The sequence below is a fragment of the Anomaloglossus baeobatrachus genome, chromosome 5 (assembly GCF_048569485.1).
Source record: "Anomaloglossus baeobatrachus isolate aAnoBae1 chromosome 5, aAnoBae1.hap1, whole genome shotgun sequence".
NCBI lineage: Eukaryota > Metazoa > Chordata > Amphibia > Anura > Aromobatidae > Anomaloglossus > Anomaloglossus baeobatrachus.
Window position 1 is genome coordinate 468,302,473 of NC_134357.1, and position 144,179 is coordinate 468,446,651.

General features: G+C 47.9%; 2 protein-coding genes across 3 annotated transcripts; one reads left to right on the forward strand and one right to left on the reverse strand.

Annotated features, from left to right (window-relative positions):
- Positions 1-21,726: 21,726 nt before the first annotated feature.
- On the reverse strand, positions 21,727-24,593 carry TP53RK (TP53 regulating kinase). Its single transcript, XM_075347857.1, has 2 exons — positions 24,326-24,593; positions 21,727-22,286 (listed from the first exon to the last, which is right to left on the reverse strand). The coding sequence occupies exons 1-2, from the start codon at positions 24,558-24,560 to the stop codon at positions 21,817-21,819; spliced, it is 705 nt and encodes a 234-aa protein (XP_075203972.1). The 5' UTR covers positions 24,561-24,593; the 3' UTR covers positions 21,727-21,816.
- Positions 24,594-42,951: 18,358 nt separating this feature from the next.
- SLC2A10 (solute carrier family 2 member 10) lies at positions 42,952-76,183 on the forward strand. Of its 2 annotated transcripts, XM_075347858.1 has the most exons (7): positions 42,952-43,254; positions 61,729-61,781; positions 62,698-63,972; positions 68,741-68,863; positions 70,476-70,611; positions 70,846-70,896; positions 75,722-76,183. In XM_075347858.1, the coding sequence occupies exons 2-7, from the start codon at positions 61,778-61,780 to the stop codon at positions 75,837-75,839; spliced, it is 1,707 nt and encodes a 568-aa protein (XP_075203973.1). In that variant the 5' UTR covers positions 42,952-43,254; positions 61,729-61,777; the 3' UTR covers positions 75,840-76,183. The 2 variants fall into 2 exon arrangements, with proteins under 2 accessions (XP_075203973.1, XP_075203974.1); XM_075347859.1 differs by lacking the exon at positions 68,741-68,863.
- The last annotated feature ends 67,996 nt before the right edge of the window (positions 76,184-144,179 follow it).

Here is a 144,179-nt window from a genome sequence, read left to right on the forward strand (position 1 = left end):
CGAAGTCTAGCGGGTGTTTGCTGAAAACCTGCTCATACTTCTGTACTACCCTGTATACCCCCTCTTTGTGATGCGTAGGTGTAGCTTCAGTGCCTACATGTAGTTCCTGGCACCACTCCTCTAGCTGTTCAGGGGGTGTGCCGCTATTGGTAGGGGGTGCAGAGGTAGGAGGGATGGCTTCGTGAATGGCGTGGGGGTCTATGGTGAGCAGCCTGGCAATGGTATCGTAACGGGGAAGTCTAACTTCTTCCTCCCCACAATTCAGCACTCTCACAGGCACTCTCCCCTTTTTGACGTCAATCACCCCTCTGGCCGCCATCACCGTGGGCCAGTGTTATGAAGGCGTGGGTTCCACCATCGCCGGGTAATCGCGCCCCTGAGGGCCTACTGCTGCCCTGCACCAAATCATCATCTCGCTTCTTGGTGGCACCACCAAAGGGGCTACATCCATCACGCGCACTCCACCAATCTCTCCACCCGTCAAGTTCACTTGCTGCCGATGCAGGAGGGCCCGGATCTCACGCTGTATGGCCCTCTGTCGGCCTCCTCCTGCAGTGGCGGACAACTGCTGCAACAGACTCAGCACTTCACCCATACAATGCTCAATTACATTAGTCCCTAAAATTACTTTTGGGTTACGGTCACTGGATTAATTCAGCACCACAATCATCCCTTGGTGTTTTAACTCGGTACGTCCCACGATCAGGGTCACTTCTTTGAAGCCCACCTGTGTCATAGGGAGCCCATTAGCCACAATAATGGTCAGGCTGTCATTAGGGGGGGCAAGTTCACTATCATCCCAATACCGCTGGTACAACGTATATGGCATAGTGGTTACCTGTGATCCTGTGTCCAATAGGGCCATGGTCGGGACGCCGTCCACCGCCAGGGGGATGATGGGGCGGCCTCCAACGTACCGGTCTCGCCAATCGGTAGGGCCATTAGGGTCTACTCCTGAGGATTGGCCCTTGGCCCCAGGGGTTGCTCCTGGAGTAGTGGCCAGGCTTGCCGCACCTGTAACAGGTAGGGGGTCCATACTGCTGGTCGTTGGTCTTCCTCCGCTGCATCCAGGGGATGTCCTCCGGGCTGTCGGCGAGCTGGATCTTCTTCGGGGGCTTGACTCTCGTCGGAAGCTGGAGTGCGGCGAGGATCCGGGCGAGGTCTCCATCCATGCGGTGGACTTGTGCGGCCAGCTCCTCCATCATCCCACCGAGCGCCGCAGGGGCCGGTAGAGCCAGGAGGGGAGGTGCTACCGAGACGGGAGCGGTTTCAGCCGGCCATGGGGCCACATCAGGGGCGTCAGGGTTTGGGGCTTGCAGGGCCTTGATGGCCCGCTCTTTCAATACTGTAAAGTCCAGATCAGGATGTTCCAGGGCCCACAGCAGCAGCTGCTTGCGGTCCTCCGTGGACCCCAGCCCCTGCAGGAATTGTTCCACTAGCATCTTATTGCTGTCCACATCGTTGATGGTGTCCACTCGCTTCAGCGTACGGAGGGAAGTCTGCAGGTGCAAGGCATAGTCTCTTATGTTATCTGCAGGTCGCTGTTGGCATTAGTAAAACTGCATCGGCAATTCAGCTTCTGTGCAGGTCTCAAAAGCGGTTTGGAGTTTCTCAAAAATGGTAGTCACTGAGGCCCGGTCCACGTCAATCCAGGTCTCCGTCTCCTGCTCAGCCGCGCCGGTTAGCTGCCCTAGCACTACCGCCGCACGCTGTCTGCCGGTCATGGCATACAGGTCAAGGACCGGGCTAATCTTTTTCCGGAACGCCTGCAAAGCATCAGGCTTCCCATTGTATTGCGGCAGCCAGGTAGCACCGGGCACATAGGGCAGGGAGATCGGCATTACCTGGGCGACCGCTGGACCCGCGCCTCCCCCCCCCCCGCTTCTGCGGCTGGAGCGAGGGCTGCCATATTACCATCTCCGGGTGCCGCTGCAACCGCGACTGGCGCCCCTCCGACAGCCCCATCAGGCGCAGACATCTTCTCGCCCCCCCTTGGTTCTCTCTGACACCTCCTTTCTCTGGGGGGGGGCTTCACTTTCACGCCTTCCCCGCTCGGGGAAGACGACTCGAGCGGGAACTTTCGCGTCCAAGATGGCGGATTTTGAAATTTTTCAGCTGGACACCGCCGGCGGGGACTGCAAGGCGCACTTCTACTGGTAAGTAGACGGGTAGGATCCTGTTCGTGACGCCAAGTTGTCGCGTGCGGAGGGGATGGGAACGCCGCTCGTCTGGGATCACTGGTGCTTGGGTCTGGTGCTTCTGCTCCTCGGTGGCTCGAGCACGGGGCCGGACCCGGGGCTCGAGCAGCGCCTCCTCGCCCTCGAGTGAAAAAGGGGAGGTTTGTGGTGGGATGTCGGTTGTGACGCCACCCACGGGTTGTGGTGATGGTGGGCACCACCGCTGCTGGTGACGGGGGATCCCGGGAGCGATGGCGGAGAGCAGCTAAGGTGTTGCCCCCTCCATGGGTAGGGGCTGTTGGTCCCGGAACCCCAGTTGGGAAGGTAGGGAGGAGGGTACAGGTGCAGGTGCCAAGGCGGGGAGGCAGCGTGGGCACGGGTGCAACGTTGCGGTGCAGCGCGGTGCCGGATGGCACTGTTGTACTCACTCAGACACAGAAGGACAGAGTCTCTGGTAAACCAAACGGCTGGATGGACGGGGTCCACAGCCGGCTGCGGTGTTCTCGCTCTCCCCGGATGGGTTGATGGTGGCTGTCGTTTTCCTGCACCTGTGTATGTGTGTTTGACTCCTATGGCTTCCCACGGGTAGTCCGCTCCCCGGCGTGTACCTGTCGGGAGAGCCCATTTTGCCTGCAGGCGCTGGCCCTTGGTGGTGGCACTTATCCGGACGGGTTGGGCTGTTGCCTTCTGACGGGACTTGGGTGGGAATGAACCCCTGAGGTCCAGACCGCAATCAGAGAATTTGACCTTTTCGGCGGCTCCTAGCCTAGTCGGGGTCTGAGTACCCTGCCTTGGTGCTTGGCTTCAATCTGCTCCCCCGTTCGGTACCGGTGGGCCACCACCCGACCACTGTCCTACGGTTCCGCTGACCTCCACCAACTCCTGCAGACGGCCACCACCGTCTGCCGACCTTGCTGATCGTGCCTGGGCTACAACCCAGACACACACAGTTTTTACTCCTCTCGCTTCCACTGTCTACCACCAACTCTCTCTACTGTCTTTTCCCTCCTCTAGGCCTGTGAACTCCTCGGTGGGTGGGGTCAACCACCTGGCTCCGCCCCACCTGGTGTGGACATCAAGCCTGGAGGGTGGCAACAAGGGTTTTGTTTGACTGGTGTCACCTAACCAGGGGAGGGTGTGTGTGTGTGGTGTTACTGTACTGTGACCCCTGGGGGTCCAGGGCGTCACAAAGGCTTGTTAGAAGAGGTAGGTCTTCAGGTTCCTTTTGAAGCTTTCCACGGTAGGTGAGAGTCTAATATGCTGTGGTAGAGAGTTCCAGAGTATTGGCAAGGCGTGGGAGAAGTGGGTAGAAGAGATAAGAGAGGAGTAGAGAAGGAGGTCTCGTGAGGATCTGAGGTTTCGTGCAGGTAAGTATCGTGAGACTAGGACACAGATGTACGGAGGAGACAGGTTGCGGATGGCTTTGTAGGTCATGGTGAGTGTTTTGAACTGGAATCTTTGGGCGATGAAAAGCCAGTGAAGGGATTGGCAGTGGTGAGGTTGGGGAATAGCGAGGGAGAGGTGGATTAATCGGGCCGCAGAGTTTAGGATAGATTGGAGAGGTGCAAGAGTGTTGGAAGGGAGGCAACAGAGGAGAAGAGTGCAGTACCTGAGGCGGGAGATGATGAGGGCATGCAATAGTGTTTTTGCTGATTATTGGTTAAGGAATACACAAATCCGGGAGATATTTTTGAGTTGTAGTTGGCAGGAGGTGAATAGGGCTTGAAGCAGAAGGTACACAGCACACAGAGGAGGGGAGGACGCCCCCAGCTGGATCCTGGGCAACGCAGGAGCAGACAATACACAGAGCACAGAGGAGAGGAGGGTGCCCCCTGCTGGATCCTGGGCATCGCAGGAGCAGACAGTACACAGAGCACAGAGGAGGGAAGGGCGCCCCCTGCTGAGTCCTGAATAGGATAACTGAAGTGAGCACTAATATATATATTCTGAGTGCAAGCCAAAAAAATACATACTATACAAGGATAAGGCTGCACATCAAACTTAGATAATGGTATAATGCCTCAAGCATATGGAAAAATATTGGAAAATACAATGAAAAATGCTACTTGCTAACTTGAACATGTGAATAATGAATTGCATACCTGCCATGAATATTAGGAAAAAGGAGATATTTAGCAATCGCATTGATCAATGTAACTGAGCCCCAAAACCTCGTCAAGGTATATCTCTATATTGGGGTCCCTAGCTCTCTGACCCTAACTGTGTGTCATCTCATTGCAATTAAAAACTGCTGTGGGTGGACAGGGGTAACCAAGGACTGAGTCCTGGGCACCCCAGGAGCAGACAATACACAGAGCACAGAGGAGGGGAGGGCACCCCCTGCTGCATCCTGGAAACCGCAGGAGCAGACAGTACACAGAGCACAGAGGAGGGGAGGGCGCCCCTGCTGGATCCTGGGCACCAAAGTAGCAGACAGTACACAGAGCACAGAGGAGGGGAGGGCAGCCCCTGCTGGATCCTGGGCACCGCAGGAGCAGCAAGTGAAAGGGAGTTCCTGCTCCCTGCAGAGCCCCTTCTTCTGTCTGCCGGCCGGCACCCTGTGCAACTGCACCACTCCAACATAGATAAAGCCGGCCATGGTTATATCCACACTAAGTCTTTCTCAGACGGGTGATCCACAGAGTTTTACAAGCAGAAGACGCTTGAAGAAACTCCAGCTTTTTTTCTTTTCCTAAAGTGTCTTTTTTTTTTTTTTTCCTGAGTGCTTTGTTGTAGTTTTTCATCACCAGATTTTTGAGCATTTTTCCAATATTCTTTTGGCATCTTTTTACTGTTTTTTTCTGGTTTTTTTTTTTTTTTTCAAGCAAGTTTCGGAGAGCGGACTAAATTAGAGCTCAGCTTGTTCGGCATTAGCTCCAGTAAAATGTCCTTGGACCGGTGGAACCACAATTTCATAAGAGGAGAATTGAGCACTTGATCCAAGTGTTTTTCTAGCAAGAGTGTAAATGCACAACAGACACAAGGAGTCTGGGTTGCTTGGACGTCTTGCTTTATTTGAGGGGTTGAGTGGGAATTGAACTCATGGCAGGAAAATGGGAGTCCACAGCTCTATCCTCTGAGCTACACACAGAAGAGTCTCCTCCCTTTCCCTGCAGCCTCTCTTCAAGCTTCATAGATCAACGTGAACATGATCTCCTCTGAACAATTTTCTGCAGGTTCTCAGACGCGGATCACATTGTGCTGTAATCTGAACAATGCAAAGAAAGCACCGATTCTGTACAACTAAAGGATATTAGTAATAGTCACTCACAGGATCTGCAGCCGTACTGTCTGTCTTCTTAGACCATGTGCACACATTGAGTATTTGGTGAGTTTTTTACCTCAATATTTTTAGCCAAAACCAGGAGTGGAACAGTCAGAATAAAAATATAATAGAAACACGGGCACCACTTCTGTATTTATTACCCCCTCCTGGTTTTGTCTTAAAAATACTGAGGTAAAAAATGCACCAAATACACAACGTGTGCACGGCGCCTAGGCATGGAGCGTGCTAATCTAATGTGCAGTATAAGTATGGACAGTGTCTGTACTTGTACCACGACACGACAGTGATGCATGGACAGTCATTTGGGAGGGGGCCCGCAGCTGCTCCAAGAAAAGATCTGAGAATGTAACCCTACATGTGGGATAGCTGTCAACCACCCTTCCTAACTTCCCCCATGCTTGTGTCATCCATGGGCTACACTTCTGTCAACGGTTCCTCTACCCTGATTACAAAATGATCGGGTGTTGTCTCCCTCGTGATCATGTGTGTGTCAGGGAAGAGTTTGGGAGGTCCCTTACATATATCAGATGGTCGCTCGGTTCAGTGAACTTTATTTTAAAGTGTATAAGGCCTTTATAAGGGTGATGGAGCCGTATTGTCTCTCCTGCACCACATACGGTAGTATTTAAGCAGTGTGATGTTATATAGGCGATAACAGAAGGAGCAGAGCTCTCGGCAGCATAAAGAATTTAAGGTGAGTATGTTGAGTTGAGGAATCTCCGCACTTGAGGTCTCCTTTACACTTGCATAAGAAAACATGGATCAAATATCTTTTTAAAGGGAATCTTTTATCAGAATTTCACATCCCAAACTATTTATATCTGTATGTAGCTCTCTAAAAGGCAAGTCCAACAATACCATTATATGGCCATTCCGTTCCTTCATTACTAAGGAAACAGATATGGTGTAAGGCTATGTGCCCACAGGATTATGTAACCGAGGATTTTGCCAAGGAAAACCTGCAGATTTATCTGGATTTTCTAGATAAATCCGCAGGTTTTAGCAAGTACGGACACTCCCCATGTTATGCTATGGGACATGGGGAGTGTCTGTGTCCATGCTGCAGAATGTGTGGCTGCGGAATATGCTGCAGATGTCCCACAGCCGCACGTAACTGCATATCAATTATTCCTGTGGAAATACGTGTGGAAATACCGCCTCTCCACTATAGAGATAGAGGCCGGGACTTCCGCAGGTAAGTCGCACGAATGTCCGCAGGTTTACCGCAGCTATTTTGCTGGAATCCCGCAGCAATGGATAACTATGGATTCCGGGGATCAGCTGCGGGAAACCTGTTATATCCGCACGTACATAGTCCAGTGGGCACATAGCCTAAGGGGTGCTTTACACGCTGCGACATCGCAAGTATTTGCTGGCGATGTCGAGCGTGATAGCACCCGCCCCCATCGTACAGCCAATTTGTGGTGATCGCTGACGTAGTGAACATAATCGCTATGGCAGCGTCACACGCACATACCTGCCTAGCGACGCCACTGTGCCAGCGCACTGCCCCCTTTCTAAGTGGGCAGGTCGTTCGGCGTCACAGCGATGTCACTAAGCGCCCGCCCAATCAAAGCGGAGGGGCGGAGATGAGCGGGACGAACATCCTGCCCATCTCCTTCCATCCTCATTGCTGGCGGGACGCAGGTAAGGAGAGGTTCCTCGTTCCTGCGGTGTCACACTTAGCGATGTGTGCTGCCGCAGGAACGACGAACAACATCGTTACTGCAGCAGCAACGATAATTGGGAATAGGGGGTGATGTCACCGATGAGTGATTTTGAACGTTTTTGCTACAATCCAAAATCGTTCATAGGTGTCTCACGCAACGACGTCGCTAAAGCGGCCGAATGTGCGTCACAAATTCCGTGACCCCAACGAGATCGTTTCTAAGAGCTATTTGTAGATCTGAAGCCTCTGTCACTCCAGATCTATTCCCATCCAAGCTCCACCTCCTATTACTTGACTGACAGACTCTATACTGCGTGACTTAAAGGTAAGGTGTCGCTTTTTTTATTTTTGTATTAATAATAGTGATTATGAAATCAAGTATTTTTAATACTTAAAATAAATTCACTGTTTATTTAGTTTTTATTTATTTGTAGTTTTACTGAAGCACTGGGGGCTGCCATCTTGGATTTGCTGTGAATAACGACAGTTACTCATCTCCTTTATGGCAGCCCCTGTGCTTAGAAGACCGTTGTCGGACTGCGACCCTATTCTTAACATAGAAACAGCATCTGCTGACATCTGGACAAGCCCCCTGGGCTGTTCAGATCACAACAGAGGGAGGAGATCAGCGCCATCTTTGTGGAGCCCACAGCATATGCTGTATGCGCCACTTTCTCCCTGTAACCCGCCGGGATGGATGGGTTGAGTTCGGCGCCGGGCAGCAGTAATTGCACCATAACTGATCCTGTCGTGCTGCTCCACATTCTGCCGCGCACCCTCCCATTCTGCAGCGCACCTACCCACTCTGCCGCGCACCCCCCATCCACTTCGGTCACCCCCCTCCCACTCCACCGCCCCCCCTCCCCCCGCGTGTGCTCACCTCGGCCCTCTGCTGCTCGTACTGTGATCGCTGGCAGGACAGGCTGCCAGGGGCGCAAGTCTGAGGTGAGTGATCGCGGTGTGACATCTGTAGTACAGTGCCGGGCTCAGGCTGCAGATCACCCCTCATCGCCGCATGTCACCTTGGACCTCCGATCCCGGCTGGCAGCACAGTATATGGGGGAGCGGGATACAGTGAGGCATTGGGAAACAGTCAGTGGGGAATTGGGAAACAGTCATAGGGGCATTAGGATACAGTCAGTGGGGCACTGGGAAACAGTCTCAGTGGGGCATTGGGAAACAGTCAGCGTGGCATTGGAATACAGTGGAGCACTATGCAGCTGGCCTTAATGACACTTTAGACATATTAGGATCACTTTGCGGCCATCAACAAAATGGCTCCGCACTGTGATCCTAAACTTCGTTCTCTCTTATATTTTGGAAACACCCAGATTGGGAGGGGGAGGTGGCATCACACACAGGAGAGCAGATTCCACCCACTTTTACTGCAGTTGTAATGTGAGCTAGTTCTACAGTAGCTCTACAGTATGATTTCAACAGCTGCTCCCCCTAGTGTTTAAGATTGGAAAATATCAAACTTTTAATTTTTCTTTATATTTTTCTCAATTAAAAACAAAAAATATTATGTAGGCGTGCAAAAGGTAGCAGAAGGCACCACTAAGGTGGAATCGACCAAAAAACATGTCAAGAAACATGTGACTGATTAGAAAAAAAAAGGATGGCACGAATTAATTTGGGATCACCATATTAAATACAAAAATCCTTTATTGTACACATAAGGACAATTGTGACACACATTAAAATTATTTAAAAAAATGAACAAAAACATTTGTTCATATGACAGCAGTTAGTTCTTCCACTTGCATCAAGGAGAGAAATACAATGATTGGATCACAATATTATAGTCATGAGGAGAATATTTATAGACAAAAAAGCTCAAAACTGTATCACCTAATGAAAATGAGTCACACATATGTGAATTCAGCTACAGGGTGTGAGATAGTAACTGCATGGCAACTATGAGAAAAAATAGTGGCTTCACATGCAATATATCTAAGGCATAACCATACAAGATATCATGAGGAAATTGTGGAATACAAAAGACCCCTTATAGCGTATTGTATGAACAATATACTGTATATGAAACGCTAGGTAAGGTGTCCAACCAGCATGTTATTAAATAACACCTATAAAGCATCCATAGAAGCAGAGAAAAATTGCATATATAATATCAATAAAACCTGACCAATTGAGGTACTTAGTAATCGGTACTCTAGAAAAGGACCCCTGCGGCATCAATAGCTAAATAAACGATTGTATGCATGTAATGCGTATAACACTATAAGGCTATGTGCGCACGTGTGCATATTGCATGCAGTTAGGCTATGTGCGCACGTGTGCGCTCTGCACGGCACCTAAAAGGTGCGCTTCAGAGCGCAGCTGAAAAGCTCCGTTCTGAAGCGCATGGTGCCGGCGAGAACGTGCGCTCTGCATGCAGCTCCTGCCATAGACAGAGCAGGGACTGCCGGCAAAGCGCACGGAAGAAGTGACATGTCACTTCTTAGAACGCAGCGATTCGGGCAGCAGCCGAATCGCTGCGTTCTAATATGCCACGTGCGCACGGCCCCTGCACAATCTCCATAGATTGTGCAGGGGACACAGGACGCATGCAGTTACGCTGCGCTACAAAGCGCAGCGTAACTGCATGAATTACGCACACGCATACGCACATAGCCTTACGCTGCATTCTGCACCGCAGCGTTGTTTTGTAATGTTGCTGAAATATGGACGATACCAAACAGAAGAGATACACAGGATTGATGCAGAAACAGAACATGTGCCGTTAAATTAAACCCTTGCCTTCTATGTGATAAAAAAGATAATTATACAGATTCGCCGGAACTTGCTGGATAAACCAAAGTCACTACACGCTGAATAAAAGTTTTTTTTAAAAAAACTGAAAATGTAAATAAAACCTTTTACATGTAATTGAAACCTTTTATTAAATGGTCAAATAAACTTAAGGAGTTTTCTTCAAACAAGTTAATTTTAAAGTTAATTTTAAAGGGAAAGTGTCGTAAAAAAAAAAAATTCAATAACTGAAAAAATGTAAAGTATTAATATTTTAATGTTTTGTTTAAATATTATTATTTGTTTTTAATTTAGCAAAATATAAAAAAAAATTAAACAGTTTGATATTTTCCACTGTTAAACACTAGGGGGAGCAGCTGCTGATATCCTACTGAAATCGCACTGTAGAAATAGCCTGGATTACAGCTGCAGTAAAGTGGGCAGAATCTGCTCTCCTGTGTGTGATATCACCCCCCTCTCCCAATCTGGGTGTTTCCAAAGGAACAGAGAATGAAATGTAGGATCACAGTGCGGAGCCATTTTGTTGGTGACCAGAAATGTCTAAAGTGTCACCAAGGACAGCTGGAGTATCACACAGGATAGGATTAGATACACAGCTCAGCAGACAGTATCACACAGGACAGGATTAGATACACGGCTCAGCAGACAGTATCACACAGGATAGGATTAGTTACACAGCTCAGCAGACAGTATCACAGGATAGGATTAGATACACAGCCCTGCATACAGTATCACCGGTTCCAGCACAGGCCGACAGGTGGCAGGAGGAAGGTGGGGCTTTGAGCGGGGGTGTTTTTGGAGATGGTAGCAGCGGCGGTATTCACATGCAAAAGCACACAAACACACATGCAGCGGCGGGGGGCAGAGCGGGGGCTGGGTAGAGCGGAGGGAGGGACTGTCATTGGAGATGGTAACGGCAGGGGGAGGGGCGGCGGCGGCAGTAGCGGGGGTTGGGTAGAGGGAAGGGAGGGGGTGTCATTGGAGACAGTAACGGTGGGGGGTTGGTGCGGCGGCGGCAGCAGTAGCGGAGGGAGAGTGGGGCTGGGGAGAGCGGGGCTGGGTAGAGCGGAGGGAGAGTGGGGCTGGGGAGAGCGGGGCTGGGTAGAGCGGAGGGAGGGGGTGTCATTGGAGACGGTAACGGTGGGGGGTTGGTGCGGCGGCGGCAGCAGTAGTGGGGGGAGAGCAGGGCTGGGTAGAGCGGCGGGAGGGGGTGTCATTGGAGACGGTAACGGCGGGGGGGGAGGGTAGGTGGCCCATACTCACACATCTCGGCGGTTGACGGGTAAAGTGGAGCAAACAGCATAGCTGTGAGCTCCACAATGATGACGCCGATCTCCTCCCTCTGCTGTGATCTGGACAGCCCAGAGGGCGCGTCCAGGTCACAGCAGACGCCTACTGTAACGATACTAAATGGGGTCGGATCTCTATGCACAGGGGCTGGAAGGAGGAGTTACTGGAGTTACTGTCATTACACACACAGCAAATCCAGCATGGCAGCCCCCAGTGCCTCCAGTAAAATTAAAATTAAATAAAAACTAAATAAGCAGTGATTTTAATTTTGTATTAAAAATACTTGATTTCATAATCACTATTTTTAAAACAAAAATAAAAAACAGTGACACCTTCCCTTTAAGTAATATATCTTGTAACGATAAATTTCCACAACTGGATGTGTTTTCTTTTAAATCACTTAACTTTTTGTTAAATATTTTCCCAACCAAAACAGGCAGATTTATAACATAGAAATACTCAGCCCCCTCTCCCCTCTTCCAACCTATGCCTATTGTGACTGTAAAAAATAGGGTCTAGCTATTCCCCTAATCAGAGCTTAAAAATACCAACAATCACCTATTACATTCTGTTATCTTATTTCATGAAACACATTATACGCTGAGGGGCAAGCACCTGGCTGGGTGGACATCAAACCTCTTCAGACAACACACATACACTTCTAAGATATCACAATCCACATGCAGTCCCTGATCTGCTTATTCAGTTGGGTCAGACCTGGTTACATCTTTACATATTGTCCTGCCAGAATCCAATATACTGTAGTAGCTGGTCAGGGCCATCAGTCAATCATCCCTCCTCAAATCCAGCTAAAGACCTCGAAATAGCGCCCTTAACTATGTTAATGCCATCGGGGCTAAAGGTCCAGTCACACTAAGCAACTTACCAGCGATCCCAACAACGATAGGGATCGCTGGTAAGTTGCTAGGAGGTTGCTGGTGAGATGTCACACTGCGACACTCCAGCGATCCCACCAGCAACCTGACCTGGCAGGGATCGCTGGAGCGTCGCTACACGAGTTGCTGGTGAGCTCACCAGCAACCAGTGACCAGCCCCCAGCGCCGCGTGGAAGATGCTGCGCTTGGTAACTAAGGTAAATATCGGGTAACCAATATTTACCTTGGTTACCAGTGCACGCAGCTACACGTGCAGAGAGCAGGGAGCAGCGCACACTGAGCGCTCGCTCCCTGCTCTCCTAGTTACAGCACACATCGGGTTAATTACCCGATGTGTGCTGCAGCTAAATGTGCACAGAGCAGGGAGCAGCGCACAATGCTTAGCGCTGGCTCCCTGCTCTCCTAGCTACAGCATACATCGGGTTAATTAACCCGATGTGTCCTGCAGCTAAATGTGCACAGAGCAGGAGCCGGCACTTACAGTGAGAGCGGCGGAGGCTGGTAACAAAGGTAAATATCGGGTAACCAAGGACAGGGCTTCTTGGTTACCCGATGTTTACATTGGTTACCAGCCTCCGCAGAAGCCGGCTCCTGCTGCCTGCACATTTAGTTGTTGCTGTCTCGCTGTCACACACAGCGATCTGTGCTTCACAGCGGGACAGCAACAACTAAAAAATGGCCCAGGACATTCAGCAACAACCAACGACCTCACAGCAGGGGCCAGGTTGTTGCTGGATGTCACACACAGCAACATCGCTAGCAACGTCACAAAAGTTGTTCGTTAGCAGCGATGTTGCTAGCGATGTTGCTTAGTGTGATGGGGCCTTAAGTTGGGAGTATCCAGCCATGGCGATCAAATATCCTTACACTTTTTATACCCCTTCCTTTTTTGATATACATACTTTTCCAGGTGGATATTATTATTTACGGAGGTACAATAAAACCTCTGCAATTGAAGGACTTTTGGAATTTTTCCAGTAGGCAGCTATTCTTTTCCATGCTTGATATCAGATATGTGAAATAGCTAACGATGAACCTTCGGCAGGGTTATTTCAGCTGTATACCCCAGAACACCTACCTTGGGATTCAGCTGAATCTGGCATTCAAAAACTGAATTAATGAAATCCAGAATATTTCCCCAGAATCTTCTGAGAAGTGGACAATCAGGATTTGGCGTCCCACATTTACACTACTGAGCCTCCCTCATAAGACACATTTTAAACATCAAGGCCGGCTTTCTATACACTTATTGAAGTAGCTCTTACTAGAATTAAAAGTTTCTGGGATTCATTCTACAGCGCTGGTGAGAATTAAAGATATACACAGCCATGTGATTTCCAAAGCTGTCCAAGTGATTTTAATGTGACTCAGACCTTTTATAGTCCTAAAAATATAGGTGTACCATGCATAAACGTAGGCGTTCCTTACAGGATAGCAAATAGTAGAATACATAACGGCATAACAAGTAAAGACACTCCCAGCATCCAAGTTAAGCCACATCCCCTGAACAAGTCTTTGTTTCAAAAGTTAAATCCCAAACCCTAGGAACTTGTTGGCAGGCTTGAAGATATTAACTGTTTCCATACTTTAACACACTCTATGTAATAAAAAGAGATGTGATAATCTGTGTGATTCATTGAGACACTTGAAAGCTCTTGTTCCATTTCTTTCCAAGCCTCCTCAGATATGTCTCCTACATCTACTTGCCATTTTGTTCTCAAAGGACAGACACACTTCCCAAGCCCGGTTTCCACACAGCGCAATGGCTCAGTGGTTAGCACTGCAGTCTTGAGGCGCTGAGGTCCTGGGTTCAAATCCCACCAAGGACAACATCTGCAAGGAGTTTGTACATTCTCCCTGTGTTTGTGTGGGTTTCCTCCGGTCTCCTCCCACACTCCACAAACATACTGATAGGGAATTTAGATTGTGAGCCCCCATGGGGACAGTGTTGCCAATGTATGTAAAGCGCTGTGGAATTAATAGTGCTATATAAATGAATACATTTTATTATTTTGAGTCTTCCCCGGCCCAGGAGCTGTGGTATGATCAGACCATGTTCCTGCATGGTCAGACACGGCTATTACACAGTACACAGCAGGGTCACATTTATTAGATTATCTCAGCACAGGAATATTTTTTCTAAACACATCCAATTGTAGAACGTATTATTATTCCAAGATCTATTGATTAAAATTAGCTTTGTTAGGTGGAAATCCCCTTTAATGAGTTAGGATCCTTTACACAGATATGTAGGTCTATAAATGAGCGGCAGCATCATAATTTCAGGACTAGAGCGCATTCAACCTGTAGATCAGTCTGTAAATTACAGTTGGGGACAAAAGTTTTGAGACTGAGACAAATTATGATTTACACACAATTTGCTTCTTCAGAGTTTTTAGATCTTTTAGTCGGATTTTTCTATGGTTACTAAAGTACAATTATCATCATTTCATACTTTTTTAAACTTTTATTAACAAATGTATCAAGTTTATGTAAAGACTGAATATTTCCAGTGTTGTCCTTTATTTTCCAAGACTTCTGCCATTTGACCTGGCGGCTGGATATCAGCTTTTGGGTCAAATTCTGACTAATAAACCATTTTTCTCATCAGTGCTTGGAGTTTATCACAATGTCTGTGTGTTTGTTTGTCTGTCCACTTTTTGAGGATAAGCCGCAGGTTCTATAGGGCATTGAGATGAGGCAGGTTTTCTTGCCATGGACTAAAAAAATGTTAGTGTTCTGCTTCACAAAGCCACTTAGGGTATCTTCACACTTAGCGATGCAGCAGCGATCCGACCAGCGATCTGACCTGGTCAGGATCGCTGCTGCATCGCTACATGGTCGCTGGTGAGCTGTCAAACAGGCAGATCTCACCAGCGACCAGTGAACAGCCCCCAGCCAGCAGCGACGTGCAAGCGACGCTGCGCTTGCACGGAGCCGCCGTCTGGAAGCTGCGGAGACTGGTAACTAAGGTAAACATCGGGTATGGTTACCCGATGTTTACATTAGTTACCAGCGCACACCGCTTAGCTGTGTGTGCAGGGAGCAGGGAGCCACGCACACTGAGCGCTGGCTCCTTGCTCTCCTAGCTACAGTACACATCGGGTTAATTAACCCGATGTGTAATGCAGCTACATGTGCAGAGAGCAGGGAGCCGCGCACACTGTTTAGCGCTGGCTCCTTGCTCTCCTAGCTGCTGTACACATCGGGTTAATTAACCCGATGTGTACAGCAGCTACATGTGCAGAGAGCCGGAGCCGGCAGCACAGGCAGCGTGAGAGCTGCGGAGGCTGGTAACTAAGGTAAATATCGGGTAACCACCTTGGTTACCCGATGTTTATCTTGGTTACAAGCTTACCTCAGCTGTCAGACGCCGGCTCCTGCTCCCTTCATTTGTCGCTCTCTCGCTGTCACACACAGCGATCTGTGTGTCACAGCGGGAGAGCGGCTTTGAAGAAAACGAACCAGGGCTGTGTGTAACGAGCAGCGATCTCGCAGCAGGGGCCAGATCGCTGCTCAGTGTCACACACAGCGAGATCGCTAATGAGGTCACTGCTGCGTCACAAAAACCGTGACTCAGGAACGATCTCGGCAGTGAGCTCGCTGTGTGTGAAGCACCCCTTAGTCAACACTTTCACCTTGTAATTTGGTCTCCATCATGGTGGAAAAATCATTGTTCATCTTCAAATTACTCCTGGATGGTTGGGAGAAGTTTCCCTTGGAGGAGGTTTAGATCTCATTCTTTATTCACGATCATGTACTTAGGTAAAATTGTGAGTGAGCCCCTCCTGGGATTTGAAGGCCCCACACATGTATAGTCTCATGATGCTTTACTTTCGCAGACACAGGACTCATTTCACCTTTTCTTCTCTGGACAATTCTTCCACATGACCAAAACAGTCTGAAGGGGCTTAATCTGAGAAAATTGTTGTACCCCAGTCTTCTGTAGTCCAATTGCTGTATTTCCTGCAGTTATTTTCTTTCGTGAAGCGTTCCTAGTTCCTGATTCAATGTGAATGCAGGCTCAGATGGTCATATTATAGCTTGGGCCCCGTGTGCAGCTCCTAGTGCTTGTCCACATAATGTACAAGTGCGGGAGGTGGCACCTATTTAGATGCAAAGGTCCCGAGTAGTGCATACTGTGATTTTTTCCACTCAGACCATTGATACGTGTGGACAATCAGCCACATGCACTATCACTCTAGCTACTGGTCCATGGTGCACAGACAGCATAGGTACATATGATACAAAGTAAGAAGAAAAAGAATTTCAGGATCAGCTCACCGCTGGACTTGCTGTGGCCGATATCAGAGATCAGTGCACGGACAGTCAACGGGCCGGTTCCCGGGAGTTGCAAGGCAAAATGGGATTTACTTCCAGCACCTGAAGATGTATCATTCCAATTCCAGGATATTCAAAGACTTGATAAAATCATTGTTAATTTTATTGGTGCATAAAAATACAAAATATTAAATCATTGTGCTTACGCGTTTCAAGCCAAAACAGGGCTCTTACTCATAGCATTTTTGCCTTACATATAATACACTCATAAGGCCACTTTCATATGACTCTTAGTGTGTGTTTAAGATGAATAGTGCATGGACCAATGAAATTGAATTGACTAATTTGGACGCACGTTTTCCTACGTGGCCCTTGTAAGCACCATTGTCTTGTTTTTCACATGAGGCTCGCCTATAAAACTAAGGGAGTGTAATATGTAAAGAAAAGAAAAACCCTGACATTGGCACCATTTCTATGCTTTATTTTAATGGTGCATGTAAAAGGGATGTAAAAAATGGATACATGGAGCACTATATGAAAGAAAAACAGGGGATTTTTCACGAACTCATCTAAATCTGGCCTTAAACTGCTGTCATGTGATGTGTTTCCAAGAGTAGAGATTTATTCTTAACATTTTGTAAACTTTGTAAAACTATTTTAAGTCAAAATGTATTTTTCATTTTTAGCAGTAAAACCAAATCACACCCCTAATTTTGGACCCCAGATCAGATCACTAGGTGTACAGCATTATACCCAATTGTAAATTAGTACTTCCCTCCCAATCTGTCACACGGAGTTTTGCACAAACTTCGCCGACTATCATGGCGGCATTGGACTGTTAAGTTTGCAGATTCGGACACTCTGCCCGATGGTTTCTCTGGTGTCTGGGATCAACACAGGCAGTCTCAGGAGTTGACCTACTGTGTGTTGATTACTAGGGAGGCTAGCAACAGCTAATCTCTGCTAGTCTGCTTGCTTCTTTAATCACATGTTGTCGGGAGACCTATCACATCTGCTCCCATCCTATTTTATGCTGGTTAAATCCTTCTACCCATGCCAGCTATAGTATATTCTATGTTGGTCTGTGTAATGTGGTGTCCCAGATTCTCTGGTGAAAGCTGTGTTTAAGTTGTGCCTATTGCTTGGTGCAGCTGTGGAGTTTACCCCTGTTGTTTTGTACTTCCTTCTGCTCTTGATTTTCCTCCTGAATCTCTTATTGTCTTTACCTTTGTCTGTGCGTACTGTGCCACAGTTTTGTTTTTTCCCTCATCTGTCTTTATCTGTGGTTTTCAATACTTGTATCTCGTCCCTTCCTGGAGCCTGTGAGGAGGGTGAATCAGATCACGATTGATCAGGAGCAGGATTAGGAAGGAGACTCAGGTCTCTACACCATGAAGAGTATCCATGAGTTTAGGGATAGCATAGGGTCACCTAGCTTGAGAGACAGCTTAGGAGCCCCTGTTTCTTGCTATCCCAAAATCATCGTAAAACATTCTGACATGTCGTCCTCATAATATCAGACACTAAGAACTCCTTTTTTTTTCATCCAACGGTTGCTTTCCATGCATAACAATGTAGTCAAGCAGTCAGGGAGTCGTTTCTTTCCTTACTGGTGACCCCGTAACTGATGTTGTGCAATTCTTGTTGTGATGGACAGAATGAGCAGTTGTCTGGATGCAGACATAGGGTATGACCACACTGCATCGGAAGAAGAGGCGTTAACAAAACAATGGAATTATTCATTTGGTTGGAAAACGACTTGCTGTTCATATGGTTCAGGCTAATGAATGTCTTTTTAAAGTAACATGTCCGTCCTCACGGCATTTTAAGAAAAGGAGCAATACTTTACAACAGAAGTATATAGGGCTGAAGGCATAAAAAAAAACAAAAAAAACCAAAAAAACTTCAGGTTAACAAGCCTCCAAGAAAAAGGAGAGATTCCCGAAGTGTCTTCTGCTTTCAAAAGCAATGTTTTTGACTGCCGGAAAAAAACTCAGTATGAACTCACCCCTTACTGGAGAGCTGCCCACCGGTCCTGAAAAGGTAGTCCAGCATAAGTGCAGACCCTCTCATTAACAGCTTCTGGTTGTAGGCAGTGATTTCTTACAGGCATTATAGCTGCATTGGAGGAGATGCTGACCTTATAAAACAGATCTATGGCCGCAGGCCTGCGAGTTCTGCTCTGTCGGGATCATGCCCCCCCCCTGCGTCCAATCAGCCGCTGCCACGTACATCCCAAGCACGCATTTAAACCTGCTTTTTAGTACGCACATACACTACACCACGGCCCCCCGAGGAAGCTAACGAAACGTGCGTGTCGGGGCACGTTCTCTACCCTGGCATCCACCCTAACATGGGTAAGTGAGCATTACCAGCTTATTGCTGTATATCTGACTTTGGGACACTTCTTTAAATTATTGACCGTGACACAATCGATTGAATTGTAATATGTCCCTAACCTTTTGGTAATAAACGAGATCCACCCCTTTATTAACAAATATATGGTAGCCCACAGACTACTGAAGTTTTTTCTAGTGAATTATATGTCCCTTTGATGGCTGTCACTAACATAGATAAACACTCTGTGGTGCATCCTGTTTAATTGATAGGGTTTTTGGACCTCTAAATCTCACCCCCATGTTTGATGTTGGACCTTAGTGTATTTTGTCAGGATTCCCTCCTGTATATCAAAACCTGTATGTTAATTATTCATTCATTCAATAGTTTTTTGATATGACCTCTATCTTGGCGTAACGTAATTTTGGAATAAAAGTTTTTATATTTATGCAAGATATCAGTTTACGTTTATTATTACATACTTGAACTATAATTCCCATCCTTTCTCTTGTTCTAGGTTATGATTGTATATTGGGTTTAGTCCCCTAAAAGGAAGCAATGGTCCCATATTCTGCCCTATTTTGTTCTATTTGAGTTCTGCTCTGATGTTGTCTTCACTCCCACTTCACCAGTGGAGCCCTGATGTTGTACGCGGTAGACAGTTAAGGCTTTGAGCGATTTCTGATGGAAAAAAAAAACAAAACAAACTGATCCAGACAGATCTCTACTTTGTAAGGCCTGCAACACACATCCATGCCGCCGGTACGTGTTTGGGACTTTTTGACACGTACCGGCGGCACGAACACACGTGCACCAATGTTACCCTATGGTAACAGGCACATACACGTAAAGCCACACGGAACATGTGTCCGTGTGGTTTGTACGTGTGTGCGTTTTTTAACACGGATGACATGTCCGCGTTTCACCAGCATCATGCAGACACAGACCCGCTAAAGTCAATGGGTCCGTGTCTGCACGTACGTGACATGGACGTGTGTTTTCCGTACGGTCCATGTGGGTTTTTTTTTTTTTTTTTTATAAATGGTGAAATGGTTCAAGACACATGGACTGCACATGGACATGACACGTACGTATCTCACGCATACACGGACATTCAACACGCACGCACGGCAAGCATACGCCATCACACGGATCTCACACGTACTGGAGAAACGGACATCCAAAACGGATCACGGACCCGAAAAACGGACCGTGAGACACACGTGTTTTTTGCGGACGTGTGTTTCAGGCCTAAGACTGATAGGGTGAGGGTCTCCATACTGTGGCTAATTGCCTGGGAGAAATCAAACAGCAAGGGAGAAAACCAGTCAGGTTTCATTCACAATTGAGTACATACTAAGAGTGCAATCCAATAAAAAAAAAAAATTCAGATTGCACTCTGACCAGTGTTTTTCAGTGCTGATCAGCGATGTTTTTCCTCTTCCTCAGCTGTTTTAAGCTTTGAGGAAAAAATTGCAGCATGCTGTGTACAACTGTGTAAAATGGCTGACATGCGCCGATTCAAATGAATGGGTGCAAGAAAAAAAAAAAAAAATGAACGTCACATGGTCCATCCAGATGCCGTCCGATTTTTATGGATACATTACAATCCTGTAGCATAGAGAACTAAGAAAGAACCAAGAAAAGTGCAGTAGAGTGGTATCATAACACAATTGTGTATAGATAAGCGGTGTGTGCTCACCAGATATATGCTGTACAATATATCAGCTGCTGCAGGTCGCACGAGGGATGAAGCAGGAGAGTTGTAGGAAATATGTGCGACTTCTATCAGCACTGCTGGAAATAACCAGTAAAAAGGATGCAGGAGACACAAGATGATTCTTCTGGTTTATTTTCAAGGCACTCCAACCTATTCATCATGAAAAAACCTGATGAAGAGATTGGGAATGCCATGAAATGCAAGGAAAATAAACCGCAAGAATCATCTTGTGTCTCCTGCATCATTTTAACTGGTTATTTCCAGCAGGACAGATAGAAGTCACATTTCCTACAACTCTCTTGCCTTCATTCTGTAGCATAGAGCACTGTAAATGGTCCAGTAAATGAATATTGATTAATAGCTGCTGAGAAAAAAAACCAAAACGCATTGCATATGGCTGCTAGGTGAGATAATATTGACACGCGCAGATAGGACTCGCGTCATATGCAATACCAAACAGATTTCACTCGGCCAACTTTTCTGCATGAGAATGGAACCAATTTTGTTATACGCAAGTGTGAGTGAACCCTCACTGAGTAACTGCCAAGGAGAACAGAGTGAGAGGGGATTAATGTGACTGTCACTGTCAGGAAGAGATGAGGAGTTGTCTTCTACTGTGACAGGCAGCTATGGAGAGGCGGGTGAGGAAGCTCCTTCATTGTGACTGTCTGCCAAGAAGAGCTGAAAAAGTGGCCTCTTACTATAACTGACTGCTGGCCTTATACTGGGACTGTCTGCCAGGAAGAGAGGAAAGAGTGGCCTCTTACTATGACTGACTGCTGGCCTTATACTGGGACTGTCTGCCAGGAAGAGAGGAAAGAGTGGCCTCGTACTATAACTGACTGCTGGCCTTATACTGGGACTGTCTGCCAGGAAGAGCTGAAAAAGTGGCCTCTTACTATAACTGACTGCTGGCCTTATACTGGGACTGTCTGCCAAGAAGAGCTGAAAAAGTGGCCTCTTACTATAACTGACTGCTGGCCTTATACTGGGACTGTCTGCCAGGAAGAGAGGAAAGAGTGGCCTCTTACTATGACTGACTGCTGGCCTTATACTGGGACTGTCTGCCAGGAAGAGAGGAAAGAGTGGCCTCTTACTATGACTGACTGCTGGCCTTATACTGGGACTGTCTGCCAGGAAGAGAGGAAAGAGTGGCCTCGTACTATAACTGACTGCTGGCCTTATACTGAGACTGACTGCCAGGAAGAGCTGAGTGAGGAATAGACAATATCACTGTGACTTGGAGATGCATTTTTGGCTGGAGGTACATTGTATCTGTACTGTATCACACTAGCATAAAAAAAAAAAGTATAAAGATTTAATAGGATATTCAAAACCGTCCTACACAGAATCTCAAGTGCATTTGTCCTGCTATACATCGGCTCAGTCTACCCAACCATGGATCTTTTCCTGCCCCGGAGTCTGACATCGTCCAGTTTTTTGATGACGGGGCCAGACTTCTTGGAAGCAGCTGTGTAGCTCTGGAGCAGGGCTCTGAACACATCCTCTGTCTTTGGGTGAGTGCTGAGGAAAGCCTTTTCCAGGACATAGAGGTCGACACCTTTATCTTCTGGGAGAGCCGAGATGAAGCTCAGACCGAAGTCGATCAGCACTAGGTTCATATCCGAATGTGGTGGGCGCAGGAGCATGTTCGAGGTGGTCAGGTCCCCATGGACGACGTCTTCATCATGCATCCGGGCCAATACCTGACCGATTCTCTCCGCCAGGCGGTACAGGCTGCTGCCATGTTCTCGCTCGGTCATTATGAAGTCCCGGACAGTTACCGACCCTTCTATATCCTCCAGGTAGATGCAGTTAGAGACATAATCAACAAAATAAACCACGGGGGCAGCAATACCTGAAAGAGAAAGAGCAAGACACGGACCTCAGATAAGAATGGGTTATAGAGGCAGAAAAGTTTCTTTCCTGCAGATGATAACTGATGGCTGTCCTAATCACAGGACCCCTGGTGGCCGCTCCCCCTTCCTACACCTGAGAACTGATGGCTGTCCTAATCACAGGACCCCTGGTGGCTGCTCCCCCTTCCTACACCTGAGAACTGATGGCTGTCCTAATCACTGCACCCCTGGTGGCTGCTCCCCCTTCCTACACCTGAGAACTGATGGCTGTCCTAATCACAGGACCCCTGGTGGCCGCTCCCCCTTCCTACACCTGAGAACTGATGGCTGTCCTAATCACAGGACCCCTGGTGGCCGCTCCCCCTTCCTACACCTGAGAACTGATGGCTGTCCTAATCACAGGACCCCTGGTGGCCGCTCCCCCTTCCTACACCTGAGAACTGATGGCTGTCCTAATCACAGGACCCCTGGTGGCCGCTCCCCCTTCCTACACCTGAGAACTGATGGCTGTCCTAATCACAGGACCCCTGGTGGCCGCTCCCCCTTCCTACACCTGAGAACTGATGGCTGTCCTAATCACAGGACCCCTGGTGGCCGCTCCCCCTTCCTACACCTGAGAACTGATGGCTATCCTAATCACAGGACCCCTGGTGGCCGCTCCCCCTTCCTACACTTGAGAACCGATGGCTGTCCTAATCACAGGACCCCTGGTGGCCGCTCCCCCTTCCTACACCTGAGAACCGATGGCTGTCCTAATCACAGGACCCCTGGTGGCCGCTCCCCCTTCCTACACCTGAGAACTGATGGCTGTTCATAATCACAGCACCCCTGGTGGCCGCTCCCCTTACTACACCTGAGAACTGATGGCTCCCCTCAGTCACAGCACCCCAGGTGGCCGCTCCCCCTTCCTACACTTGAGAACTGATGGCTCCCTCAGTCACAGCGCCCCTGGTGGCCGCTCCCCCTTCCTACACCTGAGAACTGATGGCTCCCTCAGTCACAGCGCCCCTGGTGGCCGCTCCCCCTTCCTACACCTGAGAACTGATGGCTTCCTCAGTCACAGCGCCCCTGGTGGCTGCTCCCCCTTCCTACACCTGAGAACTGATGGCTGTCCTAATCACAGCACCCCTGGTGGCTGCTCCCCCTTCCTACACCTGAGAACTGATGGCTGTCCTAATCACAGCACCCCTGGTGGCCGCTCCCCCTTCCTACACTTGAGAACTGATGGCTCCCTCAGTCACAGCGCCCCTGGTGGCCGCTCCCCCTTCCTACACCTGAGAACTGATGGCTTCCTCAGTCACAGCGCCCCTGGTGGCTGCTCCCCCTTCCTACACCTGAGAACTGATGGCTGTCCTAATCACAGCGCCCCTGGTGGCCGCTCCCCCTTCCTACACTTGAGAACTGATGGCTCCCTCAGTCACAGCGCCCCTGGTGGCCGCTCCCCCTTCCTACACCTGAGAACTGATGGCTTCCTCAGTCACAGCGCCCCTGGTGGCTGCTCCCCCTTCCTACACCTGAGAACTGATGGCTGTCCTAATCACAGCGCCCCTGGTGGCCGCTCCCCCTTCCTACACTTGAGAACTGATGGCTCCCTCAGTCACAGCGCCCCTGGTGGCCGCTCCCCCTTCCTACACCTGAGAACTGATGGCTTCCTCAGTCACAGCGCCCCTGGTGGCTGCTCCCCCTTCCTACACCTGAGAACTGATGGCTGTCCTAATCACAGCGCCCCTGGTGGCCGCTCCCCCTTCCTACACTTGAGAACTGATGGCTCCCTCAGTCACAGCGCCCCTGGTGGCCGCTCCCCCTTCCTACACCTGAGAACTGATGGCTTCCTCAGTCACAGCGCCCCTGGTGGCTGCTCCCCCTTCCTACACCTGAGAACTGATGGCTGTCCTAATCACAGCACCCCTGGTGGCCGCTCCCCCTTCCTACACCTAAGAACTGATGGCTTCCTCAGTCACAGCGCCCCTGGTGGCTGCTCCCCCTTCCCGCACCGAGAACGGTCATCTGTCCGCAGTCACACTGCCCCTATGCTCACCTGCCTTCCTGCACCGGAGGATGGAGCGCACCTCCTGCGCGGTCCGCCGGTGTGTCAGCTTCTCGTCCAGTGTGGGATGTCTGTAAGTCTTGGGGAACCGCTCCTTCACTACAGCCGCCTTCCCCAGGAAGCTCCCCCTGTACACCCGAGCCTCAGCCCCTTGCTTCACCAGCTGCAGCCCCTCCAGATACCGCCGAGTCCGCTCCCGGCTGCTGCTGTTCTCCATTGCATGCATTCACGCTGACAGTCGCTACGTAAAGAGCGTAGACGGGTTTCATATAAAAGTGCGCAACGTTACTTTATAGCGTAACCATATGAAGAATAAAGAAGAACGTAGCGTAGAGGTTCATCACAGAATAATGTCCGTGCGAAAACAGTGCACAGTAACTGGAGATCCGGGGTATCCGCCGGCACCGGGCAGATCTCTGCACATTCCGACCTCCCCGTGCGCACACGTGTCTGCTGTGTACGAGTGGGGGGTTGTACACAGCAGCCACAGTTCTGCTGTTACCTGATACATTGTTCTCCAGTCATAGCGAAAGCTGCAGTAACAATTTTACCTAATGTATTGTTCTCCAGTCACAGCCAGAGCTGCAGTCACAATTCTGCTGTTACCTAGTGTATTGTACTCCAGTCACAATTCTGCTGTTCTCATGTATTGTACTCCAGTCACACCAAGAGCTGCAGTCACAATTCTGCTGCTACCTAATGTATTGTTCTCCAGTCACTCAGAGCTGCAGTCATAATTCTGCTGTTACCTGATGTATTGTTCTCTAGTCACACCCAGAGCTGCAGTCATTCTGCTGTTACCTCATGTATTGTACTCCAGTAGTATCCAGAGCTGCAGTGATAATTCTGCTGTTACCTGATGTATTGTTCTCTAGTCACACCCAGAGCTGCAGTCATAATTCTGCTGTTACCTCATGTATTGTACTCCAGTAGTATCCAGAGCTGCAGTCATAATTCTGCTGTTATCTGATGTACGCCAGTCACACCCAGAGCTGCAGTCACAATTCTGCTCTTACCTAATGTATTGTTCTCTAGTCACACCCAGAGCTGCAGTCATAATTCTGCTGTTACCTCATGTATTGTACTCCAGTAGTATCCAGAGCTGCAGTGATAATTCTGCTGTTACCTGATGTATTGTTCTCTATTCACACCCAGAGCTGCAGTCATAATTCTGCTGTTATCTGATGTATTGTACTCCAGTCACACCCAGAGCTGCAGTCACAATTCTGCTGCTACCTAATGTATTGTTCTCCAGTCACACTCAGAGCTAAGCAAAAACTCACAGACTAATGGCAGAAGATGTAAAATGCCTAGGCCAAAAAGACTAATGCACTGCCAGGATGCAGCAAGACCTCCATTAAATGGAGACATCACAGGTGCAAAGGGAGATGGTAGTAAAATTGCACACTTGTGGCTTGCATAGGTCACTGTTCACACACACAGGCACACAGTATCTGTTAAGCAGCCTATTAGTTACGCCCATCACAATCGATGCAAGCGGGCTGCACCAGTACTATATATGTGCACCATGCAGGGACAGTGAGTATAATATGCAAGGCCTAACATTAAGAGGCCTGGCTGCATCCTGTATAAAATATTCTGTGCAAAAGAATAAATAAATATATGAGGTATTGGTAGGTAATATGGCCATAGTACGGTAAGCCCACAATCCGCGTCACGGATCCTCATGTTTGTGGGTCCCTACACTAATATATCATATATGTACATACATAAAAAACACCAAAAAGAGGAATAAAAACCTCCAAAAGTTAAGCAAAAACTCACAGACTAATGGCAGAAGATGTAAACTGCCCAGGCCAAAAAGACTAATGCACTGCCAGGATGCAGCAAGAGCTCCATTAAATCACACTCAGAGCTGCAGTCATAATTCTGCTGTTACCTCATGTATTGTACTCCAGTAGTATCCAGAGCTGCAGTCTTAATTCTGCTGTTACCTGATGTATTGTTCTCCGGTCACACCCAGAGCTGCAGTGACAATTCTGCTGTTACTCATGTATTGTACTCCAGTAGTATCCAGAGCTGCAGTCATAATTCTGCTGTTACCTGATGTATTGTTCTCTAGTCACACCCAGAGCTGCAGTCATAATTCTGCTGTTACCTGATGTATTGTTCTCTAGTCACACCCAGAGCTGCAGTCATAATTCTGCTGTTACCTCATGTATTGTACTCCAGTAGTATCCAGAGCTGCAGTGATAATTCTGCTGTTACCTGATGTATTGTACTCCAGTCACACCCAGAGCTGCAGTGATAATTCTGCTGTTACCTGATGTATTCTTCTCCGGTCACACCCAGAGCTGCAGTGATAATTCTGCTGTTACCTGATGTATTGTTCTCTAGTCACACCCAGAGCTGCAGTGATAATTCTGCTGTTACCTGATGTATTGTACTCCGGTCACATCCAGAGCTGCAGTGATAATTCTGCTGTTACCTGATGTATTGTTATCTAGTCACCATTTCGGATACCACCAGACGTCTATACATTGTAAGAATACAATCTAACTTTTAGCGATCTTTAGAACCTGCACATACCAGTTGTTTGCCCGGTGTGTGTGGTTTACGCCCTAACACATCTACAAATGCCTATTGCTTAAACTGAGTAAAAAAAGATATCAATGTGTATAAAATAATACAACCTATACAAAATGATACAACAACCAGTAGATGAGCAATATAGTGGAGAGACACCCTGTCCGGGGAGAGGATGACAGGTAATTAATGACGAGCAGTGGATGGAAGGCGAGAAATCACCCATGAATAATTAAAAACTAAAAATAAATTGCCTGTCGTTTACAAGCGTCAATGGGACCTAATTCTCCAAATACATAAAAGCCATTTTATAAATGAAGGTGGAAGGTAAGAGCAGCAATCCTAGGTCTTCTATTACACTACATATTGTACTCCAGCCACATCCAGAGCTGCAGTCACAAGTCTGCTGTTATCTTACCTACAATACTACAGTCTCATCCAGAGCTGCAATCACAATCACATCGTAGTCACCTCAAGAGCTGCAATCGCTATTCTGCTCTTACATCATGCATTCTATTCCATTCACAACCAGAGCTGCTAATTTCATCACTTAACACTACTTCCAGGACAATGTCCTGCTGATAACAAGGATAAGCCAGCACCAACAGTGAACCAGAAGAGGGCATTAATGAGGACCTCTAAGAGTTAAAGGGGTTGTCCACTACTAGGAGAAGCCCTTCTCATTCCACATGTTTTCCCCAATTAAAATAAATAGCCTATACTCACCTCCGGTGGTGGTGCAGTTCCAGCAGTGTCGGTGCTCCCGATCTGGATGCTCACATGAGGTTGTTACATCATATGGGCTAAAGGTCCCATTACACGCAACGACATCGCTCACGAGATATCGCTGGGGTCACAGAATTCGTGACGCACATCCGGCGTTGTTAGCGACGTCGTTGCGTGTGACACCTACGAGCAACCGCTAAAGATCCAAAAAGCGGCAAAAGTCGTTGATGGTTGACACGTCGTTCCTTTCCCAAATATCGTTTCTCATTTAGGACACAGGTTGTTCGCCGTTCCTGAGGCAGCACACATCGCTACGTGTGACACCCTGGGAACGACGAACAACAGCGTTCCTGCGTCCTCCGGCAACGAGGTGGGAGTGACGTTAATGTGGCTGCTCTCCGCCCCTCCGCTTCTACTGGACGCCTGCTGTGTGACGTCGCTGTGACGCCGCACGAACTGCCCCCTTAAGAGTTTTTTCGCCGGCCACAGCGACGTTGTTAGGAAGGTATGTGCGTGTGACGTGTACTAGCGATATTGTTTGCCATGGGCAGCGATTTGCCTGTGATGCACAACTGACGGGGGCGGGTGCGATCACTAGCGACTTCGCTAGCATGTCGCAGCGTGTAAAGCGGCCTTTAGTCTTTTTCATTGACGTCCATACGATGGAGACATCTCTGAGCAGCTGTGGATCAGCCGGCAGCAGAGTCTTGGATGGACACGGGTCTTCTTTTACAAAATGAGCCGTTTTGTTGCAAGCCAGTGTCCTTTAAAATGTTCATAAGGCTCAAAGACTCTTTGATGGCCCCAACAGAATGATCCCCAGTGAAGAGTCTGGAAAGTACCGAGTGGTGCGATATGCTTCTCCTGGGCACAGAGTCTTTGGGTCTGATTTATCATTTATGGGGGGGTTGTCATTTTTTAATGACTTGTGGTATTAATGTTTTTGTGTTAAAGGGAACCTGTCACCAGATTTTTACCTACTAAACTAAAAGAATCACCTTCTGCAGCTCCTGGGCTGCATTCTATGAAGATGCACCTTGGCCCTGACTCCCCTTCCAGACACCAAAAATATCTTTATAAAACCTGGCCGTTAGGTATTCTAATTACCTGTGTGGGCCAGATGGGTGGGCTCATTTTCTGCTCCTTTCCCCCCTCCTGCCGCTGATCGCCGTCCTCCTTTATTGATTGACGGGATGACGCCCTCCGTCATCCTCCTTGTCGCATTTTCAAATCTCGCGCCTGTGCTGTTAGGTTGGCTCGCGCAGGCGCAGTTTGCTCTGCCATATCATGCACAGTGCCGACCTCACCAGCACCATGCTCGTACCTGCCCATACTCGTACTCGCGCCTGCGCATTTAGCTCACCGGTGCGAGCAAGGGCAGCTGTTTTCTGCTCTGCCCGCGATATGGTAGAGTGAACTACGCCTGCGTGAGCCGACCTAACTGCACAGGTGCGAGATCTAAAAATGCAACAAGGTGGATGACGGAGGGCGTCATACCGTCAATCAATAAAGGAGGATGGCGATCAGCGGCAGGAGGGGGGACAGGAGCAGAAAATGAGCCCGCCCATCTGGCCAACACAGGTAATTAGCATACCTAACGGCCAGGTTTTAGGGCTCATGCGCACGTAACTGCAGAATATTCTGCAGCGATTTGACAGCACATGTGCGCTTCAAATCTCTGCAGAAAGACTGCATAATGAATGGAGTTTTTTTGTTTAAAAAAGCCGATTTCATGTGCTCGGGATGCTGCCCCACCATAGACAGAGTGGGAGCTGCATCCAGAATGCACAAATAAGTGACATGCTGCTTTTATGAACGTACGGATTTGGGTAAAAATTTTAGCACCCAAATCGCTGCGTTCAAAAAAGCAACGTGCGCACGTATCATGCACAATCTACATAGATTGTGCAGGGGACGCAGGACGCATGCATTTACACTGCAGTGCTATACGCAGCGTAAATGCATGCAAATACGCAACGTGTGCATTAGCCCTTATAAAGTTGAAGGGGAGTCAGGGCCAAGGTGCACCTTCATAGAATGCAGCCCAGGAGCTGCAGAAGGGGATTCTTTTAGTTAAATAGGTAAAAATCTGGTGACAGGTTCCCTTTAAATTTTCGCATTGTTTGCATTTTTTCTGCATTTAATCTCTTTTGCAACTTTCTAGCTCAAAACATCACAAGTTTTCCTAAAATGTCACAAAATTTGAGCACAAATTTCAGATGTCCATAAAATCACTCCAGGGAGAGGAGACTGCCAGGACCCAACCACCACCATTTTCCCCCCCCTAGAAAGACACAACACCGTTCTCTTATAAATTAAAATACTTTTATTTGAATTTTCCATTTTTGGAGAGAGGTATGGGGAAAAAACCACTCTCATCTTTTGGCATAAAATTTGGTCGCAGCTTTTAACCAGGCATTAACTTGCCAACATCACGGGGTTCAGGCAAATGTACCGCCATCCGGCCGTCCGGCGCGGGTATTTCACCACCACTTTTCCTACCCCTTCCGCTGCTGCGACTTAAAACACAGTAAACTCCAACAAACTTGGAAAACAAAAGGGAGGGAGGGTGGGAAACAGGTCCGGGTCCTGCAGCCGAGAGGCTGGAAGCTGGGCAGCACAGTGATATGTATCCAGGAGGCGGGGCTTAGGCCAGTCACACCACAGGAGGCGGGGGCGGCAGGTCAGTGTCTTTCCAGGGGGGAGAACTCTATTTTAACATGCAGAGGGGCCAGCAGTCAGGGGGCAGCATCTCAAGTTTCTGGCTGCAGTGCCCCTCAGACTGCCAGGACCCAACCACCACCATTTTTCCCCCCCTAGAAAGACACAACACCGTTCTCTTATAAATTAAAATACTTTTATTTGAATTTTCCATTTTTGGAGAGAGGTATGGGGAAAAAACCACTCTCATCTTTTGGCATAAAATTTGGTCGCAGCTTTTAACCAGGCATTAACTTGCCAACATCACGGGGTTCAGGCAAATGTACCGCCATCCGGCCGTCCGGCGCGGGTATTTCACCACCACTTTTCCTACCCCTTCCGCCAAGGAGCAGCACAGCGCCAGCAAGCTGCGACCCCACCCAAAAAACTGAAATACCTGAGCCGTCCCAGGAATTTCCGCAACCACCATATCCACAACATCATCATTCGGGATGTACCCATCTGAGCTTAAGGACAGCCAAATATTGCCTTCCAGCTGGCGGTGCCAGACCTCCAACCTTTTTTTTTTTTTTTATACAAACACTTTATGAACAGCACAACTTGGGTAGGCCCCGATCGACCATGCGCCAGGAGAGATCCTTATCACCTTCTTCCATAGCTCCAAGCCCCCTGGGCCAGAGGGTAACCTTCGACCGGATCGTTGTAACACTCTGCACTAAAACAGGGAAATTTGTACCTCTCTGACCGGATAAGGGTAAGAGGCCTAGCTAGACGGCCTTGGACCAGATACTTGAAGCCTATGTGTATCACCAAGTCGATTGTAAAAAAGAGAGCTCACGCAATCTTGGTCCCCTCCGATAAACCCACCGCTGAGCCAAGCCCCGGCAACCTCTCCAATTACTTTCACTGTAACAGGAACAAAGAACCGACCACCAAGGCGAAGAGGCGAAGATCCGCTCTCCTCGCTGCCAACATACATGGAAGTAACCTCGGACCCAATCACTGGGCCGACTTGGATCTGAAAGGCAAAAACACTGTCAGAACAGGGAATTCTCGTAACCGTCAAACACCTCTTCTCTCCAAGGTGGTACTGACAAAACTTTTTTTTTTTTTTTTTTTTTGGATAAACAAATCACAATCATATCATTTTATATTAGCCCTGTACGCTGTTCTGAATCTCCTTACGTGTCAAATAAAAACCCCATTTCAAAAAAGAAAACCAACTCCGACCTGTCGTCCCTCATAATGCATTTCCATTGTCGTTACCTGATCCACTGAAAACTGTGCTCATGTATGCTGGCTCCTGAAGCCTTGTAGCACCCCAACTCTGGGAGAGTACGTGCCGGGTACCAGGCTGGCAAACACCAAAAATAACGAACGAGTAACCGTCGCATTACCAACCAAAAACCAGCCCACAAAATGGAGGACAAACTACGTGACGCTAAAATGAAGTGCCGTCGTCATGGGTAAAAACTGGTCCCATACTCCCGCTCGCCTAAGAGAAACAACCGACAACGTCGGGACACCCGCCGAGTGGGAGAAAAAGATCCAAAATATCAATGTATAGATTTGCAATGGGGCGAACAATCCAAACCACCCCTTTTTTTTTTTTTTTTTTTAAAAACAAAACAATCTTCGGCTAAAAAAGAATAGGCCTACTGTGCTCCACTCACTTACCATAATCATCAAACCCTTCAATACCTTTCACCCCACAAGACCCTCATCGCTTCAGTACCGTTCCACAATTTAAATTTGGGAAGACCGTCCTCGTAACAGTTTGCTTGCAACCGAAAATGGTGCACATTCGCTGACTACTGCAGGGCGTGTAATACAAGAGGGTGGCTTGTAAAATCGTCACGCACATAAACCACCAGAGCAACATCCGCTGAATAACGTACCATAGAACCGTCAAGTCCATGCAAAATGGAGGCCTGGATCATGGGCCTAACTTCACCACACACCCCACCATCTGGCTGAGAACTCCAAACCTGGATCCTGCTGGTGGGTTGAGTTACCAAAATACCTGAGATTGGGATTGCAATAAGGTGCCCGATGCTAACCCGGACCCAGATGCCTGTTTCGTCTTCAACCCTGCATTGACCCATAGGCATTCCAAGCCACAAAAAACCTAATCAGCCTGATTACTTATTCGAGGAAAGGGCTGTAGTTGGTTAAGGCTTTTACCCACCGGCACCGTCGGACCACTGGTCATTCTCCTATTTCCCAGTCCACCCCCCCCCCTTTTGTGTAGCTGGAACCATAATAGGGGGAAAGGCGCAATCAAAGGTAGGTTAATGGACCATGCCCCCCCCCCGGGCCCAGCATAAGGAGCATTTTTTTTTTTTTTTTTTTTATATATATATATAACTATATAAACCTTTTGAATCGCAAATGATCTCAAACAGCTGGCCCTGCAATGCCGTAATACTCCATCTACAAATCTGTCTGTTCCTGCTCTTGAAACTATTATGGCATGGCACGGTGGCTCAGTGGCTAGCTGCAGCCCTGGGGTCCTGGGCCCAAATCCCGCCAAGGACACCATCCGCAAGGAGCCTGTACGTTCTCCCCGTGACTGCGTGGGTCTACTCCGGGCACTCTAGCCTCCTCCCACACCCCCATAAACATACAGGTAAGGAATCCAGACCGTAAGCCCCGATGGGGCAGCGTCCCCAATCCATGCAACGCACACAAAAACTAAAAGCGAATTTATACCTTTTAGAATATTTATGTGGAAGTAATTGTCCAGAAAATATTAGCGAGCCTAATTATTCTGCGAATAGCTAACCTTGCCGGTTTTCCCATCTCACTTGTTTATTTTCGGTTCTTACGGTAAGGAAAACCAATTAAAACATACGTAATTAACCAAAGAGGGAAAATCTAGTACAAAAGGATGAGAATTACTTCACTACAAAAGAGAAGCAATTTTAGAAAAACAATCAAACCATGCAACTGTACAGAAATATACTTATCACATTTCGATAAAACTATCTGTGGCCAATATAGATCACTTCTTTCAATGACAGCATGAAATTAGGGGTATAACAGGGGGGGTTAGATCCCGTGATCCCATCATATTGTCACTAATCACTAAATCACTTGAAGGGTCAGTTAACCGGTGGCAACAAGATTATTACAAGGAATGTAGGCCGCCTGTATTAAAATAAGGTTGAAAAATAAGATATGTTTAATTTTTGAAAAAACGTCTCAGAGGAGATCTCATTCGTACCTCGTCCGACAAGCCTACAAGCTGCCGTAACCCTCCGTCTGATACAGCGCCGCACAATCAGCTCTGCCCTCATCTACTGTATCCTCACCTATCCCTTGTAGACTGTGAGCCCTCGCGGGCAGGGTCCTCTCTCCCCCTGTACCAGACTGCGCCTTGTATGGTCTATGATTAGTATACTGGTACGTATTTTGTAAAACCCCCGTCCCATGCAAAGCGCCATGAATTATATGGCCCTGTAATAAATAATAATAATTTGTATAAATACCCTCGTGGTCAATATAAATAAACTGTCACCAAACTTAATCCTCCGAAATAGGGAAAGCTTCTTTACAGTTAGAGCGGGTAGATTGTGGAATGCTGTCTACAAGGGGTAGGAATGCTAGATACCATCACAGCTTTTAACAGAAAAAGGGGGGAGGGCGATTCCCTCAGCACCAATAACATTGTTTGTTATAAATAACTTAGTGACAACATGTAGAGCTGGGCGGGAAGCCTGTTACCTGTGACATCACGTTATCCTCCCTAGGGGGACTTATCCCACCCCGCACTCCCCATCAGGGTACTCACCTGGTGATTCAGGAAATGACAAGACGACTGGATCTAGATCTACCCACGTAACGCCTGCTACGACGACGCTCACACCTATCCAAGGGTTAAGATGACAGACTCCCGACATGGTGGCTACCCATGCCAAAGCTTGCTACCGTGACCCCTGCACATGACCGTACAACGCGATGGTCGGCACCGAACCCACCGCCGCCATAACATGCTGAAACCACTGTGTGACAACGGTGAGGGGCTGTTAACAGTCACCATTGTCATAATGTCAAATGGAGTGTGTTTTGGCCTGGGAGGGGGCTCGGTGTAGGTTTGGTATCAGCAGGAGGGAAAACACGCCACCTGCTGACTGTTGCTTCTTGCCCCTGTTCACTACCAGCCCCTCAATTTGAACAATGAAGTCCTAACAGAATCCCTTAACCCACCCGCTCACTGGGAGACCCACATGGTACCTGGTTCATTCCCAGGCTAGCCCCCTTGGCATTCCCGGGGCATACAAACGGAGGGGAGGGGAAGTTCAGTGCGTGTGGGATGGGGTGATTTGAGCTCTTGCAGGTTAGTGCCTGCATACTATATTCCCCACTACAGTGCCTCCAACCTGCGCTGTGACAGGGACAGCACTGAGTCTGCACTTCAATTAGGCTGTGTGCCTAATTCATGCGTCCTGCGTCCCCTGCACAGTCTATGGAGACTGTGCAGAGGCCGTACGCACGTTGCATAGTAGAACGCAGCGATTCAGCTGGGGCCCGAATCCCTGTGTTCTAAGAAGTGACATGTCACTTCTTCCGTGCGCTCTGCCGGCAGCTCCTGCTCTGTCTATGGCAGGAGCTGCAGGCTGAGCGCACGCTCTCTACCGGCACCATGCGCCTCAGAACGGAGCTTTTCAGCTGCGCTCTGAGGCACACCTTTTCGGTGCCGTGCAGAGCGCACACAGCCCTACCCTGCTCCTTCTCAGTACTGGCGGCGGTGGCTGGGCGGCGGTGGCTGGGCGGCGGGTAGGCGGGGCCAAAGACAAAAAGCGCGAAGCGCTCTTTTTTTTTAAAAACTTAATGGCGGCTCAAGCTGACCGGCGGGCAGGTAGTTTCCTCAGAAACGCCGCTCGCCGGCGCCCATAGCTTGACCCTCAGCATGGAGGGAGCCGCTCACAGCTAAAAGCGCCGTGAGCAGGACGCTTTCCTCCATGCTGATTTTTGGGGAGGCTGGAGGGAGGGAGGGGGTTAAGGGTGTTTAAAAAATGACGAGCACAAGCGGACCAGCAGGCGGGTCGTTCCCATAGAACGCTGCGCTCACCGGCACACACTGCTTGTGCCTCAGCAGAGAGGGAGCCGCTCACAGCTAACAGCGCTGTGAGCTGAAACGCTTACCTCCCTGCTGATAGCTCTCATTCCGCCTCCAGGAGCGGGTCCCTGTGTCCGGCTGTCCAAACAGGTCCGGGTCCTGCAGCCGAGAGGCTGGAAGCTGGGCAGCACAGTGATATGTATCCAGGAGGCGGGGCTTAGGCCAGTCACACCACAGGAGGCGGGGGCGGCAGGTCAGTGTCTTTCCAGGGGGGAGAACTCTATTTTAACATGCAGAGGGGCCAGCAGTCAGGGGGCAGCATCTCAAGTTTCTGGCTGCAGTGCCCCTCAAAGTGGAGTTTAATTCTGCAAAAAAAAAAAATCCAATTTCAAAAAAATCTGAGTTAGTGAATCTCCAAAAATAATCTGGAAACCCCAAATCCTGTCCACTAGAAGGAACATATAAAATAACCTTGTGGATCATTTTGGGTTTTCACGGGTCGGGTTTGATTCCATTGCAAAGTACGGTACCCCATATCCCTACTGAGCCCCACCACGGGCGGAGGAAGAAATGAAGCATGGACCTGTCCGCATATTTACGTGTTGTTTTTCTCAGACTCCTGCCTAAATCGTCACATAACAAAGAGGTCTGGGGATGCCAGATATACCCTTCCCACACTCGAGAGGCTCCTTGTACAAAACTGTCAACTTTACTGTCCATTTTGGAGCCCTAAGCAAAGAGAAATAAAGCTCTGGGGACAGAAGTGGATGAAAAGAGGGCGCCATGTCTGTATGGTGTCCTGGAGCACAGGCAGAACCTCACAAGCTAATGCTTTACCCTTAATGGTGACCTCGTGGTGATCTGGTCTGGGTGCGGTGATCCCTCTGACCTGTGAAGAGCGTTATAACAAACCAAAAGGAGACATGGGGAAGGACCTTTGCTAGGATAGGAAAGAGGTCAGTCTCCAAGTAGGTCACCAACGTCAAACTATGAATATCAAAGTACATAAGGTCAACATAGGAACAGAACATTGTGCTTAACCTGAGCCAGTGCCCCATGAGCCTAAGGCTGCTTTCACACCTCCGATTTCTGCAATGCGGCACAATACGGCACTTTGCAGGAAAATCGCAACCGTTTTTTTTTGCTGCCGGTTGCGTTTTTTCTGCATAGACTTTAATTAGTGCCGCATTGTGCCGCATGGGCTCGCGTTCGGTCCGGTTTTTGCCGCATGCGGCAGATTTAGCCGATGCGGCGGCCGGATGGAACGTTGCCTGGCACGTTTTTTCGTGCGGCAAAAAAACCCCGCATCGCGCCGCATTCGGCCGATGCGGCGCATTTTTCAATGCATGCCTATGGCGGCCGGATGCGGCGCGATGCGGCAAAAACCGCATCCGGTCGCCGCATGCGTTTTTTGCCACCGCGCATGCTCAGTAGCATGCCGCAAGCGGCAAAAACCGGACGGCCCGCATGGGAAAAACTTATGCAAAGGATGCGGTGTTTTCACCGCATCCGTTGCATAGCTTGCACAGCTGGATTGAGCCGCACAGCTCAAGCCGGATGTGTGAAAGCAGCCTAAGCCACGGGCACACGATGAGTATTTGGTGAGTTTTTTACCTCAGTATTTGTAGCCAAAACCAGGAGTGGAACAATCAGAGGAAAAGTATAATAGAAACACGGGCACCACTTCTGGATTTATTACCCACTCCTGGTTTTGGCTACAAATACTGAGGTAAAAAACTCACCAAATACTGAATGTGTGTATGTGTCACGCTCCCCGGGTCCTCACCCCCGCTCCCCGGCTCACCTGCCACGCTGCCCGCTCCTCAGCCCCCGGATTCCGTCCGTCCCAGGCCCCCTGGTCCCCGATCCCGGCGCCCGACGGCTTCCCAGGACCTGGCCGGCTCCCCTGCGTCCTCCCCTCAGCCTCCTTCCCTGGCTTCTGGCACCCGGGCGGCGCGCATGCGCGTTAGGGCGCGCGCGCGGTCACTGACCCTTTCTTAAAGGGCCAGCGTCCATTAACAGGAAATGAGGTTGAACAGGTACTGGGTATAAAGGGGGTTAGTGTCCAAGGGGGCGGGGCCTGATCTTCGTGTTCCCTGAGCTAGGAGTCAGGTCTCCTGGTGTTTATGTGCCTGTACTCACCTATCTCTCTTTGTAGAGCCGTACCTGCCTCGCCATCCCGTCTGCCGTATCCTGAACCCCGCACACTGTCCGTCTGCCATCTGACAGTCCGTACCATCTCGGATCCCTGCGGTGACCCGTCATCTCGCTCCTGAGGTTCCGGACCCCGCCTGATATCATCTCGGCTTCCGAACCTGAGCTACGTCACCAGGACTACCATCTGTGACACCGTGGTCCCAGGGACTCCTCCGCTGCCTTCACTTGCACGGACTGTTCTGCTGCCCATCAGTGCTTCAGCTGCCGGACTCCCTACCACCATCTTAAGAGTTCGGTCCAGTGGATCCACCTCCTGGGTCGGCCCGACCGCCCGGCCGTGACAGTAAGATCAGGCCATGGATCCCGCTGCAGCACTAGCGGCCTTGCAAGAGGAACTCCGACGTCAGCATGAAGTCCAGACCCGCATGTTGCAATTTATGACCTCCGTGGACACCCGCCTGTACACGTTACAAGCATCAATGACGCCTGCGGCACCCAGGTCCCCAGCTATGCAAGCCATGGCTCCCGCACCAGTGGCAGCCTCTTCAGATGCTTCCCGTCTCCGTTTGGCGTCACCACCTCGTTATGCTGGAGATCCCAAGACCTGCAGGGGCTTCATAAACCAGTGTTCCCTTCATTTCACGCAGCTGCCACATCTGTTCGCCTCTGACCAAGCCAAGGTCGCCTTTATAATGTCTCATCTGGAGGGCGAGGCGCTGGCGTGGATGAACCCCTTGTGGGAGAAGGAGGACCCCATGACCAAGAACCTTCAAGAGTTCCTGCAGGCCTTTCGCAGCACCTTCGACGAGCCGGGACGCGCCTCTGCGTCTGCTTCATCCCTCCTCCGCCTACGTCAAGGAACACTGACGGTGGGTCAATATGCCATCCGTTTCCGTACTTTGGCTTCTGAACTCGGGTGGAATAATGAGGCCCTGACAGCCGCCTTCTGGGAAGGACTCTCGAGTCGCATCAAGGATGAGTTGGCGGGTCGTGACGTGCCCTCCACCCTAGATGCCCTGATTGCCCTAGCCACTCGAGTGGACATTCGTTTCCAGGAACGCTCCAAAGAGCTGTATCGTGAGAGACGTGCAGTACGGCACTCCCCTCCTCCACAGAAGTCCTCTGTGCCTCACTCTTCAACAGCTGGGATTCCTGTCCACGAGCCCATGCAGGTTGACCGAGTACGACAGTCTGACCAACGTAGAGCAGAGCGGCTCGCCAAAGGCCTCTGCTTTTACTGCGGAGAGGGCACACATCTCTTACGCTCCTGTCCGGAAAGGCCGGGAAACTCCAAAGCCTAGGGTTGGTAGGAGAGGCCACCCTAGGTGCTGGGACTCTCTCAGACCCAGTTATGTGGACGGTACAAGTGTCAACAGGAGAGACGCGCTTCACGGCTGAGGCATACCTCGACTCCGGAGCAGCAGGCAATTTTATCCAGCAGGCCACGGTGGACAAGTACCAGCTGCCTGTTACTCCACTCGATAAGCCCCTAATGATTGCCTCGGTGGATGGGAGACCCCTCTCTGATACCATCTCCTGGATCACCAAGCCGGTGGAATTGCGTATAGGTGCTCTGCACACCGAGAACATCGCTCTCTACGTCCTTCCACACATGTCCCATCAAATCCTGCTGGGACTTCCTTGGTTGCGGACACACGAACCATCAGTCAGCTGGGGTACTGGCGAAATCACTCGTTGGGGCTCTGCCTGTCATGAGAGATGTCTAAAGTCCCTACAACCAATCCGACGTCCCCCGGCTCCAGAGAACCTACCGGAACTGCCCTCGGCCTATTGGTCCTTCGCGGACGTTTTTGACAAGAAGGAGTCTGAGGTACTTCCGCCACACCGTCCCTACGATTGCGCCATCGACCTGCTCCCAGGAACAACACCACCTCGAGGACGGATATATCCGTTGTCTCCAGCGGAAACCAGGGCCATGTCCACATACATCACGGAAAGCCTGGCAAAGGGATTCATCCGGAGATCCTCCTCTCCTGCGGGAGCAGGCTTCTTCTTCGTTAAGAAGAAAGAGGGTGACCTACGCCCATGCATTGACTACCGGGGCTTGAATCAGATCACCATAAAAAACAAGTACCCCCTACCGCTCATCCCCGAATTGTTCGACCGGCTCAGAGGAGCCCGTGTGTTCACCAAACTGGATCTTCGGGGTGCCTACAACCTAGTTCGTATCCGCTCTGGGGACGAATGGAAGACCGCATTTAATACTCGCGACGGGCACTACGAATACTGCGTGATGCCCTTCGGTCTGTGTAACGCTCCTGCCGTATTCCAAGAACTGGTGAACGACATATTCCGGGACCTCCTCTACCTCTGTGTAGTAGTTTATCTGGATGACATCCTTGTCTTCTCTCCGGACCTCCAGACCCACAGAGAGAACGTAAAGCTGGTTCTACAAAGACTGAGAGAGAATCGTCTCTACGCCAAATATGAGAAGTGCGTCTTTGAGCAGTCTTCTCTCCCTTTCCTGGGATACATCATCTCGGGTACTGGGTTGCAGATGGATCCAAAGAAGGTCTCCTCCATACTCAACTGGCCTCCTCCTTCTGGACTGAAGGCAATCCAACGGTTCCTGGGATTCGCCAACTACTACCGCCAGTTTATCCCGCACTTCTCCGCCCTGACTGCCCCTCTCTCCGCTTTGACCAAAAAGGAGGCTAAACCAAAGGACTGGTCACCTGCGGCCGACGCCGCGTTTTGCTCTTTGAAGCGAGCTTTCGCCTCCTCTCCTGTACTCCACCGACCGGAGTTAAACCGCCAGTTCACCTTGGAGGTGGATGCCTCCTCCTCAGGAGCCGGAGCAGTGCTCATGCAAAAATCCTCCTCCGGGAAGATGGTGACTTGCGGTTTCTTTTCTAAGAGCTTCTCAGCACCAGAACGGAATTACACCATCGGTGACCGAGAATTATTGGCGGTCAAACTAGCTCTGGAGGAGTGGCGCTACCTCCTGGAAGGAGCAGTGTACCCCGTGACCATCTACACGGACCACAAGAACCTGGAATACCTGCGGTCCGCTCAGCGACTGAACCCGCGGCAAGCCAGGTGGTCCTTATTCTTTGCCAGGTTTGACTTCCAGCTCCACTTCCGACCCGCGGACAAGAATATACGCGCCGATGCCTTGTCTAGGTCCCTCATGTCCATGGAGCAGGAGGAAGAGACTACCCAACCTATCATCCCTCCTAGCAAGATTGTTCCGGTGGCTCCCGTCACTCTGGCCCAGATACCACCCGGGAAGACCTATGTCTCGGAGACCGACAGGCAAAAAGTGTTACACTGGGGTCATGCCTCAAAAACAGCCGGCCATGCAGGCCAGAAGAGAACATGGGGTGCGATTGTACGCCATTACTGGTGGCCATCCCTTCGCACTGACGTCGCCGCCTTTGTCTCTGCCTGCTCCTCTTGTGCCAGGAACAAGACGCCCAAACACCTGCCCTATGGCCGTCTGCTTCCTCTACCGATACCCTCAGTTCCCTGGCAACACATTGCGATGGACTTTATTACGGACTTGCCATTATCCTCTGGACACACAGTCATATGGGTCGTGGTGGACCGGTTCTCCAAAATGGCCCACTTCATCCCCATGGCTGGACTGCCCTCTGCTCAGGAACTCGCGGAAGCCTATATCCATCACATCTTCCGCTTGCATGGCTTTCCATCCCACATCGTGTCCGACAGAGGAACTCAGTTCACCTCCCGCTTCTGGAGGGCGCTCTGCAAACACCTGGGAGTAACTCTGGACTTTTCTTCCGCATACCATCCTCAGTCTAATGGCCAAGTGGAGAGGGTCAATCAAATCTTGACATCCTTCTTACGTCACTATGTCAACACCCATCACGACGACTGGTCCACGCTTCTGCCTTGGGCTGAGTTCTCACATAACCACCACATCAGTGAGTCGTCCTCCAAATCTCCCTTCCATGTCGTTTACGGACTTCAGCCCTCCGTTCCATTGCCTATATCCCCTTCTTCGGATGTCCCTGCGGCTGATACTGTAGCCCGTGACTTCGCTACCATTTGGGACTCTGTCAAGGCGTCCCTTGGACGCGCTTCCCAGCGGATGAAGAAACACGCTGACAAAAGGCGTCTAGACCCTCCGTGTTTCTCTCCTGGAGACCTCGTCTGGCTTGCTTCCCAGTACGTCCGCCTGAAGATACCGTCATACAAGCTGGGTCCTCGCTACATTGGGCCGTTTAAAGTCCTCAGCAAGATCAATGAGGTTTCCTACAAGCTACAGCTCCCGGCCACGATGAGGATACCCAACTCATTCCACGTCTCCCTGCTCAAGCCGGTGGTCCTTGGTCCCTTCTCCAATGCTGCCAGTCCGGCCCCTCCACCTATTGCCGATGACGACATCTATGCGGTAAGGGATATCGTGGCCATGAAGACCGTACGAGGTCGGCAGTTCTTCCTGGTGGACTGGGAGGGGTATGGTCCTGAGGATAGGTCTTGGGAGCCCAGGGAGAACGTGGGCACTCCTCTTATCCGTGCCTTCATGTCCCGGTTGCGGGGTGGGGGGCGTGGGGGGGGGGGTACTGTCACGCTCCCCGGGTCCTCACCCCCGCTCCCCGGCTCACCTGCCACGCTGCCCGCTCCTCAGCCCCCGGATTCCGTCCGTCCCAGGCCCCCTGGTCCCCGATCCCGGCGCCCGACGGCTTCCCAGGACCTGGCCGGCTCCCCTGCGTCCTCCCCTCAGCCTCCTTCCCTGGCTTCTGGCACCCGGGCGGCGCGCATGCGCGTTAGGGCGCGCGCGCGGTCACTGACCCTTTCTTAAAGGGCCAGCGTCCATTAACAGGAAATGAGGTTGAACAGGTACTGGGTATAAAGGGGGTTAGTGTCCAAGGGGGCGGGGCCTGATCTTCGTGTTCCCTGAGCTAGGAGTCAGGTCTCCTGGTGTTTATGTGCCTGTACTCACCTATCTCTCTTTGTAGAGCCGTACCTGCCTCGCCATCCCGTCTGCCGTATCCTGAACCCCGCACACTGTCCGTCTGCCATCTGACAGTCCGTACCATCTCGGATCCCTGCGGTGACCCGTCATCTCGCTCCTGAGGTTCCGGACCCCGCCTGATATCATCTCGGCTTCCGAACCTGAGCTACGTCACCAGGACTACCATCTGTGACACCGTGGTCCCAGGGACTCCTCCGCTGCCTTCACTTGCACGGACTGTTCTGCTGCCCATCAGTGCTTCAGCTGCCGGACTCCCTACCACCATCTTAAGAGTTCGGTCCAGTGGATCCACCTCCTGGGTCGGCCCGACCGCCCGGCCGTGACAGTATGTGGCCTAGTTAGCCTTTTTATGATCATGGCTGGCCTGAGCCACGTGTACGATGTTTATGTAATGGATCCTGTCTCTAATGAGAGCAGGGCTATCCGCAGGAATGCTGTTGGTCCGGTTCAGGCAGATGATCTGTGGGATGACAGCTTTTAGCACTTTACCAAGTGACTTCACGAGACTTTTTTAGTCCATGTTCTGGACAGATAGTGGATGCCAGTTGATCAAGTCAGACCTCACCCTCTCCTCTGTCTACTACCATCTCTTCTTACAGCTCCAGACATCCCCCAGTGTTCCATACGGCTCCACTGGGCCCGCGGTACTACCAGGCATACAGGAGCAGCTTCCCACCGGCTAGTAACTTTCATGGCCGCCGCACCTGCATGATTATTAATTATGCTTAAGAGGAACATATCAGCAGCTTTGGGTTGAGGGAATAGAAGTCTGATGATTCTTTGGTGATTTCCACTATATGATGGGTAAGTGGTGTTATTGTTTTGTAATTATTACCCAACTTTCTACAGTCCCTCAATCTATATATAAAGCTGAGTGTATGTATGTGTGTATGTAAGTATGTGTGTGTATTTAGGTGTCTATGTGTGTATGTCCGCTAAAGAAATCCGCACCATCGCATTTACAATCACGAAATTTTGCACAGCCACCTCATTTGACTCAGGGAACATCATATACTATGTTTGAGGGGAAAATGTAACCCCGCACTTTACAATTATTCGCCAAAAAAACCTGCTGCCACTAAAGTCAATGGAGCTGGGAGCTACAGGTCATTAATAGGAGCTCTGATTGGTGGCTATAGGTAACGAAGGACATTATTAGAATAAGAAGCTTATGTGTGAGGGTAATATGATTTTGGTGGAGAGACAGATAGAGAGAGAGAGAGACAGAGAGAGAGGCAGACAGAGAGAGGCAGACAGAGAGAGACAAACAGAGAGACAGGCAGACAGGGAGAGAGAGACAGACAGAAAAAGAGAAACAGCGAAAGAGACAGAGAGAAAGAAAGAGACAGACAGAGAGATAAAGAGATAGACAGAGACGGAGAGATGGAGAGACAGAGATGGAGAGACAGACAGAGAAAGACGGATAGGGAGACAAACAGAGAGAGGCAGAAAGGGAGAGAGACAGAAACAGAGAGAGAGACAGAGAGAGACAGACAGAGAGGGAGACAGACAGGGAGAGACAAAGAGACAAGGAAAGAGACAGACAGAGAGAATGGGAGCGAGACAGAGGGACACTTAGTTATTATCTCGGGCAATGCCGGTTACTACAGCTATTGACATAAATCTGCAATGTTATGGAAGGTTACACCTCTTCACTTGCTGTTCTGATATTCTATTCATAAATAGGAGTCTCAGGGTGAACAGAGCTGTAAATCCCGTCTGGATATGTACCGCCCCGCGGGCTCGGCTGCGACCGCCGAGCCGCTCGGATCCGTGCTCGTACTGCAGGTGGTGGCTCGAGCCTCTCACGGACCCGGGGGTTACGTCGCTCTGCAAGGGAGTTGGCGCTACACGCGGGGACTTGGCTGAGGAGTTCCACGGCCGGGGCCGCGGTTGTTTGGTTTCGATTGTAAGTTCGTGACGCCACCCACGGGTTGTGGTGAATGGATGGACACCACCGCTGCCGTTAACTAGGCCTCCCGGGGACGGTGTTGCGCAGCTTGGTTTTGACCCCTCCGTGGGTAGGGGAGTGATGGTCCCGGGGGCCCGAGGGAGGTGCTGAGGCAGGGGAGCGGGTTGGACGCTGGTGCGTTGCGGCGCGGTGCGCAGCCCGAAGGCACTGGTGTACTCACTCTGACACAATACACTCGAGTCTCTGGTAAACCAAATGGAGTGATGAACGGGGCCCACAGCTGGCTGCAGCTTCTCCCAGTATAGGTTGGTGGTTTCCGTCTTTCTCCTGCACCTCTGTGTGTAAATGTTTGACTCCTATGCCTAGACACCGGTAGTCCGCTCCCTGACTTGTATATGCCGTAGGAGTCCATTTGCCCGCAGACGCTGGCCCTTTGGGTCTCTATGCCTTGGCGGTGGCTTTACCCTGTATGGTTGGGCTGTTGTCTTCTAACGGGACTTGTGTGGGATAGGTCCTTAAGTCCAGTCCGCAATCAGTTTATTTGACTCGGCCCTGTCAGTTTGGGGCTTCGTCTGGGTCTGAGTACCCCTCCTGGTGCTCCGGTTTCCAATCGGTTCCCCGGTTCGGTATCGACGGGCCACCGCCTGACCCCGGTCCCTACGGTTCCACCGGCTGTAATCCCAGCTCCTGCAGGCGGCCACCACCGTCTGCCTCCTTGCCAAAGGTGACTGGGCTCTGACCCAGCCACCAGAGTAGTCTATGGCAGGCTGGGCGCAGGTCTGCCCTTGGACTCAACCTCCCTCCTTCACTCACTGTCAAAACTACTCTGCACTCAACTTGAACTTGTGTCTCTGTTTTCCCGTCTCCAGACCTGTGAACTCCTCGGTGGGCGGAGCCAACTGCCTGGCTTCGCCCCCCCTGGGGGTGGACATCAAACCTGGAGGGTGGTGACAAGGTTTTTAGTTTGACTGATGTCACCTAATCGGGAGGGGGTATGGTGTGTGTGACTACCTGGGACGACCTGACTAGTCCAGGGCGTCACAGATACTATAGCGCTGTATATAGTGACAGTAAATCACGTCTCTATCTTAGCCAGACAGGCATCGTATTAACAGTGTCAATGTGGATATATGATAGTGCGAGGTCGGTGATGGTTATATATATATATCGGAGTATAAACCTATATATGCAGCGATCTGCCTCTGCTGCCCTCTCCTGAAAAATGTTCCTGTTTACTTGTGATAAACTGTGAGACCTGGAAGAAAAATGTGCAAAATCCTTGTGGTCAAGGGATCTCGCAATTCTGGTCGTCCCTACAGCCTCCCTCCGGCCCGTCCCTCGCTCGCCCTGCACCTGCGGGATCGCATCGTCTCCTAAGCCTGGGCTCATTACCATTAGAGAGGATGTTGCTATAGTTGCGGTGAAATCCTCCTGATAATCTGTCACAAGTTGCCGCTCTATTCTGTGGTTGTCATCGGTTGTAGCTGATGGCTCTAACCTCGGGAGAAGTTATACGACAAGGTCTTTCCTGGACGCCATCTTGTAAGGTAAATGGTGCATATGCGCTATGGACACCTAGGGTTCACATTTAGTATTATTTTTTTTTTAATTTATGTGGGACTAGGGATGAGCAAAAAAACAGGACAGGAAAGTTTGGGGTTTGTATCGGACACCTGGTATCTAGTGTCAAACTCCGAACACGGACTTCTAAACGACAGTCTGTTACTGTGCAGGTTCGGCAGCCACATAAAGCTTGCTGAAAGGTTGCAGTGTAGCTAATCAAGAAAAAAACGGGCCCTCTGAAATAATCCCGCACCCGCGGTAAAAAAAGGCACCAAAACGGCAATGAAATCCACATGCGGTTTTGTTGCGGTTTGTTGCATTTTGGTGCATTTTTTTGCGGATTTACCGCGGATGTTGCCACGGATTTGCTGCAGAAAATGTGTCTAACATTGCTGCAGTCATTCCCCAGAAAATCCTATGGGTTTTAAAAAATGCTGTGCGCACACTGTTTTTTTTAGACCTTCGGATTTACCCGCGGAATTTCCACTGCGGAATTAATAAGCATGTCACTTCTTTTGCGTTTTTTGCCATAGATGGTAAAAATCCGCAGGGACCGACTTGCGGAAAATCCGCGGTAAATCCACGGCAAATCCGCAAAAAAACGCACCAAAATGCAACAAACCGCGGCAAAACCGCATGCGGATTTTGTTGCGGTTTTGGTGCGGTTTTTTACTGCGGGTGCGGGATTTCAGAGGGCCCATTTTTTTTTCTTAAGAAATAGTCACTTTCTAGTGCGCACATGGACAAGGGCATTTTTACAATTTTTGCTCTGTGGGGGAACTCTCCCAAACTTGTGGTAGACCGCCAGCTCGATCTGAAATCTAACTACGAGCTTTTTAACAGCAGCAGCTAGAGTGTACGCTACTGGAGCTAAAATTTTGGTTCTATGGGGGAACTGTGAAAACAGGCTGTATAATAATCTGCTGGTCACTCTCTCTGTATACAGGCCAAGTATTGCTCTGCACTTTTTTGAGGTGCAAATGGAGCACCCCATGGGGCCTGGGTGTGCCGCCCCGTGCTTGGCGACAGTCGAGCTGCTCGGGTCCGGACCTTCAGTGGGTGGCTCGAGGGTGTCCGGACCCGGGGGTCCGCGGTCACTCCGATCTAAAAGGGGTTGGCTGTTTGGGGGGACGTAGGTGTACGGCCGGAGCCGTGTTTGAGTTCGTGACTCCACCCACGGGTTGTGGTGAAGGTGGACACCACCGCTGAAGTTATGGGGCACCCGGGGGAGATGTTGCGCAGCAAGTTGTTAACCCCTCCGTGGGTAGGGATGGTGACACCGGGACCCGTCGTGGGAGTAGTTGGGAGGTGCAGGGAGATGGGCGGCCGGAGGGCACTGATGTACTCACTATTAGTAAACACACACGAGTCTCTGGTAAACCAAGGTGATGGTGGTCGGTGCCTGCAGCCAGCTGCAGTCTGGTCCCCCACCCAGTTCTCCTGCACCTCTTTTGTGATGGTGAACTACCTGCGCTTGCAACTACAGGAGTCCGCTCCCCGGCTTGTGGTGGTCAAAGGAGTCCTTTGCCCGCAGACGCTGGCCCGTGGGATCTCTCTGCCATGGCGGTGGCTTTCTATCCCCCTCGTTGGGCTGTTGTCGTCAGTCTTGACTTTGGGTGGGACAGAACCTATAGTCCTGGCCGCAATCAGTTAATTAGCTAGCCCCCAGTAGCTTCTGGACCTAGCTTCAGGGTTTGAGTACCCCCCTTTGTGCTCCGGTTTCGGAGTCGGTTCCCCGGGTCGGTACCGGCGGGCCACTACCCTGTCCCGGTCCACCACGGTTCCACCGAGCCGTCTTCCTGACTCCTGCAGGCAGAAGCCTCCGTCTGCCTCCTAGCCAAAGGTGCCCGGGCTCCTACTGTGGCACCTGTCAGTTAGTTGCAGACCTGACACACAGGCCTGCTTCCACTTAACTTCACCTCCACTAAGAGACTAGACCGACTGTTCTCTTTTTCCTGCCTCAGGCTCTCTAAACTCCTCGATGGGCGTGCCAACTGCCTGGCTCCGCCCCCTGGTGTGTCCATCAAGCACTGAGGGAGGTGACTAGGGTTTAAGTGTTTGGCTGCTGTCACCTTGTTAGGGGACTGGTGTAGTGCGGGGCCCTATCTGTGACTACCTGGCCCGGCCAGAGCATCACATGGGGAATGGGGAATACTCGTCACCGGGCCGGTGAGGGTCGGGGGATGTCACGGGTGGCCCTGCCTGGTTTTGTGACCGCGAGGTGTCCACGAAGGGATGGAGGATGGGATGATGGTGGGGAGATGAGGATGAAGGGGTTGAGGATTTTGGGAGTTTTTGTCTCGTGACGCCACTTGTGGTGTGCGGCCAGGGATTAGCCGCCGCTGCTGTCCTCTGGGGCGGATGGTGTCGCAGCTAGGATGGTTCAGCTCCCCACAGGTAGAGCTAGGCCTAAGGAGGATGATGGAGGTGGTAGTGACCATTGGCGCCAGAAAGCGGGGCGCTGGCAATGAAGGGCTGACTCAGTAGTTGCGGTTCAAGGTTTTTACTCACTGAAGTGACCTGAAGTGCTTGGGGACCCCTGTTCGGTGTTAAAGTTCCCGTCCCGTCTGCAGGCAGCGCGAGTCCGTTTGGGGCCTGACTGTGAGCACGACTATGTTGCTACTGTGCTCCGGGATCTGGTGGTAGCCAGAGGGACATAAAATCCCTCTGTCCGGCGGATTCCGATGGCGCAATCTGAAATATACACCACCCTAGGGCTCTGCACCCTGAACTGCACTGGTCCTGAGGGAGCAACAGCTCTCCCCTCAGCGACCGTATTTGGTCCTGTGTCCCACAGAGTCCACCGGTAAGCTCTCTTGCTTCCTTCCCCAACCTTGTGTCAGGGGACGACTCCCGTGTGTAAGTGACCCCCTCCCTCTCCCCCAGTGGCTGTCCCTCCCATTGCCGAGTTCCTGTTACTAGTGGGTGGATGCCCCAGTGTTTTGTGGAAAGCCTTAATACCCGACCCTAGCCCAGTCCCAGTGGGGAGGGCAACCTGCAGTGTATTTATGGAATGTTTGGATGTGTAACCGGCACTGACCCCCTCAATACCCAGGATGAGTACCGCACCTTAAGTGGGGTGCAGGGCCCTGTGGCGACTGAAGCCTCAGGGGCGCCACACAAAGAATGAGGAGAGCATCAAAAAGGGGACGTGAACACGGTGCTGCTGTTGGTGGTGGAGCTGCTGCAGATAGAGGACGTGGATGAACTGTTCCTGCTACACACCTAAAGGAAACTCCTTCCTCTGGAGCCCACAGGCAACAGGACGTTCTGTGTAGTTTTGTTGGCCCGAGTCCCGCTGTATGAATTGTGAGGCCAGAACAAGTAGACGCGGTTTTAGATTGGATGGCAGAGAGTGCCTCTAGTTCCTCCGCTTTGTCTGCCACTGGGTCCCCTCATAATTAAGGTTCTCAGAAACAGAACTGGAGTCCTATTCCATTATTCCCAGCCAGAGTATTCAGGCATGGCTGCCTGCTTTGAACAATAATTTTTTTCACAGTACACGTGTGCCGCCCCCGTGCCAGCAGCCGGTGCTGCTCGGATCCGGACCCGCTGCGTGGCTCGAGGGATCCTCCGGACCCGGGGGTCACGCGGACACGCCGAATGAAAAGGGGGATGTAGTTGTACGGCCTTGACCGTATTTGGTTCGTGATGCCACCCACGGTGTGTGGTAAAGTGGGACACCACCGCTGATGTTGTGGGATACCCGTGGAAGATGTAATGGCAGCTGGATGTTAACCCCTCCGTGGGTAGGGATGGTTGCCCCGGGGCTCAGTGTCTCTGTGCAGGGTATGGCAATGGCAGTTGCCCGCTGGCCCGGATGTAGCAAGGGATGTTTGGTTACTCACAAGCAAATGAATCACACTAGTCTTTTGGTAAACCAAGGTGCTGATGGCTGGCCGTCTCTTCCTCTGCACTGGTTGTGGTTGTGTGTTTGGACTTCCCAGTGTGGAACACGGGAATCCGCTCCCGGCTTTCTGTGTGCCTGAGGAGCCGTGCCCGGTGACACTGACCCATGGGATCAATGGGCCCTGGCCCTATCTGTGGGTGGTTGTCTGCTTTTGGGACTTTGGTTGGGACAGAACCTGTAATCCTGCCCTCAATCGGTTGATTAGCTAGGCCGTTGGTGCCGGTCCTGGCTTCAGGGTCTGGGTACCCCCTCTGTGCACGGTTTCCGGTCGGGTCTACGGTGTTGGTACTGGCGGGCTCCAACCCTGCTCCGGTCCTCCTCGGAGCTGCTGAGCTGTCTTCCCGTCTCCTGCTGCCACCTAGCCAAGGCACCAGGGCTCCAACCCTGGCACCGTTCAACTTGGACTTCTCCTCGGCTGGAGCTACACCTAGCTCCAGCCCACACTCCTCTCAATTTGAACAACAGACTTGATATGCTTATTTTCCCGCCCCGGCTCTCTAGACCCCTAGATGTTTCCTAACCGCCTGGTCACGCCCACTGGTGTGCCTGTCTTGCCCTGAGGGGGGGGGGTGACTAGGGTTTCAGGTCGGCTGTGTGTGACCTAGGTGAGGGAAGGTGTTATGCGGGGGTCTATGTGTGACTACCTGGTTTTGCCAGGGCGTCACAAACGCTTCGGGCCCCCGTGTCACTCAGTCAAGAGCATCGGGGAAGCACCCCAAAGCAAAGGGGCTTGGACTGGCGGTAGCACGCCTCGCGGTTAACCACCAGCTCGATCCCAAGATCCAACTACGAGCTTTTTAACTGCAGCAGCTGTAGTGTAATTTTGGCTCTGTGGGGGAACTCTGAAATCAGTCTCTGTGGGGGCACTCTTACAATTTGTATTTTATTCATTTACTTTCTATTTAATCATGATTTCAATGGTGACAGAACCCCTTTAAGTCATTTTGTTATCCACATTTGTTTGCTGGGCAATTGCCCCTATTTGGCTTTCTTCTGTTGCCCTCTAGCCCCTATTTACAACCATTTTACAACACATAAGTTCGGGTCCCCATTGGCGGTTATGGAGTTCAGGGTCGAGTTCGAGGACTGAACTAAACTTTTAAATTAAGTACAGCCGAACCCAGGGAACCCCGAATATCCACGGGTCCTCTCACCCTTACGTGAGACGCCAAACAATGTGGGGCGCTGTATAGTGACCACCTACATGATCTGCACCTCTTACAGATGTAGTCACCCACCTTTCTGAGACTTCTGAGGCCTTACTGGCGTTTTAATTTTGATTTCTTAAATCATCAGTGCACATGAAAATAAGCATCTGTGAAATATATGTTATCTGCTGCCATTCAGAGTTCACAGGAGATCATCACATCGCTCTGGGCACACAAGCGATCGGAGGCTTGCAGCTTCATGTCCCCTAAAAGGATTAGTACATCCAATAAAAAGTGAAAAAAAGTTTGAAAAAATAAAACAAAAATAAAAGTTCAAATCACCCCTCTTTTGCCCCACCGAAAATAAAACAATAAAAAAACCACACATATTTGGTATGGAGTTCAGAAATGTCTGATGTATAAAAATATAAAATAAATTAATCCAATCGGTAAACAGCGTAATGGGAAAACATTAAAAATGCTCGACTTAAGTTTTTTGGGCCACCGCAACATTGTATAAAATATGATGAGGCAAGCAAAACATTGCATCACCCCAAAATGGTATCAATAAAAACATCAGCTCAGGGCGCAAGAAATAAGCCATCACACAGCCCCAGATCCAGAGAAATGGGATTGCTATGGTTCTCGGAAAATGGAGGCAATTTTTTTTTTACCACTTAAAAATTAAAAGAAAACTATACATGTTTGGTATCTCTGTACTTGCACTGACCTGGAAAATCATATTGCCAGGTCAGTTTTAGGCTGAGTTCACACGTCCAGTAATCATCCCTTAGAATGGATCCTGCAGAAATCCGAAAGTTCTGCAAACACAACTTTACTGTCCATTGTTAAATAACTGATTTTTGCCGGATCCGTTTTTTTTTTTTTCACATTGGAGTCCAGACCCATTAGTGGGTAGGGGGTGTTGGTCCTGGGGCCCGGATGGCGAGGGCCGGGGTGCAGGGTGAAGTGTTGCAGAGCGGTGCGGTGCACGGCCCGAAGGAACTGGTGTACTCACTATGACACAAGACACCGGAGTCTCTGGTAAACCAAACGGAGTGATGAACGGGGCCCACAGCCGGCTGCAGCTTCTCCCGGTATAGGTTGGTGGTTTCCGCCTTTCTCCTGCACCTCTGTGTGTAAATGTTTGACTCCTATGCCTAGACACCGGTAGTCCGCTCCCCGACTTGTATATGCCAAAGGAGCCCGTTTGCCCGCAGACGCTGGCCCTTTGGGTCTCTATGCCTTGGCGGTGGCTTTACCCTGTATGGTTGGGCTGTTGTCTTCTAACGGGGCTTGTGTGGGATAGGTCCTTAAGTCCAGTCCGCAATCAGTTGATTCGACTCGGCCCTGTCGGTTCAGGGCTTTGTACTGGGTCTGAGTACCCTGTATGGTGCTCTGGTATCCAGTTGGCTCCCCGGTTCGGTTCCGGCGGGCCACTACCCTGCCCTGTCCCGGTCCCTTACGGTTCCACCGGTCGTCTTCCCGGTCTCCTGCAGGAGGCCACCACCGCCTGCCTCCTTGCCAATGGTGATTGGGCTCCGACCCAGCCAGCCGGTAATCTCTTGGCAGACCTGGACACAGGACTGCCCGTGAACTTGTCTGCTCTACACCTCCTCCTGACTACTCTCTCCTAGAACCTGAACTTGACTCCGTGTTTTCCCGCCTCCAGGCCTGTGAACTCCTCGGTGGGCAGAGCCAACCACCTGGCTCCGCCCCCCTGGTGTGGACATCAAACCTGGAGGGTGGTGACAAGGCTTTTAGTTTGACTGGTGTCACCTAACCGGGAGGGGGGTGTTGTGTTGTGTGTGACTACCTGGGACGACCTGACTAGTCCAGGGTGTCATAATTGCTATTTATCTTCCATTTCAAACAAATTCTCTGAAAAAAGGGATCCTTTACAAAAGCAAGAAAAACGGATGACTAAATAGCAAATGGCAAGGTCATAAAGGGTAAAGGTGCCAAAAACGTGGCATAAAATAACTAAGGAGATCTGACATTCAGGAGACAAAAAATGGAGATGTGACAACTCACTCGTTCAGCCTGCCTGACCCTGTGCACACACTGCGGATTTACCGCGGATTGTGCCGTGGATTTGCTGCAGAAAATGTGTCTAACATTGCTGCAGTCATTCCCCAGCAAATCCTATGGGTTTTAAAAAATGCTGTGCGCACACTGCGTTTTTTTATACCCGTGGATGTTCCGCTGCGGAATTAATGAGCATGTCACTGTTTTTCTGCAGGTACCTGCGGTTTTTGCCATAGATACTGGTTAAAATCTGCAGGGACCAACCTGCGGAAAATCCGCGGCAAACTGCGGTAAAACCGCATGCAGATGGTGCTGTTTTTTACCGCGGGTGCGGGAATCTTTAAGAGGAACAGGATTTCCCTTATGAAAAAGGCTCTTACTAGTGCGCACATAACCTCACTTGTGCCCCACCGCGCATCATCCTCAGAAAAGCTCCTCCAGGTTGGAAACAATGGGCGATAACTCCTGTGGCAGCCAAATAGGTTGTTACAATTTTTTCAGACACATCTGTAGCTAAGATATCAGCTGAAAAGAATATTATTTATTTTGCTCATATTCTGCAGCACTGTACAGATGTGGTCATCACTGTTCCCATTGGGGCTCACAATCTACATCCCCTATCAGTATGGTCTGTGGAATGTGGGAAGAACCCGGAAGAAATCCACGCAAATGTATCGCCCCTGAGTACATCAGGGTGCTACAGGGAACTGCATCCTTACCCAGGGCGCAGGGCCTACCCCACATGGTTCCAGGTACCTAGGAAACCGGTGTCACTCCCATCTGCACCTCAAAACCCAATCACCTCATATGAGTCACTGCCAGACACACCAAGGAGGTTGGTATGACGCCCTGGACTACTCAGGTCGTCACAGGTGTGATGACATGGACTCTCATGGGTTAAAGTTTCTTAAAATTCAGCCAGACAGGATGATAGATTGTTTAAGGACGGGGGATAAGTCCCTCATTGTTTCTACAAGACTCTTGTTGACTCATGTAATTGTGTTGGCCACTGAAAGCCAGACGTATTGTTTCTCCAGACTCTTTCAGTAACCATTGTAACGTAGTTGTGTATTGCTAATGTAATTACCTTAGTAGCCATTGTCTAGTCGGTGACTCCCAGACTACATGTATACCCTCAGTCTTTCTGTAGACCTCATTTGGATGAACATTGTCCATGCAGCTTGAGATTCATCCAATGGGAGAGGCGATCTTGTCCAAGCAATCGATGAGGACGCAGTGTATCCAAGTGGAAGGCTGTGGCTATAAAAGGGACTTCTTTAAGCCACCAGTTGTTGATGGATGCTGATGGATCCAGTCTAAGCTCGAAGGAGCTGACTAGAGGATCAGGATATCTTATGGCTTCAATCTAGGGACTCCGGTTCCGGTTGGAGACCATATCCACAGCCTAGGGATTTCGACTCCGGCTGCCAGGATTGTAACATCATACCAGGACTACCTAAGGAGGACACTCAGGTTGGGACAGTTCAGTCACCTGTTACAGACTTTGCAGACCTCAGACAGCTTCCTAAATCTGGCATTATTATCTCGGTGGGTGCCCGCCAAAAGCGGGGTGCTGCTGGATTGGAGTAAATAGCCCTGGAACCTCTGAGGCATGGACATTCTAAATCCCTGGTGAGCCAGCGGAAGGGTGAGACTCTGTTGCCTGTTACATTTGTGTGTTTTGCTGGTTATGTGTTATGTGCCGTTAATTGTTTGGGGATCCAATAAAGTCTAATTATTGTGGTTCCCTCACCCTGTGTTGTCTGAGTAGTGTTACGCCCACGGTTAAGGAGGCCAGCGTTCAGTTGGGATGAGCCCTGAGCCACGCTGTCTTTCTAAAGGCGGTGGGTTTTAGTGGACGAGAGCACCCACTGAGCCCCGTGTCTCCACAACAGGGTTCTGCACAATCTTTATCTCCCCTTGCAGATCTCGACCCCCCATGGTTCTGGGAACCCAACCTGCAGTACTGCCTCCACCAGCATTCACAAATCCTAGTGACACCCTGCAACACACCTATCAGGCACACCAGTGGGCTGCTTAAGCGAAATAGGGCTGCCCACCTAGGCGTCAGGCAGGAATGTGGGAGGTGACAGAGTAGACTAAAGCTGACCCTCGAGCTGTGAAGAGCTGGGAGTCAGAGCTCTCAGAGTAGAGAAATCCTAGGTTGCAGACAGTGGTTTGGACTTGAAAGAGTCGGACCCCCGGTCGCAGGGGATTGAGGCTAGGTACCCAGGACCGGTCTTGGTGGACGGTCAGCATCCTAGGCCTAATCACCGGTCTGGGACCGAAGGCACGACAGGGTACATGGACCCTAGGACGGGGAGAAGCTGCAGACAACCCGGCAATTAACCTGCGGAGGACAGGACCTCTATGGCCTGTTCCCACCAGCTCAAAAATCAGGGCACTAGCGCAAAGAGGGAGATAGGGCTTTCCAAACAAGCAGCTCACAAAAATCCCAAGCGTGAGCTCCTGAGAGCAAGCTTCTCTACTTAGCCACTGTGTGGAGCGGGACCCGGAAAGCTCCAGGCTGACGGGCCACAAGAGAACATCTAAATTTTTGGTGCCAGGAGAGAGGCCACACACCACTAAGCAGTCCTGCAGGGGATGGAACCCGGACAAGTTCCCCCCCAGGAGACAGCGGCAGTCAGAGACTTGGTTCACCCGGTTGTCAGCGTATGCTTATTTGCTGAGTGAGTACCAATTGATCCCTGCAACCAGCGACCCTGCACCCCGCACCACCATTCTGAGTCCCGGGGACATCCCCTACCCGTGGAGGGCCACAACATCTAGCTGCCCCCTTCCATCACCCCGGGTACTCCCAACGGCAGCGGCGGTATTCCCAGTTACCGTACACCACGGGTGGCGTCACGAACTATACACATCTCCCCTGTAAATAACCCCCTTCTTCATTTTGGAGAGTGTCCCCTAGCCCCCGGGTCCGGAGACCCTTGAGCAATCACCCCCGGGTCCGAGCGGTTCGACCACTGCAAGGGCGGCACATTGGACTAGCTGGAAAATGGGCCAGCCACTTGGGAACTGGGCAGACTGAAAGGGGGGAGAGTGGAGAAGTGAGCTCCAGAGAGTGAGGAGCTGGGAGAGTTAGCTCCTAGGGAGCTAAGGAAGACTGATTGGGTCGCAAGCAGTGATTCGGGTCCAGAGGAGTCGGGGACCGGTTGCAGGGACGTTGGACAGGGGTGTGACGGACGTAGTCTTGGAAGGACTGTTGGCACCAGAAGGGCCCAACAGAACTGACCGGTACTGAGCACGACGGGGTACAGGACCCTAGGTCAGGAGACGATTCAACGTCCTGACAATTCACTTGAAAGGGAGAGGATCTTCAAGGACTTCCCTAAACATTCAGAGATTGAGGGCATCAGCACAATGAGGGGGACAGGGTTTTTCCAGACACAGCAACCCACTGAGGTCCCAAGTGCCAGCCCTTAAGAGCACGGCTACACTACACATAGTGAGCAGGGCCCCCAACAGCTTCAAGCCATGGGGACCACCTACGGACAACAAATTGTGCACGGAGGAAGGTTTCAAACCACTAAGTGACACCGGTGGGACCGGGTACTTGGACGGGCTCCCGGCAGCGGCAGCTGTACGCAGAGACTTTGGTTTACCTACAGTGTGTGTGTGACGCCCCTGACCTGGTCAGGCACCACTGAGTACTGCACCCATGCCGGGACAGTGCTTCCAGGTAATTCCAAAGGCCAGAATGAGGTGTGCACGCACAGACACATAGCAACCAGGTCTCCCACACCATTAGATAGGACCCTGTCAAGGGGTAGAGGGGAGGGGCTGGAAGTTAGGCTGCAGAGGCTGTAAGGAAAACAGGAGCTGGAGGTAGCCGAGTCTGAAGTGCAGACGCAGGAGAGTGAACACACTAGTCAGACCCTGCACGTGTAGTGGCTGCTGGCGGGGGAGTACATTGCCACACAGTCAGCCTGAAAGACTCCTGTAGAAGAGAAAGGACAGGCAGTTGAGTACGGGGACTCCTGGTAATGAAGCACGCATGGGGAACAGGTCCCTAGAGCCAGACATCCATTTAGTGGTCTGCTAAATCCTGCAGGTGGTGGGACTAGAGGTTCCACACCACCCAACACAGAGTCCGAGCATCAGCAGCAACGAGAGGGGGCTCATAAGGAGGATCGAGCCAGCGGCTATCCACCTTGGTCCACGCTGCCAGCAAACAGGCCAGAAAGGGGAGAAAAGGCAGATGCGACTTCCCTGGATGAATCCCACGGTACTTTAAGTCAGGGGTTGTCCGAAACAAGAAGTGCTAGGAAGGCGAGTCAGCAGTCACCCCTATACCAGCCTGAAGGATACCTGGTTCTCTCTGGTCTATCTCAGTATCGCCTGGGTTATCTCACAAAACCAGCTGAACGTGAGTAAACAAGTTGAAAGACATTTCTGGACTGAGACTGAGTTCTTTTGCGACCTGTTGTTCCCCACACATACACCCGAGCCCCTGGTGCCAGCCTCACTCTCGGGAGGCCACACCATCTAACTGCAGATACCATCAGCCCCAGACACTCGTTAAACTGCAGTGGCGGTCACCCCTCACCCTGACCGCAAACCGAGAGTGGCGTCATGACTCCTATAAAAGTGAACCTGACATACCTGTTGCCAGAAGGGTCCCTACAGAGAAGTCCCCGCAGTGTCTCGGAGGCGACCGCTGCAGCACTGTGGTGGGCGACTCATGTGCGTGACTCCTTTCTCCACCTCATCCAACACCATGACTACCCGCTGTGAGTACCCTGGTCCCTGCACCCTGTCCTCCCAAATCTACCAACCCCTTGAGCCCGGGGCCTTCCCTACTTGCGGACGGACTGACACCTTGCTGCTTCAAACCATCCGCCCCAGTCCTCCCTCCAGCAGCGGCGGTGCTCCCATTACCGCAACCCACAGGTGGCGTCACAAAGTTTTCCCCTGTAAATAACCCCTTTCACTGATCAGAGTGTCCACCAAGCTGGATCCGGACCCCTTGAGCCACGACGATCCTGGAGCCGAGCAACCCGAATAACACCGGGGCGGTACACCTTGAATCTTACCTGGCGTCATGAACAGGATAAGGGCTGGACCCATTAACCCGGGTGATGTGCACCTTACAGAACTGTTCAAAACTGAATATTTAACATGTTATCTTTTACTTTCCGGTTAAATAAAACTCAGTGTGCGTTGTAGCTTGTGGAGGAGCTACGTTTAACTAAGGGGGAATGTAGCGCCCCTGAGTGCATCAGGGTGCTACAGGGACCTGCATCCTTACCCAGTGTGCAGGGCCTACCCCCCCATGGTTCTCCCATCTGCACCATAAAACCCAATCACCTCACATCAGTCACTGCCAGACACACCAGGGGGGTTGGACTAGCTGGAAAATGGGCCAGTCACTTGGGAACTGGGCAGACTGAAAAGGGGGAGAGTGGAGAAGTGAGATCCAGAGAGTGAGGAGCTAGGAGAGTTAGCTCCTGGGGAGCTAAGGAAAACCGATTGGGTCGCAAGCAGTGATTTGGGTCCAGCGGAGTCGGGGACCAGTTGCAGGGACTTGGACAGGGGTGTGACGGACGTAGTCTTGGAGGGACTGTCGGCACCAGACGGGCCCAACAGAACTAACCGGTACCGAGCACGACAGGGTACAGGACCCTAGGTCAGGAGCCAATTCAGCATCCTGACAATTCACCTGAAAGTGAGAAGATCTTCAAGGACTTCCCTAAATACTCAGAGATTGAGAGCATCAGCACAACGAGAGGGACAGGATTTTTCCAAACACAGCAACCCACTCAGGTCCCAAGTGCCAGCCCTTAAGAGCACGGCTACACTACACATAGTGAGCAGGGACCCCAACAGCTTTAAGCCATGGGGACCACCTATGGACAGCAAATTGTGCACGGAGGCAGGCTCCGAATCACCAACTGACACCGGTCCCACCGGGTACCTGGAAGGGCTCCTGGCAGCGGCAGCTGTACGCAGAGACTTTGGTTTACCTACAGTGTGTGTGTGTCTCCTTTCTCCACGTCATCCAACATCACGACTACCCGCAGTGAGTACCCTGGTCCCTGCACCCTGTCCTCCCAAATCTACCAACCCCTTGAGCCCGGGGCCTTTCCTACCTGCTGAGGGACTGACACCTTGCTGCTTCACACCATCCGCCTCGGTCTTCCCTCCAGCAGCGGCGGTACTCCCATTACCGCAACCCGCAGGTGGCGTCACGAACTTATACCCCTGTAAATAACCCCTTTCACGGATCAGAGTGTCCGCCAAGCCAGGTCCGGACCCCTTGAGCCACGACGATCCCGGATCCGAGCAGCCCGATTAACACCGGGGCGGTACACAAACATATACACAGATCTAAGAACAGCTGTATAATAGCTGTCGGCCAAGCAGACATATCTCTCCTGACTCGTCCAGACACATGAATGCTCAGCTATGATGAGCGTCCATGTATTTTCAATAGAGAGAGGAGAAAGCTGCTATCAGGGACTTATCTGCTCTGAAGGAATGGTCTCTGAAATTCCAACTACCGATCCCTCTCTCTCTTCCAATAGATGACGGGAGAGTCGGAGGTCCACAGATATGTCAGATGGTCGTCGAGTTTTGTTGAAATTGTTGAGTTCAGACATTTTCACCTGAAGTGTAAATGGGCCTAAGGCCTGAAACACACTTTAAAAACACGCACGTGCCGCGAGACACGTATTTATCCTGCGTGTTGCGTGTGGTAGGTACGTGTCTCGGGTATGTGCCGTCCACGTGTGTTCTACGTGTGCTATCCGCGATAGCACACGTAGAACCGGTAATTTGCATACTCACGTGGTCCGCGCCGCTGTCCGTGGTGCTGATCTTAAGTCTCCAGCCCTGCCGTCTCCCCGCTGCTACTGCTGCCGGCCGCAGTGAAGTGAATATTAAATGAGCATAATGAGCGGCAGTCGGCAGCAAGTGGCAGCAGTGGCAGAGACAGGAGGACAGGAGAAGGTGAGTAATGTTTTGTTTTTCTTTCACTGACATGTGAGTTTTCTCCGGCGCGTGTCACACGGGACCGCATCCACACTACATCCGTGTGGTACGGGTGCGGGCCGTGTGACACCCGTGCTGCCGGAGAAAACGTGGACATGTCAGCATGTAGAAAAACGCACACACGTACAAACGCACACGGACACACGTTCCGTGTGGTTTTACGTGTGTGTGTGTGTGTGTGCCTGCTACAATAGGGTAGCATTGCTGAACGTGTCTCCGTGCCGCCGGTACGTGCAAAAAATGGCAAACACGTACCGGCGGCACGGATGTCTGTTGCAGGCCTTAAAGGGGTTTTCTAATTTCGGAAAACCCCTATCTCCCAGCTGCAGTTTATTGGAAAAAAAACCTGTACTCCTCCACCCTCCCCTGGTCTACAAGTGAGTCTCTGCCACTTGTGTCAGTTATTGATTGCAGCGCTGTCCATGTACAGACAGCACTGCAGCCAATCAGTAAGCTCATTGGCTCAGGATATAAACACTTGCAGAGCCCCTGAGCCAGAAGCATAACGATAGCGTTCACAGAGGGTGCGAGCAGGCCCGTGCTGGAGGGGGGCCGCCGACGCCAGCGCCTATATCAGCTGCATTTGCTGACCTGGAGGATTATCTATAATTCGAGCTGTACAAATCGATTAGCTGTTCTCTACGTATAATGAATGTGGTAATATCGCTCTGCTGACCACTTGTAACTTCCACCAACTATGGGAAATGGATCGTACCTCAGCGACTAACGAGCCGCGAAAATACAATAAAAAAAGGCAAAAAAGTTTGTAACTGTGATTTCTTTTTTTTTTTTCCAAATCTTTAATTTCCAAAATGTTATTGCTTTTTGTGACGGTAAAAAACAAAGAATAAACTTTTTGGAATGAATAAAGGAAAATTTACAATGAAAGCTGAAATGGATAAAAACATTATGATCAGGGGCCGGGGGGGGGGGGGGGGGCAGTTTTGGCCCCTGAGCAGGTAGGCAAGGGTTAATCTACTTAGATTCCTGTACTTGGGAGGAGAGAAGGGAAAAGTTCTTTTTTTTTCTGTGCCACGTCCTCCTCACTTCCTGCAGCCGGTTCCCCTCCTCCTGCCCTGTCCTGCTCTCCTTGTTTCTGTAAGTAGTGCTCACCTGTGTTTACTCCATTACCTCTGCCTATCATCCTGCACAATGCATCACACATCTGTGGCCATAGCTGGGACATCCTCCCTGAGCTGACTACTTGGTACATAATAACAGTCTCTGACTGTAACCATGTCTGTTCCCATTCACTGACAACCAGCATAGGTCTTAACTAGGGTGCATTGAGATATTAGAAAGTTGCAGGACTATTCAGTTATACTTACCTGGGACTGATGGACCTGCATTACACATCCTTCCATTCTCCAGGTGGAGCATATTCAGCTGTATATGCTGAGCCCGGTGTCCGTATTGTGACTGTGTCCTACTTTAGGCACCTCACCCTGTAGACGCCAGGACACTTGCCCTGGCACTTTGAATCTGGTGGGTTCTGTAGTCTCACTGGAGCCTTTTGCGGTTGCTGCTTGCTGTATCTGGTGGGTTCTGTGCCCTCACTGGAGCCATCCTCTGTGGCTGCTACTTTTTGGCCAGGCGCTTGCTGTATCTGTTGGGTTTTGTGCCCCCTTTGGAGCCTTCCTCTGTCGTTGCTACGTGTTCACTGTCCCTTTTTGTTATGTTTTTTTTTTGTTTGTTTTTTTTCACAGCTCTACCTACAATGTGACTGAGAACACAGTCGGTGACCGTCAATTCATCATGGGTACGTCACACATTGAATTCCTAATTTTCCTGGTAAATCTCTTACGCTGGTTTTAGATGAACAGATGATTGTAAAGCTTTGAATGGTTATGACTAGAGATGGGCAAATAAATTTGTATGACTAGTCCAGGGGCTTCAGCAGTAATTGGTAGCCATCAGACATGAGTCCTGAAAACTACCTCCTACATGCCGGGGACTCCCGGTACCTCTTCTGTTCTGATTTGAAGCTTGGCACGAGTTCACATAACTGCATGATGCCAGCAGGTAGGAGACAGTTTGCATGTGTTTGGTGACCATGGACTGCTGTTGTGGTCACTGAACCAGGGTCCTGCAAAACAACTTGATTGTTTCTAGTTGTGTGACCCATCAGGCACGATTATTGTGTAGGTTAAACGATTCGACGTTCTGGCCAAAATATGTGTTTCATTATCCGTGTAAGGATCATAATATATGAACTGGTCTAGGAGAACTATCTCTTACCTGATGGCGTCTGCAGCTCTTCTTTTGATTAGCTGACCTTGAACGACATCACATGTGCATCACGCTGTCAAGATGGCGTTCCACCACTCTGGCTAATCAAAAGAAGACCCATGGATGCCAAGAGTTAGGAAATGGTTCTCGGGACTCACGTCCAATGGCCACAGGTTACTAACCTACCTGCTGAACTGGGTCTTGTGATTTAGTTTGTATCAACTCTAGTCAGGAGAGAAAAGGACCTGGCATCTCCAATCCTGAGCCGATATGTCTCTATCAGACATGTCTGGCACCGGCTGTCTCGTAGAGAACACTGTTGTCGGCAGTACAAGCACTCCTGAGTCGGGCGAGATAGCTGCATGTTGTCGCAGTTTTCAGCTTCTGTGTGTGACCTCACTTTACGCCTCTGACCTCACAGCTAATTTTTCCTGGTTCTTTTCTAGGTATCCCAGCAGTTGATCTCATCTTGGCAGCTACGGTGTCGCTATTGGGTGGCCTGATCTTTGGATATGAGTTAACTATTATCTCTGGGGCTCTTCTACATCTTAAGAATGATTTTTTTCTCACCTGTTTCCAGCAGGAGGTCCTGGTCAGTGCAGTACTGGTGGGAGCCCTGGCAGCTTCCCTGGTGGGTGGCTTCCTGATTGATCGATCTGGCCGCCGGACTTCTATAATGGCCAGCAATGTGGTGGTACTAAGCGGCAGCATCATTCTAATCTTGTCTGGATCTTTCTTGTGGTTGGTCATTGGCCGTTTCACTATCGGGTTGGGCATCTCCATCTCTTCTATGGCTTGCTGCATCTACGTGTCTGAGATTGTCCAGCCTCACCAGCGAGGCATGCTGGTATCTCTCTATGAGACTGGCATCACTGTAGGCATTCTACTCTCCTATGGGATAAACTACTTTTTGTCTAGCTGGAAATACATGTTCGGTTTGGCGATTTCTCCTGCTTTATTGCAGTTCATCAGTATCTTGTTTCTTCCATCCAAAGCGTCTAAGGCGAATCCCTTGGACCAAGAATTCCACAATGGACTCATTCAGCTTCAGGACTTAGAGGAGGCAGAAGATCTGAAGCCATCTTCATCCAACAAAGTCTACTCTTGGTTTGACCTCTTTGGCACAAAGGATAACATGAGGACTAGGACTTTGGTAGGGGTAGGACTGGTGCTATTTTTGCAATTGACTGGCCAGCCCAATGTCCTGTACTATGCCTCCACAATTTTTCGCTCCGTTGGATTCCAGAGCAATTCTTCAGCAGTTCTTGCCTCTGTGGGACTTGGTGTAGTTAAGGTTCTTTCCACCTTGGTGGCCATGAGCTGCGCAGACAGGGCAGGGAGGAGAGTTTTACTTCTCATTGGTTGCATTATTATGACTATCGCCATCACCGGAATAGGATGTGCCAGTTTTATGATCCAGTTGGATTCTCACAAGAGCTGTGAGTCCTTGTCACAAGTTAATGAATCCACTCATTCATCAAACTCTACCCTGGATGCCCTCACAATGTCCTTTGATGCTCAGCTGAGTGACTCTAAGGTGTTTAACTCAGGAGTGAAGAGCGCTTACACAGCTGGGGTGATCAGTCCCAGTAGGGGGCAGGCAAAGCACACAGATCCCTCAGTCACAGCCGGCACATCGCACAGTTACGCTGTTTTGAACTGGATTACTTTGTTGAGTTTGATGGCATTTGTAAGTGCTTTTTCGTTTGGATTTGGACCAAGTAAGTGATAAGTAAATAAGTGCATAAGAGTTAAGGGGATTTATGGATTTACAGGTCTGGCACAGAAAATACAAAAACTAATGGCTATTGTCACATGTACAGGTTTTGGCATAGCAGAGTATGTTATACTTTCCTTTTTAAAAGGGTTTTCCACTAATATAATATTTTATCCGCCATGAAGCGAGTCCCCAGGTATGACGCAAGCTCATAAGCTGAGCCCGCTCCACATGAGGCAGATGCCTGCTAAATGAAATAGCTGGCATCTGTGTAGAACAGTCTCAGGTGAGCTCCATGTGCTGCTGTTAACTATTTAGATGCTGCTATCAATTTCCGACAATGGCATTTACATGGCGCTCTTCTTAGTACGCGCACACATGGACCCCCCCCAACACGATGGGGGAGGGGATTGCTGTGTTGCCCTACTGCAGGCCGCATCACTGGCTTCTTGGTACTCCTGTGATGCTTAGCCATAGACTGAGGTCAGACGAGCATATGTTAACTATTACTATATGTATGCATTTAGGGTGTGCACTAACGCACATAATGTACATTACAAATGTTTATTGTACAAAGTAATGTCAGACTTAGGCTATGTGCGCACTAGAAAAGTGATTTTTCTCAAGAAAATTTCTTGAGAAACTTCTGGAAGTTGAAGATTACCGCACCTGCGGTAAAAAAAACGCACCAAAACCGCGGGAAAAACGCATGCGTTTTTGCCGCGGTTTTTCCGCAGGTTAGTCCCTGCGTTTTTTTATGCTGAACTGCAAGAAATAATATAGATAATAGATAATCAATAGACAGATAATGGATAGAGGGAAAGATGGTTAGATGAATAGATAGATGAGAAAGACATATTATAATGTCCCACCCCTCTGCATATTCTAAGCTGGCACCCTTTAGTGACTTTCATGTGGCACTAAAGGGTGCCTAGCCTTGTATTTAGCCAAAAAATAAATAAATAATTTAAAAAAAGACGACGTGAGGTCCCCCCCATCTTTGGAAGCCAGCTAGGGTAAAGCAGACGGCTGCAGCCTGCAGACCACAGCTGGCAGCTTCACCTTGGCTGGTAATCCAAAACAGAGGGCACCCCACGCTGTTATTTTACATTAAATAATTTAAAACAAAAAACGTGGGGTCCCCCCCAAATTGGATCACCAGCCAAGGTAAAGTGGACAGCTGGGGTCTGATATTCTCAGACTAGGGAGGTCCACTGTTATTGGACACTCCCCAGCCTAAAAATAGCAGGCTGCAGCCGCCCCAGAAGTGGCGCATCCATTAGACGTGCCAATCCTGGCGCTTCGCCCCAACTCATCCCGTTGCCCTGGTGCGGTGGCAAACGGGGTAATATATGGGGTTGATGCCAGATGTGTAATGTCACCTGGCATCAAGCCCTGGGGTTAGTGATGTCACGCGTCTATCAGATACCCGACATCACCAACCCAGTCAGTTAGAAATAAGAAAAAAAAAAAACAACAAAAAAAAGTTTTATTTGAAAAAACACTCCCCACATTCCCTCTTTCACCAATTTATTGACAAGAACAATCAAATCCGGGTCCGGCGTAATGCAATAAGGGGGGGGGGGTCCCACGACGATCCATACCATAGTTACTGTCCCAGTCAATGAAGAACAGAAGGTTCCCCATTGGCTGGGAGAGTAATGCAGTGACTTGAGCTAACATCAATAGGTCAGCCCAGCTCACTGCAGGGGATGCCAAGCGCTGCCATCAAGAGGTTAGATGAGATCATTACCTGCTGTGATGATCTCCTGCAGTTCTGCCATCAGTGCTGTCACTGCCTTCTATGCCCGCCGCGTTCTCAGCAATATCGCAAGAGCCCGTGACGTCACCGCCAGTGACAGTTTCGGGCCGCGGGCATAGACGGCAGTGACAGCGGTGACGTCAGGAGATCGTCACAGCAGGTAATGATCTCATCTCACCTCCTGACAGCAGCACTAGTCATCCCCCCGCGGCTGCACGCACTGCAGGGTGACAAGCTGCTGACACTGCGGGCAGACACTGACACTGCAGGGCGGGCAGCCGCGGGGCCGGAGCAGGACACAGACTGCACGGGCACCTGGAGGTCACACGGAAGTGCTTCTGTGCGGTGTCCAGGGAGTGTGACGTCTGTGTTTACTCTGCTCCGCTTCCTCTTCTGTCATAATGACGTCACTCCCTGCAAAACCGCAGGCAGCGATGAGCATTACCGCAGGTAAATCGCGGCTATACCGGGGGTATACCGCACATCATTTGCTACCTGCGGTATTTCGCGATTGCATTACAGTGAATGGAGTGAAATACCGGGGGTATTCCGCAGGTACCTGCGGAAAAGAAGTGACATGCACATTTTCTCAAGAAAATCTTCACAAAGAATTTTCTTGAGAAAAAAACGCAGTGTGCGCACAGCTATTTTTTTTTCCTATAGGTTTTGCTGGGAAATGTCTGAAGAAAGATTACAAACATTTCTCAAGAAATTTCCGCAGCAAAACCGCGGGTAAATCCGCGGGTAAAAACGCCTAGTGCGCACATAGCCTAAATCCAATTTTCAAATACTTTTTCCCTCCTACATTTTTTAACACATCAATGTATTTTAGATCCTATAATAATAAGTTTTATTTCTAACGAGCCAACATGTTCCGCAGCGTTTTACAATTCAGAGGGGCCATGTACAGACAATATGAGACAATAGAAAATAACAAAATTAAGATACCAGGAGGAGTGAGGGCCCTGCTCGTAAGATTACACTCTATGAGGAAATAGGGGAGGCACAGAAGGTGAATGGGGGAGAAAAGCTTGTCATATATGGTCCAGCCATTGATTTAGTAGGTGATTGAAAACCAGCTGCGTGGACCGGTCACCAGCCAGAATTTATACAGGTACAGAGTGTAAAAAAAAGTACATGAAGAAGGAACCAGAAGATACAGGGGACAAGAATTGGAAGTAAAGTTTATGAACGGCAGAAAGGGACTAGATTAGATCAGGGCAGTGAGGTCATAGGCTAGTCTAAAGAAATGGCGTTTTTAGGGCCCGCTTAAAGGTGTGGATGTTGGGAATTAATCGGATTGCTCTTGGTAGTGTGTTCCAGAGCATTGGCGCAGCTCGTGAGAAATCTTGAAGATGGGAGTGGGAGGTTCGAATTGTTGAGGATGTCAGTCTTAGGTCATTAGCAGAGCGGAGGGCACGGGTGGGGTGATAGACAGAGATGAGGGAGGAGATGTAGGGTGGTGCGGAACCGTGGACAGCTTTGTGAGTGAGAGTGATAAGTTTAGATTGGATTCTGTAACGGATAGGCAACCAGTGTAATAACTGGCACAGAGCAGAGGTATCAGTGAAGCGGTTGGAGAGGAAAATTATCCTGGCTGCAGCATTTAGAATGGATTGGAGAGGGGAGAGTTTAGTAATATATACTAGTCTAAAAAAAATAAATCTGCCGCCAGCATATTTTGGATCCATATAATAAGAACAAATGCAGAAATAAATATAGCAGCATACAAAATTAAAAACTTCATTGGGACATGGACAATTTTTACAAAGCTTTATCTGTTAAATAAAGCAAAATTACTACAGTGTTTGGTCATTGAAGGGATTTTTAGTTTTTAGGAAAGTTGTGTCCCTAAGTTGTTTATTGGAAACAAACTGTGCTTTATTCACCATTCCCAGGTCCAGCACAGACTCTCATTTGCTGTTCCCAGTGTGAGGGCTTTAGCGCTGTCGACCGTAACAATTAGCTCAGTGGCTTTGCCCAAGTAGACCTCTCAGAGCACTGAGCTCGCTGTTCTGCTGCAGCGCTGTCTATGTAATGTCAGTGCTGTAGACAGTAACAGACACTTGGACAGTGCAAGTGACTTGGTGCTGGACCCAAGGAGGGTGACAAAAGCACAGTTTTCCAAAACTGGAAAACCCCTTTAAGTCAAGATAACCCATTTCAGACCAGCGATCATTGAATGCAAACAATCTTGCTTACCTCATGGATAGGTGATCAGTATCCTTAAGGTGGTGTCACACATAGCGACGACAACGACGTCGCTGCTAAGTCACCATTTTCTGTGACGTAGCAGAGACGTCCCATCGCTGTCGCTGTGTGTGACATCTAGCAACGACCTGGCCCCTGCTGTGAGGTCGCCGGTCATTGCTGAATGTTCTGCTTCATTTTTTGGACGTTGCTCTCCCACTGTGAAGCACACATCGCTGTGTGTGACAGCGAGAGAGCGACGAACTGAAGCTAGCAGGGAGCTGGCGTCTGGCAGCCTGCGGTAAGCTGTAACCACGGTAAACATCGGGTAACCAAGAAGCCCTTTCCTTGGTTACCCGATATTTACCTTAGTTACTAAAGTCCGCCGCTCTCCAGCTATGTGTGCAGGGAGCCGGCACAGGCAGCGTGAGTACACATCGGGTAATTAACCCGATGTGTACTCTGGCTAGGAGTGCAGGGAACAGGGAGCCGGCACTGGCAGCGTGAGAGCGGCGGACGCTAGTAACTAAGGTAAATATCGGGTAACCAAGAGAAGTGCTTTTCTTGGTTACCCGATATTTACCTTAGCTACGCTTCCACGCGTCGCTGCTGGCTGGGGGCTGGTCACTGGTCTCTGGTGAGATCTGCCTGTTTGACATCTCACCAGCGACCATGTAACGATGCAGCAGTGATCCTGATAAGGTCAGAACGCTGGTCGTGATCGCTGCTACGTCGCTATGTGTGACACCACCTTAAGGCTGGCCATATCCTAATAAATCCACTCACATTCACTCCACCTGTCTGCTCTGTCTTCCTCCAGTGACGTGGCTGGTCCTCACTGAGATCTATCCCACTGAAATTCGGGGTCGAGCCTTTGCCTTCTGTAACAGCTTGAACTGGGCCACCAACCTGCTCATCACCATGTCCTTCCTGGATGTCATCGGTGAGTCTCACAGACCAAAAATCCATCTGACTATTGGACAAACTATATCCTATCCGTCTCATCTGCTTCCTATTGTGTGTCTCCATTTGGACACGGCTACGGTCAGGGACTCTAATTTAGCTGGTTGTTGGAGTCTCACTAGTCTGCAATCTGCCACAATCGTCTCATCAGAGACTTGGGTTGCTGTTGTCCTGCTCCACCATGCTTTGCACTGCAGATCTGCTTGTTCAGATTGGCACAGTAGGAAAGTCAGTGTATGTAGAGATGATACATTACAGTAAGGGCACAAAATTTTGATACTCGAATGACAATATTATACGATTAAATGAATATTGACAATAGGGAGGAGCCTCCATAAAGGGAGTAGCTCGGTTCTTTATTAATGTTGCATGTCCTATGAAAGACAAAGTATTACAAAACCTATACAATTCCTCAAAAGAGTATTAAAAGGTAAACACCAAAACATTTGTCAGAAAAAAAAAATTAGAGGGGTTTTCCATTTTTAGAAAAGTGTTCCCAAAACATTGCCTGTAAAATAACCACCTATAGTTACTTAGGTTGAAAAAAGACCTGGGTCCATCTAGTTCAACCTTCCTCCACCAGTTCTACATTTTGTCATTGTCATTTCTAACCGACAATGTTATGTACTGAGGAAATCATCCAGCCCTTTTATAAAAGCTATTTTAGTGTCTGCCATTACTACCTCTTGTGGTAGGGCATTCCACAGTCTTACTGCTCTAACTGTAAAGAACCCTTTCCTATTTAGCTGCCGGAATCAAATGGTACTCTCCCTCCTCAAATCCAGTGCTGCCTGTGCTTCGCTGCTTATCTTTCAGTGTTTTGCCTGAAGAGGTGACATTTCATGGCTTAGATCAACGCTGCAGCCAATCACTGAGCTCAGCTAAAGAGAGAATGAGCTGCTGAGGTCAGTGATTGCCTGCAGCGGTTTGTGAGCTGTAGACCTGATGTCATCACTACAGCTAAAATAAAAAAAGAAAAAGAAAAGAAGGCCGAAGTATCGAGACTCTGCTTTCCCTAGACTCCAGAAGGATGATACCATCTGATTGTTACTTTACATGTTTGGGGTCCATATATCAAGTGGAAAAATCCTTTAAATACTTATTGATCTGTCATTTGGTATACAACCTCCTTTTCTTTCTAGTGTCGGTCATTGAGTAACCTTATTTGTTGTGTAATAAGTGATGCAATAAATACTCCACATCCTAATGTCAGTAAGTACTAGCCAAACAGCAGCCAGTGACTACTGAATGGTCAGGCTTCAGACAACGTTCACCCTCTTACCGGGAGTTTTACTTCATTAGGACTGACGGTAAAAAATGAGTGATAATGCAGATCACACTTCTGATAGGCGAGTGTCCCAGGAGAAGGGGGGTCTACTGACTTGTGTCCACTAATTCACAATGGCCCAAAGAGCACAATACAGAGGTGGCTATTCTGGTCTCTTGGCCTTTTCTATTGATGTCTATGGGAGTTACGGAAAGAGCAGAGTAGGCAGGGGATATAGACTGATTGTGGTGAGGCCGGTGACATTGACCCCCACGTTGTCCCATAATTCTCTAGTTCACTGTGTCCTGTTATCTTTACTCTACAGCGTCCATAGGTCTATCTTGGACCTTCCTGCTATACGGCATCATGGGAGTTGCCGCCATAATATTTATTTACATATTTATTCCGGAAACAAAAGGACGGACGTTGGAGGAGATCGATGAGCTGTTCTCCGACAGAAGGTGAAGGATGAGTATTCGCCACATGGGCGGCTAGAAAAATCTGATGTGATGGATCTCTGCCTTCAAAGGGAAGCTAGTATCAGAAAATGACCATAAATTTATATCAGATTCTTGTGTTATAAAAGAAAACATTGCCTATTATTATTTTAATCACAATCTATGCAACAAAATTAGTAATTTTGCAATTTTCCATTGGGGCTTTTTTTTTATATTCACACTTTTTGTCCTTTTCAGGAAGAGTTTTCAACAAGTTCCTTATCAGCAGAGACAGGATGACAAAGACAGGTAACATCTTTATACACAGCTTATAATATGGGATCTACCAATCACAATGGGCAATGTCACAGCTGACCCTGCCCCCCACAATGAATTTTGCACAGGTTCATTACAAGCTTCAATACAAAAGATATAGTTGGGGCCTGATTATTGTGGCTATGTACATGAGTTGATTCCTGAAACGACAGGTAGTTTGAATCTAAAAAGTCGCTGTGAAAATAGCAAGATTTTTATTTTATATACAGTACATATTGTGATCTGGAAAAAAAAAAACCCTAAAGTTTATAATAAAAAAACAAAACACAGTTATCATAAAAGCCTGACTTAAGAAATAGGTCATTGCCTTTGATTACACACAGTGTTGGACACTTTATATTTGGCACAATTACAGTGCAAGCCCCTCCCATATGACTAGTGACAAATATCTAAGTGCAAGCCCCTCCCACTGGTGACAGCTGTCAGCACAAGCCCGTCCCATAAATAAATCACATCTTGTTTGAAACTCATTAAAGTTTCTTATCTTTGGTACAGAAGGTTTCGATAGTGATTGGATTATACTACACTTCATCAGAGCACGAAATAAATCATTTGGTGAGAGTGCAAGCCTTCTTACAATTGTCACCTATCCAATTGGTGACACCCATCAGTACAAGTCCTTCCCAGTCATGATAACAGCTGTCAGTGCAAGCTCCTCCCATTGGTGACAACTGTCAGTACAAGCCCCTCCCATCTCACTGGTGACAGTTGTTGTGGCACCCCTGAACCGGTCAGGCACCACTGAGTACTGCACCCATGCTGGGACAGTACTTCCAGGTAATCCTAAGGGCCAGAATGAGGTGTGTACGCACAGACACATAGCAACCAGGTCTCCCACACCTTTAGATGGGACCCTTGGGTAGTCTCCAGAGGGGGGCTAGCTTACAATTCGTATCAATGGGTGCAGCAGAGGAGCTGAGAGCTAAAGTGCAGAGGTTGTCAGGGAAACGAGGAGAGTCAGTCTGGTAGTGGAGCGCGGCGGTCGCTAAGGGATACGCGTGCTCACACTAGTCAGACCCTGCGCGGTGTAGTGACAGTTGGCGGGGGACAACTGTCACCGAGGAGTCAGAGAAAGAGGTGCTCCTGGGGACTAGGCACGTACGGGAACAGGTCCCTAGAGCAGACTCAAGTTTAACTATCTGCTAATCCTGCCGGTGAGGGGAACTATAAGTACCTCACCAACCACACAGAGTCCGAGCCTCAGCAGCAACGCAGGGACCCATAAGGAGACAGAGCCAGAAGCCATCTCACCTGGTCCACGCTGCCGGCAAACGGGCCAAACACAGGGGAGAAAAGGCAGTAACGATTCCCTGGATAGACTCCCACAGTACTTCTGTGTTCGGATAACCCCCTGACCTGAAGTGCTAGGAAGGCGAGCTAACTGGTCACCCTCAGACTGGCCCGGAGGCACCTGGTCCTACCTGGTTACTCACAGCAACACCCGGGTCAGCTCACAACAATAACATCTGAGTGAGTAAAAACGAGTTAAAAGACTTTTGGACTCCGCTTGTATTATTCCAGGACCTGCTACCTTACACACCTGAGCCCCTGGGGCCAGCCTCACTCACGGGAGGCTACAACATCTGACTGCAGACTCAATCAGCCCCAGACGCTCATAAAATCTGCAGTGGCGGTCATCCATATCCCTGACCGCAAGCTGTGAGTGGCGTCACGACACCTATTTAAAACTGACATACCTGTTTGCCATACAGAAGAAATCCTGTGGCGTCCCTGAAGCTGGATCGGTATCCCTTGGGCGACCATCGTCAGTATAAGCCCCCACCAATCCCACTGGTGACATGTCAGTACAAGCCCCTCCCATCCCACTGGTGACAGCTGTCAGTACAAGCCCCTCCCATCCCACTGGTGACAGCTGTCAGTACAAGCCCCTCCCATCTCACTGGTGACAGCTGTCAGTACAAGCCCCTCCCATCTCACTGGTGACAGCTGTCAGTACAAGCCCCTCCCATCTCACTGGTGACAGCTGTCAGTACAAGCCCCTCCCATCGCACTGGTGACAGCTGTCAGTACAAGCCCCTCCCATCGCACTGGTGACAGCTGTCAGTACAAGCCCCTCCCATCGCACTGGTGACAGCTGTCAGTACAAGCCCCTCCCATCTCACTGGTGACAGCTGTCAGTACAAGCCCCTACTATTCCATATGAGAGAATTGTCAGCCATCATAATGTCATGAATGGCTTTTCCAGTCCCTTCTTCCATGCGGTCTAGTCTTTAGCGCTGTGGCCCCTCCTGAGAACCCCCTCGCTGAGCCATACGCTTTCTCAGAAACACAGAGATCCGTGCACTTTCTATTTCTTTTGTTTCAGTTTGATGTCATGTGTGGAAAATGTTAGAAAGAACCGCACCTAATTACAGCGGAGCCATTGATAGAGCGAGGGCGCCTGATTGCTGCACGGTCCCCGGTCTCTGGTTTTAATGCTCACAAATCCTCAGTGATTATGGCAGCCTCATGCCTCGAAGTTCACAAATCTTTTCTTCAAATCATTTTGCTTTTTTTCCATTGTCTTGGGGTCTCGGCTTTTGGGTAGAGATGGCAGCTGTGCGCCGGACCACAAAGGCCTGCAGCTCATTGGCATGGTACAGCCATGGAAAATATCTGCAGAGCAGAAGTAATGAGGCTCAGCAGTAGAAACGAGGTAGTTCAATAATCCTGTATGAATGTTGTGTATATGCAGCGTATGTGTGTTTAAAATTTTATATATATTTAAAATTTATTATATATGTATGTATGTATGTATATATATATATATATATATATATATATATATATATATATATATATATATATATATATATATATATATATATATATATTATGATATAGTGAAAAAATAGGAATGTATCCAGCAAACACTCGGGAAGAACAGATCGTAGTGTAAATTTTTGGCAAATTTATTGAAAAAAGTTAATGTACAGAGCTGGAGACAATTAATATACACAGGACATGCACCCACGTACAACGCGTTTCGGCGGTGTAAACCACCTTCCTCACTGTCCAAGCCAAAACTGTTCAGTTTTGGCTTGGACCATGAAGAAGGCGGTTTACACCACCGAAACGCATTGTCCGTAGATGTGTGTGTCCAGCGTATATTAATTGTCTCCAGCTCTGTACATTAACTTTTTTCAATAAATTTGGCAAAAATTTTTACTACCATCAGTTCTTCCCGAGTGTTTGCTGGATCCATTCCTATTTTTCCCATTGCCAAGGATATTCTCCCAGTCCAGGATTCGTGCACCATAGTGGGAAACAGGAGGACTCCTTCTGATCAGAGCTCAGACAGGTGAGCTGGTCTATATACTGTTTGTGCTATATATATATATAGCCCCCTGAGTCAGTACTTTTGCAGGATCATATTTCGCTGCAGTTACGGTCTCTACCAGCTTTGCACATCTAGAGATTTACATTTTTGCCCATTCTTTGCAAAATATTTCTAACTCAGTGAGATTGTATGGAGACGTCTGTAATCAGCAATTTTCAGGTCTTGCCACTGATTCTCAATGGGTTTAAGGTCTGGACTGTGATTGGGTCATTCACACATGAATATGCTTTGATCTGAACCATCCATTGTAGCTCTGGTTGTTTAGTGTCGTTGTCCTGTTGGAAGGTGAACCTACGCCCCAGTCTCAAGTCTTTTGTAACATTTAACAGATTTTCCTCCAGGAATGTCCTGTATTTGGCTACATCCATCTTCCTATCAACTCTGACCAGCTTCCCTGCCCCTGCTGAAAAAAAGCCTTCCTACAGCATGATGCTACCACCACCATGTGTGACTGTGGGGAATGTGTTTTTAGGGTGATGTACAGTATTAGTTTTCCATGACACAAAGCATTTTGCATTTAGCCCAAAAAAGTTTTACTTTGGACTCATGTGACCTGATCAGCTTCTTCCACTTGCTCACTGTGTCCCCTACATGGGTTTTGAAAGAAGATGCTCTTCATTCTTCCATTCTCAACCTGTTTAACGGCAGCTTCAGAGAAAATAACTTTACCCCAGTCTTCTACACTTGAGTCCCTGTACTTACTGAGGTCATTTTCTCTAATTAAGCCTCCTTAAGACTTCCTGGAAGAATGGTTGTTTGAAGAAGAAAATTTAAGTGCTACCATGAGTCCAACAGTAAAGCCTCCTGAAACCATTTGTGTTGGGGCTATTCGTCCATGGAGGGGCTCACTCACAATTTTACCTAGGAGCACTACCATGAATAAGGGATGGGATCTAAACCTCCTCAAAGAGCAACTTCTCCCAACCATCCAGGGGCAATTTAGTGATTTTTCTACCATGATGGAGACCAAGTCACAAGGCAAAAGCGATAACTAAATGACTCTATGAACAAAACATTGTTATTTTGGGTCCATGGCGAGACAACCTCCCACATCTCAATCCAATTGAGAACCTGTGGTCCATTTTAAGAAAGTGGGTGGAAAAGTCAAAAACACAGAAATTGTGATAAACTCCAAGCCCTGATTTAAAGACAAGAATGTGTCATCAGTCATGATTTAGGGCAGAAGCTGATCTCCAGCTGCTAGGGTGAAGAGCATAAGCCTTGAAAAATAAGGGACAACACTCGAAATATTGAGTGTTTACAAAAGCTTGATGGTGCCATAGAAACATTTGACTAAAAGATCTAAAAACGCTGAAGTAGCAAATTGTATGAAAACCAATTCTTGTGTCCATCTCAACTTTTGGCCCCAACTGTACATGGGGTGAAATGGCAAAAAGCAGTCACTATTGTCTCCTGCGTGATATGGTACCTTAATATCTGACTTTTATTCTTTTCCAGATTTCTTTCCAGAAGTCCGATACTGCCAGTATTAGGGAAGAGTCAGTCATCTTGTCACCGCTACAGAAAGATGGCGCAATCCAGCACATCCGACTCCAGCTCGTCCAGCGTCTTCTGATAACCTCTGGAGCTAAGACATGGGTACTGGTGCCTTATATGCCATGGAGGACACGGTGCCTTTTATAGCTACAGTCTGACTGCTGTGGGTCCTGGCGATGTCCACCAGTACGGTGTACAATACTCGATGTTCCTCCTAGACTGGAGTCCTAGCCGATAAATCATATGCTTTCTGAAATGGGCCACCTAATAGGGCACTGTTGTTACAGGTATCGTCATTGCTCGGGTTCAGCGCAGACTGTATGAATTATCCGCTCTCCAACTTCTACACATAGTGCCCCCTGGTGGTGGTCAACGACATTGTTGGATGTTTTTACTTGTAATTTTAGATAACTCTCAATAGTAAATGTGATTTTATATTTTTCATGTTGTCATTATTTCTGAAGTCATTGGATTCTCTATTTCGGTCTGCACTGGAGGAGGATGAATTTTACTTCCATCTTTTTTCCAATTGAGCAAATTAATGCCTAAATGAAATAGGCCAAATTTTAGAAATCTGACCAGTAACAACTATGGATCCCAGTGATTCTGAGGTTTTTTTTTTGGTTTTTTTTTTTACATCTTGCACTGCATGATAGTGGTAAATTTAGGACATTTTTTACATTTATTTGTGAAACACTAGTAAATTTGGTGAAAATTTTGCAAATTTAAAATTTTGAATTTTTATGCTCTTAAACCAGAGTGTTATGTCATGCAAGATATTTACTAAATACCATTTCCCACTTGTTTACTTTACTTCACATCAGCGCAATTTTTGAAAAAATATATATATGAAAATAATAATTTTGTTAGGAAGTTAGAAGGATTTAAAGTTTCAGCAATTTCTCATTTTTCCAACAAAATTTACAAAACCATTTTTTTTTATGGACCACGTCATATTTGAAGTGACTGAGAGGCCTAGGTGACAGAAAATCAACCCACTTACTGCGCAAAACTACATCCAAGAAGCTTATTAACCCTTCAGGTGCTTCACAGGAACCAAAGCAATGTTGGAGGAAAAAAAATATTTTGCCTACAAATATTACTTTAACCCCAATATATTCACTTTTACAAGAAATGGCACTCCACAATTTGTTACTCAGTTTCTTCTGAGCACGCTGATACCCCACATGTGGTCAGAAACCTTCTGAACAAATGGCCTATGAAGGGAAGGAGCGCCATTTGAATTTTGGAAAGAAAGATTGCGGGCACCATGTCGCATTTGCAGGGCTCATTAGGTACCTAAACAGTAAACCCCCCCCACACAAGTGACCCCATTTTGGAAACTTATCCCCTCAAGAATTATCTAGGAGTATAGTGAGTGAGTCTTTTGAACCAACAGGTACTTCACAGAATTTGATAACATTAAAGCAGGCTTTATACGCTGCGATCTCGCTAGCGAGATCGCAAGCGATCGTACCCACCCCCGTCGGTTGTGCGACACGGGCAAATTGCTGCCCGTGCCACACAACCTCGCTTAACCCCGTCACATGGACTTACCTGCCCTGCGACGTCGCTGTTGCCGGCGAACCGCCTCCTTTCTAAGGGGTCGGTACGTTCGGCGTCACAGCGACGACACACGGCAGGCGTTCAATAGAAGCGGATGGGCAGAACGTAACATCCCGCCCACCTCCTTCCTTCCTCATTGCCGGTGGAGGCAGGTAAGGAGGTGTTCGTCGCTCCTGCGGTGTCACACACAGCGATGTGTGGTGCCGCAGGAACGACGAACAACATCGCGAATAAGCAGAAAACGATTTTTTGTTTCAGGACGACCTCTCCGCGGCAAACTATTTTGACCACTTTTGCGATCGTTTAAGGTCGCTCATAAGTGTCACACACTGCGATCTCATTAATGACGCCGGATATGCGTCACAAACACCGTGACCCCGACGATAATTCATTAACTATATCGTAGTGTGTAAAGCCCGCTTTAGTCGTCATATTAAAAATGTTTTTTTTTTTTTGTTTTTTTTTCTCAAAAATGTTGCTTTACTGAACTTCGCAAAAGTAGCCCCCACAATTTCTTACCCACTTTCTTATGAGCACGGTGATATCTTACATGTAGTCAAAAAGTTCCATTTGGACAAATGGGAGGGTTCGGAAAAAAATAAACAATATATGAATTTTGGAAAACAACTTAGGCTGAAATAAATTGCGGGAACCATGTTGCATTTGCAGGGCCGCTAAGGTACCTAAACAGCAGAAACCCCCCCACAAGTGACCATATTTTGGAAACTAGACCTCTCAAGGATTTTAACCAAGGGTATAATGAGCATTTTGAATCCATGGGTGCTTCACAGTACATTTGATAATGTGGATATGAAAATGATGGTTATGTTTTTTCCATTAAAATGTTATTTTAGCCCACGACTTGATATTTTGACAATGGATAGGAAAAAAACTGGTCCTATAATTTGTTACGTTAATTTCTCCCTAACACAGTGAAACTCCATACATGGTCAAAAACTAATGTTAAGGCACAAGGCAGGACTCGGAAAGTGAACAGCACTGTTTGATTTTTGGAAAACAAATGTGCACAATGTGTTGCATTTGCAGAGCCCCTGAGTTGCCAAAAAATGGAGAAACACCCACATGTGACCACATTTTGCAAACTAAGCCCTATATTGAATTCATCTATTGGTGTTGAGTATTTTTAATCCACAAACTAGACAGAATTTTATTAGATTGGGCCATGAAAATAGTTGGGCTTTTCTTCTAAAATTTTACTTTAGCCTCAAAATTTTAATTTAGACAAAGGGTAACAGGAGAAAATGAACAGAATAAATTTTTTTTGTGTAATTTTTACCGAACCTTGCAGTACCCCATATGTGGTTGTACACTACTATTTGAGTACACGGCGGACATCAGATGGGAAGCACCACGACTTGGTATTTAGAACGCAGATTACATTTGAATAGATTGTGCCCTTCGTTAGCCAAGCCCCTGAGGAGTCAGATCAGCAGAAACCCCACAAGTGACCCCCATATTGGAAACATCACTGCGTAATGAATTCATCTAGGAGTGTAGTGAGCGTTTTGAACCCACAATTGCCTCACACAATTTTATAACCCTGTGATGTGAAAATATTTACAACTTTAGTAGTAAAAATGTAATTTTTTTTTTATTAGCTGAAAACTTGTCAGTTGCACAAGGGTTAGAAAATGAAAATGTTTATTGTGCAATTTCTCCTGAACACAGTGATGCCCTATATGTCATCAGAAACTATTGTTTGGTGACATGAAAGGGTTGAGCAGGAAGGAGCTATTTGGCTTACAGAGCACAGATTTTGCGAGAATAGTTTACAGGTGACATTTGCAGAGCCCCTAATGTGCCAGAACAGCAGGAAAACCCCCAAAAGTGACCCCCATTGTAGAAATTGCTACAGTAATTTTTTTGTAGTATCCAAGCCACACTCTTTTTCTGAAGAAATACAAATATGCCAGTTAGTGCCCAAACTGTACATTGTGCTCCGATATATTGTTGTGCCCCCATACATTGTACCCAACTTGTGCTTTAGGAAACACTGACCCCGTAAAATGTTAAATGTGCTTCCCCCACCACAATAATGCCACAAACGTGGCCGCTTACTGTGATCTAGGCACAGGGGGCTCAGAAGGAGGGGGACATTTAGATTCAGGATCACAGACGTCACTGGATTTTATTTCGAGGGGGATGGAGCTGTCCCTTTTCCAGAGTCTTTGGTTTACAAGTAACGTCGGACTCCACAATATTTCTAGTGACAGATGGCAGACCTGAGTGGGGGCTGATTTTGAGGGGGAAGTTAGGGGTTTTACTGGTAAGATTTTTGGGATACAGAATGTTTTTTGATCACTTTTAGTATAAGGCTGGGATCACATTCTTGTGTTCTGCGCTGAGCACTTCCGTTGGGGTTTCCATGTAAATTTCCCAAAAATGTGATTCATACAAAACCCCCGACGGAACCACTCACTCTAATGAGGCAGATGGAGACAATTTCGACTCTGTTTAACATCTGTTTCGCTGGTGTCCATCTCTTTAGGAGTGCACAGACTGTGGTCGTCCACATTTGTGCGCTAAAAAGATACCTAAAATGATGGGACACCGTCTGAACATAGACCAGATGGAGTCTAAAGTGTCTCTATTTGCCTCATTGGAGTGAGTGGTTCTAATGGGAGTTTTGTCTGAATCGCGTTTTTTGGGCTTCACACAAACTCTGAAATACTCAGCAGAGAGCACAGGATAAATGTCAGCTTAACCTTATTCAAGTTTTTGGGATGCAGAATGAAGACATAGACAGCAGTGCAGGTATAGTTTTTTTTGGGGTGTTGTTTTTGCGCAGTTCACTGTTTGATATTAGTGATAGGATGGATTTATTCTGGGAGTCAGTGCAATACAGCAATGCCAAATTTATATATATTTTTTATGTTCTGCTTCTATCACACAGTAAAATGCTTTTTGTAGAATAGTTTTTCCATCTTAATATTCTGAGAGCTATATATTTTTTTTTTTTTTGCAAAGAGTGCTGTATAAGGGTTTATTTATTTTATTTTTTGTGTGGCAAGTTGGATTTTTTTGGGCACCATTTTGGGAAACAACATTACTTGATCACCTTTTATTCCGATTTTTCAGATGAAGAATGTATAAAAAAAACAGCCAGGGGTGTAACAATCGCTGTCGTAGGGATCCTGACCGGGCCCAGGGGTGAAGGGGGCCCGCCGACCCCAGCACCTGTTTCAGCTGGATGTCCGTCCGAGGGTGCGCATCCCAGTAAAATAAATCACAGCACAGAGACCTGTCGGGTCCCTGCCCTGAGAGATGCTTTTTGTCATTTGAGGCTATGAATATTCACTTTTCCACATGCCCATAATCATGGGCATGGGGAGCAGCGAATATTCTGACACAGCTGCCAGCGCTGTAAGTGAGCACGCATGACAGTGACGTTATGCACTGCGGCATTTACACTCTGGTCAGTTGCCAGCATGCCAGCGTCGGAGGATGACACCGAGGGAGTAGCAGGAAGGTGAATGTAATAGTTTTGTTTTTTGGGGTTTTTTTGGTTTGTTTTTTCTGTGTGGCGCTGGGAGATCATAGTTACCAGAATACGGACATATACCAGGATGGGTCAAAAGGTAACTCGGGCACACAGTAAAGGTAAGAGTCCGACACAAATGATTTTGAGTTTCAGTAAGCTTGTTTTATTGATGCAAAGGACCAAAAATCTGACGTATCGGCCTTCACATATAGGCCTTCCTCAGAGATGGTCTAAATGATTATAGGAGGAACTATGTATTTGAGTAATTGCTCAAAACGAAATCCTCATGGTATATACGAATGCCTTTGTAAACATCAGGGCTGCAGTAGATTGCACTCTGGTAATAGATAGGTACTACCAAGGGCCAACTTATGTGGTACGCTCAATGAGAATACTGAACAGAAAGATGTCTTTCTTTCTCTAGAAAAAGGAGGCAATGCCCAGGTGCCAAACACCTACTATTTTTAGTCTTAATCCTATTTAGGAAGTGTGACCAGATAATCTTGAAGCAGGAGATAATATGATTAGGGGAACGAGATGAAGTTCCTGATGGTGGAGAAACTCCTGTGTGAATACAGGTTGGAATCCTGCAATGCACATTTAAACAAAATTTGACCGGTGCAAAAGTATGGGCACTCTTATCAATTTCTTGATTTGAACACTCCTAACTACTTTTTACTGACTTACTAAAGCACTAAATTGGTTTTGTAACCTCATTGAGCTTTGAACTTCATAGGCAGGTGTATCCAATCATGAGAAAAGGTATTTAAGGTGGCCACTTGCAAGTTGTTCTCCTATTTGAATCTCCTATGAAGAGTGGCATCATGGGCTCCTCAAAACAACTCTCAAATAATCTGAAAGCAAAGATTATTCAACATAGTTGTTCAGGGGAAGGATACAAAAAGTTGTCTCAGAGATTTAAACTGTCAGTTTCCACTGTGGAGAACATAGTAAGGAAATGGAAGAACACAGGTACAGTTCTTGTTAAGCCCAGAAGTGGCAGGCCAAGAAAAATATCAGAAAGGCAGAGAATAATGGTGAGAACAGTCAAGGACAATCCACAGACCACTTCCAAAGACCTGCAGCTTCATCTTGCTGCAGATGGTGTCAATGTGCATTGGTCAACAATACAGCGCACGTTGCACAAGGCGAAGCTGTATGTGAAAGTGATGCGAAAGAAGCCGTTTCTGCAAGCACGCCACAAACAGAGTTGCCTGAGGTATGCAAAAGTACATTTGGACAAGCCAGTTACATTTTGGAAGAAGGTCCTGTGGACTGATAAAACAAAGATTGAGTTGTTTGGTCACACAAAAAGGCGTTATGCATGGAGGCAAAAAAACACGGCATTCCAAGAAAAGCACTTGCTACCCACAGTAAAATTTGGTGGAGGTTCCATCATGCTTTGGGGCTGTGTGGCCAATGCCGGCACAGGGAATCTTGTTAAAGTTGAGGGTCGCATGGATTCAACTCGGTATCAGCAGATTCTTGACAATAATGTGCAAGAATCAGTGACGAAGTTGAAGTTACGCAGGGGATGGATATTTCAGCAAGACAATGATCCAAAACACCGCTCCAAATCTTCTCAGGCATTCATGCAGAGGAACAATTACAATGTTCTGGAATGGCCATCCCAGTCCCCAGACCTGAATATCATTGACAATCTGTGGGATGATTTGAAGCGGGCTGTCCATGCTCGGCGACCATCAAACTTAACTGAACTGGAATTGTTTTGTAAACAGGAATGGTCAAATATACCTTCATCCAGGATCCAGGAACTCATTAAAAGCTACAGGAAGCGACTAGAAGCTTTTATTTTTGCAAATTGAGGATCTACAAAATATTAATGTCACTTTTATGTTGAGGTGCCCATACTTTTGCACCGGTCAAATTTTGTTTAAATGCGGATTGCACATTTTCTGTTAGTACAATAAACCTCATTTCAATCCAGAAATATTACTCAGTCCATTAGTTATTAGATATATGAAACTGAAATCGCTGTTGCAAAAACCCAAATTGTTATAAAGAAAAAAGGTTAACATTAATAGGGGTGCCCAAACTTTTTCATATGACTGTATTTGCCAGAAAGTAGCCTAGGATGGGGGATCATTACTACACAAGGGGATGGAGGGCAACTCATATGTCTTTATAGGATTTTGAATGCTACAATGGGCCAAATGGGGGGGTTTAGCCTGGATCAAACTTTGCATCAGGGCCAATCAGATTCTAGATTCTGATCTAGACACCACTGAAAACAGCAATTCACTTATTGTTTTTGGGGTTTTTTTGCGCTGTTTACAGTGCAGAAAAAAGTGATAAGGCTGATTTATTCTTCGAGCCAGTACAGTTACAGTAATACCATATTTAGATTTGTTTTTTTGTATACTTTGCTACTTTTACACACTAAAATTTTTATTTTACAAAAATTAGTTTTTGCATTGCTATATTCTGAGAGCTGTAATTGTTTTTTTTGTTTTGTTTTGTTTTGTTTACATATGACCTTTTGATTGCTTTTTATTCACTTTTTTGTGTCAGTATAATGAAAAATGCCATTTTTAGCGTGTTTTATTTTTTAAGATATTTGCCATACTGAATAAGTAATGTGACATTTTTATAGATCAGGTCGTTCCAGATTCGGTGATACCAATTATCTGGAAATTTCTTTGTTTAAACACAAAGATGTGTTAGTGGAGAAACAGTTTATCGTGACCTGTATGTTTGGGGTTTTGTTTTTTGTTTTTTTTACCTTAATCACTGATCTCATGTACTGCTTCACTCGTGTACAGCAGGACATGAGATCTGAAACGAGTCGGGGCACATGCTCATGGATGTCAGCTGTCATGCACAGCTGACACCCGAGGAATTTCCACGCTCGGGTTGGCGGTATTTCCTTATTCCTCAGCGTCGTTAAAAGGTGTATCGGCGGTCATTAAGGTTTAGTCTAAATATGAAAAGTTCCTTCACTTTCTTCTCTTGGTAAATAAAAACTGATTGTTTGTTTACATCCAGGGGGTGGGTGACTTCTTACAACCAAAATTTTGTTATGTATTAAATCTGGAGCAGGGGTGGGCAATTAATTTTCCTGAGGGGCAACATGAGAGATCATGACTGGACCAAACCAATAGGCTAAAACTAATTCTGCTCAATATTAACTTGTTAATTCTAATAAATGTTTTAGATTACAACTAATTGCTTAACTTAATATTGAGCAGAATTAAGTATGCTAAGACCCTCTATACATCCTATAAGCCCAGACATAGCCCCCTATATACAATATGAGGCCCACATAGCCCCTATATATAGTATGAGCCCCTACGTAATCCCCCTATTTACATTATGAGCTTCTACAGTGAAGGAAATAATTATTTGATACCTTGCTGATTTTGTAAGTTTGCGCACTGACAAAGACATGAACAATCTATAATTGCATGGGTAGGTTAATTTTAAGTTAGAGAATATCCAAAATAAAATCCAGAAAATCCCATTGTATAAATTATATACATTTATTTGCATTTTGCAGAGACAAATACGTATTTGATCTCTCTGGCAAACAAGACTTAATACTTGGTAGCAAAACCCTTGTTGGCAAGCACAGCAGTCAGACGTTTTTTGTAGTTGATGATGAGGTTTGTGCAAATGTCAGGAGGAATTTTGGTCGACTCCTCTTTATAGATAATCTCTAAATCATTAAGATTTTGAAGTTGTCGCTTGACAACTCGGATTTTCAGCTCCCTCCACAGGTTTTCTATGGGATTAAGGTCTGGAAACTGGCTAGGCCAGTCCATGACCTTTTTAATGTGCTTCTTTTTGAGCCACTCCTTTGTTTCCTTGGCTGTATGCTTTGGGTCACTGTCCTGCTGGAAGACCCAGCCACGACCCAGTTTTAATGTCCTGGCAGAGAGAAGGAGGCTGTCACTCAGGATTTTACGGTACATGGCTCCATCCATTGTCCCATTGATGCAGTGAAGTAGATTTTTTTGCCCTTAGCAGAGAAATACCCCAAAAACATAATGTTTCCACCTCCATGCATGACAGTGGAGATAGTGTTTTTTGGGTCATAGACAGCATTTCTCTTCCTCCAAACATGGCGAGTTGAGTTAAAGCCAAAAAGATCAATTTTTGTCTCATCTGACCACAGCACCTTCTCCTAATCACTCTCAGAATCATCCAGGTGTTCAAAGGCAAACTTTATATGGGCCTGCACATGTGCTTTTATGAGCAGTGAGACTTTGCGGGCACTGCAGGATTCTAAGCCATTATGGCATCATGTGTTACCAATGGTTTTCTTGGTGAGAGTGATCAAGAGCCACCACACAGACAAATCCAGGACATGTGCTACAACTGTCGTATTCCTTGTGTCAAGCCACTCATGACCAATACACAATGCCAGAAGCATCTTACCTGCGCCAAGGAGAAAAAGATCTGGACTGTTGCTCAGTGGTCCAAGTTGTTTTTTTTCAGATGAAAGTAAATATTGCATTTCATTTGGAAATGAATGTCCCAAAGTCTGGAGGAATAGTAAAGAGGCACACAATCAAAGCTGCTTGAAGTCTAATGTGAAGTTCCCACAACCAGTGCTGGTTTGGGGAGCCATGTCATTTGCTGGTATAGGTCCACTGTTTTTTATCAAGACCAAAGTCAGCGCAGCCGTCTACCAGAAAATTTTAGACCACTTCATGCTTCCCTCTGCCGAAAAGCTTTTTGAAGATGGAAATGTCATTTTCTATCAGGACTTGGCACCTGTCCACACTGCCAAAAGTACCAATACCTGGTTTAATAACCACAGTATCACTGTGCTTGACTGGCCAGCAAACTAGCCTGACCTAAACCCCATACAGAATATATGGGGTATTGTCAAGAGGAAGATGAGAGACACCAGATCCAACAATGCAGACGCGCTGAAGGCTGCTATCAAACCAACCTGGGCTTCCATAACACCTCAGCAGTGCCACAGGATGATCGCCTCCATGCCACGCCGCATTGATGCAGTAATTCATGCAAAAGGATCCCCGACCAAGTATTGATTGCATTTACTGTACAGACTTTTCAGTAGGCACCAACATTTCTGAGTTTAAATTCATTTTTTGTGTTGGTCTTATATAATAATCTAATTTTCGGAGATAATGACTTTTGGGTTTTCATTGGCTGTGAGCCATAATCATCAACATTAACATAAATAAACACTTGAAATAGATCACTCTGTTTGTAATGACTCTATATAAAATACTAAATTGCCCGGGATAGCAAATGTCTCTCTTCGAGTTTGTGTCTGTCTCTTTCCCAGTCTGTCTCTTTCCCCATCTGTCTCTGTCTCTTTCCTTGTCTCTTTACCTGTCTGTCTCTTTCCCTGTCTAGTTACTTGTCTCTGTCTCTTTCCCTGTCTGTCTCTCTGTCTGTCTCTTCCCTGTCTGCCTTTGTCTTTCCCTGTCTGCCTGTGTTTTTCCGTCTGTCTGCCTCTGTCTGTCTCTTTGACTGTCTGTGTGTGTCTCTCTCTCTCTGTCTCTTTCTGACTCTATTTGTCTCCCCACCGACATCATATTACCTCACACATAAGCTTCTTATACTAACAATTTATTTTGTTCCTATAGCAACCACTTACAGCTCCTATTAATAACCTAATAGCTCGCAGCTCCATTGACTTTAATGGAGGCAGGATTTTGGAGAGTAACTGTAAAGCGTGGGGTTAAATTTTCCCATCCAAGCATAGTCTATGACATTCCCTGAGTCACATGGAGTGTCTGTGCAAAATTTCGTGATTGTAAATGCAACGGTGCGGATTCCTTTAGCGGACATATATACATACACACACATACCGTTCTGGCCAAAAGTATTGGCACCCCTGCAATTCTGTCAGAGAATACTCAGTTTCTTCCTGAAAATGATTGCAATCACAAATTCTTTGGTATTATTATCTTCATTTAATTTGTCTTCAATGAAAAAAAAAAAATTGTCATAAAGCCAAATTGGATATAATTCCACACCAAACATAAAAAAGGGGGTGGACAAAAGTATTGGCACTGTTTGAAAAATCATGTGATGCTTCTCTAATTTGTGTAATTAATAGCACCTGTAACTTACCTGTGGCACCTAGCAGGTGTTGGCAATAACTAAATCACACTTGCAGCCAGTTGACATGGATTAAAGTTGACTCAACCTCTGTCCTGTGTCCTTGTGTGTACCACATTGAGCATGGAGAAAAGAAAGAAGACCAAAGAACTGTCTGAGGAGTTGAGAATCCAAATTGTGAGGAAGCATGAGCAATCTCAAGGCTACAAGTCCATCTCCAAAGACCTGAAAGTTCCTGTGTCTACGGTGCGCAGTGTCATCAAGAAGTTTAAAGCCCATGGCACTGTGGCTAACCTCCCTAGATGTGGAAGGAAAAGAAAAATTGACGAGAGATTTCAACGCAAGATTGTGCGGATGGTGGATAAAGAACCTCGACTTACTTCCAAACAAGTTCAAGCTGCCCTGCAGTCCGAGGGTACAACAGTGTCAACCCGTACTATCCGTCGGCATCTGAATGAAAAGGGACTGTATGGTAGGATACCCAGGAAGACCCCACTTCTTACCCCGAGACATAAAAAATCCAGGCTGGAGTTTGCCAAAACTTACCTGAGAGCCTAAAACGTTTTGGAAGAATGTTCTCTGGTCAGATGAGACAAAAGTAGAGCTTTTTGGGAAAAACCATCAACATAGAGTTCACAAAAAAAAAAAAGAGGCATTCAAAGAAAAGAACACGGTCCCTACAGTCAAACATGGCGGAGGTTCCCTGATATTTTGGGGTTGCTTTGCTGCATCTGGCACTGGACTGCTTGACCGTGTGCATGGCATTATGAAGTCTGAAGACTACCAACAAATTTTGCAGCATAATGTAGGGCCCAGTGTGAGAAAGCTGGGTCTTCCTCAGAGGTCATGGGTGTTCCAGCAGGACAATGACCCAAAACACACTTCAGAAAGCACTAGAAAATGGTTTGAGAGAAAGCACTGGAGACTACTAAAGTGGCCAGCAATGAGTCCAGACCTGAACCCCATAGAACACCTGTGGAGAGATCTCAAAATGGCAGTTTGGAGAAGGCACCCTTCAAATCTCAGGGACCTGGAGCAGTTTGCCAAAGAAGAATGGTCTAAAATTCCAGCAGAGCATTGTAAGAAACTCATTGATGGTTACCGGAAGCGGTTGTGCGCAGTTATGTTGGCTAAAGGTTGTGCAACCAAGTATTAGGCTAAGGGTGCCAATACTTTTGTCTGGCCCATTTTTGGAGTTTTGTGATCAATGATTTGATTTTTGTTTCATTCTCTTTTGTGTTTTTTTCATTGCAAGCAAAATAAATTAAGATAATAATACCAAAGAATTTGTGATTGCAATCATTTTCAAGAAGAAACTGAGTATTATCTGACAGAATTGCAGGGGTGCCAATACTTTTGGCTAGCACTGTACATACACTGAGCTTTATATATTAGATGTGTTTTCCTTTTTGTAATGAATTACTGAAAAAAATTAACTAATCTAATTTATTGAGATGCACGTGTGTGTGTATAATATACAATGAGTACAGAAAGTATTCAGACCCCTTTAAATTTTTCACACTGTTTCATTGCAGCCGTTTGGTAAATTAAAAAAAGTTCATTTTTTCCCCCCATTAATGTACACTCTGCACCCCATCTTGACAGAAACCCCCACAGAAATGTTGAAATTTTTGCACATTTATTAAACAAGAAAAACTGAAATATGACATGGTCATAAGTATTCAGACCCTTTGCTCAGTATTGAGTAGAAGCCCCCTTTTGAGCTAGTACAGCCATGAGTCTTCTTGGGAATGATGCAACAAGTTTTTCATGCCTGGATTTGGGAATCCTCTGCCATTCTTCCTTGCAGATCCTCTCCGGTTCCATCAGGTTGGATGGTGAATGTTGGTAGACAGCCATTTTCAGGTCTCTCCAGAGATACTCAATTGGGCTGACCCTCTCTTTACAACACTGGACAGTGACATGTCATTTCTTCTATCCGTGGCACATCGCTCTAGTGTGTCCACTATCCTAATCCGACATTGGAAGGTGTAATATTTGATTTCCCCACTAGGTGGTGATAAAGTCCTTTCTCACAGTCCTGTGCTGTCACTTTAAATGCACTCTAATAATCCTCTGCTTTAATTGCCTTTAGAATGTGAGTCTCTGATCTAATCTATTTTTATAGGGCTCATTACAGTTACCCTTTTATTTTTACCTAAATTTGCTATTGTGCCAAAATAATCAGCTCGCAATTTACCAATTACTTATTACCGGCTGCAGGAAGCAGATGTTCCAGTCCGGGTGATGTGAATATACTATATGTGAGATGTATCTGTGGCCATTCTTTATACGATCAGTCTCTGCAGGACATTGGGGGAAGAGATGCTGCAGAAAAAGAGAATCCGGACAGGAGGAGCGGGCTCTGGTTTGGGATGCAGAAATGGCAATGTATTAAATTTCACAATGCTGTTGGATTGGAAAACCATGGCTGCTTTCTTCTAGAAACAGCATCTTACCTGGGGGTCTGCTAAAGACCCCCCGCTGCTGTCATCTCACCTGTGAAGCTCATATATGGGTAAAAAACGGAAGTACCGTATTTTTCGGATTATAAGATGCACTTTTCCTCCCAAAAATTTGGGCGGAAAATGAGGGGTGCGCCTTAAAATCTTAATATAGCTTACCGGGAGGTGGAGAATTGTCGTTGTGCTGGCTGCGGTGAGAGCTGTTGGGCGGCTGTCTGTCTGCGGTGGCTGTGTGGAGCAGGGCGGTGCAGCAGGTATCCCAGATATTCTGGCTTCAAATGGTGGTTGGAGTCGACGCGTGCGCAGATGAAGCTCTCTGCTCAAGATCTCATGTGCGTACACGCCGCCTTCAGCACACTGACCTCCCAGCAACGGACTAAAGGAAAATGGCGCCCGGAGGTGGCGCGTGCGCAGATGAAATCTCGGCTTGTCATTGAGTTGAAAGCTCAATCTGTGCACGCGCCACTCTGGGCGCCATTTCTTTGAAACCTGCACTGCCGACAGAGCATGTAGGACACCCGCTGCACCGGCCTGCTCCACACAGCCAGCACAGCCCAACCGCTGCCAGCACAGCCCCCACCGCTGCCAGCAACATCACCCTACTTCAGCACCGCCCCTGCCTCCTGTGACCCCGCACCAGTAAGACACCACCGAAGTATAAGACTGACCCCATTTTTTTATTTGTAAATTTGGGGTGCGTCTTATAATCAGGCGCGTCTTATGAAACAAAAAATACAGTAAAATCACTGCGAATCTGCATGTGCTTTATTGCCCACACTGTTTTTTGATGAATTAAAAAAAAAATCATTGAAATTCCGCAAAGTGTGAACATACCCTTAGCCGGAGAAGCCATACAATCCTCATCAGGTCTTTGTGCTGCTGCTGTTTTCTCTGGATCTACAGATGCAAGTTCCCAGCCTCATTGCTGCGGGTGATTCCAGCTTACTGAGTGACGTGAGTCAGTATTTATCTTGCAGCACGTCCATTCACTTTGGCTTCTCATTAAAGTCATTGACTGTACATTTTTTTCCATCGTACCAACCAGAACTGAGCTGATTCCAAGGAACCTTTCCTAAATAAGCCTCAGCTGTTTGTGTAACGTACACCACGATGGAGCAGGAGCGGCGGCCAAGCACAAACCAAATCTCCTCACAAGGGGCACTTAACACCGTGCCAAACTGCATTCAACGTACTGACCGGGATTTAAAGGAACAGGAACAACTATGTGATCTCAGAGGAGCTGCTGCTCCCATAAATCTTGCCCCCCCCTCTATTTTTATATAGAAAGTGCTGCGACTGCACATAATTGATGATGCGGCACTTAAGGCTGCTTTACACCTTACAATTACACATGCGATCTCGTATGCGATCGCACACGCCCCCATCGTATGTCAATTTGTTGCCCGTGTCGCACAAACGATCCCATCACATATACTTACCTTCTATACGACCTCGCTGTGGGCGGCGAACATCCACTTCCTGAAGGGGGAGGGACGTTCGGCGTCACAGCGATGTCACAAAGAGGCCGGCCAATTGAAGCGGTGGGGCGGAGATGAGAGGAACGCAAACATCTCGCCCACCTCCTTCCTTCAGCATTTCCGGCGGGAGGCAGGTAAGATCTGTTCGTCGTTCCCGGGGTGTCACACACTGCGATGTGTGCTGCCTCGGGAACATTGAACAACCGGACGTTCAATTTTCAGTAATTGAACGACGTGTATGCGATCAACGGTTTTTCATTCAATCGCACGTAGGTGTCACACACTACAATATCACTAACGATGCCGGATGTGCGGCACTTACGACGTGACCCCGCCGACACATCGTTAGATATATTGTAGCGTGTAAAGCCCGCTTTAATCTGGCAATTATAGACACACTGACCACATGTAATCAATTGACGTCTTGGGGTGCATTTATACTAGCCGATTATTGGGAACAAGTGGTTCCTAGGATTCCAGCCTAAACAGTTGGCCAACCACCAGACGAAAAATCAAAACACTCTTTCATCAGGCGAAATTATTTTTAAACTTGCTTAAAAATAATATTGCTCAGCAGCACATAAGTCTGGATATGTGCTGCCGAGAACAATATGTTATGTGCCCAGAACGATGGTATGAAAATTTGAACCAATGCAAACCACAGATCCACCATGTTAAAGGTGTAAATCCCTAATTTTACCCTGTTAAAGGGAACCTGTTAGGTGCAATATGTATGTGCGCACATTGCATTCTGTGCAGTGTGGAAAAGAACGCACCCTCTGGCAGACTGGCCAACTGTAAACACTGCATTTGTCAAAAAAAAAAAGCATCCAAAACGCATGCATTTTGGATGCATTTTGCATGCGTTGTGGATGCATTTTTTGCAGTGCGGTCCCACGGCAATTCAGCTCTGCTACATGCCCGCTGACAGCAGACAGACAGAGTCACGCGATCAGAATGAACTCTGATGAACTTCACCCGACTTCATTGTCATCCCGCGGCTCTGTCTGTGTGTCGCGTCCTGATTAGCGGTCACCCGTGAAGGACTCACCGGTGACCGCAAATCCCCTGAGTGACTGAAGTGAGCAGCGCGATCAGCGGTGCCGTCACTCAGGTTACCCGCGGCCAGCTAGAGTCCACCACCTGAGACCGCAACTCACCTGTGACGTCATCGCTGATCATGCAGCTCACTTCAGTCACTCGGGCGACTCGCTGTCACAGTTGGAGGATCCAGCGGTGGCCGCGGGTAACCTGAGTGATGTCATCGCTGATCGCGCGGCTCACTTCAGTTGCTGCATGGAGCTGACAGAGAGCGGTCGTGATATGTGGCCGCTCCTGTCAGCTTCATGTAGCAGAGCTCAGAGGGTCATGGGACATCATGTGGATTACACCGGACCTGGATGGGTGTTTGGGGATTAATAAAGTGGTGAAAGAGGGTGGTTTTTTTGTCTTTTATTCCAAATAAAGGATTTTTTCGGGTGTATGTGTTTATTTTCTTTAACTTACAGGTTAATCATGGAAGGTATCTCGAGGAGACGCCTGCCATTATTAACCTATGACTTAGTGGCAGCTATGGGCTGCCATTAACTCCTGTTTACCCCGATTGCCACTGCACCAGGGCAATTTGGGATGAGCCAGGTAAAGTCCCGGGACTTTCACATCTAATGGATGTGCAAATTCTGGGCGGCTGCTGACTGACATATTTAGGCTGGGGGGCTCCCCATAACGTGGACCTCCCCATCCTGAGAATACCAGCCTTCAGCCTTTACCTTGGTTGGTATCAAAATTGTGGGGACCGCACGTCATTTTTTTAAATTATTTGTTTATTTTACTGCACAATATAGACCCGACCACCGGCGGCTGTGATTGGTTGCAGTGAGACAGCTGTCACTCAGCGTGGGGGCGTGTCTGACTAGAACCAATCATAGGCGTCGGTGGGCGGGGAAAGCAGGGAATACGAGATGGAATAATGAGAGCCGGCATTTTCAAAAGAGGAAAAGCTGCCGGAGTTTTGTGACAGCCGTGCAGTGCCGTGATGGTGATCGGTGAGTATGAGAGAGGGGAAAGACCGACCCATGGACAGAAAGACAGACAGAGACAGACCGACTGACAAAGAGAGAGAGACAGTGACCAACTGACAGAGAAAGAGACCGACTGACAGACAGAGGGAGATTGACCGACATCCACAGACAGAGATTGTCTGACATCGATTGACACAGAGAGACTGAAAGACCTGCATTTTATTTGTCAAAATAGCATGCGAAATGCAACAAAATTGCAGTCCTACTGCATTTTGGTTGCGCTTTGACCCATATCATTGATTTCAATGGGTGGAGAACGCAGCTACAACGCACAAAAGAAGTTACATGCTGCTTTTTTTTCCGCAACGATTTTTGGCATCCAAAGCGCTGCATTTAAAAACGCAGCGTGCACACTGAATTTTCGGACTTCTCATAGACTTTGCTGGGAAAGCAGAATGCATGCAATTTGGCACTGAAACGCTGCAGTTCAAAATGCAGCGTTAAAGCGGGAAAAAACGCAACGTGCGCACATAGCCTAACAGTCCCTGTATCCAGTAGCATAGAGAAAGAGATCTTTAGAAAAAGTATTTCTAATGATCCTTTATGATTTGCTAATGAGCACAGGGAGTAGTTGCAAGGGCATTATTTCCTGCGCTCATTTCGCCTTCTTAACATGTTAGCACACACACACAAGGGCGTGCTAACATGCTATTCTATGCCCATAGCCTAGCGTCATCAGCGGTGACTCGCATACCTGTGTCCGCTGTCCCGGTCAGTGCACATGATGAGAAGTACCAGCACTTCCGGTCATGTGCACTATGAAGCCAGGTGTACGCGTCCCAGCTTCGAGAGGTCTACTGCACATGACCGGAAGTGCCGGGACTTCTGATTGTGCGCACTGCCCAGCGTCTGAAGTGATGACAGCGGACACAGGTACGTGGGTCACCGCTGGTGATGCTGCATCGAGTAGCATGTTAGTACACCCCTGTGGGCATGCTAACATGCTAAGAGGGCGGAATGAGGGTAGGAACTAGCACCCTTGTGACTAGTCCCCACACTCATTAGCATATAATAAAAGATCTTTAGAAACATATTTTCTATAGATTTCTTTATCAATGCTAGTGTATACAGGGACGGTTAGGCAGGGATTAGCAATATGCACCCAGAACTGCTTGTGGGTCTGCGTCCATATTGCACCTGACAGGTTCCCTTTAACTTTGTATATATTGTGCATCTATTTCTTTTCATTTTACAGACCTCTACTGTCTGTGTACAGGCCTTATAATTATTGTAGCTGAGTATTTGTTACAATCCATCCAGGCTACACACATCACAAATCTTTCCTGTTCTGACAGTGAAATCGTCACTGTTGTTTCAACAAACGTTACATGTATCAAACTTATAACCACGATTCCAAAAAGTTTGGACACCTGTAAAAAAAAAAACAAGAATGCAATTATTTGGAAATTTCTTATAGCCATATTCTATTCACAACAGAATGTAAAACACAGATTAGAAGTTGAATATTTAGACATTTTTCCATTTCTTTTGAAAAATATAGGCTCATTTAGAAATTGATGACAGCGACACAACTGAAAAAAGTTGGGCCAGAGCCTTGTCATCCATGGTGTTACATCCTCCTTCTTTTTACAAATGTCTGAGAAGTGAGGAGGACAATTGTTGGAGTTTTGGGAGAGGGATGTCCCATTCTTGACTGATGTAGGATTTTCGCTGCTCCACAGTCCTGGGTCTTCTATGCCAGATATTTTGTTTCATAATGTACAAAATATTCATATTGGTGAAAGGTCTAGAGTGCAGATGGCCGGTTCATCACCCAAACTCTTCTTCTGCAAAGCTAGGTTGTTGTGATGGGAGCAGTATGGAGTGTAGCATTGACTTGCAGAAATATCTTACAGAAATGTGCAAGGTCTGCCCTGAAATAGACATTGTCTTGATGGAGCATATGTTGTTATAAAACCTCTATAAAATGCTCAGCATTGATAGCGCATTTCACGTCAGGCTGCCAATGCCATAGGCACTAAGATAATCCCATACCATCAGAGATGCAGGAACTGTGCGCTAGTAATAAGCTGGATGGTCCCTCTCCTCTTAAAGCCAGCTTTACACGTTGCAATTTCGCATACGATATCGTATGCGATTTGCAACGCCCCCATCTTATGTGCGGCACGTTCAATTTGTTGAACGTGCCGCACAAACGATTAACCCCCATCACATGTACTTACCCGTCCATACGACCTCGATGTGGGCGGCGAACGTCCACTTCCTGGAGTGGGAGGGACGTTCGGCGTCACATCAACGTCACGCGGCAGCCGGCCAATAGAAGCGGAGGGGCGGAGCTGAGCGGGACGTAAACATCCCGCCCACCTCCTTCCTTACGCATTACCGTCCGGGAGCCGCAGGACGCAGGTAAGATCTGTTTAACGTTCCCGGGGTGTCACACACTGCGATGTGCGCTACCCCGGGTACGATGAACAATCTGACGTTCAATCCATGAGGAATAAACGACGTGCGTGCAATGAACGTTTTACCGTTCAATCGCAATCGCACGTAGCTGTTACACACTACAATGTACCTTACGATGCCGGATGTGCGTCACTTACGACGTGACCCCGCCGACACATCGTAAGATACATTGCAGCGTGTAAAGCGGGCTTAAGTCCAGAGGACATGGTGTCAGCAGTTTCCATAAAGAATTTTGCATTTTAATTCATCTGATCACAGAACAGATTTTTCCATTTTACCTCTGTCCATTTTAAATGAGCTTCGGTCCTGAGAAGACAGCAGCATTTCTGGATTGTGTTGTCATATTATTATTATGGAGCCATTTATTCCATGACGCTTTACATGTGAAAAGGGTACACATAATCATGAACAATACAAGGCACAGACGTGTACAGGAGGATAGGTATATGGCTTCTTCTTTGCATGATAGCTCTTTTACATCCAATTGTAGATTATACACCAAAGTTGTGTTCACAGACAATGATTTCTGGCAGTATTATACAGCAGTACTGAGTGATGTAGCTGTGAATCTAGCTCTGAGATAAGATAAAGTTATAAAACATTAGTATTTTATCAAATCTCAGAGCTAGATTCACCGCTACGTTGCTCAGTACTGCTACATAATGTCCTCCATACTGTTGCTGCTTCTGGATATGGATTGCATAGATACAGGAGAGCATGAATCCCTCATTTCTGTGTATGGAAGATAACATAGATTCTAGCCTCTACCCACTAGCTCAGAGACAGCTAAAATTAGAGACAGAAACATGCAAAATACAAGTTATAAAATGGTCTGCAATAGTCTTACTCCTCAAATACACATACATGACAGCTTATTCTTCTAAGACACATAAAATGACAGATACATTTTACAATTACAATTTATCATTGTGGTAGATAGTTTAGCTCTCAGAAAATGGTTGAGAATGGATACAGTTGTTTGTGAACCCTCCCCAAGGGTTCACAAACGAAATGAGAGGACACACACAAGCTAGGGACCCCAAAGAAGAGAAATACTTTGGCGTAGTGTTGGGGCTCTATTGCATTGATCAATTCAGTAGCTAAATTTCTCTTGATTCATATGTTCATGGCAGTAATGCAGATTCCATTTTTCACATTTTCACTCTTGCATATAGCTATTGGATTTTTCATGTCAGTATTCACACAGCAGTTTCTGCTATTTCATGGATTCCCCTTACATAGTCACTGGTGTGCATACCTTATCTCCCCATAATATTGTTTTCATCACTGACTGAGCTAATTCCTAGAAAACTAAGTAAGCTTCAGTAACTTGCACCATGATGAAGCAGGATCTCTGCTCCCTCTTTGCTGGGGATGAGTCAACAGAAGTGACCGGGGATCTCTACTCCATCTTTGCTGTAGGATATCCTGTAGAAGTGACCTGATATTACTATTTCCTCTTTGCTGAGAAAGATCCAGTAGAAATTACATTGGATCTCTGCTCCCTCTTGCTGGTGAAGATTCAATAGAAATGATCTAGGGTCTGTGCTCCTTCTTGCTGAGGGAAAATCCAGCAGAAGCGACCTGGGATTTCTGCTGCCTCTTTGCCGTGGAAGATCTGGTAGAAGTGGCATGGGATCTGTTTCCTCTGGGCTAGGGGAGATCCAGTGAAAATGACCTGGGATCTCTGCTCACTTTTTCCTGTCTAAGGCCTCCGACACACATCCGTGCCGCCGGTATGTGTTTGCCATTTTTTGCACGTACCGGCGGCACGGAGACACGTTCAGCAATGCTACCCTATTGTAGCAGGCACACACACGTAAAACCACACGGAACGTGTGTCCGTGTGCGTTTGTACATGTGTGCGTTTTTCTACATGCTGACATGTCCACATTTTCTCCGGCAGCACGGGTGTCACATGGCCCGCACCCGTACCACACGGATGTACTGTGGATGTGGTCCCGTGTGACATGCACCGGAGAAAACACACGTGTCAGTGAAAAAAACCCAAAACATTTACTCACCTTCTCCAGCCCTCCTGTCTCTGCCGCTGCTGCCACTTGCTGCCGACCGCCGCTCATTATGCTCATTTAATATTCACTTCACTGCGGCCGGCACCAGCAGCAGCGGGGAGACGGCAGGGCTGGAGGCCGAAGATCAGCACCACGGACAGCAGCGCGGACCACATGAGTATGCAAATTACCGGTTCTCCGTGTGTTATCGCGGATAGCACACGTAGAACACACGTAGACCGCACGTACCCGAGACATGTACTTACCACACGCAACACGCAGGGTAAATACGTGTCTCGCGGCACGTGCGTGTTTTTAACGGAAGTGTGTTTCAGGCCTAAGATCCAGTAGATTATACAGAAAATAATTTGTAAGGGATCCAATTAGTGCAAAACCATAACAAAAAATACCCTTAAAAATGAATATTTTTATTAGTTCAGTTATAACCAATAGACATTCAAACAAATACCAATCATCCGTGTAGACACGTATGATATGTCTATTGGTTTTAACTGAACTAATAAAGTTTTCATTTTTAAGGTTGTATTTGAAGATCCACTATAAATGACCTGGGATCTTTGCTACTCCTTTGCTGGGGGAAAATCCAGCATAAGTGACCTGGGATCACTACATGCTCTTTGCTGCGAGAAGATCCAGTAGATGTAACGTGGGATCTTTGCTTCCTCTTTTCTGGGTTCGATACAGTAGATGTGACCTGGGATCTCTGCTTCATCTTTCCTGGGGAGATCTTGTAAAAGTGACCTGCGATCTCTGCTCCCTCTTAGCTGGGACAGATCCAATAGAAATAACCTAGGATCTATGCTCTCTGTTTGCTGGGGAAGATCCAGTAGAAGTGACCTAGTATTTTACTCTCTCTTTGCTGGGTAAGATCCACTAGAAGTGACATGGGATCTCTGCTCCCTCTTTGCTGATAGGGAGGAGGATCAGGTAGAAGAGACGTGGGATATCTGCTCCTTCTTTGCTGGGTGAGATCTAGTAGAAATGACCTGGGATCTTTGCTCCCTCTTTGCTGGGGGAGATCCAGTATAAGAGCCGGGTTGTTGCGGATGGGGTCCGGGCCGCTGCAGGGGCTGCTCGGATCCGGATTCGTTACTGCGGCTCGAGTGGTAACCGGACCCGGGCTCGTACAGCCGTCCGTCCTCACAACCATAGGAAAGGGGGGTATTTACAGGGGAGAGAGCTTTTGTCAGTGACGCCACCTGTCGGTTGCCTAGTAATGGGACGCCCGGGGCTGATGGAGCAGGGCAGCTGGATGAAATCCTCTCCACAGGTAGGGGAGGTATAGTCCTGGGGCCCAGGGGAGTACGGGAGCAATGACTACTGAGAATGAAGTGCAGGGTTGGACCGGGGATGGATGGTGTACTCACAGTTCAAAGAATTTCACACAACGTCCAGTGGTAAACCAAATTGCCAGTGACCGCTCGCCTCTGGCGGGTGTATTCGGGTCCCACACCCGGGTGTAGCAAACAGGGGTCCCTTCCTCCTGCACTCAGTGTTTGTGTCTTCAACGGGATAACTCCGCTTGGAACGGGGAAGTCCACTCTTGGTACTGAGTATGTTGGGAGCTGTGGCCCGTGAAATCTGACCCTTGGGATCTCTGTGGGTTCTGACGGACACCCTATCCCCCGCGTTGAGCTTCCGTTTCGTTCTCTGGGCTTCTATAGAACAAGGCCTGAAACCTCGTCCTCGGCTGGTCAATTGACATAGGGGCTTACAACCTTCCATGCCCTAGGGTCCAGGCACCCCGTCTGTGCACGGCCTCCGGACCGGATTCCCGCTGTCAGCACCAGCGGGTCACTACCCTGCCCCGGTCCACTTTAGGTCTCCCGCGACCGGATCTCTGTCGCCTATGGTCCTGCTTGCCGTCTGCCACCTAGTCCAGTAGTCCAGGGGCCCCAACCTCTGACTCCGCTGCACTGCACACTCCTCCACTGTCAACTCTCAGCACTCAACCCAGACTGTCTTGTTCCCTCCCGACACCTCAGGACCCCTAGGTGGGCGCTCCCATCTGCCTGGTTCTGCCCACTGGTGTGTCCCTATTGTCATGGGGGGGGGGTGACTAGGCTTTACTGGCTGTGTAGTGCACCTGGGTGTGGATTTTGTGTTGGACTGCCAAGGAGGATGGAGTTTTGTACCTTAGAGATTTGTACAACCTATGTGACTACCTGGTTTTGCCAGGGCATCACACTGGCACCTCTGTTCCCTCTTTGCTGGAATTGGTCCAGTGGAAGTGACCTGAAATCTCTGGTCACTTCTACTGGATCTCTCCAGCAAAGAGGGAGCAAAGATTCCTGTCCCTCTTTGCTGGGGAAGATCCAGTAGAGGTAACCTGGGATATCAGCTCCCTCTTTGCTGCGGGATCAATAGAAGTGACCTAGAATCTCTCCTCCCTTTTTGCTGAGGGAGATCCAATAGAAGTGACCTGTGATCTCTGCTCCTTCATTGTTAGGGTTCCCCTGGTGTACACTGCATAATATGCCCCCTTTTCTATTGCACTGACAGGAGCCTCTTCACCCAATTCAGGAACGCTGGCAGCTCAACCTTTTCTTAAGAGCTTAAGACAATAATCTTTTCAAGTGGATGCTTTGGAGCTAAAAGCCTCATCAGTCGCAGTGACTGATGCCGGCGAGAGGCGCAGACCCGTCCAACACTACAGGCTAATCCCCTACAAAGAGCCTGCTAGTAATTGTGAAATCCTGTTTTGTTCTCTTGTCACCATTTTCTTGTTCGTTAATCCCAGCGGATGAGAAAAGTGATCCAGGGCCTTGTTGTGTCAGCGCAGACCTGTCTTAGTTGAAGCGTTGGCGCCTCGGTGGCTGCAGGAGCACATGCCCCAACATGCCATGTTTCACTGGCGACCTTATGAGTGAGGCCAACCAATGCTGCAGTTCTATGGAGGACATATGAGAATTGAGGAAGATGAGCTCATTTATCCAGGAGGGGATGCAGGTGTCATTTGGGAGCGGGGGGCATCTGGGCCAAGCATCCAGCATGGTACATTCAGAGGTGTTTATGGACTGGGCAGCAAACGTGTCAGACGACTTAGTCACTTTATAGAGAATTTCTGTAACCTTAATGATTATGAACAGGAAACTTTCTTGACACCATGTTAACTTTTTAGCTGCCAAAAACCTGACCATGCATTTCACAGTGTGCCTCCGAACAACGGCCTGAAGACTTGAGGGTGATACAACACATGCAGAATGGACGCCACTAATCCGATGATTCTCCCCTGCATTCATTAAGGCTTCAGAGATGAGGATTTGTCGCTTTGTGTTATTTATGATATAGAAAAGATTTCAATTTCTTTTTGCTACGTACTATGTAACACATTCATGGAGTAGGCGCTATGATAAGACCATTCCTTACGATTGTGGCATATGTGCCGTCAAATAAAGTTTTTCCTTATCCATATTGGAAAATGCTCACCAAATCTGCACTTATAACAGTCGCTTAAAAGGGTTGTCCCACAAACAAAGTACATTTTAATCTATCTTGGAATAATAATATATTCCACAATTGGATGTGTTAAAAAAAAATGTTCCTGTGCTGAGAAAATCTTATATATGTGTCCCTGCTACGTATTATGTAATGGCTGGGTCTGACCATACAGGGACATTGTCCTGGGCTGGGGAGGATACAAAATAGAGTATACAAATGTGGCGCCCCTGAGTATATCAGTGTGCCACAGGGTACTGCAATCCTTACTCAGGGTGCAGGACCTATCCCCCATGGTTCCAGGTTCTTAAGAAGCCGGTGTCACTAACATCGGCACAAATCCCAATCACACCTCACATCCTGTCCTGTCAGACACACCAGTGGGTTGGATAAGTGAAATAAGGCCAACCATCTAGGGGTCAGGCAGATTGATGGGAGGGAAGGAAGTCAGTTAGAGTTCAGGAGAGGAGTTGAGTGAGAGCCCTCAAAGAGTGAAGAGCTGGGGAGTAGTAGCTCCCGGGGAGCTAGACTGAGGTTGGGTCGCAGATGGTAGTCCGGGACCAGAGGAGTCGGGGATCGGTGGCAGCGACATTGGAAGGGTGCGATGGACATACCAACCCTCTGGAACACTCTACCCCACGAAGTTAGGACAAATCACAACTTAATGAGCTTCAGTCGCACCCTAAAAACGTATCTTTTAGGGCGGCCTATCCCACTCCCTAGCCAAACTAAATTCACATAGTCCCTCTACAACTTCTCACAACATAACTCCACGTCAAACTCCATGGCACCCAAATGCATCTCAAGGTTCTGGGCAACTGGCCCAGGAAACCATTATCTATCCCCCATTTCCTTGAGATGGCTGGATTGCCATTGTAAATAAGCACTTGTACCTTGCCCCCCCCCCCTCCATCTAATTGTAGATTGTGAGTTCTCACGAGCAGGGTTGTCTTTTTTTTCCCATCTAAATATTGTATCTTCTATAACTGTTACTTGCTTGTATATGATCCTCCTGAATTGTAAAGCGCTGCGGAATATGTTGGCACTATATAAATAAAGATTATTATTATAATTACATAGTCTAGGAGGACTGTCGGCATCAAACATCCAAAAGAACTGACCGATACCGAGCACGACGGGGTACAGGACCCTAGGTCAGGAGCAGTTCATCGTCCTGATAATTAACCTGGGAGGGAGAGTCTCTTTATGAACTTCCCTAAGAGCTCAGAGATTGAAGGCGACAGCACACCATGGCGGATAGGGCTTTCCAGTAACGCGGCACACAAAAATCCCAAGTGCCAGCCATCAAGAGAACAGCAACACTAGAAACATAGTGAGCGGGGCCCCAACAGCTTCAAGCCAACGGGGCCACACAGAGAACTAACTTGTGCACGGAGGCGGCTCCGGATTACCCAGTGACACCTGTTATGATTCAGGGACCGAGGAGGATCAAAAAATACGGAATCCCAAATAGTAACAGAGTGGTTGGAACATTAACGGATTGCAGACCTAATCCTGACACACAACTAGAAGTAGCCGTGGGACGAGCCTATGATGACCTAGTCATCTCGACACACCCGGAGAAACTAAATATTCTCACAGATAGAGATATAAGAAAGCTAATCTGCCTCGGAGCAGTCCCCCAAGATAGATAGATACCCCCCACATGTAAAGGCTACGGTGATATAGAAAAACACAATACAAAGCTAGAAAAGACAGATTCAGCAAAGGTGAGGCCCAAACTATCTTAATAGGAAAGGATAAGAAGGAGCACTGTCTGCAACCGTAAAAAACCCTAATAAATACCAGCACTTTTGATATGGAAAAATCCTGAGGTCACACAACCTCTCCCCCACTGTATCAGCACTCAAATGTTACTGGGATTCAAAAACACTAACACAGATGAGGAACTGAATTAATACCAAGCATGACAAACACAATACCTTGCAGAATCATGGAGCTAAGTATACAGACCCTCCTAGCAGGGAATTATCCCATTCCACCAAGAACTCCACACAGACAGGCTGAAAAACGACCACCTTTGAACAAGAAACATAACATAAACTTTCAAGACTGGGCCAAGAAATATCTTAAGTCTGATTTTTCAAAGCTTTTATGAACTGATGAAATGAGACTGATTCTTGATGGGCCAGATGGATGGGCCAGAGGCTGATCAGTAAAGGGCAGAGAGCTCCACTCCCACTCAAATAAGGAATAACGTTTGGAACACCATTCTAAGTCTGAACTGGGTGCAAAAACCTAAAAAAACATCACTATGGGGAGATAAGGTATGCACACCAGTGACTATGTAAGGGGAATACATGAAATAGCAGAAACTGCTGTGTGAATACTGACTTGAAAAATCCAATAGCTATATGTAAGAGTGAAAATGTGAAAAATGGAATCTGCATTACTGCCATGAACATATGAATCAAGAGAAATTTAGCTACTGAATTGATCAATGCAATAGAGCCCCAACACTACGCCAAAGTATTTCTCTACGTTGGGGTCCCTACCTTGTGTGTGTCCTCTCATCCAGTTAAAAAACTTACCGTGTATGGGAAGCTGAGACCCAGGCTATTTCTGCGTATGATATGGATTGGCAATAGGTGTGGTTGGGGAGGGTTCACAAACGAAAAACAACTAACAAATAAGGAATAACGTTTGGAACACCATTCTAAGTCTGAACTGGGTGCAAAAACCTAAAAAAACATCACTATGGGGAGATAAGGTATGCACACCAGTGACTATGTAAGGGGAATACATGGAATAGCAGAAACTGCTGTGTGAATACTGACTTGAAAAATCCAATAGCTATATGTAAGAGTGAAAATGTGAAAAATGGAATCTGCATTACTGCCATGAACATATGAATCAAGAGAAATTTAGCTACTGAATTGATCAATGCAATAGAGCCCCAACACTACGCCAAAGTATTTCTCTACGTTGGGGTCCCTACCTTGTGTGTGTCCTCTCATCCAGTTAAAAAACTTACCGTGTATGGGAAGCTGAGACCCAGGCTATTTCTGCGTATGATATGGATTGGCAATAGGTGTGGTTGGGGAGGGTTCACAAACGAAAAACAACTAACAAATAAGGAATAACGTTTGGAACACCATTCTAAGTCTGAACTGGGTGCAAAAACCTAAAAAAACATCACTATGGGGAGATAAGGTATGCACACCAGTGACTATGTAAGGGGAATACATGGAATAGCAGAAACTGCTGTGTGAATACTGACTTGAAAAATCCAATAGCTATATGTAAGAGTGAAAATGTGAAAAATGGAATCTGCATTACTGCCATGAACATATGAATCAAGAGAAATTTAGCTACTGAATTGATCAATGCAATAGAGCCCCAACACTACGCCAAAGTATTTCTCTACGTTGGGGTCCCTACCTTGTGTGTGTCCTCTCATACAGTTAAAAAACTTACCGTGTATGGGAAGCTGAGACCCAGGCTATTTATGCGTATGATATGGATTGGCAATAGGTGTGGTTGGGGAGGGTTCATAAACGAAAAACAACTAACAAATAAGGAATAACGTTTGGAACACCATTCTAAGTCTGAACTGGGTGCAAAAACCTAAAAAACTCCCACTCAGACACCTGCAAGGTGGAGATGGGGTACTGGTATGGGCTGGTATCATCAAAGATGAACTTGTGCGACCTTTTCGGGTTGAGAATGGAGTGAAGCTCAACTCCCAGACCTCCTGCCAGTTTCTCGAAGACAACTTCTTCAAGCAGTGGTACAGGAAGACGTCAGTATCGTTAAAAAAACCCATGATTTTCATGCAGGACAATGCTCCATCACATGCATCCAACTGCTCCACAGTGTGGCTGGCCAGTAAAGGTCTAAAAGATGAAAAAATAATGACATGGCCCCCTTGTTCACCTGATCTGAACCCCATAGAGAACCTGTGGTCCCTCATAAAATGTAAGATCTACAGGGAGGGAAAACAGTACACCTCTCGGAACAGTGTCTGGAGGCTGTGGTGGCTGCTGCACGCAATGTTGATCGTAAACAGATCAAGCAACTGACAGAATCTATGGATGGTCGGCTGCTGAGTGTCATCATAAAGAAAGGTGGCTATATTGGTCACTAATTTTTTGGGGTTTTGTTTTTGCATGTCAGAAATGTTTATTTCTAAATTTTGTGCAGTTATATTGGTTTACCTGGTGAAAATAAACAAGTGAGATGGGAATATATTTGGTTTTTATTAAGTTGCCTAATAAGTCTGCACTGTAATAGTTACCTGCACAAACAGATATACTCCTAAGATAGCAAATCTAAAAAAAAAAACACTCCAACTGCCAAAAATATTAAGCTTTGATATTTATGAGTCTTTTGGGTTGATTGAGAACATAATTGTTGATCAATAATAAAAAAAACCTGCTAAAATACAACTTGCCTAATAAGTCTGCACCCAGTGTAGTCATTTACCACATTAACAATGTATAGAGTGTATTTCTGTTTAATTTAATGTTAGCTTCATTGAAAAAAAATGTGCTTTTGTTTAAAAAAAAAATAAGGAAAAATCTAAGTGACCCTAAACTAATATATATATATATGTATATATATATATATATATATATATATATATATATATATATATATATATATATATATATATATATATATATATATATATAGTGTTCTAAATCCTATAAATACATACAAGTTACCCTCCCTCCCATTATATAATAATGTCTCCCATCCAGTTCTTCCTGGTAAACATGTCCCCCAACTTGGTATATATGTTTCCCATCCTGGTATATATTACCCCTCCCTCATAAATATGTCTCCCATCCTGGTAAATATGCCCCGCATCCTGGTATATATGCCTTCAAATGCACAATTAGCTGAAGCAGGAGCTGGGTCCCTCCCACCTCTGGCAAGTTCGCGACCACTGCGACTGCAATTGTTCTGCCCCACTTACTATGTTCTTTTCATGTGATGACAATGGATTTGAAGGAGCTCCACAGGATTATCAGAGATTGGGATTTTTTATATAACTCGACTCTGACTTGTACGTCTCAACAACTTTGTCTCTGACTTGTTAGGAAATCCCTTTGGTCTTGATGGTGTTGATTGGTTAGTGGTGCCTTTTGCTTAATGGTGTTGCTGCCTCTGTGGCTTTTCAGAATAGGTGTGTATATGTAAAGTGGAAGCACAGGGCGGTAGTCACGGGTGAAGAATTCCGTCTGGTAGGCACCCCAGCTCCACTTACCAAGAAAAGTGCTGTGGTTCTGGCTGGGTGTGTGGATTGGTGCGGTGCTGTTCATACCTTTCTGGAGGCCACTTCTCGCCATTGTCTTGGGCAGGTCAGGACCGGATCGTGGAGGAAACAGAGACAGAGGCTGATCGTTCTAATTAAACAACTGTTCTTTACTACACAGTGTCCGGATGGCAACTTTACATGGAAAGTAGTGGGCAGAACGATTGCATTAATATCACTGCCATTTCATTAGTATCAAGCATCAACAGACACATTTCTTCCAAGTTCCCCTCAGCTGTTATTATTGTGGATGTTCATAGTCCTCTTACCACAGCCCAGCCTAGCACAATGGAGCTGTCCTTGAGAGTCATTCTTGTCGTTGTGCGGTTCTGCATCCTCTCAGCAACACAGAGTAGTGATAGTCTCGGATCTACCGTACAGGACTGCCTACTTGTCTTGCGTCCAACTCCAAGCTCTACCCACAAGGGGTGCTATGACCTTTGACCAATTGTAAATTTTTCTACTGGATTTCCTTCTGGATTACAACCACCCTTCTTGTGTCCATGCATTTTCTCATTCTACTCTTGCTCGGTCTCAAAGTTGCAGCTACCATGAGTCACCCTCATGCTTTGTACAGGGGAACACCAAATGAATGGAAAAGGAGGGGGCAAGAGGGAAACTCTGTCACTAGGGAAAGGGAAGATGGAGATGCCTGTGGAAAACCTACTGCTGGCCCCTGGCTTCCCTGACATCCCTAGATAGGTTTCGCACCTATGCGCCGATCAGGATGCCTAGGTCATAGCAGGCCCTAAAATACGCCCTACATAGTGACGGGGTGGGATGAGCACTAATCTACCCCTCTGTGGCTTTACACGCTATTTAGCGATCTTGTTGGGGTCACAGAATTTGTGACGCACATCCGGCCGCTTTAGCGATGTCGTTGTGTGTGACACCTATGAGCGATTTTGAATCGTCACAAAAACATTCAAAATTGCTCATCAGTGACATGCCCCCCTATTCCCAATTATCGTTGCTGCTGCAGTAATGATGTTGCTTGTCATTCCTGCGGCAGCACACATCGCTATGTGTGACGCCGCTGAAACGACAAACATCTACTTACCTGCGTCCACCGGAAAAGGAGGAAGGAAGGAGGTGGGCGGCATGTTCTGGCCACTCATCTCCTCCCCTCCTTTTCTATTGGGCGGCGGTTCAGTGACGCTGCTGTGACGTCGCTGTACGAACTGCCCCCTTAGAAAGGAGGCGGTTTGCTGGTCACAGCGACGTCGCAGAGCACGTATGTGCATGTGACGCTGCCGTAGCGATAATGTTCACTACGGCAGCGATCACCACATATCGTGCCACTGACGGGGGCGGGTGCTATCGCACATGACATTGCTAGCCAATGCTAGCGATGTTGCAGCGTGTAAAGCACCCCTAAGTTGTAAAGAACATACGACAGAGACAAAGAAGGAATGCAAAACGGACACTTATCTCCAAGATGACTTTGAGGGAAAGACAGGAACACACAACATGTTTTCACGGGAGATTATAAGCCGACTGCTTGCAATCTGGACAGTTTAGAGGTTACTATCACTGGCAACAAACCAAGGGGGAATATAGAAATATATGAACAAAGGGAGAGGAGATAAGGACCAAAATATCTGCAGGGTCTAAAAGGAAGAAAGGTAACCATAACAGGGAAAATACATAGAACTCCATTCCCACGAAGGAAGAAAGAATGGAATATTATGGAGCAGTTTGGGCAGCTAATCACAGTGACCTTTAGCAGCTAGACACCACAGGGTTGTCTGTCAAGCGTGAAATAACTGTGACAGTCACCCAAAGAATGCAGCCAAAATGACCTGTGACGGACACATACGTCCATACTTAAGTCTGGTCATTCCTCAACTGAACTCTAAGGCGGGCTTTGCACACTACGACATCGCAGCCCGATGCTGCGATGCCGAGTGCGATAGTGCCCGCCCCCGTCGCAGCAGCGATATGTGGTGATAGCTGGCGTAGCGAAAGTTATCGCTACGCCAGCTTCACACACACACTCACCTGCCGTGCGACGTCCCTGTGGCCGGCGACCCGCCTCCTTGTTAAGGGGGCGGGTCGTGCGGCGTCACTGCGACGTCACACGGCAGGCAGCCAATCAGAGCGGAGGGGCGGAGATGAGCAGGATGTAAACATCCTGCCCACCTCCTTCCTTCCGCATATCCTACGGAAGCCGCAGTGAGGCCGGTAGGAGACGTTCCTCGCTCCTGCGACTTCACACACAGCGATGTGTGATGCCGCAGGAGCGAGGAACAACATCGGACCGTCGCGTCAGCGTAATCATGGATTACGCCGACGCTGCACCGATGATACGATTACGACGCTTTTGCGCTCGTTAATCGTATCATCCAGCCTTTACACACTGCGATGTCGCATGCGATGCCGGAAGTGCGTCATTTTCAATTTGACCCCGACATCGCACCTGCGATGTCGCAGTGTGCAAAGTGCCCCTAAGGCTGGGGCCACACGGGCACTACTGCGATCCACTTGCATGACACTCGGCTCGTGCTGGCAGTACAGCAGAGCCGAGTGTCATGCCTGTGTCCTTGCAACTGAGGTCCGTTCGTGCGAGCAGACCTCAGCTGCGGGGGGCGGGCCGGCACTCAGGAGGGGAGGGATTTCTCTCCCAATGTAAGGGGTAGTCGGACCCCTGGTAGTGAAGGAGCGGTTTTTCCCCCCCTGAAGACGGCACAGTAGTATGGTGGCAAATTGTAAATGTTGATGGTAAAATGTTACCTGTCATAAACTGTTTCCCCACTAGGTGCCAGTGTAGAGCAGTGGTTCCCCTGGTAACAGTGGCAGGGAAGGAGGGGAGGGCAGCCTAGGTGGGGAAGGAAGGAAGGGAGGTCTCTGAATGCAGAGCAGTGTGTGCAGGACAGGGTAGTAGTCGGATGTGACTGAAGAGAGGAGTCTGAGGTGCCGGGGCAGAGTGTGGAAGTGGTGCAGTGGCAGAAGAAGTGGAAGAGTCAAGACTAGTCCCAAAGCCGGTGGTGTGTACTAGAGTGGAGTGCAGCTATCAGGGGGATAACAAGTGGCCCCTGCAGGCGAAGGTTAGTGCCCTGACAAAGAAGTGGAGAGGTGAGAACTTATCCAGAGCCGGTAGTCTGTGCTAGATCTGCCCTATAGATCCGGGTTCAGTGTGCAGCTACTAGAGGGTTAACGCATGTCCCCTGCAGGCGAGGGAAAGTTACCGGGGAAAGAGGAAACCGTCAGCAAGAAGTGTAACCTGTAAACCGATGTGACTTGATGCTGAAAGGTGTAAAGAGGAGTGGGAACTCATCCGGAACCGGTAGTGTGTGCTAGATCTGCCCTGCAGTAATTCAGGGTTCAGAGTACAGCTACTAGGGGGTTAACAAGTGTCCCCTGCAGGTGAAGGAGAGTGACCGTCAGCAAAAAGGGGAAACCGTCAGGAAGGAACGTAATCTGTAACGTTAAAGTGAAGTACTGAAGTAACTTGCTGCTGAGAAGTGTAGCAGAAAATGGAAGCCTCGTTCAATAAAATGTTTCTTAGTTTACCAGCTGCCTGTCAGTGGCTCTTTTCTGTAACTGATGAAGGGGCTGGCGAGCCGAGGGAAAACGGCGTAACAGAGAACTCAGGTACCGGCACAAACGCGTCCCTGCCACCCACACTCTGCCCCACAAACAACACCCCTGTTTTAACAGTGACGGCCGGGCCGGGGGTCAGCCTGCCGCCCCCTGGGCGGGAGACCGCGACTACAACCCCTGAGGCGCCCCCTGCCCCCGTTACACCTCTCTACTGCGTAGCCGGCTATTGCCATTCTCGCACTGCACTAGCAGTACACCGGTGTACCGCGAGTGCAGTGCGATTTTTCTCTCGCCCCATTCACTTGAATGGGTGCGAGAGAAAGAGTCTCGCATTACAGTTGCAGCATGCTGCGATTGTTTTCTCAGTCCGATTAGGGCTGAGAAAATAATCGCCCATGTGTGCTGACACACAGGCTAGAATTGGTCCGAGGGGAATGCGATGTTTTATCGCACTCCACTCGCACTGTTTTTCTCGCCGTGTGGCTTAGCCCTAAGATGGAGTCTGACTCTCTCCCTCAGCACTAGTTGCTCCCATGGGCAAATCACAACTTCCAACTGTCATTGGCCCTGCAGTTGGTTACCAGGCAACCTATCTTACCAACATGCTATGTTATAACCTTATATCACTACTACCAGCACTGCTACATTTATACATTACACTACATCTTATGCATGCTTACATTACTTTCCTACATAACATTACTTTATACCTTAATATATATATGTGTCTTCAGCAGTAGGAAATCAACCACCATCTTACATTCCTCCCCTCTTCAACATGGCCGACCATGTCAGAACCTGCAAAACACCAAACACTAGGTATACATTAACATTTAAAATGACACTCTCCATTCCAGAAGCTGAAAAGAGGTCCTCCCCTCTTTCGCATCGGTATGACCCTGGTCCCAGTAGGTTGGGACCCCGGACTAAAGGGGGCTTTACATGCTGCGACATCGCTAGTGATTGCTAGCGATGTCGAGCGCGATAGCACCCGCCCTGTCGTACGTGCGACATTTGGTGATAGCTGCTGTAGTGAACTTTATCACTATGGCAGCTTCACACGCACATAACTTGTCAGCGACACAGCTGTGACCGCCACACATAACCCGCCCTCAAGGGGGAGGTGCATTCAGCGTCATAGCGACGTCACTGCGGCGTCACTAAGCGGCTGGCCAATAGAAGCGGAGGGGTGGAGATGAGCGGGACATAACATCCCGCCTACCTTCTTCCTTCCACATTGCCGGTGGACGCAGGTAAGGAGATGTTCGTCGTTCCTGCGGTGTCACACATAGCGATGTATGCTGCCGCAGGAACGACAAACAACATCGTACCTGTGGCAGCAGCGATATTAAGGAAATGAGCGACGTGTCAACGATCACCGTTTTTAAACAATTTTTTGATCGTTGATCGTCGCTCCTAGGTTTTACACGCTGCGAAGTTCGCTAATGGCGCCGGATGTGCGTCACTAACGACGTGACCCCGACGATATATCGGTAGCGATGTCGCAGCGTGTAAAGCCCCCTTAAGTGTCTAAGTTCTTTTAAAGAAGTAGGCCGTGGGTTAATAGTCCAGCTCTACCATCTAGCAAGATGAGGGCACAGTCCTTAAACGTTTCAAAACAGTCCAAGGGCTCGCATGTGGCAGTTCTTCCTTGTAAAAGGGGCAAAGTCTGAAATCATTGACCTGACAGCCACGTAAGGTCATCCGTTTCCTCTCCTCCCCTTCAACCTCGACCTGAGGAGAGTGACAGGCTTGCACCCTACCCTTCACCAACATTGGCCCTGGGGGTAGGGCAGAGTCCAGAATGGACTGAGCATAGCCTATATCAGGGGCTGGTTGAGTCCACGTGGGCAATGAGGACAGTGTCCATGTGCTGGATAATGTAAAGTCCAGGCGAAGTGAGTACTACCATTTGCAGTCAGCAGCCCCTAAAGTCAGCAGGGGTGCGCAAAATAAACTGGGAGGGGGAAACACAAATATCTTCGGCCATACTTTATACTGCAGCCCAGGTCTCCCATTTCCTCTTCTTGAATGAAGCCGTACCCTTTCTTGAGGTCCAAGTGCTGCACAGTCTCGTATATCACTCTGCCGCTCCATAAAACCACCTGGTCGCACCTCTTTCAGGGAATACGCCATGATGCTCCATCTTCTCCTGCATGCTCACTAGCAATGGCGCCGTGCTGCTCTGTATTGCAGGCATTTTTCTGACTTGCTCTATTTCTTCCATAGCGGAGCCTCTTCTGGCTAGGCTGAATGTTTCATCAGCGATACTGCCTGTTCTGCTGTGCCCTCCAGGAGCAGGCACTGTTCAACATGGGTGGGTATCTCCAGGCATGGTTCCTCCTCCTGCAGGCATAACCTTTAGGCTATGTGCCCACGGGGAAAGTGTCCTGTGGATATATCCGCAGGACATTCTGCAGGAGCACCCAGAAAACCGCAGCACAACTTTGTCTGTTTACATGCTGCGGTTTTATTGCGGAATGTCCTGCGGATATGCTGCGGTCATTCTGCAATAAGGATACAGTACCATGGCTTCGGCACTGCATCCTCAATGCAGAACAAGTGCTGGAGTGATTGGGGAGTTCATACTTACCTCCATCATGCAGCACTTCACTTTCCGGCCGTGTCTGTCGGTGTCTTGCACTTTGAAGGAGAAGGTTGGGCGGGCCTGAACTAGCTCCGCCTGTCACATGACCGGAGCTCGTGCAGGCCCCGCCCACCTCCTGCTCCTGGCTCCACCGTGCTCCTCTGCACTAGAGGAAGTGACTCCGATGTCTGCTATCAAGGCAGGTAAGTATGGGACCCTGCGGAAAAATCCGCAGGAATAATTCACATGCTGCAGATTTTTCCGCAGGGAAATCCGCATTATTTCCGCTGCGGAAAAAATTGCAGCATGGGCACAGCAGTTCCAAAATGCCATAGAGATGGCTGGGGACTCGCTGTACTGCGGATTTTTGAATAATCCGCAGAATTTCTGTGAAAAAAATCGCAGCAAATTCCGCTAATTTTCCGCAGCATGGGCACATAGCCTTAGAGGGCTGCAGGGGCCTTGGCACACTTTAACTCTATTGCCACCCATGTAGGTGGCGTCTTTTTTTAGATCTGCGCCATTGTCCACCATCTTAGTGCCTATGCCCAGCGCCATCTTTGACTGCAGAACAGTTGCAATTTTCCACTGTGGATCGAGCCTTCTCCGCTTCATACTGGTTTTCCTGAATCAAGGCCCATTCCTGTTGATTATGCCACTTGTAAAGCGGGGATGCAAAGTGGTAATCACAGCAAAGGGATTCCCTCCTTTAGGCGCCGTGCCCCACTTCACAGGACAAGTGTTGTGGTTCTGGCCGGGTGTGTGGTTATGTGCGATGATGTTCATACCTTTCAGGAGGCCGTTTCTTGCCATTGTCTTGGGCAGGCCAGGACCAGATCATGGAGGAAACGGAAACAGAGGCTGATAGTTCTTATTAAACAACAATTGTTTGCTACACAGTATCTGGATGGCAACGTTACACGAGAAGTAGCGGGCACACATCTTAACAGCCATTCCATTAATATCAAGCACCAACAGACACTTCTCTGCAAGTTCCCCTTAGCTGTTATTATTGTGGATATTCCCAGTCTTCCTGCCACAGCCCAGCCTAGCACAGCACATGTCATGCTCAGACTGGCGAGTGTCCAACACACGGCGTGACAGATGCGCATGGACCAATGTCTGCGCAGCACACGGTGAAATATATGGGTGTCAATGAGGTTGTTAAAGGAGAGAAGGACCCTGACAATAGGGAGCGGCATGGGCCACCTCCTGACATTAACCTGTGTCTGGTTCCTGAGCTCCCCTAACGTCGCTATACAAGTCCTTCCCCTCGTCACCGTCACGTGCCTAGTCCCTTACTGTCCCTCCACTTACCCTGTATAGTGACAAGGCTGGTGAGTATGCTAAACATCCCCACTATGGTAACAACACACAGGAGAATGAGGACAAACAGGGGAACATAGACGGAAGGATATGCAAACAAACATCACTGCTGCAGCCAGACACCAAGGCTGCAGCCGACTAGGCTCCAAAATGTAGCACTACAACATGTAAGCTCCAGCAGCATAATAATATCAGCTCCATGGTGGTCAGAAACAGAACGAGATTCTATTACCGGCATCAGGTGATGTATCGTTTGACTATATAAAGGAGATGGGATTGAACACAAATCAGCTGCACCAAAGGTGAATTAACCAGTAGCTACTAGGGAGTAAAATATAATTAACCATTGCTGAACCAAGAGTAAGAAAAACACATTTAAAATCACAGAGCAATGTGAAGCTCCGGTCCTAGAGTTGTCACAAGTCTCTCAAGCATGAGAGTCATTCTCGTCCCCTTGTGGTTTTGCATCCTCCCAGCAACACTTTTGGATCTGCCGCATAGGACTGCATACCCACTTGGGTCCAACTCCAGACCCTATCCACAAGGGATTATACGGCCTTCAACCAATCCAAATTTTTTTCTACTGGTTTTCGTTCTGGGTTGAACCACCCTCCGTGTGTCCATATGTTTTCTGATGCTACTCTTGTTCAGTCTCGATGTTGCAGCTCCAACAAGCCACCCAAAAAATGCGACCAAAACGACCTGATGGACCCGTACATCCGCACTCAACTCCTCAACTCTGGTCGTTCCCCAACTGAACTCTAAGGAGTACTTTACACGCTGCAACATCGCTACCGATATATCGTCGGGGTCACGACGTTAGTGACACACATCCGGAGCCGGTAGCAACATCGCAGCGTGTAACACTAATGAGCGACGATCAACGATCGCAAAATCGTTCCAAAACGGTGATCGTTGACACGTCGTTCATTTCCTTAATATCGCTGCTGCCACCGGTACGATGTTGTTCGTCGTTCCTGCGGCATCACACATCGCTCTGTGGGACACCGCGGGAGCGACGAACATCTCCTTACCTGCGTCCACCAGCAATGTGGAAGGAAGGAGGTGGGCGGGATGTTACGTCCGCTCATCTCCGCCCCTCCGCTTCTATTGGCCGGCTGCTTAGTGACGCCGCAGTGACGTTGCTATGACGCTGAACGCACCTCCCCCTTGAAGGACACAGCGACGTCGCTGAAAAGGTATGTGCGTGTGACACTGCCGTAGCGATAATGTTCGCTATGGCAGCGACACAAAATGTCGCACGAGCGATGGGGACGGGAGCTATCGCGCTCGACATCGCTAGCAATCGCTAGCGATGTCGCAGCGTGTAAAGTACCTCTTAAGCGGGCTTTACACGCTACGATATTTCTAGCAATTGCTAGCGATATCGTACGCAAAAGCACCCGCCCCCATCATACATGCGATATCGTGTGATCGCTGCCACAGCGAACATTATCGCTACAGCACCGTCACACGCACTTACCTGGTCGTCGTCGTCGCTGTGACCCCCGAACAATCCCTCCTTCAAGGGGGAGGTGCGTTCGGCGTCATAGCGACGTCACTGCGGCGTCACTATGCGGCCCTCCTCAAGGGCGGCGTCACCGCAACGTCACTGCGACGTCACTAAGCGGCCGGCCAATCAAAGCGGAGGGGCAGAGATGAGCGGGACGAACATCCCGCCCACCTCCTTCCTTCCTCATTGCGGGCAGGACGCAGGTAAGGTGAGGTTCCTCGCTCCTGCGGTGTCACACACAATGATGTGTGCTGCCGCAGGAACAAGGAAAAACATCTACAAACAACCATTAACAATTTTTGGTTTTAGGACGACCTCTCCATGGTGAACGATTTTCACCACTTTGGAGGACGTTTAAGGTCGCTGGTAAGTGTTACACGCTGCAATACCGTTAATGACGCCGGATGTGCGTCACTAATGATGTGACCCCGACAATAAAACATTAACGATATCGTAGCGTGTAAAGCCCCCTTAAGGCTATGTTCACACACTGCGTTTTATACCCGCGTTTTTGGTGCGTTTTTGCTGCAGAAATTTCTTGAGAAATTCTTGTAACCTTTCTGCAGACATTCCCCAGCAAAACCTATGGCAAAAAAAATTAGCTGTGCACACACTGCGTTTTTTTCTGAAGAAAATTCTTTCAGTAGATTTTCTTAAGAAAAAGAATGAGCATGTCACTTCTTTTCTGCAGCTAGCTGCGTTTATCACTCCATTGATTGCAATGTAATCATGAAATCCCGCAGGGAATAACGCAGGTAGCAAGTTATGTGCGTTTTCCTGCGTTATTCCTGCGTTATTCCCGAATTATTTCGTGTTTTTCGGGACATAATGTTCATCACTGCCTGCGTTTTGCAGGGAAGTGATGTCATTATGACAGGAAGAGGAAGCGGAGCAGAGCATAAACACACACAAATCACACTCCTTGGACACCACACGGAAGCACTTCCGTGTGACCTCCGTCGCGTGCCTGTGCAGTCTTGTGTCCCGCTCCCCGCCAGCCCCGCGGCTGCCCACTTTGCAGTGTCAGCAGCTTCTCAAACAGCAGTGCGGGCAGGAACGGGGATGACGAGCGCCGCTGTCAGGAGGTTAGATGAGATCATTACCTGCTTTGACGATCTCCTGTACTCCTGACGTCAGCGCTGTCACTGCCTTCCATTGCCTGCTGCGTTCTCACGTCAAGTCTTGTGGGCGGCCAGAGACTGTCACTAGCGGTGACGTCACGGGCTCCCGCGTATCGCTGAGAATGCGGCGGACAATGGAAGTCAGTGACAGCGCTGACGTCAGGAGTACAGCAGATCGTCACACCAGGTAATGATCTTATCTAACCTCCTGACAGCAGCGTTCGTCATCCCCTGCAGTGACCTGGGCTGACCTATTGATGTTAGCTCAGGTCACTGCACTGCTCTCCCAGCCACTGGGGATCGTTCTGTTCTTCGTTGACTAGGGCAGTGACTATGGTATGGATCGTCGTGGGACCCCCTTATTGGATTACGCCGGACCCGGATTTGATTGTTCTTTTCAATAAAATGGTGAAAGGGAATGTTTTGGGGGGTGTTTTTTTCAAATAAAACTTTTTTTGTTGTCTATTTTTTATTTCTTACTGACTGGGTTGGTGATGTCAGGTATCTGATAGACGCTTGACATCACTAACCCCAGGGCTTGATGCCAGGTGACATTACACATCTGGCGTCAACCCCATATATTACCCCGTTTGCCATCGCACCAGGGCAACGGGATGAGTTGGGGCAAAGCGCCAGGATTGACAAGTCTAATGGATGCGACACTTCTGGGGCGGCTGTGGCCTGCTGTTTTTAGGATGGGGAGAGTCCAATAACGGTGGACCTCCCTAGTCTGAGAATACCAGACCACAGCTGTCCGCTTTACCTTGGCTGGTGATCCAATTTGGGGGGGACCCCACGTTTTTTGTTTTAAATTATTTATTTAATGTAAAATAACAGCGTGGGGTGCCCTCTGTTTTGGATTACTAGCCAAGATGAAGCTGCAGCTGTGGTTTGCAGGCTGCAGCCGTCTGCTTTACCCTGGCTGGCTACAAGAGATATGGGGGACCCCACGTCATTTTTTTTAATTATTTATTTCCCCAGTCTCACAAGCTCGTTGCCTTGGAGTAACCCTCGACTCTGCTCTATCCTTCAAGCCACACATTCAAGCCCTCTTCACCTCATGCAGACTACAACTCAAAAATATCTCCCGGATCCGTGCTTTCCTTAACCAAGAATCAGCAAAAACATTAGTGCATGCCCTCATCATCTCCCGCCTCGACTACTGCAACCTCCTGCTCTCTGGCCTCCCTTCCAACACTCTTGCACCCCTCCAATCTATCCTAAACTCTGCAGCCCGCTTAATCCATTTCTCCCCTCACTATTCCCCAGCCTCGCCACTCTGCCAATCCCTTCACTGGCTTCCCATCGCCCAACGACTCCAATTCAAAACATTAACCATGACATACAAAGTCATCCACAACCTCCTTACATCTGTGACCTAGTCTCCCGGTACCTACCTGCACGCAACCTCAGATCCTCACAAGATCTCCTTCTCTTCTCCTCTCTTATCTCCTCTTCCCACAATCGCGTACAAGATTTCTCCTGTGCCTCCCCCATACTCTAAACTACTAAGAGCTTGTTCTATCAGTCAGCGTAGGGGTTAACAACCAAATATTTACAATTTGCCTGAGGCAACTAAATCCCTAAACTAAAGACTGATCAAATAATATATAACTTTTAATTAGATCATTAAGAAATAGGACAGACAACGTTAAAAACGCTGAACACTGTGGTCTACCTTACTTTGCATGAGCAGTCATCTGAATACTAAGATATGTCCTCCTGGGGAGGCTACTCTTTGGTTTTTAAATAAGCGAACATAGTGGTCATTATATATTACACAAATAACATAGGAGTCAGTCAGAGAACAGGGACTGGTTAGTTCATTTGGACATATCTTAGTATTCAGATGACTGCTCATGCAAAGTAAGGTAGGCCACAGTGCTCAGCGTTTTTAACATTGTCTGTCCTATTTCTTAATGATCTAATTAAAAGTTATATATTATTTGATCAGTCTTTAGTTTAGGGATTTAGTTGCCTCAGGCAAATTGTAAATATTCCCCCATACTCTGGAACGCTCTACCTCAGCATATCACTCTCCCCTACCGTGGAAAGCTTCAAGAGGAACCTCAAGACCCACCTCTTCCAACAAGCCTACAACCTACAATAGCCCTCAGTCCAGTACACCACTGCGCAACCAGCTCTGTCCTCACCTATGGTACCATCACGCATTCCCTGTAGACTGTGAGCCCTCGCGGGCAGGATCCTCTCTCCTCCTATACCAGTCTGTCTTGTACTGTTAATGATTGCTGTACATATACCCTCTTTCACTTGTAAAGCGCCATGGAATAAATGGCGCTATAATAATAAATAATAATAATAATAGTTGAATAGATAGCTAGATAGATAGATAATAGATGTGAAAGACCTATGTAATGTCCTACCCCCCCTGCATATTCTAAGCTGGCACCCTTTAGTGACTTTCATGTGGCACTAAAGGGTGCTTAGGCTTGTATTTATCCAAAAAATAAATTTCTTAAGAAATTTCTTGAGAAAAATCCTTTTTCTAGTGTGAACATAGCCTAAGGCTACTTTCACACATCCGGTTTGAGCCCTGCGGCTCAATCCGGCTGTGAAAACTATGCAACGGATGCGGTGAAAACACCGCATCCTTTGCATCAGTTTTTACATGCGGCCGGTCCGGTTTTTTCCGGTTGCGGCATGCTACTGAGCATGCGCAGTGGAAAATACCGCATGCGGCGACCGGATGCGGTTTTTTTCCGCATCGCGCCGCATCCGGCCTCCATAGGGATGCATTGAAAAATGCGCCGCAGCGGCCGGATGCGGCGCGATGCGGTGTTTTTTGCCGGAGCAAAAAACGTTGCAGGGTACGTTCGATCCGGCCGCCGCATCGGCTAAATCTGCCGCATGCGGCAAAAACCGGACCGAACGCAAGCCCCTACGGCACAATGCGGCACTAATGTAAGTCAATGCAAAAAAACCCGCAATCGGCGTTACAAAAGCCGGTTGCGGTTTTTCTGCAGAACGCCGTATTGTGCCGCAGAGCAAAAATCCGGATGTGTGAAAGTACCCTAAGACAGAGTCTGTCTCTCTCCCTCAGCACAAGCTCCTCCCAACTGCCACCTGCCACTTCTCCTACAGTCGGTTGCCAGGCAACCTATCTTACCAACATCCTATGTTATAACCTTATATTACTACCAGCTCTGCTACATCTATAAATTACATCTTATGCATTCCTATACTTTACATTACTTTCATTTCTACATAACATTACTTTATATCTTATCACACATATATATTTAAAAACACATTTGGTGTCTTTAGGGGCAGAAACTCAACCCTTAGATCACACACAGGTGGACGTCCTTTCACTAAGCATGTTATGAAGGAAATTGCTTGCATCAGAAATTTTTAGGAGCTTCATAGAAAAAGGGGTGAATACATATGCACAGAGCAACTTTAATTTCTTTTATCCCATAAATTTAATTTCATTTTTGCCTATATTTTTCTCACTTCATTTCCCCAACTGAGACTATTTAGTGCTGATGCATCACACACAAATTGGATTACAAAAATATTTAAACACAGGTTGTAATGTAAGAAAATGGGTAAAAAGCCAAGGGGATGAATACTTTCGCTAGGCACTGTACTTACACACACAGTATGCCATTAGCAATGGTAAGGAAATACTGGGAGTTGATATTACCAGCCATCATCAATTGCAGGCCATACAGGAACCACACTACTAATGAGATGTAGTCAGTATCACAAATACAGCGGCATGTAAAAGTTTGGGCACCCGTGGTCAAAATGACTTATTGTGAACAGTTAAGCAAGTTACAGGGAACCTGTCACCACTTTTGTGGCCTATAAGCTGTGGCCACCACCACCGGGCTCTTATATACTGTTCTGTCCCCACTTAAAGGCGATGGAAGGTGCGTAGTTGTGAGAGGTTGTGAGAATCTTACCTTCGTTTTTTCTATAGGTGGGGCAGACAGGACCAGAGCGCTCCAGAGTGAAACATGCACATGCTGAGATGAAACAATGGTGGTTTATTTTCTCCAAAGGTTAGGACATGCAGAGTGCAGTAATCCAAGTACTTGGCATTGTAATTCTCCAGTGATGCTTGCCTCTGAAGCTACTACGTGGTCAGAAGACTTTGCTCCTAGTAGCTCCAATCCAATAAGGGATGTTGTTCTCACATACTCTGGTTTGGAATGAACATACCAGGATGTGATGCAAGAGGGTCATCAGACACTCCCATGGGCTGGACAAAAGAAACAGAGGAGCCGAAAGGTCTGACCAGTAGATGGCAGCAGAGACAAGCATGAAAAACATTAAATAACAGTGTTAGCTAAAACAAATAGAAACAGCACACTCCCCGTCTGAAATTCACTTTGGGGATTTCACTATTAAGTCCATAATACAACCTGAAAGGAAAGGCATGTTAAATGCAAAAACAAGCTCAATTGAGTCCAAAACAAGAAGGATGGCTCAAAGTTCAGGTCCGGTAGCGTTCATCCTGTAGGGACGCTCTCTATGGGCAAAAGCAGAACAAGTTCGTGGATTGGCCTTGCAAAGGTCTTCGTCTCACCTTTCCTGATGACCTTTAGCTCCACCTTCCGAACATTGCCGTCCTGACTTGGCAGTATCCTAGTAATTAGTCCCATAGGCCAGTCAGTCCTTTCTGTGGTCTGATCTTTCATGAGGACTAGGTCTCCTTCCTTGAGGTTCGGCTTGGGATGTCGCCACTTCTTTCTTCCTTGAAGAATGGTGAGGTATTCCTTCCTCCATCGGTTCCAGAAGTAATCAGCCAAGTATTGAACCCGTTTCCAGTGTTTTTGATAAGTGTTCGCGTGGGTGAACTCTCCGCTGGGCATTACCGCGTTGTCAGTTTTTTGGGTAATAAGAATAGTAGGAGTCAATATGGTTGGTGTTTCTGGATCCATGGTCACCGGCACAAGGGGTCTTGAATTGATAATGGCTGAGACTTCAGCTAAAAAAGTGACTAGAGTCTCATGTGTGAGTCTTGAGAAATTGACGTCCATTAGCATGGAGTTCAAGATGTTGCGTGAAATCCCGATCATCCTCTCCCAGGAGCCTCCCATGTGAGAACTGTGAGGGGGATTGAAGATCTAGGTGGAACCTTTCTCTGCCAGCTGATCTTGGATAGGTTTGGTGTCGATGTTCAGTTCTCTACATGCACTGACGAAGTTACTTCTACGGTCAGACCTCAGCTGTTTCACTGGTCCTCTGATGGCAAGGAACCTTCTCAAGGCGTTGATTAGGCTGGAGGTATCCATGGACTCTAACACCTCAATGTGAACGGCTCGAACACTCACGCAGGTGAATAACACAGCCCACCGCTTGCTGTTTGCTTTTCCTCCGCAAGTTCTGCGTGTGGACACCATCCATGGTCCGAAAACATCTAGGCCCACATAGGTGAAAGGTGGCTCTGTAGAAAGTCTTTCTGTAGGCAAGTCAGCCATTTGCTGGTACAGTTGTTTTCCTCTCGCTTTACGACAGTGCACACAATCGTGTAGTATTTTTGCTACACGTCTCTTCATTCCAATAATCCAGAGGCCTGCAGACCGGAAAGCACCTTCTGTAATTTGCCTGCCTTGGTGTTCAGTCTTTTCATGGTGGTGTCGGATCAGCAAGACTGTAACATGGTGTTTGTTGGGAATGATGAGAGGATTTTGTTCTGCAACTCCAAGATGAGCCTGGTTCAAACGACCGCCAACTCTCAGTAAGCCGAAACTGTCGATGACTGGGTTTAAATTGGCGAGAGGACTTCTTAATGGAATCTGCTGTTTGTTGTATAAACACTTCCATTCTATGGCGAATTCACTCTGTTGGAGGTGGCGTATTATGAGGGACTCGCTATAAGAGATGTCCTCAGCAGAAAGGGGTTTGTGGCAGACATGCCAGCGATGACAGTCTTTGTTTTTAAGGTCCGTATGATAGCATCTGGCGATGTGCACTAACCTAGCGACAGTCCTGACGAGCCTCATCCAGCTGGAGAAACGTTCAAAACGTTGGCAACCGAGGTTGTAAGTTTTTTCTGCACTGGTGGCCAGGGTATTGACTTCAGCTCGGACATCTGGATCGTTGTCTGGATCTAGGATGCTGAAGGCTTCCTGGACACCTTCTTCTGACTGTCTCAGCAGGAACTCTGGACCTGTAAGCCAAGAAGAGTTAGCAAAAGAACTTATAGACATAGGTCTAGTTGCGTGATCTGCTGGATTCAGTTCGGCTGGTAAAGGTTCTGCTAGGTTGTTGCAGACTTCCTTGTCCATAAAGGCGGCGCTGTGTTCTCTCATTGCAAGCTTGCTGTTCATAGAACGCTGAAGAGAGTTAAATCTGGTCTGAGCTTCAGCTCGGTTGTTTGGGAGTCTTACCCTGGTAGATCGGAAGGGTAATGGAGAGACCCAATGGTTGGTTTTGTCTTTAGAAAACTCACAGTCCATTATTCCGATGAATTCTCTGTCCTCTACTGACAAGGCTACTTTATCGTCGTCCTTGGTTGTGTGAAAGACTGATCTTCCCAAGTTGTCGATATGCAGAGAAGAAGCGATGTCAGGTAGCTGTATTGTGTCTGGAGACTTCTCTTTCACTCCATAGTGATGAGGACATGGCTTTAAGCAGGTTGTGCGCCCATCTCCATGCACATAAGTCTTCAAGGAATCAATTTCTGATCGATCAACGCACACATTTCCTATGACTACCCATCCCAAGTCCAGTCTCTGGGCGTATGGTGCATAGTCAGGCCCATTACACTGCTGTCGCACCTTGTGTACCCTTAGATTGTCTCTGCCGAGCAGGAGTAGAATCTCTGCGTTATTGTCCAGAGGTGGGATAACACTAGCGAGGTGTCTTAGGTGTGGTTGATGAAATGCAGCTTCTGGGGTAGGAATTTCATTCCTGTGGCTGGGTATTTGGTCACATTCAACGAGCGTTGGTAGAGGTATTTCAGTCTTCCCATTGATAGGAGAAGCAATGAATCCCTGGGCTCTTCTGCCGCTAGTCTCTATGCGACCCGAGCAGGTGTTCAAGGTGTAGGGTTCTGATGGTCCATTAATTCCGAAGGCTTCAAAGAATTTGGTTCCTGCTAGGGACCGGTTGCTTTGGTCGTCTATGATGGCATACACCTTCATTGCCTTTTCTGGATGTCCCTCGGGATAAACCTTGATGAGGCATATTCGGGCACAACATTGCTGTGTTTGGCCCTCTCCACATACCTCTGAGCATGAGCAGGAGACGGCTGTGGTGATGTCAGTCTGATTCTTGGGCTCCTCGCCATGACTTGGAGTGGGAGTGGTGGTGACTGCAGCCGGTGTGTCTCTAGCTAGCTGGGTTGGGTGCATGGCTGAAACGTGTTTTTCACTATGACACTCCTCACACTTGACGATGGATTTACAGTCCTTGGCCATGTGCTCAAGTGATGCCCAGCATTTGAAACAGATCCCAAGCTCTGTGAGGACTTTCTTGCGCTCCTGTAGGGTTTTGGATCTAAACCCTCTGCACTTGTTCAGTGAATGCGTTTTTTTATGGATGGGACATTCTTGATTGAAAGACTTATCTCGTGATGAGATGGTGTTCTGTTTATCTGTGGGTGCTGCAGGTGATGGTAGCTCAGTCTTCCTAACACTCACAGTGTTCTTAATGTCTCTGCGTTTGTGTATGGCACCTTCATACCTTGATGATGATGTTGCAGCTGCCGAAGTGTTGAACTCTAGGAAGTCGAGGCTGGGGTCGTTCCTCATCTGGGCCTGCTCGTCGATGAACTTGCAGAACTGAATAAATGGGGGAAAGGTGACGTCATACATTCTTTTGTACCTTGAGACTGACGTTGCCCATTTCTCCTGCAGACTGTATGGCAGCTTCACCACGATTGGGTTCACTCCATGGGCTGTATCCAGGTAGCACAGCCCAGACAGACGAGGATCTCTTTTGGCAAGCTCCAGCTCCATGAGCAGATCACTTAGGTCTTGAAGCTTGTGGACTTCTTTAAGGTTGATCTTTGGGATGTCCTGCAGTCTCTTGAATAGGGCTTTCTCTATTGCTTCTGCGCTGCCAAAGGTGCGCTCCAATCTCTGCCATGCAGCAGCGAGACCTGCTTCTGCTTGTCCCACATAGACGGTTCTGAGGCTCTTGATACGGTTTGTAGAGCCTGGGCCCAACCACTTGATCAGGAGGTCGAGCTCCTGTTCTGCAGTGAAGTTGAGATTGGCGATGGCTGCCTTGAAAGTTGCTTTCCAGGCCCTGTAGCTCTCTGCACGATCATCAAATTTCGTGAGACTAGTGTTGATTAGCTCTCTGCTCACCATGAACCTGGCAAACTCAGACATATCTGATTTCTCACCACTTGTTGCCACGACGACTCGTGATGCCCCTGGGGCGTATGGGCTGCCTGGCGTGAATGGATGAGATGTTCCCGGGTAAAATGACGTTGCTGCAGGGTTGAGCTGTGGTTTAGCCTCTGTAGATTCTGATGACCGCTGCTTGAGCTGTGGAAGTGGGTAAGGAAACACTTGGTTGCCATCTTGCCGTGGTGACTGTGTTTGAGAGGGCACCTCTTGGTGACTGTTATTAATTTGCTCGGGTGCTTTAGGTGGCACTGGCACTGGTAGAGGTAAGTTGGAGGTTTCGGTGTTGTCGGCTTGGACGGTACTGCAAACCGGGGTTGCTACAGGTAACTGATTCAGTACATAGTCTCTTGTGCGATCAACTGGATTGTCTGCGTCCAGTGGTGGCGAGTGAGCTGGATCAGGACCTTGGATCAATGCTTGCTCAAGTAGTCTTACTTTAGCTAGCGCAACTTCCTCTTCCATCTGTGACCGAATAATCTTTATCCGAGCCTCCGCTTCTGCCCTTTTGGCTTCCGCTTTAGCAGCTTCTGCTTTTGCAAGGGCTTCTGCTTTAGCGGCTTCTGCTTTTGCAAGGGCTTCTGCTTCTATCCTTTTGGCTTCTGATTTAGCGGCTTCTGCTCTTGCAAGGGCTTCTGCTTCTGCCCTTTTGGCTTCTGCTTTAGTGGCTTCTGCTTTTGCAAGGGCGTCTGCTTCTGTCCTTTTGGCTTCTTCCTCTACTTCTCTTTCTGTGAAGGAACGTCTCACCTTGGATTCCTCTGCTCTTATGCGGGCCTCTAGTATCCTGTCGCTCAGGGCTGAGCTTCTTGAGGATGATGACCCGGATGACCGAGAGGAACGTCTAGATGAGGTTGATCGGTGTGATCTGGTTTCTTGCTGGTGAGAGATACGGTGTTCTGCCTTGTCTATGGCATTTTGCACCTTGGCATCTCTTTCCTTGTCTACCTCTTCTGCCTTGCTCAGGTCTGAAAGAGCTTCATCAATTTTAGAGTCTTTTAGAAAGGTAATGTACCTTGTTGATAGTCTCTTGTATCTTTCATGAGCTGTGTTCAGCCATTCCAGAGCGGCTTGTAAGCATGCGGCATCACCTGATGAGGATTCAAGTCTTGACATGTAATAGGTGACTCGTTCCCACTGTTCCTCCAGGTGTTCACATAGCTCATCTTTCATAGTGTGATAGGTTTCAGTGGCCTTTATCGTGGGTTTGGAAGAGCGCTTCGGTCAGACAACTTGGTCTGCTGAAAGCGTGGGCTCTGCCTCCTGGGCTTCATAATGGACAGTATCAGATTGTATTTGCTCTGTTTCAGCAGTGGGGAACTGTCCAAGGTCTTTTTCGGCCATTTTGATTTAAGGTGTACTGTCTCTTTAAGAAACTTGACTTTTGAATAGGGGTCCAAAAATCGTTGTGCAGCTCTGCAAGGATTCCCTGATGAGATTCCCAAGGTGTCTTTAGCAAAACTTGGGGTTCGCAATCCAGTAATGTGCAGTAATGAGGTATAATGTACTGCAAGTCTATAGAAGTGGTATGGCTAGAAGGAAACAGCAGGTGCATAAACTGTCCCTTTACAATGCAAGCAGAGGTGACACAGGACGTGGCAGATGGGAGAGCTTCCCCTTAGGCTTGTCCAGGCATGCACTGTGCAGGCAGACTAGTGCACAAGGCTTGTTGCTAGGCAGATTACATGGGAAGTTACAGGGTTCTTAGGGATCTGTAGCCGGGGTATTGAGCTCTTAAGCAGTCTTCTGACTGTTCTGTCCCCACTTAAAGGCGATGGAAGGTGCGTAGTTATGAGAGGTTGTGAGAATCTTACCTTCGTTTTTCCTATAGGTGGGGCAGACAGGACCAGAGCGCTCCAGAGTGAAACATGCACATGCTGAGATGAAACAATGGTGGTTTATTTTCTCCAAAGGTTAGGACATGCAGAGTGCAGTAATTCAAGTACTTGGCATTGTAATTCTCCAGTGATGCTTGCCTCTGAAGCTACTACGTGGTCAGAAGACTTTGCTCCTAGTAGCTCCAATCCAATAAGGGATGTTGTTCTCACAAACTCTGGTTTGGAATGAACATACCAGGATGTGAAGCAAGAGGGTCATCAGACACTCCCATGGGCTGGGCAAAAGAAACAGAGGAGCCGAAAAGTCTGACCAGTGGATGGCAGCAGAGACAAGCATGAAAAACATTAAATAACAGTGTTAACTAAAACAAATAGAAACAGCACATATACAGCATTCTAACATGCTGTATATAAGAGCCGAGGCCGGGGGTATAACATAAAAAACACTTTATAATACTTACCTAACAGTCGCGCGGTGGGCCTTATGGGCGTCTCCGTTGTCCGGTGCGGGCGCCGCCTCTTTTGTCCATCTTTGTGCTTCTTCTTCTTTAGCCGCGGTGCATGACGGGTCCGACGTCATACACACTTGCCGGCATTCAGGTCCTGAGCAGGGCAGATCAAAGTATTGTAGTGCGCCTGCGCAGAACTGGTGAGTGTGTATGACGCAGCCGCGTCATGCACCCAGGCTTCAGAAAGAGGACGAAGATGGCCGAAATAGACGGCGCTGAAACCAGACAACGGAGACGCCCATAAGACCCACCGTAGCGACCGTTAGGTAAGTATCATAAAGTGTTTTTTATGTTATACCCCCGGCCTGGGCTCTTATAGATAGCATGTTAGAATGCTGTATATAAGAGTCCGGTGGTGGTAGCCGCAGCTTATAGGCCAAAAAAGTGGTGACAGGTTCCCTTTAAAGACAAAATGATCTCTAAGGCCTCTTTCACACGTCAGTGATTCTGGTACGTTTGTGCTTTTTTTTAAACGTACCAGAATCACTGACATATGCAGACCCATTATAATGAATGGGTCTGCTCACACATCAGTGATTTTTCACTGACTATGTCCCCGTGCAGCGTTCACGCGTGTCCGTGATTGCTGCACGGAGACATGTCCATTTTTTTCTGGCATCACTGATGTTCCACGGACCACGCAGTGGTGTGATCCGTGAGACACATGCCAGAAAAAAACGTGCTTTTAAAATAAAAAATCATTTTTACTCACCCGCCTCCAGCGATGTCCTCTGCAGCCCGTGCAGCCTGCTGCTTCTGAGCCGGCTCATTACTGTCGCGCATATTCATGATGCACGACACAGCTGACCCGGAAGCAGCTGCTGCGGGGGTCAGCGCCGGCCGGATGCTGCACCGCGGGAGCGATCAGCACCAAGGACAGCGGGAGCGCGCACAGGTGAGTGAATCTCTAAGTGCAATCACGGGCCACGGAGAACGGAGCCCGGATTGCACTTAGACAACCCACGTGTGCCGTAATTCACGGCACACGGAGGGACATGTGCATGTTTTACACGCCAGTGAAAAACATCAGTGTTTTTCACTGATGTGTGAAACGGGCCTAAAAGGCAGAAAGTTAAAGTTGACACAATTCCTTTGTATTTTAGGCAAAAAAAAAAAAAAATCTTTTACATTTTAAAATAACAAAAAAGGAAATTGGAAAAATGCAAAAGTTTGGGCACCCTGCATGGTTAGTACCTAGTAGCACTTCCTTTGGCAAGTATCCCAGCTTGTAAACGCTTTTGAAGCCAACCAAGAGTTTTTCAATTTTTGTTTGAGGGATTTTCATCCATCTTTCCTTGGAAAAGTCTTCCAGTCTTCCAGCATTATACTATGTCCCCTTTCACTTCTCCCCTAAATGCCCAATAATGTCCAAATTTGCTCTATAATGTCCTCCATTGCCCTATAATGTCCCGTATTATGCCAAAAAGTCCCACATTGCCCATAATGTCCCAATTTGCTCCATAATGTCTCCCATTACCCCATAATATCCCCTGGAAAGTAACACCAATCCTCCCCCACCACGGCCCCCTCATCTAAAACGATTCCACATCTCATCTTTGGCTCATCCTAGATCACTTACCAGAGCCCACTGCGTCCTCTCCACCTCTGTATCCCCATGGTGCAGTGTGATGACATCAGCAGCGTGCAGTGACCTCATCATTCCTGTTCATGTAGGGGACAAGGCTGACAGCTCTCCTCTGCTCCAGTCCTGGCGCGGCACTGTTCAAATGTATTTGTGTCTGAAAGATGCAAACACATTTTAATATAAGAAGAAGTGAGCGGCGTCTCCAAGTACCTGTGGGCCGCATGTGTGCCGCCCCCGTGCCAGCAGCCGGCGCTGTTTGGATCCGGGCCTTCAGGGGTGGTGGCTTGAGGGTCTCCGGACCCGGGGGTCTCGCGGACACGCTGAATAAATGGGGGGACGTAGATGTACGGGCTAGGCCGTAGTAGGTTCGTGACACCACCCACGTTGTGTGGTGAGGTGGGACACCACCGCTGCTGTTACGGGGCACCCGGGGGAGATGTTGTGCAGCAAGTTGTTAACCCCTCCGTGGGCAGGGATGGTGGCCCCGGGACCCGGTGGCTCGTTGCAGGGGATGGTGACCGCAGGGGGTGTTGGTGTACTCACTATTAGTAAAACACACAAGTCTCTGGTAAACCAAGGTGATGGTGGTCGGTGCCGCGGCCGGTTGCGTTGGGGTCCCCCACCCGGCTGGGGGTCTCTATCCTTTTCCTGCACTGTTCGTGTAAGGTGGACTTTCCTAGTGTGAAACTCAGGAGTCCGCTCCCGGCTGGATGTGGCCTAAGGAGCCGTGCCCGTAGACGCTGGCCCTGGTGGTGACTTCCTATCCCTATCGGTGGGCTGTTGTCTTCTATGAGGGACTTTGGGTGGGACAGAACCTCTAGTCCTGGCCTCAATCGGTTAATTAACCAGTTCCGCTTGGTTCCGGTCCTGGCTTCAGGGTCCGAGTACCCCCCTTTGTGCTACGGTTTCCAGGTCGGTTCCCCGTGTCGGTACTAGCGGGCTACAACCCTGTCCCGGTACACCTCGGTTCTGCCGAGCCGTCTTCCCGTCTCCTGCTGACGGATACCACCGTCTGCCTCCTAGCCAGTGGCACCAGGGCTCCTAACCTGGTACCGTCCAACTTGAACTTCACTGCTGGAGCTACCCTTAGCCCCAGCCCTAACTCCTCTCCAAACTGAACTCCAAACACTTTCTGCTTGTTTTCCCGCCCCGGGCTGTCTAGACCCCTGGGTGGGCGTGTCCCAACCGCCTGGTCACGCCCACTGGTGTGTCTGTCTTTCCCTAAGGGGGGGTGACTAGGGTTTCTGGTCGGCTGTATATTTCCTAGTGAGGGAACGGTGTAATGCGGGGGCCTAACTGTGACTATCTGGTTTTGCCAGGGCGTCACTCATGTTGTACAGACCAGGTTAAGGACCTTTGGTGACATCATGGTCACATGACTGTGATGTCTCCAAAGGACTTTCTGCAGTCTTAACCTCGGAAACTACAGTGACAATGCAGAACTTGTATTATCAGTGCAGTTTATGCTTGAAAAGCTGGGGACCCCTAAAAACGTAGGGACTCTGGGCAGACGCCCAGTTTGCCTGCCCTTAACGCCCACCCTTAGTTGCGAAATATGTTGACGCTATAAAAGTCAAGATGATGATTATGATTATTGAAGAAGCACTCTCAGCATTTTTTTTCCTCCCTAAATATACTGAATGTAATGTAGTAAGTTAAAGTTCTTACCGATCTTCATCCTCCCTGGTTTCCAGCGCTGTTGCTGTTCTCTTCTTGACCTCAAATAAGACTATCCTCCTCGCACAGTGGTTTGTGTTGTCCGCAAGTCAATTTTTCAATCTAAAGCCTGCTTTACATGTTGCAATGTATCTTGCGATGTGTCGGTGGGGTCACGGCGTAAGTGACGCACATCCGGCATCGTAAGTTACATTGCAGTGTGTAACAGGTACGTGCGATTGCGATTGAACGGTAAAACGTTCATCGCATACACATCGTACCTGTCTCTAGAATTGCACGTCAGATTGTTCATCGTACCCGGGGTAGCACACATCGCAGTGTGTGACACCCCGGGAACGATGAACAGATCTTACCTACGTCCTGCGGCTCCCGGCCCACAATGCGGAAGGAAGGAGGTGGGTGGGATGTTTACGTCCCGCTCAGCTCCGCCCCTACGCTTCTATTGGCCGGCTGCCGCGTGACGTCGATGTGACGCCGAACGCCCCTCCCACTCCAGGAAGTGGGTGTTCGACGCCCACATTGAGGTCGTATGGAAGATAAGTACGTGTAATGGGGGTTAATCGTTTGTGCGGCACGTTCAACAAATTAAACGTGCCACACATACGATGGGGGCGTTGCAAATCGCATACGATATCGTATGCGAAATTGCAACGTGTAAAACAGGCTTAAGTCTATGAAACCTTATTCTGAGTCCCATAGAATTACATTGTGAAAGTAAATGAGTCGGCAAAGATGGAGTGCGGTCAGATGATCCAGAAGAAGACGGGAGCTGCGCTGACAACCAGGGAAGACGACTATCAGTAAGTATTTTAATACCCTTGTACTACATCAAATACATAAATAGAAAGGATTAAGGAAAAAAGTAATGGGGGGGGCTACTTTAATTTAAGACGTATTAATAAATTTGCTCCTGTGGTCACAGGCTGTGTGCAAAATTTTAGAAAATGCTGCTCAAATCTGACTTAATGAGCGCAACCTAAATCTTACCTGATGGACAAAGCAGTAACACTGTACGAACAGGTCATTATAATCAAGCTGTGTACGGGAGCACAGAAATTATAAATACAGTGTCCTCACGACTCCTCATATATACTGTATACTGGGGTGTCTCACTGCTGCATCATTATTGGGCTGAGACATTTCATTATTACCTGTGCTGTGCTGCCTGCAGGTGGCGCCATCCACTGTGAATATTCTTTTGGTCTTATTATATCTCATCATGGCCTATAAGGATGAATCTTCCACAACAATGAATATTTCATATAGGTAGACAAGGGGACGAAAAACTAATATCAGCGAAATCTGCTCCGGGATAGACCGCTGGTCACCACTTGTGCCACCTGACTATATGGCTGAATTTTAGATGCCTCACTGTATTTCTGGGGTATTTTGCTTGAGTTTGTATGAAGGATCTTCTCCGAGGAGTGGCGATATTTATAGGCCAGCAGAGGATGAAGTACCTGGTATCTGATGAAGACATATATTACCCAGATAATGCTCTGGATACAATCATATTCCTTCATATTTCTATCCAGAAAATGAAATTATATTCTTATTTAACACTAGAACTACTGGACTCGTGACACCTATATAGAAATACATGGTGCAAAGTAGTCAAAATGACTACCTCAGTAGTTCTAGTGTTAAAGGGATATCTGTCATCTGGATTTCACACCTCAAACAATACAGTATGAGCCATGTCCATTGCTCTGTTACTGAGAAATCGGGGTTTGAATTAATATACAAATGAGTCTGAAGAGCTATTTGTAGATCTCAAGCCTCTGTCACTCCAGCTCTATTCCCTGACCAGCGCCGCCTCCTCCTGCTTGACTGATGGCTCCTTTACCTAAAGTCGCACGGCAGCATAGAGGCTGTCAGTCGAGCAGGGGGAAGTCAGACAAACATAAGTCAGACCCCGACTTCAATAGACCTGAGAAATTATTACAAACATCAGTATGAGCATTCATTCAAGTGGTTGTCAACTACTAGGACAACCCATTCTGATACAACATGCTTTCTCCAGGTACAATGGTAAAGATTATACTCACCTCCCGTTCTGGCGCCTTTCCAGCGGTGCCGTAACCAACAGTGCAGGAGCTCCCGTGCAGTTGTGACATCACACTAGCCCCACGTCCAATCAGCACCGGCATCCTTCTCCCCACGTTCAGACCAATCAACAGGAAGTGAGTTATGCGGCTGTGCTCGCTTCCTGTTGATTAACTCATTTGGTCCAAAGGCGGGGAGACAGAAGCCGGCGTTGACATCAGGGTTATTCAGGGCTCTGCAGGGACAGATGTAGAGCGGGGGAACCATTATCAAAATTAATAGGGTGCCAACCTCTGCGGTTAGGTAGTATCAAACATTTTAAGTAAGACAGATTTAGGGTTAACTAGTACCATGTGTGAAATGGTCTGGCATTATCATAATATTATATCAATTTAATACCCACTTTAGTATACTCTATACATGTGGGATTTTTTTCAGTGTATTTTTCTATGTTTTGTGTGTCCATTGTTTTTAATGTATAACTAATAAATGTAAGAATTTTTAACAAGAGGTGTTTTCTCATGTTAGCTGTGCACCTTTGGACCATTGAGTCTGTAAGCAGTAATCCATGATAATTTATGAAATCCTGTTGACAAATTCCCTTTAAAGGGATTCTCTACCAGAGTATTTTTTAGTGTAAATTAATACACAATTTGTGCAGTAATAAACCAACTATGTGTAGTAGTAATACAAATTATGTACGGTATTTTGTACATATGAGAACAACAGGTCCCAGAATGCCCATGCTGTTGTTATAATATTAGAGAAAATGATTTTCTGAAAATTACATTACAGGCAGGGAGGAGGTGTAAGTAGAAATACTGTACAATTCCGAGCGAGTCCAGGCTATGTGACAGTGATATTACAGGGGGGGTATATACTAACTAGAACTACAACTGTCTCCCAGCATTCCCCAGGATCAGAGCATTAACCACATGAGGAGATGGTCTGTTTCACTTTCTTTCTCAGTCTCGGCACAGAAGCTCCGCCCTCTGATGTCTCGTGATTGTGAAATCATCCCAGGTTCTTCTCCACGCAATGATCTGTCGAGTCTAGAATTTATAGGCTGCTTTCAGGTTAGGGGGTGTGACCAGCTTGGTTAGTGGGCTTGGCGATGTTTCCTCCCCTTCACTATAATCATGGGTTGATTCCGAGTGGTGGAGGGTGTGAAAAAAATATATAGTTTTGTCATTTTTTTTCTCATTTCTTTATAGTAGTTTTATAGGAACAAAAGAATCTGACTTTTTCTTTCACCTACATAGAGATGAAGTATATATCTATATCTCTCTGTAGCTGGATAAGCTGCTTCTGGCTTCTCTGCCTGCAATACAGGTCATTGCTCCTTAGTACAGGTCGCGGCTCAATGGTAGAGCTGCTTGTTGTCTATGGACAAAGAACACACATGCTCATGAGTTCTAGTCCCGTCCTGGGAAAAAAGAGCCGATAAGAATTTCATTTATTCACTGCACTGAGAGGAGGAGTCGGGACAAGAAGAGTGATCAGCGTGACTGCAGGAGTCAGCCCTCAAATCGTGACAGTGCCACTGAATCCAGGATGGTTGGGAGGTATGCAATACAGGCTAGCATCTACACTACCCAATGTGAGCATCTCCATGCCAGAATGGATTTACAAGCTTCACCGGCGCTCGGCCATGCAGCTAGAAAGGCAGCTCTGATCTGTGAGTACCAGTAAGGGGTGTACTTAATTCTTAGAGGATATTCTATCTAGAGTATAGTATGTGTGGTATGGCAGCCATATACCGATTTGTGCAGTAATAAAAATTGCTTTAAAAAAACCCTCTGTTTACCACTACTTTTATATTGATTACCTGTTCTTAGATTGTTGAGGGTCTAAAAACCAGCACCCCATCATCTGCTGTCCCATTTGCTGTGTTAGTAGTTGCAGAGCTGATCAGCACAGCTCTGTCAACTGTGTAGTGGTCGCTGCTAGGCATTGCACATCCGCCCCTTTTCAGGGATCTAAAGTACCAAGCAGTGGCTACTACACAGTTGACGAAGCTGTGTTGTTTAGTTTTGCAGCTGCTAACATCTAGTCGAGGTCAGGTGATCAGTTGGGGTAATGAAGTGTGTTAGACCCCTTCTCCCCCAATCTGATATTGATGACCAGTGACGTACCATGAAGCGCATGGGTCCCAGTGCGAAGTCTCCAACAAGAAGTATCACAGGTCTTAGTAATGGTCTTTTCATATGGGCTAATGGGACCTTTCGGGTCTCCTGAAGATCCAGGGACTGGGTATGATTGCAACCCCTGCACATACTACAATTACGCCCCTATTGATGACCTATCATAAGAACAGGTCCTCAATATAAAAGAAGCGGAGCATCCTTTTAAAGCAGGGGTGTCAAGCTCAAGGCCCATGGGCCAAATACGGCTCGCCACATCGTTTTAAGTGGCTCGCAAGCTGGGTTGCCAGTAAAACCCAGGTGTTTTTTTCTACAATCCATTGCAACTGGTAGAAAAAAGCACTGCCGGTGATTTTTTTTAAATTTTCCGCCAGTTGGTACTGCGCATGTGTTAATAGGCTGGTATGCACAGTACAAACGGTAGATGGTAGAATGTCTGGGCTCCTGGTAGATGTGACATCACTTCTGCCACATGTGTGATGCCCTGGCCTATCAGGATGTCACAGGGTACTGTGCAATCTGCCCTTCTGTGCAATATCCACCTCCTCCTTGGTTAAGGATCCCTAACCTTTGGTGTTGCCAAGAACAGCTAATCAAAATCCTAGGAACACTCTGCACCACACCCACCAGACACACCAGTGGACGACCTGAGTGGAATAGGGTCGCCCACTTGGGGGGTTGGTTAAGGGAGGGTCAGGAGACAGTCAGTTAGATAGGGACTCTCAAGAGGAAAGGTCACGGAGCGGTGAAGTGTTGGAGGAGAAGCGGAGCTGGGCTCCTTGAGACTATTAGGTGGCAGATGTTGGTCTGGGCCTGGTAGGAGCTGGAACCCCGGTCACAGGGGATCTTGACAGGGGGCACAGACTGTCCAGGAGGACAGCCGGCGGCCTTGTGCCATCACCGGGCAGGGGCCAGGGCACAACGGGGTACGTGGACCCTAGGTCAGGGAGTAGCTTCAGATGTCCTGACAATTTACCCGACGAGGACGGCGCCTTCAAGATCCGTTCTCCACCCGCTCCAAAATCGGGGTACTAGCGCAACGAAGGGGATAGGACTTTCCACTCACATGGTCCAGAAAATCCCAAGAGTGAACCCTGAGAGCAAGCTCACTCAGTTAGCCACACTGGTGAGTGGGACCCGACCAGTTTTATACTCAAGGGAACAACCAGAGAAACTAGGTGCCAAGGTAAAGGTCACGGACCAACAGGCAACACCAATGGGCACAGGATCCAGGCGTGCTCCCTCCAAGCGGCTGCGGTGTCCAGAACTTTGGTTTACCACAGTTGTCGGTGTCAGTGTTATTGGACTGAGTGAGTACACAAACGACCCCTTACCATCCCAACGGCACTTCCCCCTTTCCCTTATCGAGTCCCGGGGCACTCCCCCTACCTGTGGAGGGGTTAAACATCTTGCTGCCTGCACCATGGCCACCGGGTACTCCCCATCGCAGCGATTGTACTCCATCTTACCACGCACCACGGGTGACGTCAATAACTGTCCTTACAATACCCTGTAAATAGCCCCCCTTTGTTCCGAGTGGCAGCGCAACCCCAAACCCTGGGTCCAGAGATCTCTCGAGCCACCGCAGATCCGAGCAGCCTGGCGGCTGATGCGGGGTCGGCACACATGTTGTGGACGTCACTTCCAGTCCAGGTCAGCGCGGCGTTCGACAGAGTGGCTGGGACTCAGGAGAAATGTGACGTGTACCCCATCTTTAACCCTCATTTACTGCATCAATTAAAAGCTGCAGTTGAAGAAGGGCAAAGGGTTGTGGGATTTGGGTTCTACTGCTGTGGGTATGCCTGTGGTGAAATTTAGTGGGTTCTACAATGCAGAAGGAGTGCCTGTGATGGAATTTGGGGGGCTATAATACAGGAGGATGCTTTTGATGTGATTCTTGGGATCTATAATGTGGGGTTTTGAATGGAGAAAAGCCTATAGTGTAATTTTAAGGGCGTATAATACCATAGGGATACCTGTGTTGGCATTAGGAGGGTATGTGCAATGCTGTAGGGATATCTGTCTTTGGATTTGGGGGGTATCCAATGCTGGCAGGACCCCTATGGTGGGGTATTTGGGGGAGGGCGATGTTGTAAGGATGTCTGTTATGGGATTTCGGGGTGTCTGCAATGCTGGGGGACATGCGTGGTGAGATATTGTGGGTCTATAATGCTGTGGGTATGCCTGCGGTGGAATTTTGGGGGTCTATGATGAGTGTAGTGGGATTTGAGGTGTGTGCAATGGGGGGCACGTTTGATAGGATTTTAGGGTGTGTGTGATTCTGGCAGGATTTTGGAGGGTGTGCAATGCTGGAGGATGACTGTGATGGGATTTGCGGGGGTGTATAATGATGTAGGTATGCCTACAGTGGGGTTTGCTTGCTCTGTGTACAATGCTGGGGGATGCCCAAGGTGGGATTTGGGGGGTCTATAATGTTGGTAGATGCCTGTGGTGAGAGTTTAGGGGTGTACAATTGTCGCAGGCGGCAGGGCGCTGCGCTCGCTAACGCTCGGGTCCGGTGGTGCTCGGTGGCTCGAGCGGTGGGCCGGATCCGGGGACCCGAGCGGCGCTCCTCGCCCGTGAGTGAAAAGGGGGTGGTTTGTTTGGGGAGATTTAGTCCGTGACGCCACCCACGGGTTGTGGTGAAGATGGGCACCACCGCTGCTGGTGACGGGGATCCCGGGAGCGATGGTAGGGAGCAGCTGGGATGTTGTTTTCCCCCTCCGTGAATAGGGGTTGGTGGACCTGGGGCACGGTGGTGTGACGGGAAGGCAGGGTTGGTGAGGTGCCAGGGTTGCAGGGACAGCACGGCACGGTGCCAGATGGCACGGGTGTACTCACTCAGCAATAGATGCACAAAGTCTCCGGTAAACCAAACGGCTGGATGGACGGGTCCCGCAGCCGGCTGCAGTGTCTCTCCCCGGACAGGTAATGGCGGCTGTCTTTCCCTGCACCCTTGTGTACTGTGTTGACTCCAATGGCTTCCCAACAGTAGTCCGCTCCCCGGTGTATAGATACCGGAGGAGCCCTTTTTGCCCGCAGGCGCTGGCCCTCGGATTTCTAGCCGGTGGCGGTGGCTGTATATCCTCACGGTGTGAGCGTCTGCCTTCAATCGGGACTTGGTTGTTAGGGAACCCTGGGGGTTCCTGTCACATTCGGTTTTGACTATTGACGGCGGCTCCAAGCCTGGTCGGGGTCCGATGGCCCTGCCTGTGTGCTTAGCTTCACTCCATTCCCCGGTCCGGTACCGGTGGGACACCGCCCAGCCCCGGTCCTTACGACTCTGCGGAGTTCCACCAACTCCTGCAGACGGCCACCACCGTCTGCCAACCTTGCTGTCAGTGCCTGGGCTCCGACCCAGGCACTTGCAGTTTTTGTGACCTCTCCCTTTCACCTCCTGAACAGAACTATTGACTTTCCCGCCTCCAGGCCTGTGAACTCCTCGGTGGGTGGGGCCAACCGCCTGGCTCCGCCCCACCTGGTGTGGACATCAGACCCTGGAGGGAGGCAACAAGGGTTTTTGTCTGACTAATGTAACTGTCTGGGGGGTGGGTGTGTGTGTGTGTGTTTTGTCTGTGGCTACCTGGCTAGTCCAGGGCGCCACACAATGATGGGGGATGCATGTGTGGGATTTGAGGTTTGGGGGTGTACAATGCTGGGGCAATGCTTGTAGAGGGATATGGGGTGTGGGCAATGCTTGGTGGGATTTACACCCTACAACACAGGTAAGATGCCCTTAGCCCTACAAGCCAGGTATGGTGCCCATAGCCCTACAACCGAGGGACATTGCCCATAATTTTACAACCCAGGTATGGTGCTCTTAGCCCTACAACTTAGGGACAGCTCTTGGATAACCCTACTACCCTAGCCCTACTACCCAGGACAGCTATCGTAAGGCCCTACTAGCCAGGGACAGCTCTTGTACAGCACTACTGCCCAGGGACAGCTCTCTTATAGTCCTACAACCCAGGGACAGCTGTCGTATAGTCACACTACCCAGAAACTGCTCTCTTATAGCTTTTCTACACTGGGACAGCTCTCTTATAGCTCTTCTACCCAGGGATAGCTTTTGTGTAGCTCTTCTATCCAGGGACAGCTCTCGTATAGCCCTTCTACCCAGGTACAGCTGTTGTATAGCCCTAAAACTTGGACAGTTCTCTTATAGTCCTACCACCAAGGTACAGCTCTTGTATAGCCCTTCTACCCAGGGAAAGCTCTCGTATAGGCCTCCTACCCAGGGACAGCTCTTGTACACCCCTCCGACCCAGGGAAAACTTTCATGTAGCCCTTCTACCCAGGGAAAGCTCTCGTATAGGCCTCCTATCTAAGGACAGCTCTCATACAGCACTCTTACCCAGGGAAAACTCTTGTATAACCCTTCTACCCAGGGACAGTACTTGAACTGGCCAGTTTGTGCATTGCAGTCCATGCTTGTATCATGTTACATGGAAATCTGCATGAACCCTTATAATTACAAGCGGCCCTTTGAAGGCAGCCATAATGCTGATGTGGCCCTCGGTGAAAATGAGTGACACCCCTGCTTTAAAGGGTCTTTCCCTTATTGGACTTTAATATAAAGTAAGCACAGTCTGCATGCCCATGGGGTTCCATTCTTAAGTCAGGTGCCTATCTATGGGATGATATACTGAGAGGCACTTCCTGGGTGTGACGTGCTGGCCCTTTAACAGAAGGGCAGTGGTGCGCGCATGCAGGAGGCACCCACTTGGAGGAGCGCTGGGACACCGGGCAGCATGGTGAGAGCCAGCTGTGGCAGTGAGTAAGCGCACGTCACAGCTGGGAGGAGAGCAAGGGATGTAGGGACGCCAGCGCTACAATCCTGATGGCGTTTCAATTTCTACATGCGTTGAATAAAATCACTTTCCCAGGAATCATCATCATCTTTTTGTGACCAGCAGTGCTGTATTTAACCCTTTCACCTATACTGTCTTAATCTTGGAGAAGGGAGAGCTAGGATCTGAGGAGCGGGGTTACAGATGACACCAGAGTGTCCGCTTCCAGCAGACATGGCACAGGAGCTGTGTCCTCTGTTCTCAGGTGATGGATCGTGTTTTGTTCTATGTGGATGGAGACTGATGAAGCAGAAAGACTTTAGTTGTGTGCAGAGCAGGCGGCGGAAATATTTGTTGTGAGGCTGAAGATACAGAATTCGTCCCGGAGTCTTCGCCTCATTAATCATCATCCTTTGCTCACATGACACAACCATAACTACTTATTCACTTATTCTCTTTTAATCAAATCCTATATAAGAAATACAGTATATCACTCCCAGCATCCTTCACCACAGGCATGTAGCATCCTATCACTCTCATCATCTCAGCCCCTATTTCTCTTTGATCACATTTACTACTGTTGTTGCAGAGGATATCTACCGTAGTTTAAGTTGAAATAGTTTCAGGTACAAAAACTTAGACAAATTTATTCTTGATTTGCATAAAATCTTTTCCACAGAGAGCATCATTGTGATACAAGGGGCACATGTTGTGATCTGGTAACCGTGGACGATGAAAAAAAGTCCCATTAATCAAGAAAAAACAAAACCACAAGAGTAGTTGGAAACAGAGCTGACTTCAATCCTTTATCTATCAGACAACACTAGAAGTAGCAGTGGGATGTTCCTAACACACCTAGACACCACGTCACTGCCTGAGAAACTTTCTATACCTCAAAGACAGAAATGAGGAATCCTAAATTGCCTCAGAGCAGACCCCAAAGAAATAGCAAGCCCCCAACATGCAACAACGGTGATGTAAGAAAACACAATACACAGATAGAAAATATAGATTAGCAAAGGTGAGGCCCGACTTACTAAATAGAACAGCACAGGACAGATAACTGATTGCGGCCAGCAAAAAACCCTGCAAAAAAATACAATCTCCCGATAATAAAAAATACTGAGACCACATGGACTCTCCCCCACTATATCAGGTACACTTGTGCCAGACACTTTAGACACAACTGCAAAGACAAATAATATCCAAGTGCAAATAATCCAAACATGAAGAGGAAGCAAGCTCCATTTCTTGCTGGAGAAACTGCTCTGCTCACAGAAGCAGAAAGACAGATCCTCACATACAAGAAACCAAACACAGAACCGAATGGAATAAGCAAAAACACTCAAGTGCAAATCCAGCAATTAAGCACAGAAACAGTAAACATATGTGGAGTAGATTCGGGGACCGAATAAACGGGAGAAACAGAAAGGAAAACTCCCAGCCATCTTCAGAAGCAGGCAAGAAACATTTTATCACCGGCGGCTGCCAAGCACAAAATGCTCTCCTAAATAGACTGGGCTGATTTGCAATAGGATTTCCTGGATTGCTAATTAATTCCATCACCTGTTTGAATGACAGATTCAAAATCAGCTTCACTACCATTCCTGGCCACCAGAGGGAGCTCCACACCAGCACCCACTCGGATAACGTTCACAACAAGCACATCTATAGACTTCATGGCCTACTAGTCTACAGCATGGCTCGGACCCCGCGGCTGTAAAAGTATGTTTTTTCTGAATTGCAGCAGTGTTTCAGAGTTATATATACCTAGTTGAGTTCATACAGCCAGTGTCTGATACATGATGCCCGTGGATTTGGCAGAATGTATCAGCTATCAGGTTCACTTAAGGAGCTCAGATCTCCTGCTTTGCACTGATGAGGGGCAACACCTCAAAACAGTGTCTGCAAATGGAGATTCCGGTTTGTCTTTTATCCTAAGTCATATAACAAGGTTCGTTAAAGAATCAATATTGTCTTTTAGGATTGCTTGTTCCGGTAGTTGGCGCTAGATTTTAAGTCCTCTTCCTCTCTGAAGGACACATTTGCATACCTGTACAGTATATAGTGATATGGAGTATGCTGGTATAACTTGGGTATGCCTTGTATACAAGTATAGCTATACTCCAGATATACAATATACATCCTCTTGTATATAGTGACATGAAGCATGCTGGTATAACCTGGGTATCCCTTGTATACAATTATAGATATACTCCTGGTATACATTACACATCTTCTTGTATATAGTGATATGGAGCATGCTGGTATAACCTGGGCATCTCATAAATACAGTGGGTACGGAAAGTATTCATACCCCTTTAAATTTTTCATTCTTTGTTTCATTGTAGCCATTTGGTAAATTCAAAAAAGTTCATTTTTTTATCACTAATGTACACTCTGCACCCCATCTTGACAGAAAAAAACATAAATGTCGATTGTTTTGCAAATTTATTAAACAAGAAAAACTGAAATATCACATGGTCAGAAGTATTCATACCCTTTGCTCAGTATTGAGTAGAAGCACCCTTTTGAGCTAGTACAGCCATGAGTCTTCTTGGGTATGATGCAACAAGTTTTTCACACCTGCATTGGGGATCCTCTGCCATTCTTCCTTGCAGATCCTTTCCAGTTCCATCAGGTTGGATGGTGAATGTTGGTGGACAGACGTTTTCATGTCTCTCCAGAGATACTCAATTGGGTTTAGGTCAGGGCTCTGGTTGGGCCAGTCAAGAATGGTCATAAATTTGTTTTGAAGCAACTCCTTTGTTATTTTAGCTGTGTGCTTAGGGTCATTGTTTTGTTGGAAGGTGACCCTTCAGCCAAGTCTAAGGTCTAGAGCATTCTGGAAGACGTTTTCTTTCAGGATATCTCTTGGCCGCATTCTTCTTTCCTTCAATTGCAACCAGTCGTCCTGTCCCTGTAGCTGAAAAACACCCCCATAGCATGATGTGGCCACCACCATGTTTCACTGTTGGGATGGTGTTGGCCAGGTGATGAGCAATGCCTGTTTTTTTTCACACATACCTCTTAGAATTATCACCAAAAAGTTCTATTTTCGTCTCATCTGACCAGAAAATCTTATTTCTTATAGTCTGAGCGTCCTTCATGTGTTTTTTTGCAAACTCTATGCGGGCTTTCATGTCTTGTACTTAGGAGAGGCTTCCCTTGAACCACTCTGCCATAAAGGCCCGACTGGTGGAGGGCTGCAGTGATAGTTGACTTTGTGGAACTTTCTCCCATCTCCCTACTGCATCTCTGGAGCTCAGCCACAGTGATCTTAGGGTTCTTCTTTACCTCTCTCGCCAAGGCTCTTCTCCCACGATTGCTCCATTTGGCTGGATGGCAAGTTTTAGGAAGAGTTCTGGTGGTCCCAAACGTCTTACATTTAAGGATTATGGAGGTCACTGTGCTGTTAGGAACCTTGAGTACTGCAGAAATTCTTTTGTAAGCTTGGCTAGATCTGTGTCTTGCCATAATTCTGTCTCTGAGCATCTTGGACAGTTCCTTTGACCTCATGATTCTCATTTGAGCTGACATGCACTGTGAACTGTGAGGTCTTATATAGACAGGTGTGTGCCTTTCCAAATCAAGTCCTATCAGTTTAATTAAACACAGCTGGAATCCAGTGAAGGAGTAGCACCATCTCAAGGAGGATCACAAGGAAATGGACAGCATGTGACTTAAATATGAGTGTTTGAGCAAAGGGTCTGAATACTTATGACCATGTGATATTTCACTTTTTCTTGTTTAATAAATTTGCAAAAATGTATACATTTCTGTTTTTTTGGTGAAGATGGGGTGCAGACAGTACATTAATGAGAAAATAAATGAACTTTTTTGAATCTACCAAATGGCTGCAATGAAACAGAGTGAAAAATTTAAAGGAGTCTGAATACTTTCCGTACCCACTGTATAATTATATATGTACAGCTGGTATAAGTGAGACATATTCTTGTATATAGTGATATGGAGCATGCTGGTATAACCTTGGTATCCCTTGTATACAATTATAGATATATATGTTTTAGATCTTGTACATATACAGTGGGGAAAAGAAATATTTGATACACTGCCGATTTTTCAAGTTTTTCCACCTACAAAGAATAGAGAGGTCTGTAATTGTTATCATAGGTACAATTCAACTTTGACAGACAGAATCCAAAAAAATAAGAAAATCACACTGTATGGTTTTTAAATAATTAATTTGCATTTTATTATATGAAATAAGTATTTGATCATATACCAACCAACAAGAATTCTGTCTCCCACAGATGACCTGTTATTTTTTCTATAATGAGCACTCCTACTCTGCACTCATTACCTGTATTAATTGCACCTGTTTGACCTCATTACCTTGCCAAGACCAGAGTTGTTTAAGGATACGAGGGAAAAAATTGTAGATCTGGACAAGGCTGGGATGGGCTATAAGACAATAGGCAAGCAGCTTGGTGAAAAGGCAACAACTGTTGTCACAATTATTAGAAAATGGAAGAAACACAAGATGAGATGACTGTCACTCTTACTTGGTATGGGGCTCCATGCAAGGTCTCGCCTCGTGGAGTAAGGATGATTTTGAGAAAGGTCAGTAAACAGCCCAGAACTACATGTGAGGAACTGGTCAATGACCTGAAGAGAGCTGGGATCACAGTTTCAAAGATTACCGTTAGTAACACACTATGCCGTCATAGATTAAAATTCTGCAGGGCAAGTAAGGTCTCACTGTTCACGTAAGCACATGTCCAGTCCCGTTTGAAGTTCTCCAATGACCATCTGGATGATCCAAAGGAAGCATGGGAGAAAGTCAGGTGGTAAGATGAGACCAAAATAGATCTTTTTGGTATCAACTCCACTCGCCATTTTTGGAGGACGAAGAGGGTTGAGTATAAGCCCAAGAACACTGTGCCAACCGTGACACATGGGGGTGAAAATATCATACTTTAGGGGTGCTTTTTGCAAAGGGAACATGAAAACTGGGGTCATATATTATGAGATTTTGGCCAACAACCTCCTTAACTCAGTAAGCGCATTGAAGATTGGTCATAGCTGAGGCTTCCAACATAACAATGACCCAAAACACAC

Bases quoted from the DNA above. Each gene is read 5' to 3' on its own strand.
- TP53RK (XM_075347857.1), bottom strand. From the start codon at position 24,560: ATGCATGCAATGGAGAACAGCAGCAGCCGGGAGCGGACTCGGCGGTAT. The intron at 22,287-24,325 runs GTGAGCATAGGG...TTTCTCTTTCAG, and splicing joins CCTCCGGTGCAGGAAGGCAG to GTATTGCTGCCCCCGTGGTT.
- SLC2A10 (XM_075347858.1), top strand. The intron at 68,864-70,475 runs GTGAGTCTCACA...TTTACTCTACAG, and splicing joins GTCCTTCCTGGATGTCATCG to CGTCCATAGGTCTATCTTGG. The intron at 70,897-75,721 runs GTAACATCTTTA...ATTCTTTTCCAG, and splicing joins AGACAGGATGACAAAGACAG to ATTTCTTTCCAGAAGTCCGA.